Source organism: Bos grunniens, chromosome 19 (assembly GCF_055505025.1).
Source record: "Bos grunniens cultivar Pamir isolate PY7600 chromosome 19, Bosgru_T2T1.0, whole genome shotgun sequence".
Classification (NCBI taxonomy): Eukaryota; Metazoa; Chordata; class Mammalia; order Artiodactyla; family Bovidae; genus Bos; species Bos grunniens.
In genome coordinates, this window is record NC_141183.1 from 26,815,523 (window position 1) to 26,951,658 (window position 136,136).

The window sequence follows — 136,136 nt, forward strand, 5'->3', positions numbered from 1 at the left end:
CACTATCACCCCTCTGACCAGCACTACACTTGGAAGTCCCAGACAGGGCAATGAAGCAAAAGATAAAAGCTATAAGAACTGAAAAGGAAAAAATAGAACTGTCAACATTTTTGGGGGAAGAGTGAATCATAGATTTTTTTTTTCACTGTATGAAAGATTCTTTAAATTCTATAGTGCTTTACAATTTTCAGAAGTTTCACACACATGATTTCATATAACCCCATAGTAATTTTCCCCCACCCCTATATTGCCTCTTCCCACTTCTTCCCCCTCCCCATTGGTAATCACTAGTTTGTTATATATTTCTGCGAGTTTACTTCCGATTTTGTTTTATTCATTAGTTTGTGATCTTTTTTAGACTTCACATATAAGTAATGGGCTTCCTTGGTGGCTTAGAGGTTAAAGCATCCTCCTGGAATGTGGGAGCCCTGGGTTCGATCCCTGGGTTGGGATTGCAGTATTTGTCTTTGTCTGACTTATTTCATTTAGCATCACTTCAGTTCAGTTCAGTTCAGTCGCTCAGTCGTGTCTGACTCTTTGTGACCCCATGAATTGCAGCACGCCAGGCCTCCCTGTCCATCACCAACTCCCGGAGTTCACCCAGACTCACGTCCATTGAGTCAGTGATGCCATCCAGCCATCTCATCCTCTGTCGTCCCCTTCTCCTCCTGCCCCCAATCCCTCCCAGCATCAGAGTCCTTTCCAATGAGTCAACTCTTTGCATGAGGTGGCCAATGTATTGGAGTTTCAGCTTTAGCATCATTCCTTCCAAAGAAATCCCAGGGCTGATCTCCTTCAGAATGGACTGGTTGGATCTCTTTGCAGTCCAAGGGACTCTCAAGAGTCTTCTCCAACACCACAGTTCAAAAGCATCAATTCTTCGGGGCTCAGCCTTCTTCACAGTCCAACTCTCACATCCATACATGACCACAGGAAAAACCATAGCCTTGACTAGATGGACCTTTGTTGGCAAAGTAACGTCTCTGCTTTTGAATATGCTATCTAGGTTGGTCATAACTTTCCTTCCAAGGAGTAAGCGTCTTTTAATTTCATGGCTGCAGTCACCATCTGCAGTGATTTTGGAGCCCAAAAAAATAAAGTCTGACACTGTTTCCACCGTTTCCCCATCTATTTCCCATGAAGTGATGGAACCGGATGCCATGATCTTCGTTTTCTGAATGTTGAGCTTTAAGCCAACTTTTTCACTCTCCACTTTCACTTTCATCAACAGGCTTTTTAGTTCCTCTTCACTTTCTGCCATAAGGGTGGTGTCATCTGCATATCTGAGGTTATTGACATTTCTCCTGGCAATCTTGATTCCAGCTTGTGCTTCTTCCAGTCCAGCATTTCTCATGATGTACTCTGCATATAAGTTAAATAAGCAGGGTGACAATATACAGCCTTGACGTACTCCTTTCCCTATTTGGAACCAGTCTGTTGTTCCATGTCCAGTTCTAACTGTTGCTTCCTGACCTGCATACAGATTTCTCAAGAGGCAGGTCAGGTGGTCTGGTATTCCCATCTCTTTCAGAATTTTCCACAGTTTATTGTGATCCACACATTAGCATAATGCCCTCCAAGTCCAACCTTTGCTACAAATAGCAAAACTTCATTCTTTTTTATGACAGAGTAGTATTCCATTGTGTGTGTGTGTGTGTGTGTGTGTGCATAACATCTTCTTTATCCATTCATCCATTGATGAACATTTAGGTTGCTTTCATACCTTGGCAATTGGAAATAATGCTTCTACAAACGTTGGAAAAACTGGTGGTGCGAGTGGTAAAGAACCCGCTTGCCAATGCAGGACACATAAGAAACGCAGTTTCGATCTCTGGATCGGGACGATCCCCTGGAGGAAGAAATAGCAACCCACTCCAGTATTCTTGCTTGGAGAATACCATAGACTGAAGAGACTGGTGGGCTACAGTCCCTAAGGTCACAAAGAGCTGGGCATGACTGAAGTGACTTAGCATGCATTCACCAATATTTAGATACATATGGTAACAGAGAAAATCCAAAAAATATATAAACTATTAGAATAAATAAGTGGATTTAGCAATGTCATTGGATACAAAATCAGTATAAGAAATTAAACGTTTTCCAATATATTACCAATGTACAATTAGGGAAAGGAATTTCTTTGAAAACACCACTTATACACCATAAAATTATCAAATACCTGTGTGCTAAGTCATTCAGTCATAATCAACTCTTTGTGACCCCATGGACTGTAGCCTTCCAGGCTCCTCTGTCCATGGGATTCTCCAGGCAAGAATAATGGAATGAGTTGCCATTTCCTCCTCCAGGGGATCTTTTGGACCGAGGGATCTAACCTGGATCTCTTATGCCCCTGGCATTGGCAGGCGGCTTCTTAACACCACCTGGGAAGTCAGAAACTAATCTCAGTGCAACCCAGACAGGACTCGGGCCTACAGTCCCCGGCTCTGCAGGCTGATGCCTTATCCATTAGGCCAGTGGGTCAACACATCAAATACCTACCAAGAAATGAAAGTGAAAGTGAAAGTCACTCAGTTGTGTTCGACTCTTTGCTACCCCATGGACTATACAGTCCATGGAATTCTCCAGGCCAGAAGACTGGAGTGGGTAGCTGTTCCCTTCTCCAGGGGATCTTCCCTTCTCTAGGGGATCTTCGCTTCTCCAGGGGATCTTCCCAAACCGGGGATCAAATCCAGGTCTCCTGCACTGCAGGCAGATTCTTTACCAACTGAGCCACCGGGGAAGCCCAAGAAATAAATCTAACCAAAACAGTGCAAGAATAACCAGTACACAGAAAATCACAAAATGTAACTGAGAAATACTCTAAAATACCTAAATGAACTATACTATATTATGTTCATGAATTGGAAAACTGGATATTGTAAAGGTGTTCATCCTCCACAAATCAAACTCAATGCAAACTCAATGCAAACAAATTCAATGAAATCTCAATCAAAATCCTAGTGTGAATGTGTATATGTGTGAGTTTGTGTGTGTTTAAATTGACAAGCTGATTCTAAAATTTGTGTAGAAATGGGAAAGACCAAGAAATGCCAAGACACACTAGTAGAAGAGTAAAGCAAAAGAATTTCAATACCACATATATTGAGACATTTTGGTATTAGTGCAAGAACAGACCAGATAGAACAAAATACAGAGCCCCAAAACAGATCCATACAAATATGGCCACTTGATTTTTGACACAGATAATACTGCTATGCTATACTGGGAAAATAAAGGTCTTTTCAAACTGGTGGTGGGTCAATTGGATATCCATTTGGGAAAAAAGTATCTTTTTAAAATTGAAGTAGAATTGGTATACAACAGTATATTAGTCTCAGGTGTACAACATAATGATTCTATTTTTGTATACATTGCAAAATGATCACCACAATAAATCTAGTTATTATCTGGAAAAATATATATTTTGACCCTTATTTCACCCCACATCAAAAATAGATTCAGGAAAAGTTTAGATCTAGATATAAAAGGTAAGGCAACTAGAAGAAAGCATAGAATATCTTCATGTCTTTGGGGTGGGGAAAGATTTCTTAAACAGGGCACAAAGTGCTAACCATAAAGGATAAAATTTTATGAATTATCCTCCATTAAAATTAATAACTTCTATTTATCACAAGTCACCATTAAGAAAGTGAAAACACAAGCTACAGAGTTGGAGAAGGTATTTGTAATGCAAAGGGCTTGTATCCAGAAAACAGAACTCTTACAGATTAATAGGAAGAAGATGGACAACTCAATAGAAAATGGGCAAGAGGCCTGAACAGGAACTTCACAAACAAGGCTTTGGAAATGGCCTGTCGACATATGGGAAGATGCTCAATATTATCCGTCGCCAGGGAAACGTAGATAGCATACAGAGCTGAAATGGAAAAGACTGACGCTATTAAGTATTGGTGGGATGTGAAGCATATGGCACTCTGGTACCCAGCTGGTAGGAGTAAGTTGGTGCGACCACTTAGGAAAATCTATAGCAGCATCAACTAAAGATGAACTTATCCAGCCCCTCGCGGTGGTTTAGGTGGTTTAGTCAGTCATTTCTGACTCTTGTGACCCCATGGACTGGGGCCCACCAGATTCCTCTGTCCATGGAGTTTTCCAGGCAAGAATACTGGAGTGGGTTGCCATTTCCTTCTCCAGGAAATCTTCTTGACCCAGGGATTGAACCCAGGTCTCTTGTATCTCCTGCATTGCAGGTGGATTCTTTACTGACTGAGCCACGAGGGAAGCCCAACCCCTACGGCCTAAAAATTTCCCATCTGAGTGTGTGTCCAACAGAAAAGCATACATGATGCCCCAAAAGATAGGTGCGAGAATATTCACTGCAGCACTATTGTCAATAGCCACAAATTTTAAAAGTTGGATGTCCATCAGCAGAAGAATAGACAAATTAAAGGTGATGTGTTCATATGATGATGTATTTATTTTACAGCAAAGCAAAGGAACAAACTACAGCTATAAGAAACAATGTGGGGGATCTCACAAGCTTGATGTTGAACAACAAAAAAAACCAGACACGGAAGAACATGCATTGTTTCTTGCTATTGATCAGTTCAGTTCAGATCAGTTGCTCAGTCGTGTCCGACTCTTTGCGACCCCATGAATTGCATGCAGCACACCAGGCCTCCCTGTCCATCACCAACTCCTGGAGTTCACTCAAATTCATGTCCATCGAGTCAGTGATGCCATCCAGCCATCTCATCCTCTGTCATCCCCTTCTCCTCCTGCCCCCAATCCCTCCCAGCATCAGAGTCTTTTCCAATGAGTCAGCTATTCGCATCAGGTGGCAAAAATATTGGAGTTTCAGCTTCAACATCAGTCCTTCCAATGAACACCCAGGACTGATCTTTAGGATGGACTGGTTGGATCTCCTTGCAGTCTAAGGGACTCGCAAGAGTCTTCTCCAACACCACAGTTCAAAAGCATCAATTCTTCTGTGCTCAGCTTTCTTTATAGTCCAACTCTCACATCCATACATGACCACTGGAAAAACTATAGCCTTGACTAGATGGACTTTTGTTGACAAAGCAATGTCTTTGCTTTTTAATATGCTGTCTAGGTTGGTCATAACTTTTCCTCCAAGGAGTAAGTGTCTTTTAATTTCATGGCTGCAATCACCATCTGCAGTGATTTTGGAGCCCCCCATAATAAAGTCAGCCACTGTTTCCACATCTATTTTTCATGAAGTGATGGGACCAGAGGCCATGATCTTAGTTTTCTGAATGTTGAGCTTCAAGTCAACTTTTTCCCTTTCCTCTTTCACTTTCATTAAGAGGCTCTTTAGTTCTTCTTCACTTTCTGCCATAAGGGTGGTGTCATCTGCATATCTGAGGTTATTGATATTTCTCCCGGCAGTCTTGATTCCAGCTTGTGCTTTGTCCAGCCCAGCGTTTCTCATGATGTACTCTGCATATAAGTTAAATAAGCAGGGTGACAATATACAGCCTTGAGGTACTCCTTTTCCTATTTGGAACCAGTCTGTTGTTCCATGTCCAGTTCTAACTGATGGATGATTCCTGACCTGCATATAGGTTTCTCAAGAGGCAGGTCAGGTGGTCTAGTATTCCCATCTCTTTCAGAATTTTCCAGTTTATTGTGACCCACACAGTTAAAGGCTTTGGCATAGTCAATAAAGCAGAAATAGATGTTTTTCTGGAACTCTCTTGCTTTTTTGATGATCCAGCAGATGTTGGCAATTTGATCTCTGGTTCCTTGGATGCTGTTGATAGAAAGTCCAAAACCAGGTAAAACTACTCTGGGGCAGTAGAAATCAAGGTGGTGATTATCTTTGGGGAAGTAGGAATTAGCAGGAAGCAAGAGGAGTTTTGGGGGATACTGGAATTAATAAATCTTCATTCTGGTTACATATTGTGTTCATTTTGTGAAAATCTGTTGCACACACACAAAAAAAAGCCCTTTTCTATCTGTGTGTTACATTTCAAGAAAACATTTATGTTACAACAAAATTAAATGGCTCAGAGAGACTTGTGAACTTGCTCAGGATCACACAGCTCTGAGTCGGCCAGTTAGAAGTTCCAGGTTTTTACTCCTGCTTTGTTCTCTGACCTGGAAGGTCCTGGACAATTTGCTTTCTATTCTGGGGCTCAGTTTCCCCATCTATATGGAGTGAGAAGAAAACAAAACCGCAGTTGCTATTATAAAAGCTGGCAGCAGAATTCCCCTGAGAGGAGACTCTGCCTGGGAAATAACTTGCTGGACTCTCCTTGGGCATGAAAGAAAGAGCGGTGAGGCCCCAGCTAATAGCTTTTAGCTCTCTGGATTTCAGGGGAGAGTTCTTGAGCAGAGATGTGGGCGACGGGGGAGGAGACAGAGAGAGGCTCAGAACCCAGGTAACAAGAAGGCGGGCGACCAGGGTGAGATGAAAACCGGCAGCTGGCCGTGAGAGGAGGGGTTGGCTGGGGGGCTCAAAGACCAGTTGTATCTGATATTCATCACTCACCTCCTGCTCCAGCACCCTCACCCTGAAGGAATTATTCCCCATCCTCACTGCCCTGAGTGACTAGAATTCAAGGAGCAATTAATGAAGGGGAGGGTGCTGCATTCCATACCTGGGCTGACAAAGTGCAGAGCCAAGAGCCCACAGGTGAGAGGCAGAGAAGTGGAGGATTCAGCAGAAGCTGGGACCCTCAGCGTAGGGGCTCATGTGGCTCCAGTATGATTTTTTAATGTGAGAGCGGAAAGGTGAACCTGAAATTTTGGAGCACTCGAGTTCCTTGGGTGACTGACCCTTGGTTTCCATGTGAACCAGGCCAGGAGATTGGATATGGTTTAAGGCCCATTGCACTCAGCTGCGGAGAAGGCAATGGCACCCCACTCCTGTACTCTTGCCTGGAAGCTCCCATGGGTGGAGGAGCCTGATAGGCTACAGTCCATGCGGTTGCAAAGAGTCAGACATGACTGAGCGACTTTACTTTCACTTTTCACTTTCATGCATTGGAGAAGGAAATGGCAACCCACTCCAGTGTTCTTGCCTGGAGAATCCCAGGGACGGGGGAGCCTGGTGGGCTGCCGTCTATGGGGTCACACAGAGTTGGACACGACTGAAGCAACTTAGCAGCATCAGCAGTCAGCTAACTTCCCCCAAGCCCCTTCCTGCACTGGTACAGGGCTGCAGGTCAGACCCTTTCAGCCAGATATTACACAGACACGCAGACACCGTGGAGAATGTCAGTGGCCAAAGGCCAAGATGGCTGGAGGAAGCCATGGAGATGCACCCTGCTGACGTCACAGCAGGCCCCCTTCCCAACCCATCTCTACCCTGTCCTGTCCAGGCCTGTCCTTGGGTGAAAGGACCCTGACACTCCCCAGGGAAGAGTCAGCAGCCCTGAGGAGCTGAGACTGAAGGACGGGGTGGGGTCGGGGGTGCCTTCAGCTCCTCCCAGGGTGAGCAGGAGGATGAGTGGGAGACTCTTACCACAGCACCTCCATTGCCACTCACAATGGAAACCCCAGTCCTCTGCAGTAGGTGCAGGGCCTCACCTCTCACAGACCTGTCACCCATCACCCTTGGTGAGGTGCAGAAGGGCAAGAAGCATGCTTTACTCCTGGGGGTAAAGGAGGCTCCAGGTCAGGTGGGAGTGAGGGGGTAGCAAGGGTAAATGCAGCCTCCAAGAGAGACAAAACATCCTCATTAAGGCCTGTCTCTGAAGGTCACCTCCTCTAGCAGACCTTCCCAAATGTCATTAAAGAAGCTGTCCCCACCCTCATCCCCAACTCCCACCTCTCACAACACAGGTATGCCAGCTTCCCACTCCAGTGGGGGTCTACTCTGGTTATCCCCCCCACCAACCTCTGACCGACTTCTGAATAGCTGGGGCTAGGGCTAGGGCTCCTCTGGATCTTCCCCAGGCTGCCAGGGTGTGCTTTGCACATGGCAGGTGTTCACCAGAGTCAACCAGAGAGGGGTCCATGCCACCTGGAAGACTTATTGAGGGAGGGATCAAAGGAGGGAGCCCAGGAGGACCTTCCAGAGTTTAGGGGACAAGAGGGGGGCTCAGATATCCTGGGATAGCCACTGCCCACTTAACCCTGATTCTAGGGCAGACATGCCCTTGCTGCCCTGGCTGGGGCCCCCAAAAGGCATGGAAGGACCAGCCCACCCCCATACTCAGTCCCAGCTGTGGAAGCCCAGGTCTAGGAAGGAGAGGCCGTAACTGGGCAGAGGGCCTGTCCTTTCCTGCAGCCTTGGCCCCACAGGGTCTGGAGTCTCTCAGGCCAACAGCTCCTCCCCACATGGGCCAGGGCAGAATGAGGCTCCCCAGGAGGCAGGGTGGCTCCCCTCGCTGTGCTCAGGGGTGTTTGCAGGGAAAGGGTAGCCTTCAGGGAGGAGGAGCAGGTGTTTACCTGGTTGGGAGAGGCTTGGCTGAAGTTCAAGTTTAGCTACTTTACCACGCCCTGGGGGAAGGATATGCTGTTTGTTCCTATGTTGCTACCCTAAACCTCCCAGGGAAGGGTGGGGCTAGATGGGACGAGAAGCTGAGTGTCTGGGTCGCCGCCGTGGAGATCCACAGCCACTTCTCCTGGTGCGGCCCCTCCTCCCACCAGACCTCTCTTGGGTGGGCAGATCCTTGTCCCAGCATGTCTGGCAGAGATGAGAGATGAGGAGAGAGGGGACAGAGAGACAGAGGAAGACAGGAAGGACTCAGGGCAGCAGTAGGGTGATAAGGGCAGAGGAGGGGGCAAGGGAGAAGGCTCCGAAAGACACTTGGGCAGAGGCCCGGGGAGTGGGGCAGGGCTGCCCATTTTCCTGGACAGAGGGAGGGAGCCACACAGGGCTGGCCCCTGTACGCCACCCAGAAGCGGCATCTTAGCTTTCTGGGGGCCCACGCGTGCCTCTAGTTCTAAGGATGTGTCTGAGGGCTGTGGCGCGTGATGGGATGGTGTGCTCTGGGAGGGGACTGCTTGTCAGCAATCCTCCCTGCCCCCCACCCCCTACTCCTGTCAAGCTCCTTGATTATTTTTTCCTGTCAGCTCTGCCTCCAGGGACGGCCTCCCGCCCAGGATGTAAGACAGGCAGCAGCTTGTCTGATTCAGCCTGGCCCTGTTGAGCCCCTGCTCTTAGGGGGCTGAATAATCTGAGAGAGCGAGACAAGAGAGACTCTTCCCACCACCATTCTGGGAGCCAGGGAGGCCCCCCTCCCTGCCCCAGCTCTCTAACCTCTCCTCAGAGAGCAGGCCATGAGCCTTTGGGATGCAGCCAGATTCCTGCTGGCGGGTGGGCTGTGGGAGGATCAGCAGGCAGGCTACTGTTCTCTGCATCTCCCATCCCCCTCGCAGGGTGAGCCAGGCTTCTGCCTCCTCCAGCTTCCCCTCCCTGTGTCCAGGGCCTGCTTGTCGGAGTGAGACGAGAAATGGAGAAAGTCAGGGCCTGACCCAAGGGCCTTGGCTCTGGGCCCAGTGCTAGGAACACAGTCCGTAAATATTTGGGGAGTGAATGATGCCTGCCCCTCCCCACACAGCTGACTCCTGCAGCCACAGAAGGCCTGCCTCTGATCTGGGAGCAGCATCAAATATCTTGGGGTTCAGCCTGCGGGGCCTTCGACCAGATCTGTCCATAAACAGAAAGCATCTTCTTCATTCATTATGAAGGGCGGTGTCATGTCAGCCATGCCCCTGCTTCCAGATTGGCCATAGGGTCAAGCGCAGCCTGGAGACCCCAAGCCTTCTCTCCTGGGTACAGAATGCCTTGCTGATAGGTGCTTTTCTGAAATCCAGCTTCTGCCCTTCAGAGGCCCCTTTACGTGGTATCGGGGTGGACATGAACCCGGTCTGACCTTTGGAAAGTTAACCGAGGGCCTCAGCCTTCTCTACTGTGCCCTTCCTGGAGAGTTGTCTGCCTGCTGTCACCCCATCTGGAAGGGCTCAGCCCTGGGTGGATGCCCCCAAACTCCTTGGGGGTCCCCTTCCTTGTCCTACTGTGACCCTGGAGGGGAACATGCAGCCCTCAACTCCCCTCTCCCATGGCCTTGGATCAAGACAACAGAAATGTCTTTGAAAGGAAGTCTCTGGACAGTTCCCGGGCCGGGCAGCTGGGTATTGGAGAGAGCTGCCGGCCACCTGCAGGGGATGACTGAAGCCGTCTCAGGCTGCACCCTGTGTGCACTTGTAGGGCCCTGGGACAGGCTGCAAAGGAGAGCTGGAGTCAGGGAAGAGGGTGCTCGTGTGAGCTTTTCCAACGCTGCTCTGTTGGTCTACCCTCCCTTCGTGACACTCCCTTGGCCCACTGTCTTGTCAGTTAATGTTGGGCAAGTGATCCTCAGCCTCCAGGGCTTAGTCTTCTTGTGTGTGAAATGGGGTTCATAACAGTATCTACTCCAGAGGATTGTGGTAAGGATCAGATGGAATAATGCATATAGGGCACTTAGCATGGGGTAGAAAATACAAGAAATATTCAATAAATATTAACCATTATGACTAAGACTTCTAAGACTCAAAGCCCAAGTTTTCCACTTCCTTCAACCCTGAGCTCTGGATGTGCTTCTCATGGCTTGGGGGAAGAAAGGCTGTGGAGGAAATAATGTATTTGGGGACTGGATGGACCCCTGCCCCAAACTGCCTGTCCTGAGCAGGCCGACCTGCTCCCGTCCACGGTTGCCCTCCCCACTGGGTTCTCGTGGGACCCCAGATCTGCTACCTTCCCCCACACTCTTCCCACCTAGCCAGCCTGGTGCCCACCCCATATCCAGGAAGAAGGACATAAACACAGCCAGGGTGGATTAGAGCTTCTAGCATCCTCTCCGGAAGCACCAGGATGGTTGGGGCTCCAGGGAGGTCTGGGGGGCTGAGGAAGCACCATTTCAGGAGCTTAGGAGAGAGGGAGCAAGGTGGTCCCAACTAAAGGTGGTGTTCAGACCCTTGCCACCTCGGCCTGCGTACATAGTGGGTATGAAGTGGTATCTCCTTGTGGTTTTCATTTGCATTTCCCTGATGACTAATGATGTTGAGCTTAGTGCTTACTGGTCATTTGTTTATTTTCTTTGAGGAAATGTCTATTCAAATGCTTTTTAACCACCTTGCTGGCAGCAAGGCACTGGTTTGTCCTGCCTACGCCCATTCTCCCCACTGCAGCCTGTCCTCTGCTAAGTGAGGCTCTCGCCAGGCTCTTCTTTGCTTAAATCCTCAATGGCTCCCCTTTGCTTGCTGCTGAACTTGCCCAACTGTGTTCTGTGACAAGTGCTTTGGGAGAGGTCAGGAGAGGTTCCTTTGAAGATAGTTCCACAGTCAAGTTATGGTCACAGTTTTGGGGAAATATTATCTGCTCTCACCCATGCCAGGAGTTTGCCGACATATGTTGGCCCAGAGAAGTCCCAAAGCACACACTCCCCCTCCTTAATCCAACATTTCCCAAATGAATTTGATGATGAATTCACACTCCCCTCACCTTTTATTTTCTTTTTGACAGATTTATTGAGATATAACTCACATATCATACAACCAACTCACTTAAAGGGTGCAGCTGAAAGGTTTTAGTCACAGAGACGTGCTGCTGGGTCGCTTCAGTCGTCGCTGAAGGTCGGTTACTCTTTCCGATCCTATGGACTGTAGCCCACCAGGCTCCTCTGTCCTCGGGATTCTCCAGGCAAGAATACTGGAGTGGGTTGCTGTGCCCTCCTCCAGGGGATCTTCCCAACCCAGGGATTGAACCCGTGTCTCTTGCGTCTCTTGCGTTGGCAGGCAGGTTCTTTACCCCGAGCACCACCAGATGAGCAGCCATCACTCGTATCGATTTTGGAACATTTTCATCATCCCCAAGAGAAATTCCATACACCAACCTGCCCTCCTCGTTCCTTCCTCTCAACCCTGGAAAACTACTAATCTACTTTCTATTTCGGTATTTGCCTGTTTTGGACATTTCATAGTAATGGACTCATACTGGAGGCAGCCTTTTGTGACTGACTTCTTTTCACTCAGCAAAGTGCTTTCCTGGTTCGCCCGCATTGTAGTGTGTATCAGCACTTCATTCCTTTTTGTGGCCAAATAGCTGTCCCTAGTGTGGATAAGCTACATTTTGTTTATCCACTCATCAGTTGATGGACATTAGTGTTGTTTTTACTTTGGAGCTATTTTGAATAATGCTGCTATGAACATTCATGCACAAGTTTCTGTGGGAACATGTGTTTTCATTTCTCTTGGAGTACATACTTGGGAGTGGAATTGCTGGGTCAAACGGTAACTCTCTGTTTAACTATTTGAGGAAATTCCAGACTATTTTGAAGCAATTGCATCATTTTACATTCTTACCAGCAGTGTACGAGGGCTCCAGTTTCTCCACAACTTTGCCAATACTTATTTGACTTTTTGGATCTAGCCATCCCAGCAGCTTCCCTGGTAGCTCAGTGGTAAAGAATCCACTTGCAATGCAGGAGACGTGGGTTGATCCCTGGATTGGGAAGATCTCCTGGAGAAGGAAATGGCCACACACTCCACTATTCTTGCCTGGGAAATCTCACTGACAGAGGAGCCTGGCAAGCTACATTCCATGGGGTTGCAAGAGTCGGACACCACTTAGAGACTGAAACCAATACGAAACAGAAGATCCCTATAGGTGTGAAGTGATATTTCATTGTGGTTTGATTTGTATTTTCCTAATGATTAGAGTGGAGAAGGCAATGGCACCCACTCCAGTACTCTTGCCTGGAAAGTCCCATGGATGGAGGAGCCTGGTAGGCTGCAGTCCATGCGGTTGCAAACAGTCAGACACGACTGAGCGACTTCCCTTTCACTTTTCACTTTTACGCATTGGAGAAGGAAATGGCAACCCACTCCAGTGTTCTTGCCTGGAGAATCCCAGGGACGGGGGAGCCTGGTGGGCTGCCGTCTATGGGGTCACACAGAGTCGGACACGACTGAAGCTACTTAGCAGCAGCAGCAGCAGCAACAATGATTAGAGAGGTTGAACATTCTTCCTGTGCTTGTTGGCTATTTGGATATCTTCTTTGGAGAAATGTGTATTCAGTTCCTTTGTCCATTTTCAAACTGGGTTACTTGTCTTTTTATTACTGAATTGTAAATGTTATTTATATATAGATACAAATCCCTCATCAGATACATGATTTATAAGTATTTTATTTCATTCTACGTGTTATCTTTTGCCTTCTTAAAGGTATCTTTTTATTTATTTTTACTTTATTTATCTTGGCCATCCCATGTGGCATGCAGAATGCTCGTTTCCTGACCAGGGATTGAATGCATGCCCCCTGAAGTGGAAGCATGGGCGCTAACCACTGGACCACCAGGGAAGTCCTGAGACGGGTCCTTTAAAGCACCATTTCGATTCAGTTCAGTGTCTCAATCTATTCAGTCTGCTATAATGAAACACCTCAGGCTAGGCAGCCTCTAAGCAACAGAAGTTTATGTCTTACTGTTCTAGAGGCTGGAAGTCCGAGACCAGGATGTCAGCATGGTCAGGTGAGGCCTCTTCTGGGCCGCAGACTTCCTGTTACAACCTCACATGACTGAAGGGGCTAGGCAGCTCTGTGGGCCTCTTTTATGAGGATCCTAATCCCAGTCATGAGGGCAAATCCTCCATGACCTTATAACCTCTCAGAGGCCCCACTTCCTAAAATCATTATCTTGGGAATTAGGATTTCAACATATGAATGGGGGGTGGAGGGACACAGGACACAGACATCTAGATCAGAGCGTTCAATTTATCATTTTTCTTTTGTTGTTTGTGCTTTTGGTGTTCTATATAAGAATCCATTGCCCAGTCCACAAGGACTAACCCCTATGTTTCCTTCTAAGAGTTGTATAGGTTTACCTGTTATATTTGGGCTTCCCTGGTGGCTCAGAGGTTAAAGTGTCTGCCTGTAAGGCGGGAGACCAGGGTTCAATCTTTGGGTCGGGGAGATCCCCTGGAGAAGGAAATGGCAACCCACTCCAGTATTCTTGCCTGGAGAATCCCATGGACAGAGGAGCCTGGTGGGCTACAGTTCGTGGGGTCGCAAAGAGTCGGACACGACTGAGCGACTAAACTTTCACTTTCACCTCTTATATTTAGGTCTTTGATCCATTTTGAGTTAAGTTTTGCATATGATCTGAGGTAGCGATCCAACTTCATTCTTCTGCATGTGAATATCCAGTCCTCCCCTAAGCCTCCCTTGTATATTTACAGAACATCCAGTAGCATCTCATGGAAACCTGGTGCTACAGGAAACACCAGTTGGGAACTGCCAACCTACATGATCAGGTCCAAGTTTCTCAGCCTAGTCAAAGCCTCTTACCATCTGCCCTCAACTGGCCTCTTGCTGTTCCTTAGACTTGCACTGGGTATTTCTGCTTCCACAGCTTAGTATATGCTATTCTAACACTTCTCCCAACACTAACACTGTCACATTCACATGTACCACTTGTCTTTTTCTACTAAAATTCACTCATCCTCTAAGGAATAATAATTCCTAACATTTATCGAGCACTTGTTATGTACCATGTCCCTAAGTGCTTTGCTTGTAATAGTATCTTATTTAATCCTCACAATAACCCAATCCTTACAATAACCCTAAGACATATATATGCCTATTATCCCCATTTTACAGATGAGGGAATTGAAATTCAACATGGGTAAGTAAACTGCCCAAGGTTACACGGTTAGCAAGTGATGGAGGGGGAATTTAAATCCAGATCATCTGCCTCTAGAATTCTTGTAAATCACTGTCCTCCCATCAACCTTCACTTATCACCACCACTTTGCCAATTACCTCACTGGCACCAAAATATATTTATTGAACTCCACTATATGTTTCCCCCTTAATGGATCGCAGCCTTGTCGAGGTGAAGGGGTTTGCATAACTCAATGAAGCTACGAGCCATGCCGTGCAGGGCTACCCAAGACAGATGGGTCATAGTAAAGAGTTCTGACAGAATATAATCCACCAGAGGAGGAAATGGCAAACCACCCCAGTATTCTTGCTGTGAGAACTCCATGGACAGTATGAAAAGGCGAAAAAGATATGTCACTGGAAGATGAGCCCCACAGATCAGAAGGTGTCCAATCTACTACTGGGGTTGAGCAGAGGGCAATTACTAACAGCTCCAGAAAGAATGAAGCAGCTGGACTAAAGTGGAAACGACCCTCAGTTGTGGATGTGTCTGGTGGTGAAAGTAGTCTGACGCTGTAAAGAACAATGTTGCACAGGAACCTGAAATGTTAGGTCCATGAATCAAGGTAAATTGGAAGTGGTCAAGTAGGAGATGGCAAGAGTGAACATCAACATCTTAGGAATCAATGAACTAAAAGGGACAGGAATGGGCAAGATGACCATTCATCTGGTCATCAACTCAGATGACCATTATATCTACTACTGTGGGCAAGAATCCCTTAGAAGAAATGGAGTAGCCCACATAGTCAACAAAAGAGTATGAAATGCAGTACTTGGGTGCAACCTCAAAAAACAACAGAACGATCTCGGTTTGTTTCCAAGGCAAACCATTCAACATCACAGTAATCCAAGTCTATGCCCCAACCACTGATGCTGAAGAAGATGAAGCTGACCAGTTCTATGAAGACCTACAACACCTTCTAGAGCTAACCCAAAAAAAAATATCCTTTTCATCGTAGGGGATTGAAAGGCAAAATTAGAAAGTCAAGAGATACCTGGAGTAACAGGTAAGCTTGGCCTTGGAGTACAAAATGAAGAAGGGCAAAGATGAACAGTTTTGTCAAGAGAACATGCTGGACACAGCAGATACCCTCTTCCAATGACACAAGAGATGACTCTACACATGGACATCACCAGATGGTCAATACCAAAATCAGACTGATATTCTTTGCAGACAAAGGTGGAGAGGCTCTATCAGTCAGCAAAAACAAGACCTGGAGCTGACTGTGGCCCAGATCACGAGTCCTATTGCAAAATTCAGGCTTCGACTGAAGAAAATAGAGAAAACCACTAGGCCATTCAGGTATAACTTAAACCAAATTCCTATGATTATACAGTGGAGGTGATGAATCGACTCAAGGGATTAGATCTGGTAGACAGAGTGCCTGAAGAACTGTGGAAGGAAGCTTGTAGCATTGTACAGGAGGCAGTGACCAAAACCCTCAGAGAAAGAAACATAAGAAGGCAAAGCGGTTGTCTGAGGAGGCTTTACAAATTGCTGAGGAAACAAGAGAAGCAAAAAGCGACGGAGAAAGGGAAAAATATATGCAACTGAATGTAGAGTTCCAGAGAATAGCAAGGAGAGATAGTTCAGTTCAGTTCAGTTCAGTCACTCAGTTGTGTCCGACTCTTTGTGACCCCATGATCACAGCACACCAGGCCTCCCTGTCCATCACCATCTCCCGGAGTTCACTCAAACTCACGTCCATCGAGTCAGTGATGCCATCCAGCCATCTCATCCTCTGTCGTCCCCTTCTCCTCCTGCCCCCAATCCCCACCAGCATCAGAGTCTTTTCCAATGAGTCAACACTTCGCATGAGGTGGCCAAAGTACTGGAGTTTCAGCTTTAGCATCATTCCTTCCAAAGAAATCCCAGGGCTGATCTCCTTCAGAATGGACTGGTTGGATCTCCTTGCAGTCCAAGGGACTCTCAAGAGTCTTCTCCAACACCACAGTTCAAAAGCATCAATTCTTTGGCGCTCAGCTTTCTTCACAGTCCAACTCTCGCATCCATACATGACCACTGGAAAAACCATAGCCTTGACTAGATGAACCTTTGTTGGCAAAGTAAATATGCTATCTAGGTTGGTCATAACTTTCCTTCCAAGGAGTAAGCGTCTTTTAATTTCATGGCTGCAGTCACCATCTGCAGTGATTTTGGAGCCCCCCAAAATAAAGTCTGACACTGTTTCCACTGTTTCCCCATCGAGTTCCCATGTAGTGATGGGACCAGTTGCCACGATCTTCATTTTCTGAATGTTGAGCTTTAAGCCAACTTTTTCACTCTCCTCTTTCACTTTCATCAAGAGACTCTTTAGTTCTTCTTCACTTTCTGCCATAAGGGTGGTGTCATCTGCATATTGAGGTTATTGATATTTCTCCCAGCAATCTTGATTCCAGCTTGTGCGTCAAGGCTATATATTGTCACCCTGCTTATTTAACTTATATGCAGAGTACATCCTGAGAAATGCTGGGCTGGAAGGAGAGATAAGGCCTTCTTAATAGAACAATGCAACGAAATAGAGGAAAACAATAGACTGGGAAAGACTAGAGATTTCTTCAAGAAAATTGGAGATATCAAGGGAACATTTCATGCAAGGATGGGCACTATTAAGGACAGAAATGTTAAGGACCTAACAGAAGCAGAAGAGATTAAGAAAAGGTGGTAAGAATACACTGAAGAACTATATAAGAAAGGTCTTAATGACTCGATAACCATGATGGTGTGGTCACTCACATAGAGCCAGACATCCTGGAGTGTGAAGTCAAGTGGGACTTAGGAAGCATCATTATAAACAAAGCTAGCAGGGTGATGGAATTCCAGCTAAGCTATTTAAAATCTTAAAAGATGATATTGTTAAAGTGCTGCACTCAATGTGTCAGCAAATTTAGAAAACTCAGCAGTGGTCATAGGACTGGAAAACGTCAGTTTTCATTCCAATCCCAAATAAGTACAATGCCAAAGAATGTTCAAACTAATGTAGAATTGTGTTCATTTCACATGCTAGTAAGGTTATGCTCAAAATCCTTCAAGCTAGACTTCAGCAGTATGTGACTAAAGAACTTCCAGGTGTACAAGCTGGGTTTAGAAAAGGCAAAGGAACCAGAGATCGAATTGCCAACATTCGTTGGATCATAGAGAAGGCAAGGGAATTCCAGAAAAACATCTACTTCTGTTTCATTGACTACACTAAAGCCTTTGACTGTGTAGATCATGACAAACTATGGAAAATTCTTAAAGAGATGGGAATATGTCTCCTGAGAAACCTGTATGCAGGTCAAGAAGCAACAGTTAGAACCGGACATGGAACAACAGACTGGTTCAAAATTGGGAAAGAAGTATGACAAGGCTGCATATTGGCACTTTGCTTATTTAACTTCCATGCAGAGTACATCATGCAAAATGCTGGGCTGGATAAATCACAAGCTAGATTCAAGATTGGTGGGAGAAATGGCAACAACCTCAGATATGCAGATGATACCTCTCTAACGGCAGAAAGTCAACAGGAACTAAAGAATCTCTTGCTGAGGGTGAAAGAGAGGAGTGAAAAAGCTGGCTTGAAATTCAGGATTCAGAAAACTAATATCGTGGCATCTGGTTCTATCAGTTCATGACAAATGGAAGGGGGGAAAAGCAGAAGCAATGACAGATTTCATTTTCTTGGGCTCTAAAATCACTGTGGACGGTGACTATAGCCACTAAATTAAAAGATGCTTGCTCCTTGGAAGAAAAGCTATGACAAACCTGTGTTAGTCGCTCAGTCATGTCCGACTCTTTGTGATCCCATGAGCAGTAGACCACCATGCTCCTCTGTCCATGGAATTCTCCAGGTAAGAATACTGGAGTGGGTTGCCATTCCTTTCTCCAGGGGATCTTCCCAACCCAGGGATCGAACCTGGGTCTCCTGCATTGCAGGCAGATTCTTTATCTACTGAGCCACCAGGGACAGTATGTAGAGAATGACAAACCTAGACAGTGTATTGAAAAGCAGAGACATCATTTTGCTGACAAAGGTCCATATAGTCAAAGCTATGGTTTTTCCAGTGGTCGTGTATGGATGTGAGAGTTGGACCATAATGAAGGCTGAGTGCCAAGGAATTGATGCTTTTGAACTGTGGTGTTGGAGAAGACTCTTGAGAGACCCTTGGACTGCAAGGAGATCCAACCAGTCAATCCTAAAGGAAATCAGTCTGAATATTCATTGGAAGGACTGATGCTAAAGCTCCAATACTTTGGCCACAGATGCAAAGAACTGACTCATTGGAAAAGATCCTGATTCTGGGAAAGATTGAAGACAAAAGAAGAAGGGGGCGGCAGAGGATGAGATGGTTAGATAGCACCACTGACTCGATGGACATGAATCTGAGCAAACTCTGGGGGATAGTGGAGGACAGAGGAGCCTGGCATGCTGCAGTCCATGGGGTCCAAAGAGTGGGACATGACTTAGTGACTGAACAACAACAATGCATTTTGTTGAAATACCAAGTTATCTAATGGGTAAAAGAAATAATAGAACTGCACTGACAGAGCTGGAAGGCCTCAGGCATCCTGGAATGGGTGGTACATTTGAGGATAACAACCCGATCTGATGGACAGGGAAGCTCTGTGACATACCCAGGGAAGCTCTGTGGCATACCCAAGGTCACAAGGTAGGGCAGAAACCAGGTCAGGACCAGGTCTCTTCCCCTCCCGCCAGTAGCTCTGACACCACGCCTGCTGTGTCTCCAACCAACACACAGTTACTGAGTTCCTTCTCTGTGCCAGGCCCTAGTCTGAGCTCCATCTGAAGCAAAAAGAACAAGACCCCCGGGACCTGGTCCCGCCGCTTTCCCTGGTCACAGTGGGGCTTAGGCCTGACGGGGCTCCTCCCTGGTTTCAGGGGCCATCCCCTGGGCTCCGACTCAGCTTTCCCTGCTCCTTTGGGAGGGAGCAGGGAGGTGACAGGCGGTCAAAGGCACAGGGCTGGCCGGGAGGAAGGGCCCCAGGCCCAGTTCATTTCCTGGCACCCTTGTTTGCTGTGTGCCCTTGACTTCCGGTGGCTGTTTCCGCCCCGCCCATAGCCTCCCTGGCTGAGTGGGCAGCTGGCCTGGGACTGGAATTCTCCCGCCATCCTCAGTTTGAGCTGTCTCTCAGCTGGGCAGTCCCCCAAAGCCCAGTAGAGCCAGATGAGAATCCTGCTCTCTCCTCCAGCTGCATGACCTTGGACCTGTCACTTTGCTAGGCTAGGCCTTTGCTTCCTCTTCTGGAAAAGGGGATGATGAAACTGACCTCACAGGTCTGTCATGAAGAATAAAGGATGTACTATACATTAGGGGCCTGGCACAGTGGGACTTTCAGTACAAAATATTGTCCCTTTTCTCAGCCTGGCTGTCCCCAATTTTCTCCTCCAGGAAGGCTTCCAGGATACCCCCTTCCCCCTGTCTCCTCATCTGTGTGTTGGAGTCCCAGTCTGAGCCCTGGGGAAAGCCAACTGGGCTCCTCCATGATGGTGGAGCTATGATGGGGTTCCCCAGATGCTGATACCTCCACAAGCTCTCAAGTGTCCATTTCACTCACACTGATATGTCCACGTACCGTAAGGAACGGGGATGAAGGGGACCCACAGGGAATTTCAAGAGTTTTTCAATGTACCCGTTCAATTCAATGCACATTATTGATCTCCACGCCAAGCAGAGTATTGTGGTAAGAACTTTTGGCAGGGTGGAAAGAAAGGGGGCCTGAGCTTGACTTTTCCTGGAGGACTGAGTTATAGAGGGAGAGATAGCCACTGCATCCCCACTCCCATCCCAATAAAAAAATAATACTTATTGAGCTATCACTATGTGATAGGCACTGTACAAGTTCTCTTTTACTCTCCATAATGACGCTATGGTTAGGGTGTAATTTGTAATTCAATCTTACAAATATAGAAATTGAGGCACAAAGAGCTTAAGCAACTTCACTCAAGTGAGTAAGTGGCATCTGGCCAAATGTGACAAATACTGGATCAGAGGGAGAAACATGGTTATGCTGGAGCAGAAAGCATCCAGTGAGATCCAGGGACCTTGGGAAGACAATGGGTTTCGGTTGGTTTTGAAGGAAGGGGAACTGTCCATGGGCAGGAGGAGGCTGGAGCACCGCCTGCAGGCAAGGGCCTCAAGAAGTGGGTGAGCAGGCATTTGGGAGATGCAGATCTGCCTGGCAGCTGGGGCTGTGTGGGGAGGACAGGCATGTGGAGGACAAGGGCAGAAGGTAAGCAGGACAGTCATGGGCGACCTCAAGACCCTGCTGAGGTCTTTGGGTTTGGTTCTGCAAGGCATCTAAGGTAGGGTGTTGAGGAGGGTCAGATCAGAGGAGAGGTGGAGGGCTTCCTGGGGCTAGGTGATGGCTGTCTAGGAAGAGAGAAGGGAAAGTCATGGTGGGTGGCCCGCTGTCAGCTGCCCCTCCAAGTATGATCAGTTACCCATCCAACAGTCCCTGGAGTTGGGCATGATCATCACCCCTTTGCAAATAAACTGAGGCTCAGAGCTGTCCAGAGGTGGGTTAGAGGTGAATAACATTGGGGTAGGGATAAGGGCCCCCTCCCTGGGGTGGGGCCAGGGCCCAAACCATGCTTCCCCACTAGTGGCAAGGGTGGGTGTATAGTGCTCGGAGGTCTTCCCAGGGTGTCTGTGGGTACAGAGAGGAGGGTGATTATGGAATGAATGAAGTAGGGCCCCTGGGATTACAACTGGGGTCACCAAGAGCTAGATAGAACCCAGGGGGCTGGAAGGAAGGAAGGACAGAGGTGAGGGGCTGGAGCCCAGGGTGCAGGTGATGGGAGACCTAGTGGGTTGGGACCCCGGGGACTACCTTCAGTGAGCTTGCTATGGGCCCAGGCTGACCATTGGAACCAGGCTGACATGGCCTGATCAATGGCAAAGCTCAGGCTGGTGCTCCTGAGGAAAGGCGCTGGAGAATTTTCCTCTGCAAACCTTGGTGTCACTTCTGGACTCTGGCCTTCTTGTCTCTCTCTAGCTCTGCCCTGGGGCCTTGGGCAGATTGCCAGCCAGACCTGCATCTCCACTTAGGAGGCCCTAGAGGTCGCCCAGACTTACTGGTTGTCCTTGTTGCGGATCTCATCCATGACCCCTGCCTCCCACAGCCACCAGCTCCTTCCTGCCCACACTCCTTGCCCAAACATCTCACAAATCTACAGTAAGGCAGGTCCTCACCCCTTATCATTTCCAACCCCACATCCGCCCACAGATGGGTCTCCCTGACTCCAAACCAGAGGAAGCTTTTGAATCCACAAAGCCTGTCAGCTTACTCCAAAGCATGAGCCCGTCATTTCCCTTTGGTTCCAAGGCGGGCAAGCTGAAGCCCAGACTCCAGGCTCTAGTGCCGTCCTGGGCGTGTCCCTTCCAGCCAGCTGTGCTTGTGATTGCTGCCCACAGCCCTACTTACTGTATGTCAGTGCCCCCTCCCCGCCACACTCCTGGCTCTTCCCTCCCCACCCCCACCCTCAAGTTCCCTTCTCCCTTCCTGTAGTGGGCTGTGTTCTCACCCTACCTCAGAGCTACACCTGTCAGCAGCGAGGCCCAGGGCAGCTCTGTCACTGAGGGAGTGGCCTTGACACCCCCCAAGCCCTGTCAGTTTCCTTCCCTCAGATGAGCCCGACATCCAGGACAATCCTCCAGAGGCAGAAGGCTACACCTCTCAGGGAGCGTTTTACAGGAAAGTAAAATCTCCTTCATTGTTGACCTCATCAAGCCAATACTTAACTGAAGAGGGCAGCGTCAGGGCCTGTCTGGAACCCCTGCCTGCCCCGCCCGCCCCCATTAAATCATTCTTTGTCCCAACTCTTCCCTCAGCACCCTTTCCTCCCTCTCCCCACCCTGCTGGCTGCCTGAGTCATTTATAACCCAGGGCCCTGGTTTTTGTGGGTGATGCTGTAATATCCTGCCTTATCCCTGCCAGAGTCCGCTTGCTCCCTTGCCAGGTAGGGCTCCCTGTATTTCAACAGGAACCTTCAGGAGATTGGCCTTAAGCCACAGGAGGGTTGCCCAAAGGTGAGAATTTCTGTGATCCTGGCAGGAAAGGAGAGGGCCATGAGGGGGAGGAGGAAATTCTGCTGCCTCTCACATCAGACTCCAGACAGGCACCCTGGCTTGCACATCAGACTCTGGGTCCTGAGAGCAGGCTTGTGTCTCCCCCCTCAGTCTACCCTGTAATCTACTCTTTAGCTCACTGAAACTTGCAAGCAGATTTCAAATCAGCACTCACCAGCCCCACAGACCTTCTTGTTACTGCTGGCCGCCCCAGGGTGAGGTTAGAAGTGAGGGGTTTGGAGAGTGGGGGGGAGCGCTCGGATGAGGGGCGAGAGCTGGGAGGAAGCTACAACCTGTGTTACTCAGGGTCTGGCCTGAGTATAATCACACTAGAAGCCCAGCCTGCAAGTCCAGAGCGGCAGGGAGGAGGAAGTGAGTCAGTGGGCATAGCCATTCATGCCTCAGAGTTCTGACTTTCCTTTTCAACCCACTGAGCCAAGACATTTGTCCCAACACGATCCCATGGTGGGGGAGGGGCAGGGAGCAAGAGGGTATTTATGAGACAGAGCTGGCCTCTCACTCACTTCTACTAGGTTCCCTTTCTTAGGGTCATAAAGAATATGTGGCCAACTGAATTCAGACATGCTGTGGTTGAAGATCTACTGAGTGTGAGGGACTGTCATGCGTGCTGGAAATACAGGTGTAATTGACACTGAGCACAACTATCAGTGAGATACTTCTGGGTCCCAGTTCTGCTGTTTTTCAACAAACCTCTGAGTCTGGTATCTTTGTGTTCAACTACAGTGAGGAGACTAAGAGGTGAAGAGACCTGTCCAAGTCCTATCCCATCACAGAGCCTCTTGAAAGTGAAAGAGAGTGAAAAAGTTGGCTTAAAACTCAACATTCAGAAAACTAAGATCATGGCATCTAGTCGCGTCACTTCATAGCAAATAGATGAGGGAAAAAAGGAAACAGTGACAGACTTTATTTACTTTGACTCCAAAATCACTGTAGATGGTGACTGCAACCATGAAATTAAAAGACGCTTGTTCCTTGGAAGAAAAATTATGACCAACCTAGACAGCATATTAAAAAGCAGAGACATTACTTTGCCAACAAAGGTCCATCAAGTCAGAGCTGTGGTTTTTCCAGTAGTCATGTATGGATGTGAGAGTTGGACCATAAAGAAAGCTGAGCGCCAAAGAACTGATGCTTTTAAACTGTGTTGTTGGAGAAGACTCTTGAGAGTCCCTTGGACTGCAAGGAGATCCAACCAGTCCATCCTAAAGGAAATCAGTCCTAAATATTCATTGCAAGGACTGATGCTGAAGCTGAAGCTCCAGTACTCTGGCCACCAGATGCAAAGAACTGAGTAATTGGAAAAGACCCTGATACTGGGAAAGATTGAAGGCGGGAGGAAAAGGGGACGACAGAGGATGAGATGGTTGGATAGCATCACCGACTCAATGGACATGAGTTTGAGCAAGTTTCAGGAGTTGGTGATGGACAGGGAAACCTGGTGTGCTGCAGTCCATGGGGTAGCAAAGAGTCGGACACGACTGAGCGACTGAACTGAACTGATAGTTTGAAGAACAGGTGGAGATTTTCCAAGTGGACAAGAGGATATGGGGTATTCCAGGCAGAGGGCTCAGCTTGTGCAAAGATCAAGTGGCACGGACCAGCCTTGGAGTGTCCATGGAATCCTGCTGGGGGTGAGGCACTGAGATAGAGGTTGTTATAGAGAAGCAGGCAGTGGGGACAAGGGGAATGTGCTGATCCAGATCTGGACACTCAGAATCTGGGAAACCTGTGGGTGGCCAGCTGGAGGTGGTTGAAAGAGCTGAACATCAAGGCTGGGGCCTGGAGGCACTTGGGTGGGGGTCATCAGCAGGGAGGGGAATGCTAATACACAAACAGTGATCTGGAGAGGCAGAGGAAGGAGCAAGAACAGAAGCCCAGGGTGGGCTGAGGAGTCTTGCAAGGGGAAGAGACAGAGAGGAAGGAGGACCAAGAGAGGGCAAAGAGGGAGGTCACCAGGGTTCCTGCTGCCACCCCAGAGGGGTCAGGGACAAAGAACCAAAGACCACTACTGGGTGTGCCCCTCAAAGGAGGCTGGTGCCCAAGGAGATAAGGTTCCAGTGAGGGCAGAATCCCTACTTCAGGGATGTGACTTCTAAGCTGCAGAGACTTAGAAGAACAGAAAGCAGCCAAGATGACTGGGGGATCGGGGAAGGAGGGTGCCTGGTATCTTGGGTACCTGAGTACCTTGGGTACCTCAGTATTTTCAGCTGTAAAGTGGGTGACATCTCCACCTCATAAGGCTATTAGAAGATATACATAAAGGGCTGGCTACATAGTAGGTGCTCAGTAAACATTAGCTCCCTTTCTGAATTCAAATGTACATGAAACATTCAGAGACAAATAGTCACATAGGCAACATGTATAAATGTGTAAGGGATGACATGCACAGACACATTCCAACCTACATGTATGTAGGAATGCTCCATAGACAACCACACACACATGGCCCTCCACCCCTAGCAGAATCTCTAGGACATTAGTAGGAGCGGAAGCGGGGTGTAGATGAAGCCCAGCCCCTGTCCAGATTTCACACCTGAGCACAGAACTCTGCCAATAAGAAGGCATCTCCCCAAGGGGGCTGGTGACTCAGCTCAGCTGGGGCCACCAAGTGGCCTCTCAAACTTGAAGGCGCCATCTTGGCATGAAGTAGAGATGCTGTAGAGCCCACCCAAGTCCTAAACTCCCAGTCAGAAGGTCAAGGCATGTGCAGCAAGGCCTAGGCCATGGGGGACAGCATGGAGAGGGTCAGAGGAACTAGAGAGGCAAAGCGGTTGGCCAGCACAGAACTTTCCTGATGTCTGGGGCCTACTCTCCAGGCCCCTGTGGGGGTCACTCTATTCTTTCCTTCCCCTACCTCCTGCATAACCACCCCCCCACACACACACCTTTATCTAAGTCCAAGTCAGATCAGCGCCTTGGGGCCTTCTCACTTACTCTCTCCCTCCCTCCTTCTGCCCCTTTTCATCCCACTTCACCCACTGCCCAAATTATTACAGCTGTCCTCCCAGCCCAGTTCCCCCTGGCAATGCCAACTCCATGCTATAGCCAGAATGTTCTTTCTAACAACCCTCCATTGTTCCATAATCACCAGCCCTAAAATATAATGCAATGTGGATCTAGCCTCTTAAAATCTGAGAGCTTTCAGAATGTGAGGCCAGGATGAAACCCTGGCCTCCTGAAGATGCTCTCATTCATTTTTGAGCCTCTGGAGGTTCTCAGCTCTGTGCCAGGACATAGCAGGTTGTCAATGAATGCTTGAGACTGACAGATTCTGAGCCAGAGAAGTTTCTTGGCCTGGGTGCCTGTTCTGCCCCCATATCTGGGTCATAGGAGAAAGGAAATCTGATAAACCCATTCATGCTTCACTGTTCCCCTCTCCCTCCCCAGTAATTTGCATTTTCAATTTAAGTCAGAGACAGAGACCTGAGTCTTAGTTCAATAGCTGAGATTTGGTCCACTTAGTTCAACAAATACTAGGAGCCTTGGGACACAGGGATGCCAGGTGAAGAATAATAAGGGATATCTTCCAGCTCCTTCATTTCATAGATGGGGAAACTGAGGCTTGGAGGACGTGACTTCTAAGCTGTAGTGTCCTGGAAGAACAGAAGGCAGCCAAGATGTTTGGGGCATGGGGGAAGCAGGGTGCCTGGTGGAGGTACCTTGGGCATCTCAGTATTTTCAGCTGTAAAGTGGGTGACATCTCTACCTCATAAGGCTATTAGAAGATATACATAAAGGGGTGGCTACACAGTAGGTGCTCAATAAACATTAGCTCCCTTTCTGAATTCAAATGTACATAAAACATTCAGAAACAAATAGTCACATAGGCAACATGTAACTTGTACAAGGTGAGAGGGCAGAAGATAGCCTGCATTCAGCCCTTTTGGCAGCACAGTTCTACTCCATCCATCTCTCTCTATCTACGTGCTGACCTTCCTGTGAGAAGTGAGTGAGCCAGTGGTGTGGTCTGGGGATCTGGGAGAGTGAGATAGGGACAAGCGGGGTGTTGCATGGGGCAGCCTGCAGAGGAAAGCTGGTATGAATACATAAATGGAATAAATGGAAGGTCCTTTGCGGCATCTGATGTTTTCATGTTACTACTGGGAAAACTGTACCCCAAGCTAAGCCCTGACTCTTCTGCTCTCCTCTCTCTTGAGGCTCCCTCTTGCTAGTCCTTTCCTTCTCGCTTGTCCAGATGTTCCTCCTCCAGGAAGCCTCCCTCAGTCTACAGCAGAACCCACGGTTTGTATGCTGTCGTGGTCACCCACAGAGACAGATGGACCCCCATCCAAGATTTGGTTCAGTGTCAAGACTGATGATGTCACACGCACACCAAGACAGAATGAAAGGTTTTATTATTTATGTAATTGAGGTCTCTGGAGGAGCAGGGCCAGCTTCTCAAGCAGGTCCAAAATGGCTTGAGAGAGGGAGGAAAGGAGACTGGCCGGGGTTTTTACTGTGGTGAGAGAGTGAGGTTGGGGGAGCATTTGTGAGGAAAGGGGCTTGCATGGTTCAATCTCCCATGGACACCACAGGAGGCAGCACAGCACTCAGGCCGAAGAGGGAGAGGGGACAGCTGACGAGGTGTCAGCAGTCAGACATCAAAATATGGTCTCAAACTCCTCATTACACATGCTGTTCTCTGGGTCAGCATTTCTAGTGGCTTCCCTTCTCTACAGGAAAGAGTTGGCCTAATAAAGTCAACTGAGGGATGAGATGAAGCTGTGGATGATAATGCCACCGAACTGTGGTTTTCTCTTTCCGCATCTCTCCAGCCCAGAGACCCTTCCAGTCCCTTCATCTCTCCACCTCCATTCCATCTCCCCCAGATCTGTCTGCTGTGCTGTGCTCAGTTATGTCCCACTCTTTGCTACCCCACGGAATGTTGCTTGCCAGGCTTCTCTGTCTGTGAGGATTCTCCAGGCAAGAATTCTGGAGTGGGTTGCCATGCCCTCCTCCAGGGGATCTTCCCGACCCAGGAAACCAAACCAGGGTCTCCTGCACTGCAGGTGGATTCTTTACCAGCTGAGCTACCAGGGAAGCCTCCAGATTCCTTAGCTTGGGCCCTCCCCCTACCAGATGCACCCTGCTCCCACTTCCACATTCCCTCTGGAAACTCCCCCACAGTGGAAAAACCATCCCTCATCCCTTTCCTGCTCCCAAGCCTGGGATCGGACATGCTGGTCATTCCTGTTTGGGATGGCCAAAGAGATAACACCTGGCATGGAGCCCATCTGTCATGACAGAACTCTGAAAGCTGTTTCAGGCGGGAGCCCTGTCCACATCGAGTGTCCACCCTGGCCCCTGGGTTCCTGGTCCTGGCTGTTCCCCCTTCTCCAAGAATGAGGTGGAGGACCCAGCAGCCAACTGGAAGGAGAGCAAGGTAACTGTTCAGTCCAGGTGAGCTTCCTATTCCTTAGTCCCACATCTCCTAACTCCTGGAGGCTCTGGGCCACAAAGCAGCCTGTGGAGAGAGGCTGGGCAGCTCTGAGAGTCACAGCTTGGGAACAAATGCTGCTCCAAGGGCAGACAGGGACAAGTGTCCTCTCCCCAAACACTTTAGAGAAACGCTGCTATCACAGCTGCGTTTGTTCAGGCGTGTCTGGCTTTCCAACCAACATCTGCCTGGAATTTGTCTCTTAAAGACACAGCTGTGGCCAGTGGCCTCCAGTTCTAGCTCTGGCCTCCCATGAGTTGTGTGACCTTGGACATCTAGTTTCCTCCTTAAGTTGAATGAGGCCAAATGACAATGAAATGAGAGTCTGTAGGTGAAAGGATTCATAAAAAGAAGTTCAGCTTGAGTCCCTTCCCATGCTCTGAATCTCATTTTGTACTCTTAATTCTTTATCCTTTTCCTTAAAGAGGGCTTCAAATTGTACAAACTTCAGGCCCCACCAAACCTAAATGTGCCCCGTGTATGGTTTGAATGTTAATTATTAGCACAAGTGGTCACGAAGGGCTCTAGGGTCAGAAAGCATAGGATTAAAATCCAAGTTGCGTAGCCTTCAATTTGCTTAACCTCACTGAGCCTCGGTTTTCTCACCTTACAACAGAGATAACACTTGAAAGATTGTTGTGAGGATTTAATTTACTAATATTTGTAAAGCAGGTAGCATAGTTTACACTGCCCAAGCCCTACAATATGGTGATCTTATTACCATAAACTCTCAGAGATAGGGGCTCTAAAATGAACTTTGAGAAGTAATCTCTGAAGAATGAACTGTTGTACCACAGTAAGAAAGCTCCTAAAGCCTAGAAAAAAGAATGCTCAGGGGAAATGGGTCTTTGTGCTGCAACAAAAGAAACCTGAGTTAAACTCAAGAAAACAGAGTGATCTCTTTAAGTTTCCATTTAGTTAGATTCTTCTGCGGATAACCAGATCTTTGGACTCCGCCTACCTAACTCAACCCTGGTGCCACCCACGACATACCTGTTGGGGCTGAAGTCCCTGCCCAGTCTCCAAACACTCAGAGCCTGGGTGGGAGGAAGGGACCTTTGGGATTCTGCTGGGCTGGGCCCTGAAGGCAAGCGTGGATCAGAAATGGGTACAGTCTGAGCCTAGGTCCTGGCTACGCAGGCACTCTAAAGAGAAGGGACTTCTTTTCACATCGACTGGATATTCATGATACAGTAGATATCAGAAGGCGTAGCCTGTCGGGGAAAACGCTGTCGTTGCTAATTATAATTAGCGATGCTTGGTTATTACCACTGCTAAATATCTGTCTGATTTTGCGAGACCATTCCCCGCCCGGGTCAAAGTGGGTGGGAACAAGTGGGTAAAAGAAAAAAATCTTGACAAGGAAGGCGAAGGGGCTGGGTACCAGGAAGAACGCTCAGAGACCGCTAACCTCTCAGGGACTCACAGCGCGGCGGAGGAGAGTAGAGCCTTCCAGCCTGCGGCTTGCTGACATTGGTTCCCAGATGCGCCAATGCCGGGGCTCTCCAGCCGGACCCACAGAGGTGGCCGCGCCCGGAACGGCCTCTCCAGCGGCCGCAGCAAAGCAGCGGGACAAATCCCACCGCCGGCCCCGCCCGTCCAATCCATCTTGCTCGGGAAGCGACGCTTCTCTGGAGGAGCAAGCGAAGGGGAGGGGAAATCCAAGCTTTTGGGGTCTCCCGACAGGTGTTTGGGGGAGAGGGCGGAGCCGGCTCAGGAAGGATGAGGGAGGGGCGGTGCTGCCCCTTTAAGAGGCGGCGGCCGAGCCGGGACCTTTTCTCTTTCCCCGGAAGGAAAGCTTAGTCCTGGCTGGGCGCGCAAGGTGGGGAGGTGCGGGGCTGGGCGTGGGGAGGCGGGGCGCGTGCGGGGGGACACCCCTCCTTCCTGCCTTCCTTGCGGTGGACTGGTCTGCCTGCTCAGATCCGCCACCGAACCCGGATCGGAGGCGACTGTGTGGCCAAGTGGGCGCGGCCGGTGCGAGCTGAGGGGCAGGGTGCCCCGGGCAGGGGGGAGGTGACCCGGGACAGTGCAGGCGGGAGAATAGACCCGCGGACCTCCGAGGGAAATCGGAGCGTTCAGACCGTGAGCGGATGTAAAATTGACCAAGTCTGGGGGCCAGAAACTGATCAGCGCTGCGGGGCTTAACTACGCGGCCGGCGGGAGCGTTCTCCGGTGGCGCGGGGGAGCAGGTGAACAGGTCCTCACTCCCAGCTCCACGCCCTCACGCGCTCTCGCCAGGAGCCAGGTTCCCGCCGGCAGCCATGGGCCCCGGCCCCAGCCGTGCCGCCGGCGTCCTACGCCCGTTGCTCGGCATGCTCGCCTTGATGGTGGCCGCAAGCAACCGCGCCGCCTCCGCCTTCAACCTGGACACCCGATTCCTGGTGGTGAAGGAGGCCGGGAACCCGGGCAGCCTCTTCGGTTACTCGGTCGCCCTCCATCGGCAGACAGAGCGACAGCAGCGCTACCTGTAAGTGAAATTGGCCGGACTGGGGTGGGAGGGAGAGTGTGAGCACAGGCTGCAGATCTCGAGCTGAGTCCGAGCCCTAGGGCCCGGTGGCTTCCAGGCTCGCAGGCCGTCGGCTTTGGGGAACGAAGATTGAGAGGGCGGGGACCTAGGCAGCTCTCCTGCTGCTGAAGCTTGGCGGGAAATAGAGGGATTGGAAGTGGGATGGGGGCAGTAATCATTTGCAAGTGCTGACCTGGCCAGAACCTGTCTAGACTCAGCCCCTCGGCCTTTTAAACCTCTGTTGAGAATAGAAGTGGAGTCCCCGTTTCCTGAGACCCCTCCCATTCAATGAACCAGGAATTTAGTGTACCGAATGCCTCATCTCTCCAAGGCTGGGAACTGGGGAAAACTGCAAGATAAATGCCTTTCCCCTTTCCCGGGAAGAACCTATGGGGATATGCATTTAAGCCCGCCCCCACCTCACACTTAGTGTGTGGCCCCGCCAGCCACACCCTGCGCAGAACCAGACTGGAGGGCCTTCTCAAGTGCTTGGTGGTTGGAGAGAGAGGTGACGGCGAGTCTGGGTGGCTGGAGCTGTCCAGGCGCTCCTTCAGACCCCTTGAGGATGCAGAAGTAGCAGTGAGAGGAGGAGCTGTCCCGACTCCCCCTTGGTTTCCTGCACCCCACCCCCACACCCCCGCAGTGATGCCCTCCCACTAGACGTCTCTGTCTCCTCGCATTCCACGGATTCATGTTGAATCTTCAAACCTGAGTGTGTTTGTTTTGGTTTCAGGAGGGAAATAGTGTTTTTCTCTTCTGGTCTCCTTCCCCAACATCTGCAAGGAGAAGGAGGGGAAAGAGCTAGACAGAGAAGAGAGACGGGAAGGAGACACATCCAGCTGCTTATGTTGTGCCCCCCACCCTATATCATGCCCAGAGGGGCGTGTCCAAGTTTGAGAAATTTCTCTGCGTGGGCTCAGTGTGCTGAGGTTGGCAGGTGGAGGAAAAGGGCAGCTGGGGAAGGTGAGGCTGTCCAGGAGGGAAGGCTGTTAGGACAGCGCAGGCAGGCCTTCTTTGGGCTCTTCTGTTTGACTTACTGAGATGTCAAACCCTGCCGAGCAAGAGGACAGGGTCAGATAAAAAGTGTGTTGAAACCTTTTCCAATTCTGGCTGGAACCTGCAGAAACTTGAGGAAGTTGGAATGTCCAAAGTCCAGACTCTGCCTCAGCCTTGGCCCCTGCCCTGCTGGCCCGGCCCCTGCCCAGTCTACCTGCCTATTTGGCCTCAATTCCATCTGGCTTTTGCAGAGGTTAGGGCCACCACACCCTTCCCAACCTGGGCCCAGCGGCTGTCGTCTGGCCTTAGCCAATTCTCCATCTTTTGGAGACCCTAAGTGACCATCAGCTTAAGTTTCTATATTAGTGCTCTTTCTGTCCCAGCCCAGAAAAAGATTTTCAGATTTTCATTGCTGAATCAACATAATATAAGGCAATGTAGTGTAAAGAGAACATCACAAAAGCAAGGGTAGGTAATGGAAAGCTGGAGGAAATAATAGATTCTGTAATATGCAATACTCCCCCCCCCCCCGCCTTTTTTTATTTTTATTTACTGCTATGTGACCTTAAGCAGGATATTTCCATTTTCTGGGCCCATTTTCCCGAGAAAGGGGTTCAGTCTGGATCTATATTTGCCTTCCTGCCTCTGTTGGTGTGTAAAAGGCAACTTGGCATTGTGGAGAAAGAAGAGGCTCCCAATCCCATTACCAGTTTCCCATCTAGAATCTGTCACTAATACCTGACTCTTCACATATTAGGGCACTTTCTTCATGGGGGTAATAGTGAGGTTTTAAGGAGATGATTTGGGGTAAACACTGCATCACCTGAGGGCTCTTGTGCTAACCAAGGGCCTCACACAAGGTGACTTAGTGGAGGAGTCCTACTTTTCTTCCTAGGTAGCTAGAGACGGCATTAGGCCTTTCAGGAGCCCAGAAGTTTCTAAAACTGATGAATCTCAGAGTGACAGGTAGTTCTAGATACTGTTCTGGGTGACTCGTTTGGTTGGGTATCTTCAGTCTTTCCAGGGGTGATTCTACATCTTGGCTCATCTCTTCCTCTCACTGAATTCTGCCCCATGACCCTTAGGCAGAACCAGCTGGGCCAGCTGGGCTTAGCTGCGGCCAGCTGGGCTTAGCTGCAGCCAGCTGTGTAGCCAGATGTAAACAGCTGCTGAGTACACAGCTCAGGGGAACCAGCAAGTCAGGTGGCAGTCTTATATTCTGTTAGCTTCAAAGTCCCTTTGGAAAATGGGGGAAGGTTCATGATCCTGAACAAAGTCTGAGCCTGGAGTTCCCTGCAGATTTTCAGGAGATACAGGGACCCTGGAAAGTGTATGCAAAGTCATGCATGTCTGTGCATTGTTCTGGAGCCAGGAGGGGGGAAAGCATAGCTTTCATTATATTCTCAAAGAAGGCCTTATTGTAGTAATGGTTAAAAATGAAGGTGTGTCTTTGTTCCCCATCACCTTCATCTCTAGACTAAGGTTCGTGCCCACAATATCAGAGGCTTACTCTAACCCCGGCCCCAATTTCCCAGTCCCTGGAATCTCCAGTTTCCTGGTGATCAGAAGCAGGGCAGGGAAGGGGAGAGGACCAGGGTGCTTTGGGCTTCTTAGTGAGATATGTGAGGACCCCCGGGGAAGCAGAGGGACTATTTCTCTGGTCACAGACCTCCCCTGCTTTCCCCTGGTACCTGTTCTGTCATTCCCTCCTGGGAATCCAGGTGTCCTGGCCTGACCTGACCTTGTAGACTATGGGAGATACCTCTGGGGCCTTTGCATGGAAATGAGGGTGTTTGGGAAGCCTGGGGTGGGGGTAGCCACAGCTCCTGGAAGATGAGGTCATACCTGAGGTAGACAGGAACCAGGCTTACTTGTTCTCCTAAAACATGTTTCCCTGGGTAGGGCAGGCACCTGGCAGCCTGCAAGGCTCGTGCCAGAGGAAATGGGCAGAGCAGCTGTGGCTGCAAGCAGAAGGCCTGGATCCGTAGCGTCCTTTCTCTCTGGCTTTCTCCAATGACCAGGCCAGGCCAAGGGGCTTAAAACTGGATGGGAGGTAGGGGCAGCCTGATCTTGTAGAAAATGAAGTGAAAAGGGCTTGGTCAGAACTAACAGCAAGAGGGATTGAGGTTAGATGACATGAAAAATGACCTAAGGGATCAGATGTGGGAAAAAAATACTAAGGAGCCAGAGAAAGGGAGAAGAAATGAGAAAAAGTCTTGTTCTTTATTATTGGAGACTTGAGCAAGGCCTCGTTCTCCTGTCCTCTCTCATTCTCTCATTTCCCCAGCTTGGTGCTGGGATTCTAGGCTGAGTCACCAGAGGGTAAAGGGGACTGGGGGCAGCTGGAGAGGACGAAGAGGCTGCAGTTTCAGCTAACACAGGAGTGGCCTCTGGGGACATGGCTAATTCAGGCAGAGGGTTGGCACAGAGCTGGGATTCAGGCATCAGAGAGCTGCCCCCTACCCCACTGCCCCCCACCCCACCCAAGCACTCAGAGCTGGAGTAGGACCCTCCCTAACTGGCTTTCTGGCCAAAGGAGTAAGGCATGGGGGCCCATGGCCTGAGTGTTGGACTCGCTGGCCCCTCAGTGTTAACTGAAGCCTTTCCGCTGGGGCCACCCCAGTGCCTGCCTGAGGTGATGAGTCTGGGAAGTTGAATCTTATGGGCTGTTTCTCTGAACATCATCCCACCCCAGTATGCCCCATGGAGACTTCTCTGGGGTGAACTGACTGGTGCCCTGACACCCCTGGGCCCTGTTCCCCAGCTTCCTTTGATTCTGTTGCTTTCTACTTGGCTGTTGCATTAGCTTTGATCTGCCCCAGGAAGAGTGATGGGGTGGGGGGGGGGAGTGGCAGGAGTGAGAAAGGGCTTCTCTGGACTTGGAGCCCAGGGGCCTCTACAAAGTCCAGGAGGGGCTGTCTGGCTGGAGCCAAAAAGTAGGGTGAAAAGGCAGCTATTTGAAAGCCCTTGAGAGGTCATTTTACTCATTCTGGAGGGGCACCCGCTCCAACCCAGTCCAGCCTGACTTTAGGAGAGAGGCTGTCCAATCTCCTTTCTCCCTTGCTGCAAGAGCTGAACAAAGTATCCCGCCTTGCGTCCCACTTCTGACCGCTGCCGGGAGGGTGACCTCAGTGGTGGTCTGGGAGGGATCAGCTTCTGATCTGATCTGATCTGGACCAGATCCAACAGCAGGAGCAGTGTGCTCATTTGCTTAGTAACTTACATTCATTTACAACAGCAACGAAAAGATCTTTCCCACCCTCTGGATTTTCCCACACCTGACTGTGGCTGGAGGAAGCTGGACCCGGCCCTCTGCACACCCTCCTTCCCCTTCTATTCCCAGTCCTCTGGCTGTGGATCCATTGGATCCTGGGCTGGGAGCCAGAGGGCCTTAAAGGGCCTCTAAGCAGGCCAAGTAGGAGCTAAAAATACTCCAGGGAGGTGGGGGGAGCACCTTGTGGAATCTCTGGGGAGGGAGGGGTCTGGGATGCAGGGCTAGGGTTAGGGTCTTGCCCCACTGCCCCTCAGTGGGCACAGGCTGGTGCAGGTGAGAGTGGAAAGGGTATAGGTAGTAAGGGGTTTTATGTCAATCCGATTGCTCTTCATGCCCAGCTCTGCCTTCTCTGTACCACAGGAGGCTAAGAGGAGGGGGTCCCTCACGCCACTCCCTCTAAGATGAGGCTGCTGGGAGGGTGTGGCCACCTGCTCCTCAACCATTCCAGCACTTAAACTTGGGCCTGGAAAGCCGCAGGCATAGCAACACTTCCCTTGCACTGCTCGCCCTGGAATGCAGTCTGGGTTCTCCAGGGACCCCTGGCCCACTGAGGCCTGGACCCACCCCTTCAAGGTCATGTAGCCAACCCCCAGCTGCTACCTCCAGCCAAATCTGAGCTCCCACCCTCGAATGACTAGCTGCCAGTAGCCCGCTGACCTGACTGATGGCCTGGTGTCTTTCGGCCCCAGAAGTGTTACTTCCACATTACCCTCTGCCCTGTCCAAACACCTGAACTAGTCTGCCCAGTGTGCTCTGCTTTAGATCCCCTCATCTGGCAGGGCAGAAATTCCTGGGTCCCCAGAGCAAGGCCTGGGGGTGTGCTGGGGCCATCCTGGTGCCACAAGAAAGCAGAACCACCGTGCTCACATGGGCCTCGGCTTCATAGTCAGAAGGCCCTTCTAAAGAATGAAACCACTGCTCCCGCAACCATCCTGGAGGCTGGTGGGGCAGCTGCTGGCCCATTTTACAGATGAGGCACTCATGGCTCAGAGGTAAAGGAAATTGTCCATTGAGGCAGAACACACCTAGAACCAGACCCCTCAGCTCCAAGGCTGAAATATTCCTTTTCCACAGGTAGCGGCTCCCCGCTCTCACCTATCAGGCACACTGGGGGCAGATGTCTACAGGTGGTGAGGCCATGGGCTCACTAGGTACCCGCCTCAGCCCAGACCAAGGATGACTAACAGGGCCTGGCTGCCACGCTGGTCCCCTGCCAGCCCTTCTGTTGGAGTTGCCCGCCCTGCTTTGCATAGAGAAGCTGCACCCCTGCTCTTAGGAACTGTTCTCCAGGGTGAGGTCTGAGCTGAGGTGTGAGGTGCAGGCAGCGGTCCCTTCACGGCACCCCCAGGCAGCGCATTCCTGATACCCAGTGGGCGGAAGCACCCAGGCCCCAGCATGCCCAGGCCTGGCGCTGCCCATTCCCTGCCGCCCTCTCTCTCAGGTCCCAGGCAGGAGCTGCAGGCAGGGCTGTTGTTTTGCATATCCAGGCTCTAACAGGAGGCCTGGTGCCCCAATTCTGAGTTGGGAGCCTCAGGAACCAGCATTGCCAGGGCAGATGGAGGAGTACCTGGGAGATGTCTGCTACCCAGGAGGCAGGGTCCAGCAAGATTGAGGAGGTGGTCTTGGCAGAATGTCCAAAGGCTGCTGACAGATGATGCTGGGAGAGCAAGGGGTGGTAGAGCTGGGTTCTTAAACCACGATGTGAATATTTGGGGTGTATGTTAAATATACAGGTTCCAGGGCTCTACCCTCAGATTCAACTCAGGCTGTCTGTGGTGGGCTGAGGAATTTGCCTGTTGAACAAATATCGCAGGGATTTTTTATTCTAGTGGTCCAAGAACTACCTTTTGAGAGAATGTGTCAAGGCTGGTCACTTGCCTTCCTCTCCTCTAGTCACCTGTCTGGTATGGGATGGGCTGCTGGAGCCCTAAGAACCCTTGTAGGGACTTGCAGGTGGCATCCCTAAAGATGGGCTCCAGGCAGACTGGGGACAAGGTGACTGAAGTCCTCATTCACCCCGACTCTCATGCTCACCCTTCTGCCCAAGTGTCAGGTACTCAGCTCTCCTGCCGTCACCCCCATACCTCATAAATCTGTCTCAACATGGTAGGAAGGGGGCGAGAAAACACTCCAGGGTCACTTAAGGACCCTGCTGACTCAGCTCACCCAGCTGTGGTTTGGGGTCAGTTGTCCTTTCCTGCCCACATTCTTCAGACCACCCCAAGATCTAAGTCCTCCGACGACTTAAAGAGGTAGGACCCAGGCCTCCAACTATCCACCCCTCCCCACCACCTCACACATTCTTTCCTCAGATCTCTGGAAGTTTGAATCTTGTGCCAAGACAACGCCGCCTTCTTCTTTTCCCATCTACCTTCATCTCAGAAGCCAAGCGTTCTTTCCCCAAACCAGATCTGCTTATGTCAGTCAGATACCGAAACAGTCCTTCCAAACCCAGATCTCGCCATGTTTCTGCCTTGCTTAAAATCCCTCCACAGCTTCCCTTCTCACCCTGTCCTCTTGTTCCTCCCCATGTTTCTGGCCTCCAGCTGTACCGAGGGCCTTGCAGATCCCTGAGTCACCCTCTTGCTCACAATTCCTGGCTCTTGCACATGTCAGACCTCAGCCTGCAGTGCCCCTCCTCCCCTTCTTTACCTGGTGAGCCCTGGGCATCATCCTCAGGCTCAGGCCAAGGTACTCTTCTGTGAGCCTCCCTGATTGCCCCCCATGCAGAGTCGGGGCTGGTTTGCTCCCTGCTTTCCTCTCATGAGGCACTGACCACAGGTGTCTGTCTCCTTGCCTGCCTTCCCCACCCTGGGCACTCCTTGAGGGAGGGGCACGGAGCCATTCATCTCCTGCCCTCAGAGCCTGGCACAGAGCAGATGCTCGGTACACGTACATCAAGCAGTGAGTTGTTTGAAGCAGGCTTTGGCGAGTATGAGCCTGAGTCTACTACCTTCTTGCCCCCAGGCTCCTGGCTGGTGCCCCCCGGGACCTCGCTGTGCCTGATGGCTATACCAACCGGACTGGTGCTGTGTACCTGTGCCCACTCACTGCCCACAAGAATGACTGTGAGCGGATGGACATCAAGGAGAAAAGTGAGAAGAGGGCTTTAGGAACTGGTGCTGGGTCAGGAGCCTGATGGAGGAGGCAGCACAGAGAGAATGACTAGAAGAGACAGAAGGCTCAGCTGGGCAGTTTCAAGTGCTTTCTTGTCCAGCTGGGAAGATGGAGCCCTAGGGGAGAGTGGGACCAGATGGGATTTGTGGAGCTCAGACTGTGATGGGCTGGGGAAGGTAGGGAGGGAGGGCGGCCCTGTTGGAGTGGGAGATTTGGGAGGGACCAACTCCTGCCCTCTGGAGGCTCTCGATGCCTAGAGGATGGGATGAGGTGCCCTAGCTCATGAGCCCTCTCATGCCCACAGGTAACCCTAACCACATCATTGAGGACATGTGGCTCGGCGTGACTGTGGCCAGCCAGGGTCCTGCAGGCAGAGTCCTGGTAAGTCGGGGCTCGCCGTCGGATCCCCCTCCAGACGTCTCCTTTCATCTCCCGGGAGCTGCAGAGGGAAGCAGAGAGCAGGAGAAGGGACCTTGGTGCATGAGCTTGCAAATGTCGATTTCTGCAGCTGTATGTCTCCATGGACATGTGTGTCCCTTCATCTTGCACTGTGGCAGGGAGATGGGGAGGGTGTCTGGCGCTCTCCCAAGGGCCAGCCTGGGTCCTTTCTGAATCACCCATTCCCCCCACCCCGGGGTGGGGGCGGTGCTCACCCTTTGTGGGAATGAGTTGAAGGGACTACGAGATGGAAAGGGCAGAGAGAGCCTCAGGCAATGTGGCCTGGCCGCACTCCTTCCGGGGACGCCAGCTGACGGAAGAAGCACAGCCCTTCTGCCCCAGCTCATCCGGCTTGGGTTGGGGGCCACTCCCTGCTGTCACTTGTCACCTCCAGCCTGCATTCATCAGTGCTGGCCCCTGGGATCTCAATTTTTGAGTCCCAGATAGACAAGTTATTTTTCATTTTTAAATTCATGTAACATTTACATACAGTGAATGTACAGATTTTAAGTTTCAGTTGAGTTTTGGCAAATTATAAACCCAAGTAATCAACACCCATTAAAGAAATAGCATACTTACATCACTTCGGACAGTACACTCCTTTTCAGTCACTTGTCACCCCCATAGTCATCACTGTTGTGATTTCTGTCACCTTTGAACACTGTTGTAAGCTCCGGGTTTGACCAGCTCACTGAAACACCGTTTCTAGTCTCTTATACGGATGGTGGGTCCAGAGCTCCACCTAAGTCAGTCTAGACCTTGGGTCCTTCCACAGCCTTCTACTTGCCCATCCATTCATTCAGTTCGTTTTTAGTGAGCATGTCCTGCTTGCCAACACTAGAAACTTCCCAGTGACTCGGCAGCAAGAGCTAGGTCTGGTTCTGGGTTTCTTCTGGCCCCTGGCTGTTTTACAAATACCCTATTATTGATTTGCCCAATAAACTTTAATGGAGCACCTCTCATGTGCCGGGAGAAGCTTTGAGAGAGGCAGCACAGTCTGGTGCTTAAGAGCTTGACCCCGGAGCCCGACAGCCTTGGATTGAATATCCCCTGCCTCTCTCTGGATGTGAGGTTGCTTATTTCTCTGTGCTTCAGTGTCCTTATCTAAAATGAGGAAGTAATTATCCCTAGCCCATAGAGCTGGTAGGAGGCTTAAGAGAATTAATATGCAAAAAGCTCAGACTTGTGTCTGGTATATACTTACTAAGTAAGTAAGCACTCAGTAAGTATTAGCTACTGCTGTGGTGGTGGTGGTTGTTATTCTAATATTGATCCGTTTATTAAGAGGGCAGGATCATCAGGGGACAACAGAGAAGCAACTTCCTAACCTGCTCTGTGTCTAGCTCCTTTTAGACCCAAGAACCTGAGCCCCACATCCCCTCATCCTTTTCCCTTTTTATTTTGCCGAGATCTCTAAGCCACTCTCAAAATCCAGTACCTTCTGGTCTTCCAAAAAGTGTTTCTAACCCTCAGAGCAGGTTTTGGAATTCTGGAAAGGCAATGCGGGTCCAGGCATTTCTATGGGAAGAGAGAAAAGCCAGGAGACCTCTTTCCACTCCTCTCCTGCAAAAGTAGAGGTGCACGGGGCCGTGGAGACTCCGTTCCTGAGTCCCCACTGTGGGCTTAGCTGTGTGTGTTGGGGGGGGTCCCCAGGTCTGTGCCCACCGCTACACCCAGGTGCTGTGGTCCGGGTCAGAGGACCAGCGGCGCATGGTGGGCAAGTGCTATGTGAGAGGCAACGACCTGGAGCTGGACGCCAGGGATGACTGGCAGACCTACCACAACGAGATGTGCAACAGCAACACTGACTACCTGGAGACGGGCATGTGCCAGCTGGGCACCAGCGGCGGCTTCACCCAAAACACCGTGTACTTTGGCGCTCCTGGTGCCTACAACTGGAAAGGTGGGGATTGTGGGGGAAGGGAAGAAGAGCAGAGACCACCACCCCTGTTAGGCCCTGAAGCAGCCTGTCAGAGCTTCCACACAAGAGGGCAGAGGAGAGCATGCCCTTGCCAACATCAGCAACCACCTCTGCTATTTTAAAGTGCTTTCTAGGTACCAGAGGTCCACCTATTATCTTAATTAATCTTAAAATGCAAGTATTATTATACCCATTTTACAGAAAACTGAGCCTTGGAGAAGTAAAATAAATTGCCCAAGGCCAGTAGTAAGTCCTGAAATGTGTATTGGAATGTAGGTCCCTCTAATGCCAGGTTAACCATTTAAAAACTTGTTAAAAAATAAAACACATCCCTGGTACAACTACTAAATGGTACAGTAAAATAAACAGGAAGAGCGCCCTTCTTCTCCCACATCTCCCTTGTCCCATTTCCCAGTGTATACTGCTAAGTGTCTTGTGGGTCCTTCCAGACCTGTTTTAGAATATATAGGTATCTTAAGAAACACACATACCCACACAGAAAATAATTTTAAATGTATTGTTCTGCTACTTCCTCTTCATGTATCAATAAATTTGGGGCATGTTTTCATGTCAGTGCATACAAGGCAATCTTTTGAGAGGGCTGCAGAGTATTTTCTTGTATCAAAACTCATGCTTGATTCTGCCACACCACATACTGACTTTCAGGCATCTGACGGCTCACACACCGTCCACCTGCCTCTCTCCACCACAGGCTGTAGCAACAGTGACCTCTTTTCCCTTACTGCACCTACTGTTGCAGAATCAACAAGCAGAGGGAGGCCAGAATCTTGTTCTTTTTTTTTTTAATTGCAGTATAGTTGATGTACAATATTATGTTAGTTTCAGGTGTATAACATGGTGATCAGCATTTAAGTACATTGTAAAATGATCACCCCTATAAGCCAAGAAACCATCTGTCACCCTTCAAAGTGATTACATTATTATTGACTATATTTCTTATGTGGCATGTTACATCCCAGTGATTTATTTGTTTTGTCCTCTTGACTAACAGGTTGCCCAGGGCATAGTCACAGCTCTGGGCTCACCTGAGGCTGAGGCCTCTGCTCACTCTGCTAGTCTTATCTCCCACTCCTTGGCAGGGCCAAGGTACTCTCCAGCAGCAGCCTGGGAGGCAGGGGAAAGTAGGTAGCCCGAGTCTGGGGACAGGATTAGGAGAAGATAATGGTGTGAGTCTGGCTTCGTTGACTAGGGTGGGAGAAATGTCATCTATTGATAGTATGCCGGTACCCAGATGACTGGATTCCAGCCATGACTGGACATCCCTGAGCCTCCATCCCTGAGCCTCACTTTTCTCATCTGCAAAATGGGGTCATCATGCTAGCTCAGAATTGTTAAAATAAAGAGTAAGTGATTTTCAAATGGCAAAGTACTCACAGATAAAAGGGGTTATTATTATCCTTATCTGGAGGGGGGGCTGGACATAGTGGAGAAAAGGAGTGGTGACTTATACCCCCTCCTCAAATCTTTGTGAAGGAAACAGCTACATGATTCAGCGGAAGGACTGGGATTTGTCTGAATATAGTTACAAGGACCCAGAGGACCAAGGAAACCTCTATATTGGTGAGTCCAGTTGTAGTGGCCCTTTGGTGGGGAGGAGAAAGGGGGCTCAGTCCCTGGCACACTGGTCCTCTCCCCTTCAGTGTCTGTGGAGTAGAGAGGCCAGACTGCACTGAGACCAGTAGCATTCAGTTCAGCTAGCACACACTTACTGAGCACCAGCTGTATACTCCACCCAGAGGCAGAGTCACAACCCTCATGGAGTTCATGGTCAGAGTACGGTCAGGACTTGGGGCTGGGTATCCAAGGTCCACTTTCTTGCCCAACTTAGAATAGAGGAATAGAAGATAATGGGGGATCCTGGGAGATGACCAGAGTACAAGGGGACCAACCTTACTGGAGTCTCAATTGACCACCTTCCCCCCATCCCAGGCTACACGATGCAGGTGGGCAGTGCCATCTTGCACCCCACAAACATCACCATTGTGACAGGTGCTCCGCGGCACCAACATGTGGGCGCTGTCTTTTTGCTGAGCCAGGAAGCAGGTGGAGACTTGCGGAGGAGGCAGGTGCTGGAGGGCACGCAGGTGGGAGCCTATTTTGGCAGTGCCATTGCCCTGGCAGACCTGAACAATGATGGGTAAGAATCCAGGGACATTTCTCTGGGGCCAGGGAGAATGATGAGGGGGTGGGCTTGCACAAGTGAGGGCAGAGAAATAGAGGTTTGCAACTGTGTGTTTTTTTGCATGTTGTTTGCAGGGATTTACAAATCAGTTCTGCATGTTGATTTGCAATCAGACTTTATGGGATTTGGACTTTATGGGTTTGCATGTCAATTTCGTGATGCCTGCATCTCACTGACTGTGCCTGTCATTTGTATGGCCCTGGTGGATATGAGCTGTTTGGGTGTGATCTGTCTGTACATGGCTTTTCCACAACCTGTGTTTTCTATTAGATTGGTCACAATGACCCTTCCTTGTCCTTCCCACAACCTATGGCCAGAGGCATCACTTGTAGAGTTGTGTGCCCTGCCTGGCGCAGTTGTGTCTGCTAAATAACAGTTTGCTGCGTGTTCCATCTCCCCTCCTTCTTTCCTTTGCAGGTGGCAGGACCTCCTGGTGGGTGCCCCCTATTACTTTGAGCGGAAAGAGGAAGTAGGGGGTGCGATTTATATCTTCATGAACCAGGCAGGCACCTCCTTCCCAGACCACCCCTCCCTCCTTCTTCATGGCCCCAGTCGCTCCGCCTTCGGCTTCTCTGTGGCAAGCATTGGTGACGTCAACCAAGACGGATTCCAGGGTATGAGCCAGCACTCCCGGCCCAGCACCCGCTGACTGAGAGCCAACTGCATACCAGGCTTGATAGGGCCCAAAAAGGAGACAGACTCGGGCCCAGGTCTGGGGAGCTCACAGCAGTGCAGAGGGAGCCCCCAGGGGTGAGCTCAGTAGGCCTCCTGGAACAGTGGACATACCATTGGGCATCAAAGGCCAGGCTGAGTGTACACAGTGGTGGGAACAGAAGGGGCAAAATGTGAGTGTGGTCCATTTGGCTGATGTGAGGTGTTCACATCAGAGATGTGGCTGGAGAGGTAGTGTGGGGATGGGGTGGACACACTGAAAACCAGGCAGCAAAGCTAGGGCCTTATGCTTGGGTTACGGTAGAGGGGTGTCCGGAAAGATTTGAGGGCAGAGGTGTGACATGATAGCTTGGTACCCTGAAAGATGATTCTGGAGGGAGATGTGGGCTGGATGGAGGTGGGGAGCAAGGCTAGGGATGTTAAGATCAAGAATATAGTATTACCTATGGCTGATTCATGTTGATGTACGGTAGAGACCAATACAATATTAAAAAGCAATTATCCTGGTGGCTCAGATGGTAAAGCATCTGCCTGCAATGTGGGAGACCCGGGTTCAATCCCTGGGTTGGGAAGATCCCCTGGAGAAGGAAATTGCAACCCACTCCAGTACTCTTGCCTGGAAAATTCCGTGGACTGAGGAGCCTGGTAGGCTACAGTCCATGGGGTCGCAAAGAGTCAGACACAACTGAGCGACTTCACTTTCACTTTCATCCTCCAATTAAAAATTTAAAAAAGAATATCGGAGAAGGCAATGGCACCCCACTCCAGTACTCTCGCCTGGAAAATCCCATGGATGGAGGAGCCTGGTAGGCTGCAGTCCATGGGGTCACTAGGAGTCAGACACGACTGAGGGACTTCACTTTCACTTTTCACTTTCATGCATTGGAGAAAGAAATGGCAACCCACTCCAGTGTTCTTGCCTGGAGAATCCCAGGGACGGGGAGCCTGGTGGGCTGCCGTCTCTGGGGTCGCACAGGGTCGGACACGACTGAAGCGAGTTAGCATAGCACAGCATAGCATTACTGTACCAGGTGTGGGACTTCCCTGGTGGTCCAGTGGTTAAGAATCCGTCTTGCAATGCAGGGAACATGGATTCAGTCCCTGGTCGGAGAACTAAGATCATGCTGAGGGGCAACTAAGCCCACATGTCACAACTAGAGAACCTGCATTCTGCAACTAAGACCCGATGCAGCCAAAAAAAAGGAAAAAAAAAAAAAAAAAATATATATATAGTATACCAGGTGTGGATGTTAAGCACAGGACATGGTAGAAGTTCTGGATATAGGGGATGCCAATTACTATTCTGCTGGACTTGGAGACCAATCAGACCTTGCATGTCAAGGAGAGGGATAAATCAAGGGGTTTAGCTTGGTTGCCATGGGAGCACCTGGCTTATCTGGAAGTCATTTCTCTGACAACCTCAATTTCCCAGAATATATCTGAAAACCAAAAGGAAGGCAGAGGAACCTCTCAAGAGCCAAAATAGGTGCTAGAAAGTTCAGTTAATGAAGCCCAAGCACTTACGGATCGAAGAGTTGCCCAGTTGTCACTCAAGATCTACTTATTCTTCCTTTGCCTACTTTTCCTACAAGCTTGACTTTCTAATTACCTAGGCCATATCAGATCAAAAGCAGCAAACTAGAAAGTTTAAGAAGACAAAACATCTTGGAGTTATTTTGTGGAAATAATGGTTAGAATTTAACAAGAAAAGTTATAGTGTTGTGATGAAAATCCCAGCCCCCACTATTAGACATAGGCTCAAACAGCCTCTTCTCTACTTATTAGCTGTCCGACTTTAAGTTTTCTGAGCCTATTTTCTCATCTGTGAAGTGGGGACAGTATTACCTACTGCCAGCACTCTTGTGAGGACTGGATGAGATGAGTGTTTGAGAACTATCTGGCAAAGTCACAAATGGGGAACACCTGCTTTTGTGACCCTGCTCTTAAATGTCATGAGAAGAACCAGGTGTCTGGAGGGGTGGTTGACAGGGGAGAAGGAAGGCACAGTAATAAGGGAAAACAAATAGCCAGTGGTCAGGAATCTGGGGTCTAGACCTGCCGGAGACATTAACTTGCTATGTGACTTTGGTAAGTCACTTCCCTCTCCTGGGCCTAATTTCCCATATATAAAAGGAGGCAATTGGGTGCCTAATGGTCCCAGTTTTAATCCTAAGTTACAGAACTCTGTTCCCTGATGCTCTGAGCACTGCTTGACAGGGAGGTCATGCCATGCTGGGCTCTGTGGCCTGGAGCATAGGACTGGAAAACCATGGGGCCCATAGTACCCGGGGTGACCCTGAACTATCTCTCTTTCCCAGACATTGCTGTGGGAGCCCCATTCGAGGGCTTGGGCAAAGTGTACATCTACCATGGCAGCTCCAGGGGGCTCCTCAGACAGCCCCAGCAGGTACAGACGGCCAGGGACAGAGGCACCTTCTTCCTTTTCCTCACACACTCCTGCCTATTCCCCATGGGCCCCACTCTGTAGAACCTTCCCCAGAGCCTGTCCCCACCGCCTCCCCCTGCCCCCAGGTAATCCATGGAGAGCAGCTGGGACTGCCTGGCTTGGCCACCTTTGGCTACTCCCTGAGTGGGCAGATGGACGTGGATGAGAACTTCTACCCAGACCTGCTGGTGGGGAGCCTGTCAGACCGCATCGTGCTGCTGAGGTGAGCCAGGGCAACGGTGGATGGGGACCTCTCTCTTCCGTCCCTGCCTGCATGGAGCCCCAGCTCTGTCCACCTTCAGAATCAGGTCCATACAAGCCTGAGCCCTGACCCTGGCCTGGCCTGGGGTGGGCCTGAGGCGCTGATGTCTGGTTTTCTATGCAGGGCCCGGCCTGTCATCAACATCCTCCACAAGACCTTGGTAGCCAAGCCGTCCATACTGGACCCTGCATTCTGCACGGCCACCTCCTGGTGAGACCCTCTGGCCCCAGTCTGCCCATTCATTCCTCCTGATGTTTGGGAAGCCCAGGAGGGACCCTGGCTTTCAAAACCCTTGCCTGGCAACTCCTGATACCCCACCATTAAAGAGTTGATGCTTGGGAAAGCATTGCGCTCCCCACTCAACCTCATTAAAGAGCAAAATTCCTTGCTAATGGGTGAACTGTGGGGGTAGGGGGGCAGGTAGGGCATGGTGGTTGGAGCTCTGGTCTGCTTGGTTCAGATTCCAGCCTTGCCCACTGCAATGGGAGGGATGGGCTCTAGGGAGTAGCAATATTAATATCCAATTCACAGAAACTAACACAACACTGTAAAGCAACTATACTCCAGTAAAATTTTTTTTTTAAATATATAATCAATTTACAGGGTGGTTGTGATAATCAAATGAGATAATGTACAAAAAGCCCTTAGCATAAAGTGAAAGTGAAGTCGCTCAGTCATGTCTGACTGTTTGCGACCCCGTGGACTGTAGCCCACCAGGCTCCTCCGTCCATGGGATTCTCCAGGCAAGAATACTGGAGTGGGTTGCCATTTCCTTCTCCAGGGGATCTTCCCGACCAGGGATCGAACCCAGGTCTCCCGCATTGCAGATGCTTTAACCTCTGAGCCACCAGGGAAGCCCTTAGCATCAGTTCAGTTCGGTTCAGTCGCTCAGTCGTGTCCGACTCTTTGTGACCCCATGATCACAGCACACCAGGCCTCCCTGTCCATCACCATCTCCCGGAGTTCACTCAAACTCACGTCCATTGAGTCAGTGATGCCATCCAGCCATCTCATCCTCTGTCGTCCCCTTCTCCTCCTGCCCCCAATCCCTCCCAGCATCAGTCTTTTCCAATGAGTCAACACTTCACATGAGGTGGCCAAAGTACTGGAGTTTCAGCTTTAGCATCATTCCTTCCAAAGAAATCCGAGGGCTGATCTCCTTCAGAATGGACTGCTTGGATCTCCTTGCAGTCCAAGGGACTCTCAAGAGTCTTCTCCAATACCACAGTTCAAAAGCATCAATTCTTCGGCGCTCAGCCTTCTTCACAGTCCAACTCTCACATCCATACATGACCACAGGAAAAACCATAGCCTTGACTAGATGGACCTTTGTTGGCAAAGTAATGTCTCTGCTTTTGAATATGCTATCTAGGTTGGTCATAACTTGCCTTCCAAGGAGTAAGCGTCTTTTAATTTCATGGCTGCAGTCACCATCTGCAGTGATTTTGGAGCCCCCCAAAATAAAGTCTGACACTGTTTCCACTGTTTCCCCATCTATTTCCCATGAAGTGATGGGACCGGAAGCCATGATCTTTGTTTTCTGCATGTTGAACTTTAAGCCAACTTTTTCACTCTCCACTTTCACTTTCATCAAGAGGCTTTTTAGTTCCTCTTCACTTTCTGCCATAAGGGTGGTGTCATCTGCATATCTGAGGTTATTGATATTTCTCCCGGCAGTCTTGATTCCAGCTTGTGTTTCTTCCAGTCCAGTGTTTCTCATGATGTACTCTGCATAGAAGTTAAATAAGCAGGGTGACAGTATACAGCCTTGACGTACTCTTTTTCCTATTTGGAACCAGTCTGTTGTTCCATGTCCAGTTCTAACTGTTGCTTCCTGACCTGCATACAGATTTCTCAAGAGGCAGGTCAGGTGGTCTGGTATTCCCATCTCTTTCAGAATTTTCCACAGTTTGTTGTGATCCACACAGTCAAAGGCTTTGGCATAGTCAATAAAGCAGAAATAGATGTTTTTCTGGAACTCTATTGCTTTTTCCATGATCCAGCAGATGTTGGCAATTTGATCTCTGGTTCCTCTGCCTTTTCTAAAACCAGCTTGAACATCAGGAAGTTCACGGTCCACATATTGCTGAAGCCTGGCTTGGAGAATTTTGAGCATTACTTTACTCGCATGTGAGATGAGTACAATTGTGCAGTAGTTTGAGCATTCTTTGGCATTGCCTTTCTTTGGGATTAGAATGAAAATGGACCTTTTCCAGTCCTGTGGCCACTGCTGAGTTTTCCAGATTTGCTGGCATATTGAGTGCAGCACTTTCACAGCATCATCTTTCAGGATTTGAATAGCTCAACTGGAATTCCATCACCTCCACTAGCTTTGTTCGTAGTGATGCTTTCTAAGGCCCACTTGACTTCATATTCCAGGATGACTGGCTCTAGGTCAGTGATCACACTATCGTGATTATCTGGGTCGTGAAGATCTTTTTTGTACCGTTCTTCTGTGTTTTCTTGCCACCTCTTCTTAATATCTTCTGCTTCTGTTAGGTCCATACCATTTCTGTCCTTTATCGAGCCCATCTTTGCATGAAATGTTCCCTTGGTATCTCTAATTTTCTTGAAGAGATCTCTAGTCTTTCCCATTGTGTTGTTTTCCTCTATTTCTTTGCATTGATCGCTGAGGAAGGCTTTCTTATCTCTTCTTGCTATTCTTTGGAACTCTGCATTCAGATGCTTATGTCTTTCCTTTGCTCCTTTGCTTTTCGCTTGTCTTCTTTTCACATCTATTTGTAAGGCCTCCCCAGACAGCCATTTTGCTTGTTTGCATTTTGTGCTCTGTAAATCCTAAGTGCTCAAAAAACATAGTTGCTAAGATGGTTACAATAATGACAGTGATGACCCCAAGGTCTATTAGTGAATGAGGATAATGGATCAGAAAGCTGAGGGAGATGGAGTAGGGAAGCAGCGGGTGGTGGGGAAAGAGATCTGGACTGGGGATCCTGCCCAAGACTAGGCTGGGCCAACACCTGGCTTCAGGCAACTCCTTTAGTCTCAGGACCTCAGTTTCCCCATTGGTGCCTTCTAAGCTTGTTTTCTATGGCCCGAAGAGACCAGGGACACCCCAGCCCAGCTCTGTGGACTCCTCAGTTTTGTCTCTGTCTTTCCCCCAAAGACCCTGTTTCCTCTTGCCCAGTAAAGCGGGTGAGAGCTGGGACCTGGGTATCTGGGTTCCACCGTGACCTGACCCTCCTGTATGTCCCCCACCCTCAACAGTGTGCAGGTGGAGCTGTGCTTTGCTTACAACCAGAGTGCAGGCAACCCCAACTACAGGCGGAACATCAGTGAGTGCTGGGCTGCAGGGCGAGGGGGGGCACGCTCACCTGGTCACTTGCTGACCAGCCTGTGCACCCACAGCCCTGGCCTACACGCTGGAGGCTGACCGGGACCGCCGCCCACCCCGACTCCACTTTGCACGCAGCCAGTCAGCTGTCTTCCACGGCTTCTTCTCCATGCCTGAGATGCGCTGCCAGACACTGGAGCTGCTCCTGATGGTGAGGGAGGGGGTGAGGGGCAGTGCATTGACTCCATGGTCCCAGGAGGAGGTAACTCCATGGGCCCAGGAGAGTTCCCGAGGTCAAGGGTGAGGGCATGAGTTCTCTCCAGAGACAAGGGTGGTAGATTGGCCTGGAAGGTCATAGGTAAGTGGAGGCTACAGTGCACAGCATCCAGCCCATGGTAGAGAACAGAGACCTTTGGAGCAGGGATGGGGGCCAAAGAGAAGTATGTGAGATTTTTAGCTTGTCTCTGGGGAAAAGGCATCCAGAAGCAAGGACAAGCGCAGGCTTTCTCTGGGACATCATAGTGAAAAGGGAAAACTCAACTTGGGGACCCCAGGAATGAAGGGAGAGTCAATCTTCCTCCAGAGGAGTCTCTGGAGAGGAGGAGTCACATCTTACCGAAGCGGGTCAATTTGGTGAGCAGACCAGAGGGGATTCAGTCTTACAGGGGTTTTTTAGGGTTGAGGGAGAGGGGCGCAGCTCCTCCCTAGGGGCTTAGGTTTGTATGAGGATACAACTTGGTTTGGAGGGCAGTGCAGAGCTGGGTTCAGTTTACCTTCCTTTCCCAGGACAACGTCCGCGACAAACTCCGACCCATCACCATCTCCATGAACTACTCGTTACCTTTGCGGTTGCCTGATCGTCCCCAACTGGGGCTTGGGTCCCTGGATGCCTACCCGGTCCTCAACCAAGCGCAGGCTCTGGAGAACCACACGGAGGTGGGTAGGGCCGGGGCCGGGGCCAGGGCCGGAAGGGCCCGGTCCTGGAGAGCTATGGATGATGGTGGGCCCTTCACAACTCCCACCACCCCCAGGTACAGTTCCAGAAGGAATGCGGGCAGGACAACAGGTGCGACAGCAATTTACAGATGCGGGCGGCCTTCGTGTCTGAGCTGGGGCAGCGGCTGAGCAGGTGCGCTCTGGGCAGGGCTGATTGGCCAAGGTGGGCCGGACTTCACTGGCTATCAGGAATTGAGGGGCGGGGCCCTATTGGTCGGAAAGAGTGGAGAGAACTGTTGAGACCTAAGGGGTGGGGTCTCACAGAGAGGCAAGTCAGAGAGGAGGGACCTTAATTAGCCAAGAACTATAAGATTGGCTGGAGAAGGAAATGGCAACCCACTCCAGTATTCTTGCCTGGAGAATCCCAGGGACGGTGGAGCCTGGTGGGCTGCCGTCTATGGGGTCGCACAGAGTCGGACATGACTGAAGCGACTTAGCAGCAGCATAAGATTGGCCTTCCTTGGCCAGAAAAGGGGCTTTCTTCTGAGGGGCGGAGCATAACAGATTGGGGCGGGGCTTTGGGCTCAGTCTGGGCCTGCTCCTCCCCTCTCAGGCTCCAGTACAGGAGAGACCTCCGAAAACTGCTCCTGAGCATCAACGTGACCAACACCCCAAGCCGGAAGCGGGCTGGGGAAGATGCCCACGAGGCGCTCCTCACCCTGGAAGTGCCTCCCACCCTGCTGCTGTCCTCAGTGCGCCCCGTGAGTGCCCTCTGCCTCCTCAGAGCCCAACCACGACCCAATGCATCCTTCCTACATGTCATGTACATGTGTGGTCATTTGCCACGTGTCCCCCCCCCAACCCTAGTCCTCTGGGCTGGGCTTCCTCAGGTGCCTGCAGCGTCTCTGTTGCTAGGGGAACCCACTTCTCAAGCCTCGAGGGCTTCAGGCCCTCTGCCACAGGAGAGGAGTGGGACAAGCCTTAGTCTGACCACCTAGATCTGATTTGTCTTCTTTCTTCAGCCTGGAGCCTGCCAAGCCAATGAGACCATCGTTTGTGAGCTGGGGAACCCCTTTAAACGGAACCAGAGGGTAAGTGCCTGACTGTACTCTCCCAGGGCTGTGGGTCCAAGGCTCCTCCTCTGATGAATTCCTTATCCTCCCTCTGCCTGCCTGGTTCCCAGGCTTCCTTGAATCAAAGAGCTAGAGCTGGGGAGGAGGGATGCAGTAGGGGGTGGGGAGAGACCCAGAGACAGAAAAATGGAGCCACTACGGAGCTATGCACAAAGCTAGAGCAGGTGGAGGCAAGGAAACTGATTTTGCTGAGCACCTGCTGCGTGCCAGGCCCGGAGCCCAATTCTTTTATGTATTTCTCACAACCTTCTGAGGAAGTTGGTGCTGATTTACAGAAAGGAAACATAGGCTTAGCAAGCTTGAGTGATTGCTCAAGGTCGTGTAGCTCAGAAGTATTGAGCTACATGAGCTATTACTAACAGAAAAGAATGGGAAGAGGGAGGCAGATAAGGCTAGGAAGGTGGAAGAGCAGAGACAGGTGGGAGATGGAGACCAGGGAGCCAACTCCCCAGCACAGCACTCAGCCCCTCTCTTCCCCATGGCATCACCCCTGCCTGGCCTCAAACAACCTCTCTTGCCCTTATGGCAGATGGAGCTGCTCATTGCTTTCGAGGTCATCGGAGTGACCCTACACACAAGGGAACTCCAGGCGCAGCTGCAGCTCTCCACGTGAGTGACCTCAGGAAGCCAGTCTATATGGGGGTTGAGGTATCCTGGGTGCCCCCCAGCCTCAGCTGACATAGTCCTCCCCTACCCTCTGTATTCCTTCCTCAGGTCAAGTCACCAGGATGACCTACGGCCTATGACCCTGCCTCTGCTGGTGGACTACACACTCCAGGCCTCACTCAGCATGTGGGTACCGCCCTGAACCTCAGCCTGCTGAGGAGCCTGGGCCTCCCTTCCCTAAGGTGTCTCTCAAGCTCCTCTGACACACCTTTCTTGGCCTGGTATCCTCAACATCACTGTCATGATTGTTACTGTTATTGTTCTCCTTGCAGAGCAGCTAGCTGTGGAGGAATCAGCAACTCTGGGGCGAAGGTGTTGGTGTGGCCCTACCATTTCATGAGAGCCCATTGTGCTAATGATTTTATATATATCATCTCATTGTCTTCTCACAATGGCCCCATGACACAGTGACCCCACTTAAGAGATTAACCTTACTTTACAGTTGAAGAAACTGAGGCTAGAGAGGATAAATTATTTGCTCAAGGCTGTACCGCAGTAAATGCTAGAGCTGGGGTTTGTCTCAGGTCTGCTTGATGTCAGAGGAGCTGTAGTTAACCTTGGTACCCACCCCCTGCAAGGGCCCCTACTGTCCCCTATCACTCCAGCGTCTTTCTCACCCCCAGGGTGAATCACCGGCTACAAAGCTTCTTTGGGGGGACAGTGATGGGTGAGTCTGGCATGAAAACTGTGGAGGATGTGGGAAGCCCTCTCAAGTACGAGTTCCAGGTAAAGGGACCTCTGGGTCCAGGGTCAGAGGGTGTGAGGATTGGGGGTTGGTGAGACAGAGGTGGTTTCCCAGGAGAAAGTAGCAGTGACATCCCTTGTCCTCACAGGTGGGCCCAATGGGTGAAGGGCTAGCAGCCCTGGGGACCCTGGTCCTGGGGCTGGAGTGGCCCTATGAAGTCAGCAATGGCAAGTGGCTGCTGTACCCCACGGAGATCACTGTCCATGGCAATGGATCCTGGCACTGCCGGCCGCCTGGAGACCTTATCAACCCTCTTAACCTCAGTCTCTCTGTAAGCATTCACTTGTGGCCCATTTCCTTTGCTAGCTGCAGGGCAGAAAGGCCAACATTTTCCTCTCCCTGCCCTTTCCTCCTCTCCTCACCTCTGCTCCTTCCACCAGTAAATCGCCTCTACCCTCTTCAGGTTCCTGGGGACGGGCCGCCATCTCCACAGCGCAGGCGGCGACAACTGGACCCAGGAGGAGGCCAAGGCCCCCCGCCTGTCACTCTGGCTGCTGCCAAAAAGGCCAAGTCTGAGATCCAATTGGTGAGTGGCCAGGGCAGGGCTGGGGGGAGTATGCCCACCCATCATAGGGTGAGTGGGCACCTCGAGACATACGAAGCAAGAGAGATAGCTGGTACTCTCCAGGAGACCCCAGTCTGATGTGGTAATGTGGCCCTTGCCTTGTTTTGGGGAGCAGTCAATACGGTGAACCAAAAGCACAGACACTGATTCTATTCCCAGGAACCCCAACCTGTTGGGGTGATATAGCTGTTCAAAGCTTTGGACATTAGAACTAGGGATGGGGAGACACAAGATGAAGACAGGGTGCAGGGCGCCCTCTGTCGGAAGGGAGTGGGGAGCAGGCCTGTGCAGCAACTTGAAGCCTAGCTGGGTGGAGAGGGAGGAGTAGCCGGAGGAAGCCCAGTGTGGGAAGGTGGTGTTCAGGATTGGGCGCCGTGTACATGAACAGGGACCAGATTTCCTGTTCTCCATGTCGCTGGCATATATATATGTGTGGTCCAAAGAATGTACCTTAAACACATAAATGCAGGGTTGGCGGGGAATGTGCTTGCGTGAAGGGATGAGGACAGGCCCCTTCAGTTTCAACCATAGTTGGGACAAAGCCTGGAGCAAAGTCTGGAGAATCTAGAGACCCAGACTGTCTGGGTCTGTGTTCCCTGCCTATCTCAGAGCTGTGGCAGTGACCACACCCACTGTGTGTGGCTGGAGTGCCCCATTCCTGATGCCCCTGTCATCACCAACGTGACCATCCAGGCACGAGTGTGGAACAGCACCTTCATCGAGGTCAGTGCCGGTCTCAACTGCCACCCACCCCGGGCTGGGAGAGCAACAGGGAGAGGGTGAGGCCAGACTACACGTGTGTACCTGAGTGTTGTCGGTGACTGCATGGAGATGGATGCATGCTGGGTTATGCACCTGTTACTGTGTGCCCTGTCAGAGTTAGTCTGTGCATCCATGTGTGGACATGACATCATTTTGTCTCCATAAAATAACATCTCCCGTGTCCTTTATTCTGTTGTGTATCCATTACTTTCTCACCTCTGCGTTAGCCCATGCTGCTCCTTTCCCCTGGATGCCAGCTCCCATCTGTTACCTCTGCATGTAAACTCCTGTTCAGCCTTCACAGTCTCCCTCAGAGACCACCAGCAAGATCTTTTCTGATTTTTTTAGCTGACAATTTGATCTCTCCCCTCTAGACACTCACAGAACTTTCTCTGAAGCCACACATGCCACTTAACACACTCTGCTCTGGGTTGCAGTGCCAGCCAACCTAGACCAAACATTTTCTGTGAATGACTAGGTTAAACATCTCTTTTCAGCTCTGTGAGCCACGAGCTTTCTGTTGTAGGTACTCAATTCTGCATTGTACCATGAAGCTACTGCAGACAATACACTGGTGAATGGGCGAGTCTGTGTGCCAGAAATACTTTATTTACAAAAGCAGCTCTTGGGCCAGATTTAGCCTGCAGGCCAGACCTAGACTGTGGCCTTCACTGTCTCTGCTGTCCCCAGCATCTGGCACAGGACCTGACACAGAGATGAATGAATGATGTGCATTTGTGTGTAGAGGAGAGGCCCGGTGTCAGGTCCTTGGGAGTGCTGCTTAAAGATGCTCTGTGGAGGGAGAGTGTCCCGGGGGCTGGTCAGGAAGGAGGTTCAGAGGGACTTCATCTGCTGCTTTTGACTCATCGTTCCCCCTTCCAGGATTACAGAGACTTTGACCGAGTCAGGGTAGCCAGCTGGGCCACCCTGTTCCTCCGAACCGGCGTCCCCACCATCAACATGGAGAATAAGACAGTCCGGGTGAGTGAGCACGTTAAGGAGACAGCAGAACCTGGCCAGGGCATGGGAGTGCAGGGCATCTTTTCAGAGCACTTCCACATACTTTAGCTATTTGGTTTCAGTCTTAGCACATTGGAATCCCCTGGAGGACTGCTAGTGTCTGGACTACACCCCTAAGTGATAAAATCTGAGTCTGTGGAGGTGGGACCCCAGTATTGGTATGTTTAAAAGTACCCCCAAAGATTCTACTGTGCAGCCAGGGTTGAGAACCTCTACTTGGGCTCATTTGATCTGCATGTAAAGATGTTGCATTTCTGTGAAAACCTGGAAAGAAGTTCCCAAACTTGATTCTAAGATATATATGGAAATAAATACCACAAAATGGCTATAATTTGTTATGAAAAGGTTAGAAAGGATATGTATAGGAGGTGAATGATGGGTTGATTAAATACATTATCATACATTTCCTAAAATAAGTTAAGGTAGCAGAGGAAGGGCCAGAAAGATCAATGGAACAGAATAGAATTTACTAATATTGTACAGATAGCATTTTAATAAGGAGAAAACTATAGATGATTAAGTAGTATTGGGAGAACATATTTGGAAAGTAAAGACAAACCCCTGCCTCACACCATAAACAAAAACACATTTGAGTTAGATTAAATATATTTAAATGTAGGAAATAAAACCTAATATACCAGAAGAAAATTCAGGAAATAATTTAATAATAATCTTTAATTATGGGGAGAGGGAGTTATTTTATTAAACCCAGAAATCACAAAAAAATTTTGAAAAATTCAACTCTGAAATTTTAAATCTGTATACAGCAAAAGAGATGGTAAAGAAACTAAGAGGGCCAAAGACTTATTGCTTTTTTAAAAGTTTATAGCATATATAACAAAATATTGATAGACATATTTTTAATATGTAAAGAGAAAGGGTGGCATACATAGGCATTGTATGTATGGTGAAATATAACAGCAGTAAGATTGTTTTCATATCATATGAGAAAATATTAAAAAGAAGAATGCTGTCTTGTTCTGATAAGGTAGAAGGAAATGCAATTGATTGGAATATAAATTGATGGATTCTTTTTAAAGATGAATTTGTCAATATCTATTCAATTTTTAATTGTATATTTCCTTTTATCTTGTGTATGATAATGTATCAAGGAGCTAATAGGACAAATTTGCAAGCATAAATATATGGGGATATTTTAAAGCATTATTTATAATGGCAGAAAATTGGAAACAATCTAAATGTCTTTCAGTATGAGATTGGTTCAATAAATTCTGGCACATTTCCTACAATGATGTGCAGTCGTCAGAAGAGATTCAGTTCAGTTCAGTTCAGTCACTCAGTCATGTCCAACTCTTTGCAACCCCATGAATCGCAGCACACCAGGCCTCCCTGTCCATCACCAACTCCCGGAGTTCACTCAGACTCATGTCCATCGAGTCGGTGATGCCATCCAGCCATCTCATCCTCTGTCATCCCCTTTTCCTCCTGCCCCCAATCCCTCCCAGCATCAGTCTTTTCCAGTGAGTCAACACTTCGCGTGAGGTGGCCAAAGTACTGGAGTTTCAGCTTTAGCATCATTCCTTCCAAAGAAATCCCAGGGCTGATCTCCTTCAGAATGGACTGCTTGGATCTCCTTGCAGTCCAAGGGACTCTGAAAAGTCTTCTCCAACACCACAGTTCAAAAGCATCAATTCTTCGGGGCTCAGCCTTCTTCACAGTCCAACTCTCACATCCATACATGACCACAGGAAAAACCATAGCCTTGACTAGATGGACCTTTGTTGGCAAAGTAATGTCTCTGCTTTTGAATATGCTATCTAGGTTGGTCATAACTTTCCTTCCAAGGAGTAAGCGTCTTTTAATTTCATGGCTGCAGTCACCATCTGCAGTGATTTTGGAGCCCAAAAAAATAAAGTCTGACACTGTTTCCACTGTTTCCCCATCTATTTCCCATAGTGATGGGACCGGAAGCCATGATCTTTGTTTTCTGAATGTTGAGCTTTAAGCCAACTTTTTCACTCTCCTCTTTCACTTTCATCAAGAGGTTTTTTAGTTCCTCTTCACTTTCTGCCATAAGGGTGGTGTCATCTGCATATCTGAGGTTATTGATATTTCTCCCGGCAATCTTGATTCCAGCTTGTGTTTCTTCCAGTCCAGCGTTTCTCATGATGTAGTCTGCATAGAAGTTAAATAAGCAGGGTGACAATATACAGCCTTGACGTACTCTTTTTCCTATTTGGAACCAGTCTGTTGTTCCATGTCCAGTTCTAACTGTTGCTTCCTGACCTGCATACAGATTTCTCAAGAGGCAGGTCAGGTGGTCTGGTATTCCCATCTCTTTCAGAATTTTCCACAGTTTGTTGTGATCCACACAGTCAAAGGCTTTGGCATAGTCAATAAAGCAGAAATAGATGTTTTTCTGGAACTCTATTGCTTTTTCCATGATCCAGCGGATGTTGGTAATTTGATCTCTGGTTCCTCTGCCTTTTCTAAAACCAGCTTGAACATCAGGAAGTTCACGGTTCACATATTGCTGAAGCCTGGCTTGGAGAATTTTGAGCATTACTTTACTTGCATGTGAGATGAGTGCAATTGTGCAGTAGTTTGAGCATTCTTTGGCATTGCCTTTCTTTGGGATTGGAATGAAAACGGACCTTTTCCAGTCCTGTGGCCACTGCTGAGTTTTCCAGATTTGCTGGCATATTGAGTGCAGCACTTTCACAGCATCATCTTTCAGGACTTGAAATAGCTTAACTGGAATTCCATCACCTCCACTAGCTTTGTTCGTAGTGATGCTTTCTAAGGCCCACTTGACTTCACATTCCAGGATGACTGGCTCTAGGTCAGTGATCACACTATCGTGATTATCTGGGTCGTGAAGATCTTTTTTGTACAGTTCTGTGTATTCTTGCCACCTCTTCTTAATATCTTCTGCTTCTGTTAGGTCCATACCATTTCTGTCCTTTATCGAGCCCATCTTTGCATGAAATGTTCCCTTGGTATCTCTAATTTTCTTGAAGAGATCTCTAGTCTTTCCCATTGTGTTGTTTTCCTCTATTTCTTTGCATTGATCGCTGAGGAAGGCTTTCTTATCTCTTCTTGCTATTCTTTGGAACTCTGCATTCAGATGCTTGTATCTTTCCTTTTCTCCTTTGCTTTTCGCTTGTCTTCTTTTCACAGCTATTTGTAAGGCCTCCCCAGACAGCCATTTTGCTTTTTTGCATTTCTTTTCCATGGGGATGGTCTTGATCCCTGTCTCCTGTACAGTGTCACGAACCTCATTCCGTAGTTCATCAGGCACTCTATCTATCAGATCTAGGCCCTTAAATCTATTTCTCACTTCCACTGTATAATCATAGGGGATTTGATTTAGGTCATGCCTGAATGGTCTAGTGGTTTTCCCTACTTTCTTCAATTCAAGTCTGAATTTGTCAATAAGGAGTTCATGATCTGAGCCACAGTCAGCTCCTGGTCTTGTTTTTGTTGAATGTATAGAGCTTCTCCATCTTTGGCTGCAAAGAATATAATCAGTCTGATTTCGGTGTTGACCATCTGGTGATGTCCAAGTGTAGAGTCTTCTCTTGTGTTGTTGGAAGAGGGTGTTTGTTATGACCAGTGCATTTTCTTGGCAAAACTCTATTCGTCTTTGCCCTACTTCATTCTGTATTCCAAGGCCAAATTCGCCTGTTACCCCAGGTGTTTCTTGACTTCCTACTTTTGCATTCCAGTCCCCTGTAATGAAAAGGACATCTTTTTTGGTTGTTAGCTCTAAAAGGTCTTGTACGTCTTCATAGAACTGTTCAACTTCAGCTTCTTCAGTGTTATTGGTTGGGGCATAGACTTGGATTACTGTGATATTGAATGGTTTGCCTTGGAAACGAACCCTTGCAGCAACCTATGATACAGATATTATTAGCATATACCCTATTTCACAGATGAACAGAAAGGTTAAGTGACTTGCCCAAGGTCACACAGCTAGTGAATAACATAGTTAGGACTTGAACTGAGGTAGTCTGGCTCCAGAACCCATACTTTTGGCCACTCTACTATACTATTAGGTAGGCATTACAATCCTCTTAACAGAGAGCATGAAATGGAGATTCAGAGAGGTGAAATTACTTGTCCAAGGTCCCACAGCTTGTGAAGGATGGAGCTGGTACCCAAGCCTGGATGTGTGGCTCACAAACCAGACTCTGAGATCTTGGTGTCTGCCTCTAGGAGAAAGGGGAGGATAGAGGAATCTGCTCCTGTCAATGGGCTGGCAGGGGCTTTTCCAGTCCCTGTGTGCCCCCTACAGGCAGTAAATCAAACAGCAGGGTTCTGGGTCCAGCTGAAACAGGAAGGATGAGCTCAGGGCCTAAGGGGGTGGACACATGGCTGAGCCCCTTCTCACCCCTTCCAGTTTTCCGTGGACATTGACTCTGACTTGGTGGAAGAGCTGCCAGCTGAGATTGAGCTGTGGCTGGTGCTTGTGGCTGTGAGTGCCGGGCTGCTGCTGCTGGGGCTGATCATCCTCTTGCTGTGGAAGGTTAGAACACCCAGCCCGCCACTGGGACTCCCACTCTGGGACCGCCTGCCAGCAGACCCTCACCAACTCTCCCTTCATCTCATTCCTCACTTCCATCTCACCCCACCCATCACCCAAGTCCTCCCCACTCTCTCTCCAGCTCCCAGTCCTGGGTTAATGGGGGGACTTGCAAGCCGGAAAGGGGAACCAGGAGCTCCGGCTCCTGCCACATCACCAAGCTGGGGCTGGGAACCAGGCATCCAGGCTCCCCAGCCCTAAGCCCCAGTTCATGAGTGCTGCTGGCAAGAACACCCCAGCTCCCCCTGATGGCCCCTCCCCACCTCCTCCCCTCCGCAGTGCGGCTTCTTCAAGCGAGCCCGCACTCGCGCCCTGTATGAAGCTAAGAGGCAGAAGGCGGAGATGAAGAGCCAGCCGTCAGAGACGGAGAGGCTGACGGAAGACTACTGAGGGGGGCAGCCCCCACCCCGGCCCAGCTGGGTAACGCGGCCTCCGGGCCCCTTTCCCCAAGCCCCCAGCTGGCTGGGGCCTCTGACTCTCTCCTTTCTGTTCCTCTTCCTTTATGGGCCCTCTCTGCACTTCACTCTGTCCCCAGCACCACCTCCAAAGACTAGATCACTCTGTCAGTCTCCCCTCCACATCCTGGGAGAGCCTGGGGTGTCTGCTCTCACCAGCCTCCCCACTGAGTCCTTCAGGGACTTGGGACCTCAAGAGGGAGCCGTAAACCCTCCCTGTGCCCCTTATGCTTTCTGGGGATTGGAAAGGGTCAAGGCTAGGCCCCATGTTTGTAGGCCACAAGACAGACTTCAGAGTGATTGCATACTTCCATCCCCACCTCCAGAGAAGGAGGGGACTAGTAGAGCCCTTCTTCCTGGGAACCAGCACTTTTCCTCTTGGGACCCTCTTGGCCTGACAAACGGACCCCTCCCGACCTTGTGGTCACTGTAGATCCCCACCCCCCCTAGCCATTCCATCTGCAGTCTAGGCGACTGCCCCTCTGACTCCATCTGCCTCTCCCTCTCCTCTCTGCCTTCCTCAGCTCCTCCTTCCTCTGGGGTCTGGGGTGGGGAACCTTGTCCTCTTTGTCTCAGGGCAGGGAGATGGCATTGTGTTTGGGTAGGGGTCCTGGCTCTGAGGACCTCTTGGTGAGGAAGGAAGGGACTGGGCATATCTTCCCGCTGGTGTAAATGCTGGCTTCTGAGGGCCTCCCTCTTCTCCTCCTCCTCCAGTGTGACTTCTTTAAGCGGACCCACTATTACCGGATCATGCCCAAGTACCACGCGGTGAGGATCCGGGAGGAGGAGCGCTACCCACCTCCAGGGAGCACCCTGCCCACCAAGAAGCACTGGGTGACCAGCTGGCAGACTCGGGGCCAGTACTACTGACATCCTCCCTGATCACACCCTGCTCCCCCAGTGTCCCCTTCTACTATTTATCATAAGTTATGCCCCGCCAGACCACAGGGGACGCTGCCTTTGGCTGGCACCAGCAGGCTCGGGCACACACACCTTTCAAGTGCACGCACGTGCTATGTGGCCATGGCCTCCTCCCTGAAGGAAGGCTGGGGCCGTGGCCCGTGCATTGCTGAGCACTGCAGCCCTGTGCCCTGGACACACATGAGCGCGTGGGGGTCCAACTGCTGTGGACTGTGCTTGCGCACCCGAATAGTGCACGGCCATGCGTGTCCCAGCCTCTAAGTGCCAAAACCAAGCCAGAGGCCTTCTGCCAGAGCCAGGAGGAAGAGGCCCCCAATGCGGGGACCTTTCCTGTATTCACACTGGACCCATCATGAGCCATAGGCACTGGATTGACCCTGACCTCGAGATGAAAACTACCTACAAGGAGCAGCCCACAGACCCCCAGTGCAACTCTCAGCACCCATGGCAGAGAGTGGGGAGCCTGCCTGAGGTCGCTCAAGGAGGTGTTCATAGGACCTGGCATGCTCAGACCAAGAGCGGAATGAACTAGAAAAAAGGTCCCCAGGGGGGCTTTCTTTCACGAATTGCTGGGAAAACCTCTGAACTCAGCCATGGCCATTCCGCGCACTAGTAGGAAATGCAGCCTGAGGAAACAGAGATGGACATGCTGCTAGGCAGCCAGGACATGCTGTGCTGGGACCGCTCTGGGAGCATAATGGAATTCTCAACAGAGTGGGGACCGGTCCTGGGCCAAGGAGATGATGGACGGATACAGAGCAGATACCACTTCTCACCCACATCACCATCCTGACCTTGAAGGCCTGGAGGGATCTCCACGCGATCACAGAGGGAGCGACACCTGAATGTACAACAGGAAGGAAGCCCCATCATGCCCCGTCGGCCAGACCCCACTCTGCCCTCACTGACCGTGGGTTGGAGACCTAGAAGTGGAGCTCTTGGCTCTCTTTGGCTTTTGGAGCCAGTTTAGCTTTGCCTTCTCACCTGTGGCCCATTCTAGAAGTTGAGCTATTTCCAGAAAAACCTCTCCTGACCCCGGGCTGTTGGCAGGTCCCCTCCTCAGCCCCTCCCCCCTTTCATGGTACTGTAGCAGGGGAGCTCCCTCCCCCTCCTTGTGCCTTCTTTGTATATAGGCTTCTCACAGCAACCAGTAAACAGCCCCCTGTTTGTACACACTGCATCTGCCTCCATCTACCCCTACGTCTTACCAACACCATTCAGTCTGATGGATCATGATACCTAGCTGATCCCCAGGTGGACAGAGCCAGGCGCAGGGCTCTGAGAGGTTGGGAGGGTAAAGCGCTATGGCAGAGATAACAGCTCCTGTTCTCAGGGGTGCCCCAGACTTCAGGGATGCTCACCGTCCCATAACTGAGATTCAGAACATCAGATGAGGAAAAGCCCTGAGTAGACTGTATGGAATCCAAACCAGCTTCTTGGTGGACACTGGGCCAGCCTGGGGAAGGAGTAGGAGTAGAGGTAGTAGCGTGCAGGGTCTGGAAGAGGCAGGAAGCTACTCTGCCGTAGAAGCAGGTAGTTCTGGGTAATGATAGAGTGAGGCTGTGTGCACAGCTGGAGAGCTGAGAGCCCTCATCCGGTGGCTACCTTCAGATAAGAACCTGGTTACTGCCTCAGTTTCCCCACAACCAGCCCTAGATACCATGACGAGTAGATCAGATGGTGAACCAGTGACCCAAGGGTGGAAAAACTGAAAAGTTCTAGTATACACTCCCTAGCTCTGGGAGGGAGAACCAGGAGCCCTGGCCTGCAGCAGCTCTTCCGGACACACTTCTGAGCTGAGCTCACAGGCACAGAGTTGGGTCAAGCGCTCTGCTGCCTCCTCTGTGCTAAGGCTGTGGACTGTGCTCGTGCACCCTGAATGGTGCGTGGACACGCGTGTCCCAGCCTCTGCTAGTGCCAAAACCAAGCCTCAGACATGGGGGATGGAGCAAGGCTGCTTACCCTGTGACTTCTGTGTCCTAAATCGTGTCACAAGTCCTTCTGTTAACTGTTCCCAAGGACCTTTGACAAGAAGTATTAGTTGCTTAGTCATGTCCAACTCTGCGACCCCTTGGACTGTAGCCCGTGAGGCTCCTTTGTCCATGGAATTTCCCAGGCAAGAATACCGGAGTGGGTTGCCACTTTGTTCTCCAAGAGATCTTCCCAACCCAGGGACTGAACCTGGGTCTCCTGCATTGCAGGCAGACTCTTTACCATCTGAGTCACCAGGGAAGCCCTTTTGACAAGAAAGCTGGAAATTACTACTCAGAAAAGCCTAGAGGCAGATCTTCAATTCAGCTTCAGCTGCCTCAGACAGCCCCCCTGTGGCAGCTGTCTGCCCTCTACCCTCTCTATGAGAGCCCACTGCCTCACTTTCTGTGCTGGGATTTGTCAATGATTGACAGTGAAATGTCTGGTTCCTCCAAGAAAATCCCAGCCCCTACCCACAACTTCCAGGACCAGTAACCAGAGACCTCAGTTTGTTCTCCAAATCTGGGTTATTCTCTAGGTCAGAAAAAACACACATGTAGGTGGTCAAAGCCCAGCTCAAGTTGATGAGAGTTCAGTCCAGCTCGGTCCAGTCCTTGGCTGCCACTGAAGAATGAAGTGGGATCTATATATTGCTCTGACCAGTGCACAGGCCCAGCCCCCATCTCCTGTGAGCACTTGTTTGGATGAAAACATACCATCTGTCTCACACTTGCGAAAGTAAGTAGACATTTTCAGGACTGTTTCAGCTACACTTTCATGAAAGAGATCCAGCAATGCCCACTTTATAGAAAAGAACCCTGTATTATGTCAAGTTCATTGAGTTCCTTGGAGCTGCAGTACCTCCAAACACTTTAAAAGAAGTGTCTTGGCTCTTGTATCAGTTAAAAAACAAAACAAAACAACCCATCAGATGATTCTCCCTCTCCTGGGCACAGGGCTGTATTGCACTTCCTAGGTCCTCCTGGTTGGATGATGCCATTCTGGCCAACGAGTTGTCAGCCAGAGGGAAGGGGATCAGTTCTGGGCTGAGACAGTTAACTGCTGGGTGAGACTCTCTCAGTTCTGCTGCTCCTGGCTCTGATGCTGTGGATGCCTGTGTTGAAATAAAGCTTCTGTCAGTCTGAGCCCCTGAGAACGCCCCACCAACCCAAGTTGTACATACAGTGGGAAATTTGGGGATTTGCGGGCTTTGTTTCTTCCCATCACCTAACCTAGCTTGATTGATACACCACTCCACGCCACTCCCATTACCACTCTGCAGCAGTTTCTGCAGGAGGAATCTGATCCAAGCTCAGAGCCCGCATTAGGAAGTCCAGCTCGAAGGGGAAGATCATGGGAAATCTCTCTTTTACATGTAGCCTCAGAGGTTACGGCCTTTTCCTTGTTACTTTAATTTTTACAGTAGTAGTAATAGTTGCTATTTATTATTTACTGTGTGCCAGCCACAGGGCTCAGCTTTTTTACGTATAGGATTTAATATTTTCTTCTGGGCAACTTGAAGACTGCCTTCACCAATATCGTCAATGATCTAATTGCTGCTGCTGCTAAGTCACATCAGTCGTGTCCGACTCTGTGCGACCCCATAGACGGCAGCCCACCAGGCTCCCCCGTCCCTGGGATTCTCCAGGCAAGAACATTGGAATGGATTGCCATTTCCTTCTCCAATGCATGAAAGTGAAAAGTGAAACGGAAGTCGCTCAGTCATGTTTGACTCTGCGACCCCACGAACTGCAGCCCATCAGGCTCCCCCGTCCATGGGATTTTCCAGGCAAGAGTACTGGAGTGGGTTGCATTGCCTTCTCCGGATCTAATTGCTAGCTGGGTGGATTTTGGTGGTCTTAGATATCTCTGTGGCATGTCTTCCCAGTGACTCCAACTTCTCATTTCACCTTCTTTTCCCTTCAATGTGCCGTGTCTGGTGCTGGAGACAAAGCAGTGAATAAGACCAACACAGGCCCACCCTCACAGAGCTTAAAGCCTAGCTGGGGAGACAGATGAGTCGGCAGATGATTACCATGCAGTGTGTTAAGAGCTAAAAGAGTGCTAGATCAGGAGGCCTGAGGAACCTTCGGAGGGAGCCCATAACCCAGCCTGGCCAATGAGTTGTCAGCCGGAGGGAAGGGGATCAGTTCTGGGCTGAGACAGTTAATTGCTGGGTGAGACTCTCCCGGTTCTGCTTCTCCCGGCTCTGATACTGTGGAAACCTGTGTTGAGAGAAAGTTTCTGTCAGTCTGAGTCCCTGAGAACGCCCCACCAACCCAAGTTGAACATATAGTGGAAAATTTGGGGATTTGTGCGTTTTGTTACCTGCACTCCATTCAGCTAGCAATTAGGTCATTGACGATTTTGGTGAGTGCAGAAGAATGGGTAGGTGAAAGTGAGAAGAAAGAATGATCCATGGGTAGGAGACAGCATTTGCAACAGCGGGGAGATTGAAGTCTGGTTCAAGGCACTAGATAAGTATGGGTGGGACTTGAGCAGGGGAGTGTGGAAGAGATGAGGCTAGAGAGTTAACCAAAGCAGATCATGTGATAACTGGAAAGGCTCCAGTAAGAAGTGAAAGCCAAGGCTGTGAGCAAGGGAAGTAACACCTTCAGATTTGCAGTGGAAAATGGTACCTGAACCTGTTTCCTCAACTGTAAAATGGTGGTAACAGCAGCACGGTAGAGCTGTCTGGAGAATTCAATGACATGATGCATGCAGAGTGCCTGGCAAATGGGATATTATTCATTCAGCTAAGAGAGTCCCTTCCATTGTGAAGCCTTGCACACAGCTCTGCAATGGTTATAACTGCAGTCTGTTGTAACTATTTATTTACTTATGCAGCTCTCTCAAACTGAGAAATGAAACAATCAAGGCAAAAGACCATGTCCCAGTCCTGTCTGTTTCCCATTCCCAGCATATAAGCCTAGCAACTAACTATTTGGCACTTGGTGAGTGTGGGCCAAGGACTGAAGCGGAAAAACACCTCATAGGGGCAAGTGGGTGGGATGCCGGGACAGGACATATCCTGCGTTGGACAACAAGAGGACAAGCTTTGTTCCCACGAGAGATCCGGACTGCTGTGAAGTGCCGGCTGCTGCGAAGTGCCGGCTCTTGGCCTCCAGTACAGATCACCTTCCAGGACCTTTCTCTAAGAACGCTAAGTGCGAAAAAGTTTGCTTTCTCAGGTCAAATGAGTAGAGAATAATAAAATAAAGGTGGTTTTAAAAGTTCATTGTAGCCGCCGCTAGGCGTTAGTGAGGGGGTTGACTCGGTGTTTTTTAACTGGAAAAGCAAAAGGCTGCCTTGTCCTGAGCTGCTTGGATCTTTGTGGAAGTAGGTGTGTTACACGTCTATATGAGGGATGAGCATGGGCTCGCATCCCGACCCATCCACAGTCCGAGTCACAGTCATCCAGACTGGGAACCCACCAGACGCCCTGAGGGAGAGCAGGTGGGTGGAAATCAGGACAGGTGAATCGGGCCCTTGTAGGCGGAAGAGCACGCATTGAAAGCTACCGGACAATCTCCGGGCGGGCAAGTGAAGGAGATTCGGGGAGGGAACGGGGAAACGGAGTGTAAGAGGAAAGGGAATCACGGGCCTTTCGGGAGGGAGAGGTTAATCCGGGCTAGGCCGGGAGGAGGAACGCGCGTAGTGACGCCGGAGGCGGGCTCTCAGCGCTGCCTCCTGAAAACAGCAGGCCGCCCGGGGCAAACACTGGGTTAAAGGGGCGGGCCCAGGGGGGTAGCCACGTGCCGGGCCGAGAGGCTATTGGCTCTCCTGGAGTTGTTTGTGAGACGCCATTAGTGACGTCGGGGCGCCGCAACAAGCCAATTGGCCGGGTCTCGGGGGTCGAGGTGGGGAGGAGGCGGCCGCCGCGGCACCGGGCCGGACTGGGCTGAGCAGAGCGCCAGCGCTGCCCGCGCAGGGTCCAGAACCCGAGCCCTAGAAGTGGTCGCCATCGCCATGCGCTGGGTCCGCGCGCTGCTGAAGAATGCGTCCCTGGCAGGGGCACCCAAATACATCGAGCACTTCAGCAAGTTCTCCCCATCCCCGCTGTCCATGAAGCAGTTTCTGGACTTCGGTACGAGTGAGCGGGAGGCGGCTGGCACCGGGGGTCTGCGAGGGGCGGGAGTGGGGGTGAAGGAGTCGTGGTCACGAAGGGTTAACTCGGAGGCTAAGGGAGGCCGAGTGACAGGGAAGGTTTTCTTGCAGGAGTCCAGACAGGAAAGAGTTAACGGGGAGGTAGGGGCCGCTTGGGCTTGAAAGGGTTAAGGGCACCCCGGCTGAAGAGACTGGGCTGTTAGGGGGACGTGGGGGCACTGAGAAGGAGGGGGTCCACGGTGTCTTACTGGGTTTTGTGAGAAGTCTTGGAGAGGAAGGGGCAGTGAGTCAGTGCCATTGGAGCAGGAGGGTGTATCCAGGCACTGAAGGGTTACTGGGGATTGTCCTGGCGACTCTAAGAGTAAAGGTCAGAGAGGAAATGGGGGGTGTTATGGGAGTGACTAGGGGGCATTGAGAGGTGCAGCCATCGGGAAGGAGACCTGCCCTGGGGGTCTGTTAGCAGGAGGGATTCTTTCAAATGAGTCAACAGGAGAGAGGCCCTGACTGGTACATCTCCCCCCACTGAAAGAGCTGGCCCCCAGCTGTCCTGGAGGACAAGGACACTTGAAGATCAAATCTCCTGTGGCCTTGCCGTCTGTCCCCAGCTGGGTAGGGGTCCAGGACACCATGAAATGGAGTCAGACAGCTTGTACCCATCCTTGGCTGCCCCTGGGTTCCTGGGCCAGGGTCTCCTACCACCAGTGATCTGGGAGGGGCAAGGCTGTGCCAACACGGTGACTGAAACAGGCGTTGTCTGGACAGTGTCTATTCACACAGAACTTCTGTGGTGCCGGCTAGGGATTAGAAGGGGTTGCCCAGGTCTCTCAAGAGTTGAGGAGACAGTGCCTGGCTCAGGTTACAGCTGCGTCACTGATGGGAGGAGGTGGGGAGGTGGCAGCCAGGACACAGGGCATCTGTTGCCAATACTTGTTCACCTGCTTCCCTCCATATTTGAGCTCCTGCCATGTAGGAAAGCTTCCTGAGCCCACTCCCAGCCTCCAGCAGTTGTCTAGTCCAGACTGGACCCCAGTTAACAGAACTATCACAGCAGGGAGGGACTCACAGTCAAGTGGTCCACTTGGAGTTCAGTGGGTAACACAGGTCTTCAGAGGGATAGTGACATGCCCTGGGTGACAGAGTTAAAAGCAGAACCTGGACTTAGAACCCAGGTCTCCTGACTCTAGGCCATGACCTCATTCGGTCCTCTACCTGCTCTTCATCTTCAAGCCAGACCAAGAATCTAAGTATTTGGGCCCTAGTTCCCCGACCCTGTCTACCTCTCAGGTGAGTGGGCATTAATGTAGGGGCAAGTCTACTGTGGACATAAAGACCACCTGGGCCAAGATGATGCCGGGACCCTATGGCTGCTGTGGTCTGGGCATAGCTTCCCTCAGCCAGGGGAGCTCATCTCAAGGTAGGATGGGTTTCCCAGCCTCCTCTGCCCACCTAGATCAAGCCCCGCAAAGTGAGTGTCTACTAGGAGGGAAGGAAAGAGAAGAAGTGAGATAACTTGGGCTGAGGCAGCACCCAGTGGGCCCAGGGTGGCCCTGTCCCCTGTGGTTGAAGGCAAGCAGGGTTTAGCTGGAGGTGGGAAAAGGCCACAACCTCCCTAAGGGTTAGGCTGAGTGGTGTGGTGGTCACTGCATGGGTCAGGAGGGGCCCCTTGTCCTGTGCCTCCTTGTCGTCTTGTCTCTTCTGAACCTTCAGGTAATGAAGTATTTAGTGACCTGACCCCCTTCCCCACCACTAAGAGGTCTTCTGGCTCCAGTGCTTTGTAACTCTTAGGCTCACCTTTCCCTCTGCCACCAGGGTCCAGCAATGCCTGTGAGAAAACCTCGTTCACTTTCCTCAGGCAGGAGCTGCCTGTGCGCCTGGCCAACATCATGAAGGAGATCAACCTGCTTCCTGACCGGGTGCTGAGCACACCCTCGGTGCAGCTGGTACAGAGCTGGTGAGACCCTTGGCTAGATCCCCATGCCCCCCACTCCACTGTCAGATGTCCGATGCTCCCAGCAGCCTTGCAGGGGGTGGGGAAAGAGGAGAGGCACAGGGACTTTGAGAGGTAGGGGAGTTCTCACAGTCAAGTGGGAATCCTAGGCCATAGCAGGGACTCAGATCAAGCTTCCAGCCTCCATGTCTCTGAGACAGCACTATACCCACCACTCTCCATTCTCTGGAAAAGGAAATCATCATTTTCACACCAAAACCCAAATCAGGCTCATGTCAACATTTGCCACCAGCCCTGACCCTGAAAATCTAGCACCTATTAGATAAAACATCTAGCTGGGGCAACTTTGTGGGAAACAGGAAGAAGTGAATCTTCAAATTGTATAATCCAAACAAATCAGCCTGTTTTGGATGTTGGAAAACACTGAGATAGACACAAGGATGGCACAGTACCAACCCCAAAGAGCTTTAGATGGGCAAAGAGCAAAAGTTTATTGCACAGAGCAGCAATAGCAGAGAGAAATTCTCAGTAAAGTTTACTCAAAAACTTTGTCCAGAGATAAGTATTAAAAACTGAATGACATTAACCAAAGGCCAATCACATGAAGGATAAACAAAAATGTGCTTTGTAACTGGGTGTGTGAGTAGCTAATCGTGGTTAATCTTCAGTGGCATGTGTGCAGAAATCTCTTGCCTGTTATTCTGGCTGTGGCAGGTCTGGTACTACTGTGGTTTCCTTTTCGATTCGGGGCATCCACACCCACTTGGAGCTGAGTGCTGCATTAGGTTAGGGAAACAGCAGCCGAAGCTGCTCCTCAGGAGCCCATGATCTCATGGGGAGAATAAAAGGGGCAACCTGAAGAGGTCCATAATGGCAGGAGCAGTAAGCTACTGAAGAGTTTGTTTTCTTTAAATTCAAAGCAAAATAAGATTATTTTAAAATAACATTGGTTTCTTTCCCTCACTGAAGAAGTATGATATGCCCACTTTGACATTTGGAGAACACAGAAAAGTAGATAAAAGAAAATGTCAACCACTTCCCTCCACCCTCTAACCAAACATTCAGGTTTTGTAAGTGCGCTTTGTTGATGCCCTTCCAGCTTTTTTCTGTGCGTGAATGTGCTACAAATGACTTATTCTAACTAAATGAGGATAAAGTAAGGAAAGACCAGGCACACGGTCTGTGCACAGTGAATTTCAGTTGAATCAGAACATTGTGGAGAAGATGAAATGGAGGCAGAGAGGGGGTGACGTGTCACTGGGCCTTATAGGTTGCCTAAGTGAACTTTGACCTAGAAAGAAGGGTAGCACATTCAGACCAAAGGAACTGCTTGTGCAAAGGTGTGGAGGCAGGAGACAGCCCGGCTAGGGCATCCAAGCACTCACTTTATGGACAGGGCACTGTTAGCGCAGGTGATGAAGGTGGGTGGTGGGGACAGAGGGCAGAGCCTGATTTTTATGTGGCACAATGAGGTCACCCCTCACTGGGGCCTATCCCTTAAAGGTCCAGGACCTCTGAGCCAACCGGCATTTCCTGCCATGGGGCAGCGTGGAAGGCATGGGGAGGAGACAGAAGGTGCCATCTGTTCTCTCCAGCCCTCCTCCGGCTCTGTCCAGCTGAGTGACCTGGCTGCCTTTCCAGCTGATCCTTAACTCCAGGGCAGGGTTTCTCGGGCCCGTCCTTGGACACTTGTTTCCTTGAAGAGTCAGGGGACGTGGGGGGGGAGGGCAGGGAGGTGCTGATGGCCCGTGATGCCCCCAAGGCCCATAGAGCCCCTTCTTTTTTAAAAACTATTCATTTATTATGTGCTGTGTTGCGTCTGAGCTGTGGCACGTGGGATCTTCCCTGTGTCATGGGGGATCTTTCATTACGGCACATGGATTCTCTACTTGCGGTGCAAGGGCTCAGTGGTTATAGCACACAGGCTGAGTTGCTCTGTGGCATGTGGGATCTTAGTTCCCTGACCAGGGATCGATCCCATGTCCTTTGCATTGCAAGGCAGATTCTTAACCACTGGCGCATCAGGGAAGTCCCGGAGTCCCTTCTTGAAAATCAGTTACACACGTCGGGGCTTGGCCTGACTTAGTTCTTCTCTCAAAGCTGGGAAGTAATGACCAGCAGGAGAGAGTGAAGTGAGACAAGAGGGAATGCTTCCCAGTGGATGATTCATTTAGAGGAGAGCAGGCCAAGGTATTGCTAGAGTGTGCTGACGCACTGAAGAGACAGCCTGCTGAGACTGTTTGCAGAGAGTGAGCATCAACCGCAGCAAGAGAGATTGTGGTCTGAGGGAAGGAAGGACTTCCTGAAACAGACCTCCCTCTCCATAGGAACCCCCTTGCCAGCTTGGATGATGGAAGTGGTGGGGGTAGGCAGTTTCACGAGAGGAAGGGGACAACCTACCAGAGAGCATGCCAAGAGGGCTACTGGCCTCAGAGACTGATGAGTGAGCAGTAAAACTTTTCCTTTGGAAATGGACAAGACCTGCGCACGTGCTATCGGTAACAGTGGTGGCAATATTTAACATGTGGCAACAGCTAATGGAGTTTCTACTCAGCTGGGGAGAGGTTCTAGGCAGGAATCACTGTGGGCAAGTGGGGAATTCCTATTTCTAAACGAACCTGATGGATTATTTCAACTGGACTCACTTGGGGTCATGGGATCCTGTTTTGGAGGTGACTGGAAGGTAAAGGAAAGCCCTGGGTATAGCACCGGCATGCCTGACTTTGAGGCTTGGCTTTTTGTGCTTGACTTTTGTGCCAGACTTAACGTTTGGCCAACCACATGGCCCCTCTGAGTCTCGGCTTCCTCATCTGTAAAATGGGTGAGATGCCACTGCTGTATGTGGAAGTACACGGAACTCTACACACGAGTGATGTCTGTGATCTTCCGGCAGCAACACCTTCTGGCCAAAGAGAATGTGTTGTGGCAGAGGTTCTCTTAAGAGTGTAGTCATGGCATGGTGGCAGACGACAGTGACAGAGGCAGACACACCGGAAGGCCTGCTGGCGATCAGGAGCTGCTCTGAGCCTGTCCTTACTCACTGACCCTTCACAACAACCTTGCGAAGTAGGCCTTTTTATCACCCCTGTTTTGTAGATGAAGAAACTGAAGTTCAGAGAGATTAAGAAACTAGTCTGAGCTCATCAGGTAGTAAGTGGTAGAGCTGGGATTACAACCCAGGCTGTGTGATCTGGAGGCTGTGCTCACAAAGGAAAGGGAGAGAGCCGTGTTCTGGAGGAGTCAGAGATTTCTAAGCAAAGCAGGTCAGTGGAAAAGTAGATTTTCTTTACAGAGATTGTTTGATGGCTAGTGTTGCGGGGGTCCAGAGGGGTAACCTTGACATCTCGCTGGGGAGAGTGACAGGCTGACAAAGGGCACGGAGTTGGGGATGTATCTGGAAAATGGAGGGTTGAGTGAGAGTTGCAGAGTAGAATCAAATGACAGTGAGTCACTCCTGTGACCAGTAGTGCCTTTGCAGGGGTGTAGTATGGGAAGGGGGTAAGAGTGGGTGCCTCAGCACCTTCTCATGAACCTCCCTTGCCTCAGCAAGGTATGTGGACACCAGACCCAGTAATCTTTGCCCTTGAAAAGAATCACCACCTCACTGGTTCCGGGCACCCAGGGCCTGCTCTGTGCCAGGCCCAGGGCTGTAGCCAAAACCTGCCATTGAATCCCTCAGCCATCACTTACGTATTCAGAGTGGAGGCCGGCCACCAGCATCGCCTCCTCTAATCTGTTCCTGCTCCTGCGAGGCCCACTTCACACAGTGGGACTGGGAGCAGTGCCATCAGCAATGGGACCCGGGTCGGCCTGGCTCAGGGCCGCACCCAGCGCCCCTCCGCAGGCAGCTTCCAGACACCAACACGCCTCCACCTCTCCCCTCCTCACAGGGCCTTTGTCTTGTTCACACCCTGGTCCCCAGCGGCTGTGGACACGACTGTGCACACACACCCACAGGCGCCCAGATTCACACCGGCTCCCCACTCCTCTGCCCACACAAGCCTGCGCGTGCCTCCTCCCCCTCTGCCAGATGCTCATTCCGACACCCCTAGCCCAGGCTCATCCACACACACTCACACAGGCACACACGTGCGCCCTCCTCCCACCAAATCCCACCCCTCCCCCCTGCCAAATCCAGGGTTCTGGATTGGCTGGAAAGCCCCAGAAGGCAGGGTCTGGGGCCTCCACGTGACTTGGTAGAGGGGAGGTGGGGACACTCCAGCTGTCACCCAGGAAGTCCTGGGCAGCCTTGGTTACTGCTGAGGTCGACAGGCCAGGCCTTCCTGGAGCTTCACCTTGGCCCCACTGCCTGTTCTGCCAGGCCCAGGGCAGGTGACAGCTCTGTCGTTGCATCACTGCTCCAGACTAAGCCCAGCTCTTTCTCTGACCGGCCAGGGTGGGCAGCCCTGGAGCCAGCATCACTCCCTCCCCAGCATCTTTCCCTTTTCAGGACCACGGGTGAGGTCTGGCCTGCCAGACTCTTGAGGGGTTTCAGGCCCAGTCACGGTTCCCCTGGTAGAATTCTCATCATCCATCCTTCCTGGAGTACACCCAGGACCACTCCCCTGCTGGAATGTCCCCCAGAGGAAGGCGGGCAGAGATTCTAATCCCTGCTTCACAGTCCAGGAGACTGAGGCCTGAATGAGGCTGCAGCTCTCCCCAGAGCCCTGCCAGCTGGCGCTCCCACTGCCAGTCCATCCTGGTGTCCTTTATTTTACTTCAAGCTACCCTCCTTGGTGGTTCATTAGGCAGCCACGGTGGGTGGGGCTACCAGCGAGAGCGCTCATCCTGTCACCGACCCCCAATCCTGGCCTAGCTGGTCAGAGCCCCGTAGTTCCAACCTCCTCCCTCTCTATTTGCCCCGGGCCTTGGGAAGGGGTTCCTGGGCACCTATCCCCCCAGCTGGTCTCCTGTCTCTCCTGTCTCTGTCTGTTCCCACCATTGCATACTTGCAGATCCTCCTCTCAAATCCCCTCTCCCTCTAAGAGTCACATGAGCATGAAGCTTTCTTTTGGGCATGGGATCCAGGGATCTGGAGTAACACAGGCCTGTGAGAGAGCATTCCAGCTCTGCATGTTGACTTGCTTATCTGTAAAACGGGTCCAGCAGTAGCATACACACCACAGAGTCATTGTGGAGGTTAAACTAAGGGAGCACAGAGCAGAGCCTAGCACAGGGCCAGCACCGTAGATACTGGCCGCCCTCACCGTGGACATCAGCAGCATCACTGTTAGGACCAATATAGACTGTGAGCACTTGGCCATGTGGTGTAGACTGGCATCAGACAGACCTGGGTTTGAATCCCAGTGTGAATGCTTACTGTGTGACCTCAAACATATTATCTGCCCTCTCTGAGCTGATTTCCTTATCTGCAAAAGGGGGAAATAGCACACGCTCAGAGATGAAAGCCCCTGCATAGACTCTGAACACTGCTACTGCTGCTGCTAAGTCACTTCAGTCGTGTCCGACTGTGTGACCCCATAGACGGCAGCCCACCAGGCTCCCCCGTCCCTGGGATTCTCCAGGCAAGAACACTGGAGTGGGTTGCTGTTTGCTTCTCCAATTCATGAAAGTGAAAAGTGAAAGTGAAGTCACTCAGTCGTGTCTGACTCTTAGCGACCCCATGGACTGCAGCCTACCAGGCTCCTCCGTCCATGGGATTTTCCAGACAAGAGTACTGGAGTGGGGTGCCATTGCCTTCTCCGGACTCTGAGCATAGGTGAGCACTAATGGTCACTGGGTAAGCATCGGCTATTGTTATTCTCCAGGAATTCTGAGGTGAGGCCGTAGGGGGCTGCTCTGACTGTCTGCTGGGGCGCTGAGGATGGTGAGGGGGTTCCAGGGAGAGCTGATCACCTCTGCTCTCTGGGCTCCCCTACCAGTGACTCTGCCACCTCCTGCCAGGCGCTGTGTTGGGCCCTGTGTGGGGAAGGCGGGCAGCAGCAGCAGGGCTGGGAAAGCCCCATCTGTTCTCCGCGGCTGTCCGGAGCGTGACAGATTCAAACATGGTATGATTCAGAGCCTGTGCCCAGGGTAACCAGGAGGAGTGTGTCACGTGCCACCCAGGGACTAAGAGGGCTCACTCAGCTGTTGACAGTGTCTGAGCCACTGTACATAACGAGAGCAAGCATTTAAAGTGCTCAGTATTTGCTAGGCACTGTGTTAATTACCACATTTCATTCTCAGCACAAAGCAGTGATAGCAGTAGGTACAATACCCTCCCTTTCTCTGATAAGGAAACTCAGGCCCAGAGAGGTTCCATGACTTCCCAGAGCCACACAGCTCAAAGTGGAAAAGCCCAGCGTGGGACTTGCAGGGCCAGCTTCAAAGCTAGCTCTTTCACTGTCTTCTCTGCTGGGTTAAGCAAGAGAGGGGAGACTGGCAGTAGGTGAAGGGAGCAGGGCACTCCAGGCAGAGAGAACCACGGACCGAGGGGCTGAGCCTCTTTGAGCAGCCAACACTGTATAGTGGCAGAAGCGCCGGAGGCCTGTCTTCACCGCCCAGCTGCGGAACTGCCTCAGGCCTCAGTTGCGGAGACTGTGAAACGGGGCTCATTCCTGCTGTTCTTACTGTTAAGGTCAAAGCCCTGCGTACAGGGGACTTTGGACTGTGGTGGGAGCTCTTCAAGAGGGACTGTTAGGCCCCCAGGGCCCTCCCTGGTCAGACTCTCAGTGGCCCCTCCTTCCTGCCCCTGAAGTGTTTCTGCCAGAGAGAGGCTCAGCTCTCCGCCTTCCCCAAGAGAGTGAACTGCTGTAGGCTGAGGTGTCGGTAGGAAAGCAGTGTCTCCCCGCCTCCCAGTGGGGACGGGGCGGGGGTGGGGGGACAGTGGCTCCAGTTTGGCAGCGTCTAGGCATCTGGGCCCCTTTAGGCTCTCCGTGGGCTCCAGCCCCACCCCGTGTCAGAGCTGGGCATGCCCAGTCCCCACCAACTCCCCCTCACCTCGTTTTTCCCACCCACCATTTAAAATCTAGTTCCCTAGGAATTGGGAATAGGATGACAGCTCCTGGTGTCCAGAGTCGGCGTGTGAGGATGTCTCCTTGAACCCCTGCTCTGTGAGAGCGCTGGGCTGGCCCGTGGGATACAGCAGCGACCCTGCAGGCAGACACCATGACGGCTGGGGAGGCTGAGTGCCTTGCTGTCACTGCTGGTCTTGGGCAAGGCCCCCTCCCCAGTCTGGGCCTCAGTCTTCTCACCAGGAGCCCTGTGGGTGGGGTGGCCACCAAGCCCCTTTGAAGACTGCTATTCTAGGACAGCAAAGCAAAGGCCCTCTGAGAACCAACAAATGGGGGCCTGGCCCTGAGCTAAGGTGGTGCCCCCTCCCCTCCTGTACAGGTATGTCCAGAGTCTCCTGGACATCATGGAGTTCCTGGACAAGGACCCTGAGGACCATCGGACCCTGAGCCAGTGAGTGAGGCCCTGGCTAGGGGCGGGAGGGCAGGTGTGACCCACAGCCCCAGGGACAGAAATGCCCGTAGGATGACGGAAATGTCCCTGTCCTTGGGGATATCCAGGGTGAGTAGGGAGACAGCCCTCAATCCTTGTGTGTCTGGTGGGGGGAGCCCAGGACCCACCCTGTGGAGCTCCCAGGCTGTCAGGCAGGCAGTGGGACGGCCTTCTGGAGGAGTGGGCTGGGAAGAGTTGAGTGGGTGAAGGCACTGTGGAGAGAAGGGCAGAGCCGGGACAGGCTGAGGGTGTCCTAGAGCCAACATCTCCCCCTGCTCGCAGGTTCACTGACGCCCTGGTCACCATCCGGAACCGCCACAATGACGTGGTGCCCACAATGGCTCAGGGCGTGCTGGAGTACAAGGACACCTATGGCGATGACCCCGTCTCCAACCAGAACATCCAGTACTTCCTGGACCGCTTCTACCTCAGCCGCATCTCCATCCGCATGCTCATCAACCAGCACAGTGAGCGGGCGCAGGGCCATTCACTGTTCAGAGGTTTACAGAAAGCAGAACTCTGTGGAATACCACTCTTTCTGTGGTATTCATAACAATCTCGTTACACTAGGAAACAGGTGGTTTTCTAGAGTTTCTTATTCTAGGAGAATTAACTATGAGTGCTGCAAAATCATAGCCAATCATTAAATACACAAGATGGTAAAAATTATTTTAATGTATAGCAAAAGAGAAGAATTAAATATAACGTAGAATGTGTGGGAACGAGACTTCTGAGAAGAAGAATGTTTCAGGCCTGCAAAGGTCCAAACTGGCCTGATTCGAGGTTATAGGGTCTGGTCAGAGGAGAGAGGGTAGGAGGGTGGGAAGGGGGTGTTAGAGTCAGAAGTGTTAGAAATAGAGGTGGGGTCCTGGAGAGCCAGGGGAAGAGGGAGGGAGCGCTGAGGCACATGGCCTCGCCAACTGTACCCACCGTTTCTGCCTGTAGCCCTGCTCTTTGATGGCAGAACTAACCCTGCCCACCCCAAACACATCGGCAGCATCGACCCCAACTGCAATGTCTCTGAGGTGGTGAAGGGTGAGTCGTCCTCACTGTGCCTGGCGCACAGAGGAGCCCCAGTGAACCCCCAAGTTTACCTGGCCAGAGGGTGACCCATTCCCCAGTGGGTGGGGGCCACATCCCCATGGGTTTAATGTTGGTGGCACCCACTGTTGATACCAAGAGAATTGCCTGCTGTGGGGAGGCCACCCCATTCTCTGATGACCTCTGCTTCTCTCAGATGCCTACGACATGGCCAAGCTCCTGTGTGACAAGTATTACATGGCCTCTCCTGACCTGGAGATCCAGGAGATCAACGGTGAGCGAATGAGGCTGTGTGTGTCTAAGGGCTGGGGACATGGGAGAGGGAAGTGATGTAGGAGTCAGGAAACGAGGGAGAAGCAGAGCTATTATATTATTATTATTATTAATTTATCTAGTAAATATTTATTAAGCAGTAAACACAACAGGCTAGGTCCCTGTTCCCATGGAGTCACATTCTTGGTGTTGGGGAAGTTGGGGAACGGGGCCTTTAGCCAGTGAGTACATAATAAACAAGCTAATTTCAGTATGATATGTGACAGAAAGGAAACAAAATGAGATATCCTGACAGGCATGGGTAGGAGCAGCGTATTATGGGATGTCAGTTTGGCTGTCCTCCCGGATCCAAAAATGCTTAATTTGAGAGGTTTTCTCTCACTAGCCCCTGGGATAGAATGGCCAAAGCCGGCTATACCCCCTCACGTCCCAGTTGCAGCCTGGCGAAGTTTTGGGAAAGAGGATGTGGAAGGCAGAGCCTGGGAGTTGATCACACCACTTCCCTGAGTCTCCCAGCTGCAGAGGAGGCTGAGAATTTAGTCTCTAGCTGGGCAGTTCGGAGAAGGCAATGGCACCCCACTCCAGTACTCTTGCATAGAAAATCCCATGGACGGAGGAGCCTGGTGGGCTGCAGTCCATGGAGTCGCTAGGAGTCGGACACGACTGAGCGACTTCACTTTCACTTTTCACTTTCATGCATTGGAGGAGGAAATGGCAACCCACTCCAGAATTCTTGCCTGGAGAATCCCAGGGACAGGGGAGCCTGGTGGGCTGCCGTCTCTGGGGTCGCACAGAGTTGGACACGACTGAAGCGACTTAGCAGCAGCAGCTGGGCAGTTACATGCTAGTTAAAACTTTGGGGGAGGCAGGCGTCTATTACTAAAAGAAGAAAGGGAATGATGGACACAGAGGATGGCTACAAGGGTCCTACTTTGGATGGAGTAGTTGAGAAACAGAAGGACCAGTGTGGTGGGGTTAGGAGATTGAAGGGGTGAGGGGCGGGAGAGAGAAGCTGGGCACGCAGGGCCCGTGGGCTACAGACGGGAGCTGGGATTTTGAGAAACCACTGGAGGTTTGAGGCACAGTGATGACAGGATCTGAGTAACATTCTAAAGATTAATTTAGAGGTTGGAGGAGGCAGGAGAGGACCCAGGAAGAGCAGTTAGGAGGTCACTGCAGGTTTAGGCAAGGGGAGGGGAAGGCAGCAGAGAGGAAAAGAAGGGGGTGAACTGGATAAACACCTTGGAGGTGGAGGGGTGAGGAGGCCCAGAGACCTGGAAGCTACCTCTCCCCTCCCCACCCCCCCCTGCTGCTCAGCCACTCTGGCCTGTGAGCTACCTCTCCCCTCCCCACCTCCCCCTGCTGCTCAGCCACTCTGGCCTGTGAGCTACCTCTCCCCTCCCCACCCCCCTGCTGCTCAGCCACTCTGTCTCCCCTCCCCACCCCCCTGCTGCTCAGCCACTCTGGCCTGTGAGCTGCCTCTCCCCTCCCCACCCCCCTGCTGCTCAGCCACTCTGGCCTGTGCGCCAGAAACCTGAGGTGCCCATGCCTCTGTGCCTGCAAGTCGCACTGCCCGTATCCTAGTCTTCCCTTAAGAACTGTTCAAGTCCAGCTCCTCTGCAAAGCCTCCCCAGACCTCCCAGAGAGGAGTTAGGCCCTGCCTGCCCCCAGTGGACCTCTACATTGCGCTGTTTAAATTACTTGGGGGCAGAAACCGAAGGGCAGAGACAGGCCGCTTTACTTCCGGATCCCCAGGGTCAAGCCCAGAGCCTCGCACACAGCTCTGGGTACACCTGATGTGAAAGTGAGGTGTGCGTTTCTCTGTCTAGACATGAATTTCTGAGAGGGTGGGGCTGAATTTTATTCAACTTTTTGTCTCCGCTTGCCTAGCACAGGGCCTCAGATTCCCTCATTCATTGATCTGTTGCACATTTATTTAGTTTCTGCTACATACAGAGCTCTGTGCCAGGCACCAGGAAGATACTCAGTCCCTAAAACCAAGAAACTCTCCAGGTTAGAGTGATTCTTAGGAAGTAGGATGCTGGTGTCAGGATCACCTGGGTAGCCCCTTCCTCTCTCCCCTGGGTGAAAAGCTCTCCAGGGGATTCTGGTATCAAGGTGAATGCTAATAGGCTAGGTATAGCATAGATAGATAGATACTATTTGAGTGGATAAATGATGAACAAATGGATAAACAGTGGATGAATGGAAGGATGGATCTGTACTCTGAATGAATGGATAGATGGAAAAGATAGACGTTTGAACAGATGAATAGACTGGAAGACAATTGGATGGTTGGATGGGTAGATAGAGGAATGAATGGATGTTGAATGGATTGATGAATGGGTGGATACTGGATGGATGGATGGACAGACACTATGATGGATGGATATTACATGGAGAGGTAAATGGATGAATGGACACTGAATGAATGAATAGATGGATGAACGAATGAGCAGACGGATGGACCATGGATGGTGGTTGAGTGCTGGGTGTTGGGTGCTGGTGAATGAATGCTGAATGGTGACCTCTTGACAATCTCCTGATCTTTGGTCTGGACTTCCCTGGCAGCATCCAACTCCAAACAGCCGATTCACATGGTCTATGTCCCCTCCCACCTCTACCACATGCTTTTTGAACTCTTCAAGGTGAGGAACCTGGGGGACGCTCCTTTGGGAGGGTGGGGGGTGGTTCGGTCTAGGCTGCTCTCACTGTATCTTACCACCTTTCCCTCTGCAGAATGCCATGCGGGCGACTGTGGAAAGCCATGAGTCCAGCGTCACTCTTCCGCCTGTCAAGGTCATGGTGGCCTTGGGCGAGGAGGACCTTTCCATCAAAGTATGTGACCCTTGACTTTGAGAGCCCGAGAGCAGTGGTATGGAGACTTCCCTCCTGCCAGGAGATGGGCTTAGGGAAGACGCTGGGGGTGAGGAAGACCTGAGAAGAGCAGGGGTGCGGTGTGGAGAAAACTGAGGTCTAGAGACCCTGACATGTCCTGTCTCCCCTAGATGAGTGACCGAGGTGGGGGTGTTCCCTTGAGGAAGATTGATCGACTCTTCAGTTACATGTACTCCACAGCCCCCACGCCCCAGCCCGGCACAGGGGGAACCCCACTGGTGAGCTGGCTTCACTCCAGTTCCCCCCGACCTCCTGAAGAATGCCTGTCAGTCTTCTGGTCTCTTCTTACCAAACTGTCACACATGCCCGTCACTCGCTTCCCTACCTCCCGTGCTCCCTCATCCTGTGGGCTGTGTGTGACGTCAGTCAGCTCTTCCGGGTCTGGGCCTCCTTGTTCCTCCTCCCTCTCCGCAGCCTGCGCCTCCCTACCTACCTGTGGGTGTCTGTCTGTCACCTTGCCTCAGTTCTCCCCGTCCTCTCTCTCTCTCCTCAAGTAACTACCTCTCTCTTGGCATTGTTCATCTCACCAGCACCTCCGTGTCCATTCCCAGTGGAATAGGCGGAGCTAAGTGTGGGAAATAGAGACAAAGAGGTGCCCAGTGACCTGCGCAGACGCCTAACTACCAGGGCCAGCCTCCTCTCCTGCCCTGCTCGCTGCTCCCCACCCCCACCATGCCCTGCAGCCTTCCTCCCCCACTGGACTGATTTCCCCCTCCCTACAGTCCCCATCTTGTCTCCGAGCTGTCCCTCTCTCCTGTCCCCTCCTCACCCTGGTGCTGGGAGCCCCCTGTACGACCTGAGCTTAGCCATCCTCACCCAGCATATAGGTCTCTGCAGCTCCAGGGAGCCCAGGCCGTGTCTCAGCGCGCTCCTTTCCCACCTCCTTGCAGGCTGGCTTCGGGTATGGGCTCCCCATTTCCCGCCTCTATGCCAAGTACTTCCAGGGGGACCTGCAGCTCTTCTCCATGGAGGGCTTTGGGACCGACGCTGTCATCTATCTCAAGGTGAGGGCCCCTGCCTGCAAAGCCCGCCCAAGGGGCGGGGGTGGGTTGCTGACAGGTCGGGCCTGTTCTTAGGTTTCTTTTCCATCCCTCCAATCTTTTCCTGATTTCAGACTGAGAATCAGAGCAGAGCTATAGTTCCCCAGCCACCAGGCACTCCTAAGTTGGCAGGCAGGTTTAGGGAGTCTGTGGTACATGAATGAGACCCTGTTCTGGGAACCCTTGACTTGTGAGGAAGCATGGAGAACTCATTCAGCTCAGGGGGCAACATAGGCCCAGAGCTGGTGACCTTCTTCAAGGTCACACAGCCTGCCTCCTCCCTCTCCCACCCTGACCTTTAAGTGAACAGCCTTTTTAAACAGAGCAAGCCACAGAAGGGACAGACGCTTTTATGGGTCTTTCTGGTTTAGTCATCTCAGCCAGGGTGGCACCTGGCTGGACTGACATGTGGGCCATAGTCAGTGGCCGCTGGAGCCCACCGCTGGGCAAGGGTGGTCCGCCAGGGAGTGGGCAAGGTGCAGGAAAGCAAGAGAGGCTGACCTTGATGCCCCTCAGGCCCTGTCCACGGACTCAGTGGAGCGTCTGCCTGTCTACAACAAGTCAGCCTGGCGCCACTACCAGACCATCCAGGAGGCCGGCGATTGGTGTGTGCCCAGCACGGAGCCCAAGAACACGTCCACGTACCGTGTCAGCTAGGAGCTACCGCACTCACCTACACCCAGGAGAATGGACTGCTGTCGCTGGGTCCGGCCACCGTGGTGACCCTCCCCATTCCCCGCCCCCCCCAGGTGCAGGAGGCTCTCCCTATTGACCAGCTTCTGTCTTCAGAAATCACTGCAGTGACCAGTCTGTGGTGGCCCCTAAGTGCCAATCTCTGTCTCCATGGAGACCCCTTGGTGGTCTCCCTGGGTCCAGTCTCTGTGGGCAACACCTGAGGATTGAAGGATGTCTCCATCCTGATGGGGTGTTCCAGAGATAGGTTTCCATGGCAGTCTTTCTTTCTGAGCCCAGAACTGCCACTTCTCTGCCAGGGGCCCTAGGTCCCCCTCGCTGCCCACCACAGCCCTGGCCTTCCAAGTGGACGCCCCTGCTTGCCTTACTGTCCTGGCCCATGCCGGTACCCTGGCGCTGGTCTGGTGTCAGTGTTGGGAAGGGGCCAGGTGCCTGCCACATCTGGGGTAGTGGGAGGGAACCCCTGATTGGGAATCTGGTCCTATAGTCTCTCCCTCCTCTCTAAGGTCAAAGGTAGGAGGGAGGGGTTTCTCATCTGGGGCTCACCCCTAAAGCCGAATTATCTGGGAGGACACAGAGGTCAGCCACCCAACCTCTCCTCCCTGTAGGTAACCCCAGCAATGTTTCTGCCACCTCCTGAGCCCTTCCCCTGCATGTCCTCATGTGCATACACCTACCCACCACCCACGGTCCCTCGTGAGCTCCAGACCCCAACTCCCACTGTGCCTGGACATGCGTGTGCTTGGGGTGGCTTTCTCCCTAGGATGTTGTGTGTATATAGCTAGTTTTATAGCCCCAAAAGCCTCTACCCTTCCCCTTAGCACACAGGGGGTTAAAGTTGTGTGCTCCTCCCAGTGGCTATGATGGTGACAGTGACATCTACAGTAAAGAGGAGATGGAATGAGACTGTGGCCCATCTGCTTTCCTGGGGGAGGGAGATCCTCTTGTACAAATGTATGCAGACTGCAGTCCCTGTGATCAACACGCGACATGCTGAGGACAAGACCCGGTGCATGCCAAGTACAACAGTGGCCAGAGCCGTCCGTTCGGAATACTTGACAGGGCGGCACCCAGTGACAGACCTGTGGCCCTGCCACACTCAGAGCCCAGCCCAACCCCCAGCCGGGGCGAACAGGAAGGCCACTGGCACATCATAAGCGTTTATTGAGAGAAACTAAGTACCGCCTCCCCCTTCACATGCAGGTGGGCACCCAGATAGCTCCTCATGGCTTCAAGGACTTGGGAGCTTTCCATCCTCCCCACCAGCCCCTCTGGGGCCCAGGTGGTACTAGTGCCCCCATGTCCAGTCCCCCCTCTGAAGCCCCTCTCTCAGCACAGACAGCAGAAAGGAAAAAAGAACTGAGACCCAGAGAACAGGGGTCACAGCCACAGCCCTTGGGCTGGAGCGAGGGGAGTGGGTGTATGGGGGCCTGTCTGCTGCTCCAGGCTGGTGGGAGGAGGTGAAGGGAGGTTTCTAGTCTAAGGCCTCTGACCTTACTGCTAACTCTGGCCAGTGCTACAAAGGCTGGGCTAGCTGCTGGCCAGCACCATGCCTGGACACTGGACACACTCACCCTAAAAGGACAGACACCTTCCCTGGGCTCTGGGATGGCTTCCACCCCAACCCAGGGAGCGGGCCCCACCCCTCCTGTCTGCCAGGTCTGGAGCCCACGGAGGCCCTGATAAGAACCAGGACAGGTGGGGGAGGGCTGATGAACCTTTTCAATTTAGCAGCTTTCAGGGGGCCTCCCAGATTTTGCCTCTCTGCCTGGCTGGGGTGAGGATTCACCAGTTAAGGGCCATCTAGGCATTGATGGGGGTGTCATATGTCCCCACCAGTTCCCAAGTTTGCCATCTTCAGAGAGGTTCCAGGTGGCCTCCGCAGGAGCAGCAGAAGTGGGCCCAACTTGGAGAGTCGGTCAAAACCCAGGCTTTGTGTGGGCCTCAGGAGGGGCAGACCTGCAGGGGCATCATCCTGAGACCCCTCCCTTCTAAAGCCCTTGCAAAGATGACAGGGTAATCATGCTGCTTTCTCTGTTCTTCTGTTGAGTGCAGACTGGGAGTCTGCTTTGAGTGCAACTTGCTGTAGGCCCACCAGCCTCCTGCAGAGCTCTCTCCACACAGTCACCTGGGAGAGCTGGAAAGGAACTACTTTATCCACCTGCTGCTGCAGAGAGGCTCAGCCCATATCTCTGAGCCCAGGGCCTCTGGAAGGTATGCAGGCCTCCTAGTTCACTGGCAGCCCCAGGACCCCCTTGGCCTGAGGGAACAGGGTTAGAATCACTCAGGCACCTCTGGGCTCCCTGATTTGCTTCAGCCCTGGCCTCTCTGCCCATAATCTGCCACTTCCCCCAGGAACTTTGTGCCAAAAAGTCCTTGCAAGGGGATTTATTACTGGGTCCTCTCCCCTGGGTCTCTCTTTCTGAGGGATCTGGGTCCAGACAGATGACAGGGTGAGAGGGCTGTTCCTCCTGAGAGCATGGAGCCAGGCCAACCCAAGCCTGGTGCCCAGGCCCCGCCTCCTAAGGCGGCCTGTGCCCGCAGAGCCCAGCAGCTTCCCGAGCCGGGTGCCAGTGCCTGCCCGCCCATCTCCCTAGCTCTTCTTGGCCTCCTGCTCCCTGCGCCGGAGCTTCTCACGCTGCCGTGCAGCCTTCTCCTGGGCCTTGCGCTCCTTCTCAGCAGCCGCCGCCAGCTCCTTCAATTTCCGCTTCACCAGCGCCCGATCATGCGAGTTGCTGAGCCCCAGACTCTGGGGGAGGGATCCGAGGGTGAAGTGAAGAGCCCCACACCTGGCCAACCCCACGCCCAGGGTTCTCTGCGGCCCAGGTGTATTTTCGCTGGAGCTCTGCCAGCCCTCAGCCTCCACCTCCCAAGCTTGCTGATGGATCAGGACCCTCAGGGCAAAAATTTGGAATGGGAGTGGCTAGGAGAGATGAGGGTAAATGGTGCAGGGTTCCAGGCCCTTTGCCCCTTCCCCACCCTAATCCTTGGCTCCCATCCCTCAACTCAGGATTTCAGCCTTGGAATAACCCTGCCAGATTCCGTGAGCCCAGAGATAGAAAGTGAGTCTGTCTGAGGTCACACAGCCCGTCAGTAGCTGAGGCCCCTCTTCCAAAGACTTCTCGGGGACTCTCCTCACCATTGCTTCCCCAAGCAACTAAGCAGACGGTGCAAAACCAGCCAGAAACCCCCAGAACAGAGATCAGAGCACAACCTCTGACACCCTCTCTCCCTCCCCCTACTTGCCTCCCACAACCACCAGCCTCCAAGATTTTTAGTCTTAGAGATGAAGCCTCCAAAATTCAGATGAGATGACCAGAGGAGGCTCATTAGAGTCAAGAGTCAGATGATAGGCTAGTCCTCAAGGTCAGAGGTCAACCTGAAGACTTTGGCTGGAGCTTGAAGGTCAGACTGAGGAATTGGACTGGAGTCAAGACTGGGAGGGAATCCATGCTAGAGAGCAAAGATCAAGGATCTTGCCTAGAGGTCAGAGGTCAGGGCAGTGGTCTTAAAGGGAGTGGAAAGGTCAGGATGAGGGGATCCCAATCCTTGAAGGCTGCCTCAGGGATCCAACTGGGTGGTGGTCCCCCCACCCCAACCCACCTTCAGTTTGCTTCCATCCAGCTGCAGTAACTGCGGCCCATCTACCTGCCGCGCAGCGAACTCAGCAGCATACTGCTCCAGGTTGAGGCTCTGCAGCCACTGGCCCACCTGCTGACTGGTCCAGTGGTAGACGGTGGGAAGAGGCTCATCCAGAAACTGGGGTGGAGACCAGGGAGAGTGAGGAGGCAGGGTGTGCCCTGTGGCCCACACACCTGGCTGTGTCAGAGGTCAGGGCCTGCTTACCTCATCGGAAGACTGGGACAGAGTGTGGTAGGGGTAGGAACACTTGGCCGCCTGCCGGGGACCACTTGGGATCTTGGGGCTGCTGCTGGGGGGTGTGGAATCATCACTCAGGGTGGATTCCTAGATGGAAAGGGGTCATACTGCTGAGGAGAGAGCTCACCTCAAGACCAAGGCAGCAACCCAGAACCTACCATCCCCATTCAAATGGAGCTGAAGTCCAGGACCAGGCACCAAGAGTTTCTCAGGGCCCTTGGATGTGAACCAGGAGCTGGGCAGGCACACAGAGCAAGGCTGCAGGGCTAGAACTGAGCAGTTAGCGGGAATGGAGGTCACGCTGCTGTCCCTTCCTTGACAGCTGACCGGGATTCCCCCGGGCTGGGTCAGGTGTTCCTGCCTTGAGCCTCTCCAGCATGGCCTCCAGCACCCTGGCTTATAAAAACCTGGTTAGATGTCATGTCTTCACTGGACTCTGAGCTATACGAGTGTCTGGGTTGTGTCTGTTCACCAGGGCCCAGCACAATGGAAGAAAGGGAGGGAGGATGTGGGAGAGGGACCCTTTCTCCCCTGAATGTACAGTTTTCTGATCTTCTCTGACCCGGCTGCACACAGGAACAGAATCACAGAACAAGCACAGGGCTGGGGGTCATTAGAGCCTGGTATCTAAATCCAGTTGAGTCTGTAGGCAATTCCCTTCAGTCTCAGCCTGCATTTGCCCATCTGTACAAGATGAGCTTCCCTGGTGGCTCAGCTGGTAAAGAATCTGCCTCCCATGCGGGAGACCTGGGTTCAATCCCTGGGTTGGGAAGATCCCCTGGAGAAGGGAATGGCTACCCACTCCAGGATTCTGGCCTAGGGAATTCCATGAACTGTACAGACCATGGGGTCGTAAAGAGTCAGACACGACTGAGTGACTTTCACTTCACTTCACTTCACAATAGGGATGAGTGTGCCTGCCCTCCCTACTTCACTGAACGTTTATGAGGATAAACAAAAATGCTTTTGGAGCTTTGTAGGCCACAGAATCCTAGTGAACATAAATAGGTGCTCATTGTTGCTTCTGTTCCTTGGTCTCACTTTACCCACAGGGTTGTGAACTTTCCAAGCACTAGCTAGGTTGCGGTCCTATTCATCTCTGTTGCCCCCAGCCTCACTGTACCGCACGTAGGCCAGCTCCTAATACAGGATGTGGAGTCAGAACTGAGTCAGGCAGAAGAGTTAGCAGGAATAGAGGAGCCCTCAGGCTGGGTGTGTACTAGGGGATCATAATGCTCGGTTATGTGTGTTGAATGGAGACAGCAATGAATGAGTCAACAAAGGAACCACTCGGCATACAAACAAGTGAACAAGTGAATGCCTGAACTCAGAGACTGGATGAATTAATGATCGTCGAATGGCTCCTTGGATGGACAGATGGACTCTGGGAATGCCTGGATCCAGGCCCAAGCCAGGGTGAAGTATGTCCTCATGTCACCTGAGTCTGGGGGCCAGGATGGAGGCCAGAAGGCCATGGACTCACCTGAGAAGCTGACTTCTTAGGGCTGAAACCCTCACGTTTAGGGGAGCAGGACGGGGAGGTGGTGCTGCCAGAAGATGCGGAGCCCTTGCCACTGTCTGTGAACCAGGAAAAGGGCAGGAACGGGGAGCCCCCTGACCTGCTGGACCCCTCCACCGACTCCCTGCAGAGAGAGTACACTGCATGGGTGCGGGCACCAAGGAGAGGGCTGGAACCACGGGGAGTTACGGGCAGAAGCTGTGGCTGAGGGGCTGTGGGTACCTCTCACCTGCTGCCCATGGACAGACGGTTGCTGCCCTTCTCCTTCCGGCTCTTGCTAGTGGATGCTCGGCGTAAGGTGACCCTGTGGGGAGGGCAAAGGGGAGTGCAACAGTGCTGCCCATCGTGCTACCCAATCCCCAAGCCTCAAGCCTTTGTTTCTGGTCACTCACCCCAGGTCCAGGAACTTTCGGCGAGTCTTCTTATCCAGGCCAATGGTAGGGCTGGCGGGCTCAGGTGGGCTGGCATCCCGGCTGTCATCTTTCAAGGAAGAAAAGGAAGGAAATAGCCTATGTGGTGGCTTGTGTGCCTCTTTCAACTTCCAATAAGGTGATAGAAATTCTCTTGACTTAGAATCAGGCAACCTTACTCTAATGCCTTTCACTAGCTGTGTGACCTAGGACAAGTCACTACCTCTCTGAGCTTCCTGCATCTTAAATATGGGGCTAATAACACTGCCTGTTTCATGAGACCTAATAGGATGAGATAGTGAAGGACAGGGAAGCCTGGCATGCTGCAGTCCATGGGGTTGCAAAGAGTGGCACACGACTGAGCGACTGAACTGAACTGAATAAGATGTTTATGAAAGCCTTATACAAACCATAAACCACTCTAGAAAGTAGGGATCGCTACTCTTTACTGTTAATTTTATCTTGGCCAACTTGTAACCAACCTTCTAATCTTGGCTCACATGTCGCTTCCTCAAGAAGCTTTGCAGGAGGCTCCTAACTGCTCCCAGGATGTTTTCAGCCTGATAAATGTCCTTCCGCCCTGCGTTCCCTTTCTCGAATAGCACTCAATACACCTTGTACCTACCTATACATTTAATTAAGGGATTGCTTCCCCTCAAACTATAAGGAATTATTTGACTGCTTCCCCTAGAACTTATAAGCCTCGCGAGGACGAGGACAGCATCTGCTTGTTCTTTTGTGTGTCCCAGTGCCCAGACAGTGTCTGGCACACATTAAGGCTCTCTGGAAATAAATGAATGAACCGTGGTCTTTAGTCCCCACCTCCCCTGAGCCACCTGGTGCCAAACCCGAGGTCCGGCCAAGAGCTTCGGTGCCCAAAGGAGTGCTTGCCGGCAGGGGGCGCCGCGCCGGCCGCTGCTCACCTTCGCTGTGCAGCTCGGCGCGAGGGTGGCGGCGCACGAAGCTGGGCGAGCTGTCGGACGAAGCAGCGGAGCGGGGCGGCGAGCCGGAGGCGGCGGCCAGACCCTCGTGCGAGGCGGTGTTGTGCAGGGGCCGGTAGCGTGCGAGCGGTGAGGGCGGCGGCTCGTCCTCGTCCAGGCTGCGCCGCAATCCCGGGGGCTCCAGGCAGAAGGAGCCCCCCGCTGGGGACCCGGGGCCCGAGTGCAGAGGCGAGCGCAGCCGGTGCAGGGGGCTCCCGCAGCCGTCGGTTCCCTGGAGGAGGGGCAGCTGCTCACCGCCTACCCTCTTCCCCTCTTCCCGGAGGGGAGCCCGGGCTCCTGCCGCCCTGGGCCGAGCGGTGGCTGGGCAGCGAGCAGTGAGAGATGGAATTTCTGGTCACAGAGGCAGGGGCTGCATCGGGCCTCCACTTACTAACTGTGTGACTTTGTTAGTGAACCTCTTAGAGCTTCAGTTTCCCCGTCTGGAAAATGGGGTAATACCTTGCTTGAAAGGATGAAATGAGCCAGAATTGAACTGCACAAACTAGTATTTGTCAGCCTTATGTGAGAAGTCTAGGGGTGTGGTTCCCCTGGAAGAGTGGTTTGGAGGGGTTATCCAGGGGCAAGAAGGGTGGGTAGGGTATGGTGATTGAGGGGATTGTCCCAACCTTGCCTCCAGGCCCATCGGAGCCTTCACCATCCTCTGCAGAGCTGGCACTGTCCCGAAGCCTGGAGCGAGAGGGCCGGTGTCTCCGGCCCTTGGCCAGTAGTTGGGCCCGGGCCTTGTGTAAACTGCTGTCCAGTCTGACGGTTTCTGGCACTGCCAAGTCCAGGTCTGCAAGCCAGGGAAGAGGGACAGAGACCAGATACATAAGGACAGCACGCCCAGAGGCCTGCCTCAAGTGGCCCCCTGCACGCACACTCAGGCATTCAACAATGTCTCCGAGTATTGGGCACTGGTAGTCCAATGAGATGGAAAACCGAGTCTCTCACAGTCTCCCAGGGAGCTGGAGATGTCAGCTTGTAAATACAATGTGTGATAGACCCTCTCACAGGCACAGAGGGCAGGATTGTCCTGTTTGGAGGAGGAAACACCAAAGCTGGGTCTTCAGGTCTGTCTGGGAGTTTACAAGAGAGGGGGCTGGCAAAACTGGTGGAGGCTGGCAAAACTGGCATATGCTATGCTGAGAGGAAGGGAAGCTGGGGGCAGGACGCCTCCAGAGCAATGAGAGGGCAGGTTTGTGGAGGGGAGGACTGGAAGATGAGGCTGGAGAGAGCACAGTTGTAATGGCTGTCACGGAAGAAGTGCCAACTAGGTGTCAGAACGTACATTCATCACCTTGTCTACCCAGAACAACCCACAGGCTAGGGATAGCTTTTATTCCCATTTCACAGCTAAGCAAACTGAGGATCAGAGAGGTCAAGTCTCATGCCTGAGGCCCGCAGCTGGCAACAGTCTGGGATTTGAGCCTGGCTAGTCTAGCTCTGGCTCCAGGTGGTGCAGTGATAAAGAATTCACCTGCCAATGTAGGAGACACAAAAGACACAGTTTCAGTCCCTGGGTTGGCAAGATCCTCTGGAGGAGGGACTGGCAACCCACTACAGTATTCTTGCCTGGAAAATTCCATGGACAGAAGAGCCTGGTGGGCTACAGTCCATGGGATCGCACAGAGTTGGACATGAGCAACTGAGCACACTCACACAGTCTTGCTCGAGAGACTGGCCCTGCTGGGGATGCTGGCTTTCTGTGCCAGGCTCAGGGTCACACTCAGAGACAGCACTGCTGAGCAGCTAGATGACTTGCAGTTAACTAGAGGGAGCCCTAGGAGCCAGTGGCAAAGAGGAGAGCCCACATGGCTCAGGGCTAGGTCCTGGATGAGGACAATGTGGAAGAGTAGGCAAACCTAACAGATTACGCATCAACCCTACAGCTCCGAGCTTCACTTTCCGTTTGAGCTTCACCTTCCGTTTGTTCCACCCTAGAATACAGACTTCCTTCTGCAGTGTCGCTGAGTTTCTCCAGGCAGAAAGAGTCCTTCCCAGACCATCATGGCTTAAGACCTTTCTTCACCACTCCACCCTCCGGGATCTCAGGGACCCCATCCAGTCACTCCTGCCTGCCCTGCTTTGCCTGCTCCTCTTTCTCTTGTCTGTGCTATGCTAATGCTATGCTAAGTCACTTCAGTCATGTCCGACTCTGTGTGACCCCATAGACGGCAGCCCACCAGGCTCTCCCATCCCTGGGATTCTCCAGGCAAGAACACTGGAGTGGGTTGCCATTTCCTTCCCCAACGCATGAAAGTGAAAAGTGAAAGTGAAGTCGCTCAGTCATGTCTGACTCTTAGCGACCCCATGGACTGCAGCCTACCAGGCTCCTCCATCCATGGGATTTTCCAGGCCAAAGTACTGGAGTGGGGTGCCATCGCCTTCTCTGTCTCTTGTCTGTAGACACCCCTTAAATCACCCCGGTGGCTGAACTACCACCTATATCTATTTCCAGCTCTGATTCCTCCCCTGAATTCCAAGTCTGAGCACCTCAACACCTGCCACATCTAAAGCACCCAGGCACCTCAAACTCAGTCCATCAAACGAATGCACCACCTTGCCTCTGTCCCTGGCTCTGTGAAAGACCCCATTGTCTACCCAGTTGCCCTCTCAGACCTAGTGAGGTGAGTGAAAGTCACTCAGTCGTTCCTGACTCTCTGTGACCCCCTGGACTATACAGTCCATGGAATTCTCTAGGCCAGAATACTGGAGTGGGTAGCCTTTCCCTTCTCCAGGGGATCTTCCCAACCCAGGGGTTGAACCCAGGTCTCCCACACTGCAGGCTAATTCTTTACCAGCTGAGCCACAAGGGAAGCCCTCTCAGAGCTAGACTCAGTTGGTAATTCATGGGTCCAGCTCCCTACTTGACACTTCCACCTGGATGTCCAATGGACATCTTCAATGTACATGTTACAATTGGACTCCTGACGTCCTCACCCCTCAAGCTGCCCAGTCTGCCCATCTTGATGAGTGACAGCTCCATTCTTCCAGCTGCTAAGGCCAAACCATGGAGTCACCCTGGATTCCTCCCTCTCCCTCCTACCCTACAAACTGATCCAACCACAATTCCTCTTAGCTCTACTTTGGAAATATATCTAAACATGCTGAGATATTTTTGGTGAAATGACATGATGTTTTGGATTAGGTTCAAAATAATCCAGGAAACTAGGAGGGAAGAGAGGAAGGGGATGTAGATGAAACAAGACTGTCCATGAGCTGATGATACTTGAGGCTGAGTGATACATACATAAGTGTATGACGGGGTACTTTGTGCTAGTCTCTACTTTTGATTTCCCGCCATAAAATATTGTGTATATGTGTCTTTGTATACACACACTTACATACATGCCTACATGTGGGGAGAAAGAGGAGGGGAGAGGAAAGGAGTAGGAGAACACACAGATCCCTGGTCTAGGTCACCATCACCTCTTGACTCACTGTTACAGATCCTCCCAGCTAGTCTTCCCGCTGCTTCCCTTTCCCATTTACAGTCTATTTCCAACCCAGCAGCCAGTGATCCTGATAAAACATGTCAGCTCATGTTACTCCTCCCTCCACTCAGAACCTCCACTGACTTCCATCTCACACAGGAAGAAGCTGAGTTCTCAGCATGGCCTTTAGACTCAGGCTGTTCAGAGACGCTCTACCTCTTTGTCCCTCTGCTCCAGCCACCCTGGTTCTTCCTTATACAAGCTATCCTGCACCTCAGGGCCTTTGCACTTCCCCTTCCCTTTCCTGCAAGGCTCTTGCCATAGATTTCTGCACAGTTCCTTCTTTCAGCTCCTTCAGGCCTCTGCTTAAATGCTTCCTCTCACTGAGAGACCACTCAATTTAGAATATCCCCAAAACCCACAGCTAAATTTTTTCCTATATCATTTATCATTCTCTGGCATACCATATATGTTATTTAGTTTATTGTCTCTCTCCACCTATCAAAATCTCAGCTCCATGAAAGCAGATGTTTCTCTATTTTGTTCATTGCACTAACAGGCATAGAACATTGTGTGTGTGACAGTGTGTGTGTGTGTGTGTACAAGTGTCCTAAGTGTTTTATAACTACTAGCTCATTTAAACCTCCCCACAACCCAAGGAGACTCCAGGAATTCTCAGGGCAGCCTTAATTTGCCTGAGGGTGTAGGGCTGGAAAAGCTATGACAAACCTAGACAGCATATTACAAAAGAGAGACATTACTTTGCTGACAAAGGTCCATCTAGTCAAAGCTATGATTTTTCATGTATGGATGTTAGAGTTGTACCATAAAGAAAGCTGAGTGCAGAGGAATTGATGCTTTTGAACTGTGATATTGGAGAAGACTCTTAAGAGTCCCTTGGACTGCAAGGAGATCCAACCAGTCAATCCTAAAGGAAATTAATCTTGAATATTCATTGGAAGGACTGATGCTGAAGCTGAAGCTCCAATACTTTGGCCACCTGATGCGAAGAACTGACTCATTTTAAAAGATCCTGATGCAGGGAAAGATTGAAGGAAGGAGGAAAAGGGGATGACAGAGGATGAGATGGTTGGATGGCATCACTGACTCGATGGACATGAGTTTGAGCAGGCTCCGGGAGTTGGTGATGGACAAGGAGGCCTGGCATGCTGCAGTCCATGGGGTCACAAAAAGTTGGACACAACTGAATGACTGAACTGAACTGATAGGGCTGGTGCAGAGCAAGCCAGGGTTATAGGCAGTCTGGCTCCAGAGGGTCAGCGAGTAATTACCAAGCCCTCCCTACCTCCTCTGAGGCAGAGATAGAGAGACTTGTGAATTCAATCCCTTAGTTTACAGGCACTTACTCTCCTCAGAGAGCAAAGTTTGGCCCAGAGTGCAGAGGGAACAAGGACAGTAGACAGGACTGCTGGTAGGCAGCTGATGAGCACCCTCAACCAGTCCAGTGTTAGCTGGTATCCACTGCCCTGGGCCAAGGAGAATGGCCCTCTGCACCTGAATCTGGGCCACGTCAAACCAGGGTCACCTTACTGTGGAGGGTCTAGGGAGCAAAGGGACTCCTAAGGGGCTTGGGGATTTCCAAGGCAAGATGGGGCCAGCTTCTCTCCTGGTGCCTTGCTCTACCAGGCCCTTCTCTCCTCCTTCCATCCCTCCTTCCATCTCTCTCTCCCTCTCCCTCTCCCCCTGGGAGTTAGCCAGCCCAAGGCTGTGGGAAGTCATGAATATTTCATCACCTTTCTCTTCAGGAAACCGGCCAGGCTGGCAGCTACCTCAGCAGGTTGGGGAGAAGGAAAACAGGAAGGGTTGGGCTGGGGTTGGTGTCTGAAAAGCCTAAGGAAGGGGGAGTTCATCTCTGCCAGGCCGGGAGTCAGGCTGGACCTGGGTGAGGATGGACAGATTCAGAGTCTGAGGCCCAGAGACTGTTTGAGGCTAGGGGAGTCCCCAAGGCAAAGCTTTCATGCACAGGCCCCAGGGAGGCCAGGGCAGGAAGCAGTTCCTCAGAAGCCAGGAGGCAGCAGTTCCAGGCATTGCCAGGATCTGCAGCAGCCGCAGGGGAGAGTCAGTTGAGCAGAGCTGGAGGAAAAGCAAGGGCAAGGCAGGTAGAGACGAGGAGAGGCAGGGGAGGAGACGCTGCAGGCCCTGTGGCATTCCACACCTAGGAGCCTTTCCCGGCTTGAGAGCCCTGATGGCTGTGTACAGGACAGAGCTTTCTGCTTCCACCTCTCCCGCTGTGTTCCTCCACCTTCTTTTGCTCACTGACTCCTCCACTGAATCCAGCCGGGAAACGACCTTTCCACCCCGGTGCATGCTGGGAACCCAGTCCTCTCAGTGGTCTTTCTCTAATCCACACAATAAAAAGACTGCAGGAGGCAAATAATAGGGTGTGTGTGTGGGAGTCCACGCATCTCAGAACAGAGGGGGTCGGTCCTGGGTGCCCCGGGAGTGTAGATGCTAAGTGTGTTATGCATTTTTTATTTTCCTGCACATCATGTAGATGAAGTCCCTTATTTATGGGACTTGGAGGCAACCTGTGTTGCTTCTGCTGGGGAATCCTGGTATACAGCACAGTGACTGCCAGCAGGGAGTTGGGCAGTCTGGAGTTCTTGTCCCAGCTCTGCCACTAAACTGCCGTGTGATCTTTAAAGCCAGTCACTGCAGCGCTCTGTGTCCTAGGCTTAATGTCTGCTATATGGGTACATTTCTTAGGATTATTGTGGGGTTAAAGTGATACACCCCCTTCATGGATCACAGCTTTGTCATGACAAACGGGCTTGTGTAACTCAGTGATGCTATGAGCCATGCTGTGCAGGGCTACTCAAGATGGACAGGTCAATGTGAAGAGTTCTGACAAAACGTGGTCCTGAAATGGTATGGACCTAACAGAAGCAGAAGAGATTAAGAAGAGGTGGCAAGAACACACTGAAGAACTACACAAAAAAAGGTCTTAATGACCTAGATAACCACAATGGTGTGGTCACTCACATACAGCCAGACATCCTGGAATGTGAAGTCAAATGGGCCTTAGGAAGCATTACTATGAACAAAGCTAGTGGAGGTGATGGAATTCCAGCTGAGCTGTTTAAAATCCTAAAGATGATGCTGTTAAAGTGCTTCACTCAATATGTCAGCAAATTTGGAAAACTCAGCAGTGGTTACAGAGTGACCTCTGGAAAAGGTCAGTTTTCATTCTAATCCCAAAGAAGCACAATGCCAAAGAATGTTCAAACTAATTATTGTAAAATTGTGCTCAATTCATATGCTAGCAAGGTTATACTCAAAATCCTTCAGTACTACATGAACCAAGAACTTCCAGATGCACAAGCTGGGTTTAGAAAAGGCAGAGGAACCAGAGATCAAATTACCAACTTTCTTTGGATCATGGAGAAAGCAAGGGAATTCCAGAAAAACATCTACTTCTGTTTCACTGACTACACTAAAGCCTTTGACTGTGTGGATCACAACAAACTGAAAAATTCTTAAAGAGATGGGAATACCAGACCACCTCACTTGCCTCCTGAGAAACCTGTACGTGGGTCAAGAAGCAACAGTTAGAACCAGACATGGAACAACCGACTGGTTCAGAATTAGAAAAGGAGTACGACAAAGCTGTATATTATCACCCTGCTTATTTAACTTCTGTGCAGAGTACATCATGTGAAATCCAGGCTGGATGAATCACAAGCTGGAGTCAAGATTGTGGAGAGACATGTCAACAACGTCGGATATGCAGATGATACCATTCTGATGGCAGAAAGTCAAGAGGAACTAAAGAGTCTCTTGGTGAGGGTCAAAGAGGAGAGTGAAAAAGCCGGCTTGAAACTCAACATTCAAAAAACTAAGATCATGGCATCTGGTCCCGTCACTTCATGGCAAATAAAAGGGGAAAAAGTGGAAACAGTGACAGATTTTATTTTCTTGGGCTCCAAAATCATTGCAGACAATGACTGCAGCCATGAAATTAAAAGATACTTGCTTCTTGGAAGGAAAGCTTTGACAAAACTAGACAGCATATTAAAAAGCAGAGATATCACTTTGCCCACAAAGATCTGCATAGTCAAAGCTATGGCTTGTCCAGTAGTCATGCACAGATATGAGAGTTGGACCATAAAGAAGGCTGAGTGCCAAAGAATTGATGCTTTTGTTTGTTTGTTTGTTTGTTTTTTAGAATTGATGCTTTTGAATTGTGATACTGGAGAAGACTTTTGAGAGTCCCTTGGACTGCAAGGAGATCAAACTAATCAATCCTAAAGGAAATCAACCCTGAATATTTATTTGAAGGACTGATGCTGAAGCTGAAACTCCAGTACTTTGGACACCTGATGTGACGAGCTGACTCATTGGAAAAGACCCTGATGCTGGGAAAGATTTAAGGCAAAATGAGAAGCAGGTGGCAGACGATGAGATGGTTAGATTGTATCACCAACTGAATCTGAACAAACTCCGGGAGATGGTAAAGGACAGGAAAGCCTGGTGTACTGCAGTTGATGGGGTTACACAGTGTTGGAGAGGAGGTAGTGACTGAATAACAACAACAACAGACGGGATACAGGGCATGTGACATGGTGGTGCTAGCCTAGTACTGGCATGAGCCAAGCACTTAATAAATGGGGACCCTTATTATCATCACTGTTGTAATTGGATATCTACTCAGATAGTGGTGACAAAGATTCAGACTTTAAAGCCAAAATACACGCACACTGAAGTCCCCGGGACTGTCCCTCCCTCAAAACCTCTTAGCCTTGGCTAGAGATAGAGTCAAAGAGTACTTACCAAAAACCTCATCCACAGGTTCTCGGAGCTTTGAAGAAGCCATGACTCGAGAGAGCTGGGAGAACAAGAGAGAGAGGAAAAAGAACCATGGATAAGAAGGAAATAGACCACAGTTGGTGGAGGTAAGGGAGCTGCCAATGGCTACCTGCTCCTGGCCTTCTAGATCCTGACCTTCCCTTACAACTCTTCCTCCAGCCCCTTGAAGAGAAACCATCTGAACCGTACCCCAGATGGTGGGCTTGGGCAGGAGACAGAAGCAAGTCCAAGGTGCAGACAACAGGCTCTCCCACAGCCCCAATCCGAGCTGATTTGCCTCCACACAGGTCACTAAACATCTCCCCTTCACCGTCCTGAGCCTTTCCATCATTAGCATTTTCTTAAAACATTTAATTATCATAAACTGTCCAACATCAAATCTGGGAGAAATCTTGCAGACTATTAAATCCAATCCTCTCATTTTACAAATAAAGAAACAGATGGGAGAATGATTGACCTAAGATCACATAATAAGTTATGGCAAAATCAGAACCAGAACCCAGGTTCTTCCATCTACTCATCTACCTACCTCCCTACTTATCTGTGCATCTCTTGCCTATTCACCCATTCATTCAGTCAGTCATCCACCATTCACCCTATTCAACCGTCTACCCATTGTTACATCTATCAATTTGTACCATCCACTCAGCCATTTTCCCACCCATCACCCAGTCCTGCCTCCCTCCACTGGCATCACTGGTGCAGTCGCCACCTGTCTTTCTGAACATGAGCTGTTCAGGAAGCTGGCATCATCAGCAGGGCCTCTGTTCTTAACAAACTCACAGTTCTCAGAGTTCTAGACAGACTCACAGATGCAGAAGGGTATAAAGAGTACCCACAGCAGAACAGTGGACAGCCAAATCTCTATGATGCATCATGCATGTTCTGGCAAGAAGTTGGATAGATAGGGGTTTTGTTTTGTTTATAGGATGTAGGAAAGGAAGGGCAGGTGGGGAAGCAGGATATATGTAGCTGAAACAGTTTGGGCAGGCTTCCTAGCAGACGTAGGATTGCAGCATCCCTAAACCAAGGCCTGGGTGTTAGAGAGGCGGGTGGATAGCAGATGAGGGGAGAAAGAAGAAGCTCAGGGTCAGGACCACACTACACGGCTGGGCCATGATCTCCAATTATTTCTAACTCTCAGGTCCCCACGAGAAGGGCAGAGCACCGGATTGGACCATACGTTTGAAACATTCTAGGAAAGCTAGAACACATGCCTGCTGGGTTATTTTCCAACTCTCCTCTTCTGTTATCACATAGATATCATCTCACTGCATGCTGGCCAGGCTTGGGATTCTTAGTATCCCCACTTTACAGATGGGAAAACTGAGATGCAAGAGGTAAGAGGCTGAATGCAATCTTGATCCCTTCAGCTCTATCCTGGAGCTTTGAAACCAACTCATAAGGAAAGAACACTGCTGGGAGAAGGCACAGGATGGATAGAGTAGGGGAATTGATTCATACTAAGACCCGGTATGTCCACCCCAGGTTCCATGGACACTTGGGGCTACAAGCAGGAAATGAGGTGTAAGAAGGGGCCAGGGATATGGAGCCTCCAAGAACTCTCTTCCATTTTTGAACTCTGGGTGCTAGTAACAAAGAAGTTCTAGACCTCCTCTTCCTGTCCTGAAGGCAGATGGGAAAAGAGGCTGCACCAAAGAATGAACCAGACTCCCTCATCCCGTCGCAAAATCTCATCTGACCAGGACCCAGCTGCCACCTCCACCAGAAAGCTGTCCTAGATAGCCATTACTCCCCTTATTCGTTTATATAATTTCTAAATCCACCCTTCCCTGCCACTAGGAAATGAGTAATTTTTCATACTTCATTGATTCCCTAACTAGGTCACATCTCCCCCACATCAGACAGGAGCTCCTGAGGAGAGGGGCCAGTATTCCCATCAGTAGGGACTCTCTGAAGAGAAGAACTGCCTCTCCCATCAGAACGGAGGCTCCCTGAGCACAGCAGTGCTGCTGCTTCTTTTAGACAACTTGAGAATGGAAAGCCCGCGTGTGTGTGCTCACTCACTTCAGTCATATCTGACTCTGCGACCCTATGGACTGTAGCCTGCCAGGCTCCTCTGTCCATGGGATTCTCCAGGCAAGAATACTAGAGTGGGGTGCCATGCCCTCCTCCAGGGGATCTGCCCGATCCAGGGGTCAAACCCACGTCTCTTATGTCTCCTGCATTGGCAAGCAGGTTCTTTACCACTACTGTCACCTAGGAAGCCAATGCAAAGCCCAAGTGCTCTTTATTCAAGATCCCAGTCTAGGAACGAGACCTTCTTGTGGATGCCACCCTCTTTTAGATACACTCTGGGGTGAGCTGGGGCTTCCAGCTCACACCAGCGCCCAATACATTCTGATTCAGCACAAACTGCTTTCTTTAACAAATAACTCCCTGAGGTATGTATGGGAGGCCTTCCTTGCACTGTCCCATGGGGAACTCTGGGAAGCATGACATCAGGATGTCTCCAGGCCCTTCCTACACCACCTTTCAAAATTGAACCTTACAAAATTAGAGAACCCCGCATTTACACTCCTACAACTCTACATTCTTACACATACACACACACACACACACCATACTCACTCACATTCAAACCAGGTAAGCACCTCACGGTGGAGATGAACTTGTCCTCTGGACACACTGTGGGCTCTAACTCTTGCAGGCCACTCCTTCCTCCCCAGATTTCCCAATTCCCAGAGGAAGAACACCAGGAGGCAGGTGAACTCCAAGTTCCCTGGGACCCAGGGGAAGGAGAAAGAGAAACAAAGTGTGCACAAGTCCTGAAGAGGGAATGGAGTGTAGGACAGAGATGGACAGGTTGGTGGAGTGTTAGTCCATAGAGCTGCAGAGAGGAGGAAGAAAGAGCAAGAAAGAAATGAGCCAGAGAGCAGCAGCAGCAGCAGGGGCAGGGGAAGCAGGAGAGACCGGGCTCCAGCAGCCCTGAGTGAGGCCCTGGGGAGAGGTGGAGAAAGCTGCCAGGAGAGGGGCAGCCCCCAGTGGAGCAGGAAGGAGGAAAGGGGCTCTGGAAGAGGAGAAGGAACCCAAGAGAGAGAAGTGCAACTGAAAAAGCCTGAAGAGGGGTGTTTGGGAGAGGAAGCTAGGGCTCGAGTGGCAGTGTAGAGCTAGAGAAAGTGGTGACCCCCTCTCACAAGGCCCAGGCTGGGGGCACCTGGCAGCACCACTGGAGATGGGGTGGGGTGAGAACAGGGCGTCTTCTGCACCCCAGGGACCTTATGCCCCAATCAGACCCAAGTGGCTACTTCTGTTCAATCCGTCAGTCCAACTCCTCACCAGGCAAGAAGGAGTTAAGCTTCACCCCTCCCCCAACACCAGTTTGTTTTTTTAAATTAATTTCTCCAGGCAGCGGGCTGAGGGAGAGGATTAGGGACACAGATCCTATCTCCACCCCCTCCCCTGGCAGCCCAGCACCCTACCTTGGTGCAGCCCCCCGTAGGGGACAAGGGAAGAAAGGTCCTTGTCTCTTGGCCCCATCCAACCCCACTAGGGTTCCCACCACGAGCCCGAGTGACCCCGCGTCCTCTTCCACGTTAGGGATCTTGGGGTCCCAATCCCTTACCTCCAGCATCTGTCATCTTCAGCGTCTGGCGCCTCAGAAACCCCTCAGGCCCATGGTGCTTGGGGCGGGGACCAGGTGGGAGAGGGGCAGTGGGGTAGGGGGCTGTCACCCCGGCCGCGGGGGGCTCCGGGCTGGCTCCATCCGCTCCATCCCAGGAATAGGGGTAGGGGTCAGCGAGAGGGGTCCTGGAACCGGAGGAAACGTGGCGGGGTGGGTATTTCGGAGAGAGAAGGTTTGCAGGAAGCAGGAGGCGAGGCGGGCAGGGCAGGACCGGAGACCTGACGGGGAGGATGCTCCGTGCGTGTGTGCGTGCGTGCGTGTGTGTGTGTGTGTGTGTGTGTGTGTGTCTGAGAGAGAGAGTGGAGGAGGGGGAGAGAGAGAGAGAGAGAAGGAGAGGAACCGCCTCCCGCCCTGCCAATCCCGGCTGGACGCGGGGGTCCCCCGCCCCGGCAGGCAGATACTCGTAGCGTCGCTTCTGCGGGGATCCGCGGGGGTCCCCAGGGAAGAGCCAACGCGGGGGGCGCGTAGCGGCGAGGTGGGAGACAAAGAACGGGTGGAGGGAGGGAGAGTGGAAGGGAGGGGCGGAGGCAGCGGGAGCACGGGGGAAAGAGGAGGCGCCCCGGTGACGGGATTCTAATTGCCGATACTCCGCGGCCAGTGGGAGTCGGGCGGGTGTGAGCGGCCAGAGAGGCGGCCCCATCTTAGGACGCACGGGGCTTCTGACTCCTCTGCAAGGCCTGTGAGGGCTCCTGATCCATTCAACGGACAACCACAGAGCAACTGGGCGCGCTGAAGCGGGAGGGGACCGTGAGGAACAGAATCGACCTGGTCCTGGCCATCGTGGCTCACAGCATTGTCAGGGGAACAGATGAGCAGACAGGCCCTCAGGGAAGCGGGCCCCTGAGCCTGGGTTCACAGAGGACACTTCAGCGTGGGGAGAGCCCACCCAGGGAGCCCCTGCTTGTCTGTGGGTGGCTGAGGAGGTGGGGCAGGGGCTGTGTGTGGAAGAAGGACTGCTGAGGGGACGCGTTGGCTACTTCTGCAGGCCAGGCTAGGGTAGGAGCGCTAGTGGCTAGCGGGGGGAGGGAGGAAAAGGGAGGAAGAAGAAGGATGCATGAGGTGGGCAGATTGCACCTTATCCTACCAGCCATAGTGGGAAAAGTAAGAGGAGTGAGGGGCTCAGATCCGCATTTTAGGAAGAACACCTCGGTTCCTTTGGAGAAGGCAGCCTGAAGGCTGTGGCACGCCTCATGAGGCTGTTGAGTTGATGGTGGTGGACATGAAGATCAAAGATCACGATGAGAACTATCCAGGATATAGAACTGAAGAAACTGACAGGGTTTGGGGACTGGCTGGCCACTGAGGGAGAAGGAGGGTTTAGATGGTTGCAGGTCTTGGCTTGAGGCCCTGGACGTAGAGGGCGATGGGAGTGGATGAGATCAGACTTGGACCTGGGGAGCTGGAGGGGGTGGTAGGCCAGCCAGGGGAGACAAAAATCAACTAGCTACTGTACTGAGACAGCTTGGTGGAGTGTGTGTGTGTGTGTGCGCGCGCGCGCACGCGTGCACGCACGCATGCCCTAGGCACTGTACTAAGCACTTTTCTCATTGTCACCCTCATGATAAACCCATGAGGTGGGTGTTTCTATTGCCCCCTTTGTTTGTTCAAGAGCAGGTGGTGAGGTTGGATAAGTGGGTCCAGCGCTCAGGGAAGAGGTTGCACACCTCTGTCCCTCAGTCTGGAGGGGTAGCGTTGCCCGGCGGTCTGCCAGAGTCACTGCAGTCCCAGGTCTCTGAGGAGCTGTGGGAGGTGGCATGTTGGGCCCAGATGGTCTTGGGACCATAGGTGAGGATGATAAATTTTAGAGGGTAAGATTCAAGGAGATCTATGGAGAAGGAAATGGCAACCCACTCCAGTGTTCTTGCCTGGAGAATCCCAGGGACGGAGAAGCCTAGTGGGCTGCCGTCTATGGGGCTGCACAGAGTCGGACACGACTGAAGTAACTTAGCAGCAGCATGGGAATTTGGGTATCTCTGAGTGTCTTCAGAATCTGCCGGCAGCTGTGGGTTGCTGGCTAGATTGTGGAGATCTGGGGAGGTCCTACTGCGGCTGTCTGGGGTCTTTAAAGAGAACATGGTTCGCAGGCATTTGGTGAGATCTGGGTGGTAGGCTGGAGTGGGGGGTTGATTATATCATCCCCATAGGGAATGGGGAGATGATGGGTATGTAAAGTCAGGGCTGGGGCAGGTTCTGTGGGAGGGTGCCTATAGGTCATAAGACCCCCTGTTCCTATAGGCCAGATGAAATCCCCCTCATCTGATTTCCCTCCCTTGTGGCAAATGTTGGGCTGTGGCAAACCTGCTTGAGCTCCTAGGAACTGGGAAGCGGGCAGGGCTGGACTGGGGTAATGCCTCACATAGGCTTGCCCATGTGGCTTGCCCTTGACATGTCTCACAGGTGAGTCATATCTCAGGTCTGAAAACCCTTGCAAAGCTATATCCACCATCCCCAGCCACACACTATACTTAGATTTGGGGGGCTACTTTCTGAAAGGGTTCCACCTTTTGGAACGTACAGTGTGCAAGCCCCTCACCTAATACACAGGACAGACAGGCATAGGACCCCACCCCGGATGCTCAACTCTGATCAGATCAGATCAACAGAAGCCTTCGTCACAACTCCCATGTCCCCCTCAACACCCAGGGAGGTCCAGCCACTTCACTTCGAACTTGGCTAGGTTACCTGAGCAGGGCCTAAATCACCTGTAAGTCGGGAGATATAACCAGTGACCTTGTGGTTTGGTGGTTTCTGATCCTGGGATTCAGCCACCTGAAACTGTCTTCCCTGAAGTGTTCCAAGGAAGATCCACTTGTAAGAGAAGATGGCTCTCATGGAGATGCATGACCACCATCTCCCGGTTGCCAGGTGCTTCTCGAGTGGCAGAGCTGGACTGGTTCTATATGGCCCTGGGATGTAGAACTAGGACTTTTGAAGGGAAGCTATCAGAAGCTAGAATTTGGCTTGACATGGAGACTTGTGTGACAGAGCCATCCAGGAGTGGCCAACACAGGAGCTGACTACAACTGGGAGTTCCGGTTGAGGTTTATCAGGGACCCACCAAGGTGATCCTGAAGAGTCCTAATTTTGGGACTTTCATTCTTTAGGGCAGACAGGTCTGTGAGAATCTTTCTGGGGGTCAGGCCACTGAACACCAAGTGCCTTGTGGTTCAGTTTTTTCACATATAGCACACAGCTTCCCAAAGCAAGAAAGGCTGGTGTTGGGGGTGGGTCCCCTGCTCTCATCTCTCTTTGGGACTTGTCTTTGGAACCCTGGCATCTGGACTCCCGGACCCATTGGTATTAGAACTGGTGAGTTAGCAACCAGAGCTGCTGGCAGGATGGAGGGCTAGTTCTCTCTGGCCAACCCGAGGGATTCTCTAGGACCCTGGGCACAAAACTGCTCTGACTTATCATTTCCCATCCACAGCTACCACCACCACCTTTAATCTTTCCCGTACCTTCTACAGGGTGCCTAGTGGGAGAGTAGGGGTTGGGTATCTCCATTACCGTATCTAACTCATCCTCTTAATTCCATTGGAGGCCTTATAAGAAAGAGCTGAGTGATGAGCCTAAGGAACGCTCTAGAAATCCCAGCCCTGCCCAGAAGGGATGGGAGCGGGGGTGGCAAATGGAGTTTGCAAGAACAAGGGTTCTCATAAAGCTCCTCAGGGTCAGAGGTAGAACTGGCAGACCACCTAACTCAGACTGGCATCCCATACCTCCTCCCGCGAATCAAGAAACCAGGCGGCAAAGCTCTGGGGACTGCTTTTATGGGAGTGACCTGACAGAGGGCATGATCCGTACAAAACCGGGAACAATACATACATATATATATTATATACAGAGACGCAGTCCTGCAAAAGGCGGGGCTAGGGTGGCCCTCGGCGGAGAAACCGGAAGCCCCCCCAACAGCCCCGCCCCTGGCCCCGCCCCCTCCGTCTGCTGAGGCCGAGGAGGTGAATTGCACGGGCCCAGGCACTAAAATAGCCAGCTCTTTCACGGGGTAGGCGCACATCTGGGGGCAGGAACAGATTGCTGAGAAATACTGATTGATGGCATGGCCTATTTACAGGGGACGAGAGGAAGCCAAAACGGATGGTACAGGGGTTGTTTTTTTTTAAAAAAGAACAAAAACCCAGGCTGAGGCAGGGGCATGACGAAGAGGCAAAAATGAGATGGTTTCTGAAAGGGGAGGGGACCTGGGGTAGGGGTCTCACCTCCCTTGGTCCAAGCCCCGATTTGGGGTTAAAGTGGGGAAACAGAGTCGATTTCACTTAGAAAGCAGGCTGCTAGCAGCGCAGCCCTGGTCTCCAAAAAGAAGAAAAGTAGTAAAATTTTGCCCTCCAGTCAAAACACTGGAAAACTGTGGGTGTGGGTGGGGTGAGGCTGAATCTCTGATGTTAGTACAAGGCTTCCAGGTGTGGCCCTGCGTAGGGCAGGACGGGACTTGGCTCTCCAGTAAGAAATGTTCCCCTTGCCTAAAACCAGGCCCTCTAAACTGACCTCTTCTCCTCCCTTGCATTGACAGGCTTGGCCAGGAAACCTGGACCCCAGAGAGGCCACAGAATGGTTCCAGGAGGTTATGGCTATTTGGCACCTGGGGGAGGGGAGGCACAAGGAGAAATTGAGGGCTGCTGCCCCAGGAGAAGGGGGAGCTGGACACCACATGTCCTGGGCTCTCCCCTTTTCATGAAGGATTCATAAGAAATCAGTGCAGGGTCAGGCCCAGCCTCCAGGCTCTGAGTGGACTCTATCCCTCCTGGGAGGGTGGACAAGGATGGGAGGAGGTGTGGAGACAACCCTTCCCAGCAGGAGGATAAGAATGCAACAGAACAGCACAATGATAGGGGAGGAGGGAAGGGCCAAGATGGTAGAATCTCAAGTCAAGAGGCCCAGGGACCACCTAGGAGCTCCGTGATCAGGAGGCAGCCTCCAGGCGGTGAGATGCTGGGAGAGCCCCCAGCCCTGTTCCAGTCCAGAGACAAAGGCTGGAGGCCGTAAAATCTGGCAGTTTGGTCTGCAGGTCCTTGTGTTCATCCACCACCCAGGCCAGCCCCTGGCATTCCATGGCCTCTGTGCCCCAGCCCCATGGGCAAGGAGGCCATCCTTCCAGCCACCGGTCTGCCTGGGCCACCTTAAGGGGCCTATATGATGTGGGCCCTCTGGTCCCTGAAGCTGGGTGAGGTGGGGTGGAGGCGTGGGCAAGTCGGGGCACCTGTCCCCAGGCTGATAGGGGGCGGGGTCAAGTATTGAGGACAGGGGAGGGAGGACAATGGGAGGGGATTAATTATTGTCCGGTTAAGGAATGATTCCTGTTAAGTAGAATTGGAATTCCTCAGTGTTTGCAGGTTTCCTTCCAGTTCTGAGATCTGAAAAAAAGGGGGAGAGGGCATCAGGACTGAGCATTGGACTCGGGCCCTGCCCCGCCTGCCCCCCTGCTAGGGACATGACCCTGAGCTCCCAGCCACGACTCTTCTCCCTCCAGGATCCACAGGGTGACTGACCTGCTGCTCCCTCCTGCCCCTGTGGCATCCCGGGCCTACCTTGTCCAGGAGCTTGTCCATCTCCTCCTTCCTCGCCAGCTCTGACTCCTCCAGAACCCGGCGCTGTGCTGTCTCCTTTTTCAGAAACTCAATCTCCCTGGGGATCAGTGGGGGACAGACAGTGGGTAAGGCTGTGTGGTCTGGCTTCCATTCAGAGAGTCTCAGGGTCTTCAGCCCTGTCCTTGGCAGCTCTTGCCCACTCCTTGTTCTCAGGTCTGGAGATCCCTAACCTTCCCAAAGCCTCTGGGGCCTGGCTTGTTGGCTCTGGCACCCAGTCATTACGAACCCAGGTACCCCCCCAAAAGGACCCTCCAACTTCTGCGCTCCTGGCCCCCCTACTTGGCTGGGGTGGGGAGGCCCCACCACAGGCCTCTCCATCCTCCTCAGGTCCAGGGCTCCCAGCCCCCACACGTACTTCTGCTGGTAGTCTTTGATGAGGCGCTTGGCCTTGCTATATTTGCGCTCCAAGGCCTGGTACTGGGCCTGGGTCTCCCGCAGGTGCTCATCCACAGCCTGGCACAGGCTCTGGGCCTCACCCCAGTAGCCCTCCAGTTTTTCCATGCGCTCCTTGTTCTCCTCCACGCTCTGCTCCAGCTGGGCCTTCTCCACCCGCCACCGCCCCTTCTCCTGCTCCAGGCTCTGCAGCTGAGAGGAAGGAACAGCCCTGGGTTGGTGGGGACGACAGTCTCTGGATGATTCCTGCAGATGTGGAGCCCACTGCCCCCCAACTACTGACTCTCCTTGGCTGAGTCTGGGAACTGAAACCCGGAGAGGGAGGACCCCATCTGTCCCAGCCAGGAGCCCTAATACGTGCTGCACTCCTAGAAGGCAGGCCGCCCGCGTTCATAACTGACTATCTCCGTGACTTGGGGTAAGGCCACTTTTGTCTTAAGCTGCATTCCTCCCATCTGTAAAGTGGGACTGATTCCTGCCTTGCCAAGCTCACAAAGGCTACACAGTGTGATGGTAGATGGGTGAGAACAGGGCACCACTGCCCTCTGTTCCCTCTCTGTAGCCCTGGCTTCTGCGGCTTCCTAGACAGTCCTGGCTGCTCGCCTAGTGCCCGTGCCACCCCAGTGCAGACCTCCTAGCTCCACAGCCCAATCATAGGGCCTCTGTTCCCTCTGTACTCACTTTCTTCACCACCTCTGAGCACTGAGCCCCAAATCTCCAGCCCAACTTTACTTCGGGTTCCTCAGAGGCACCCTGCCCCAAACTTGGCCCCACCTACACAAACTTATTCCTCCTTTTCTGACTAGCCCACCTCCGTCCAAAGGTGCCATCATCTCACTGCCACCCCAGTGCTGAGCTTCAAGCCCCTGACTGCCCCTCCAACTTTGCTGGCTGCAAACACCCCTTGCCCTCTGTGTCCCAGCTACATAGGCCTTCCTGCACATCCTTGGACCTACGTTCCCTCTTGCTGCAGGGCTTCGCCTCACTGTTCCCTGTGCCTGGAATGCTCCCATCTACCCTCCCACTACCTCATCATTTCCCACTAGCTCAGCCTTCAGCTGAGCTCAGTATTTCACTTCCCCAGAAGTCTCCTGTGATTCTCTCTGACAGCACAGACCCCCACACATTCCAGCTTCATCAGGTTCCACCAGCTCTAGGAGTTCAGGGACCCTGTCCTCTCCTATAAAGCCTGTGTCAGCTTCTATGTACAAATGTTGCCATGCGGACTCTAAGCCACACAGGGCAAGGATCAAGTGCTTTTGCCCATCACATGAATTGGATGGTGCCACACACCTAGAAAGAAAGTGAAAGCTGCTCAGTCGTGTCTGACTCTTTGCGAACCCATGGACTGTAGCCTGCCAGGCTACTCTTGCCTGTAGCCTCAGGCAAGAATACTAGAGTGGGTAGCCATTCCCTTCTCCAGGGGATCTTCCCAACCCAGGGACTGAACCCAGGTCTCCCACACTGCAGGCAGATTCTTTACCACCTGAGCCACCAGGGAAGCCCAAAGGTGTTTATAAATTGAAAGACCTTTGACTGTTCCTTCCCTTTATGCTCTGCACCTACTCTAAGAACATGAACTGTCGCCTCGACCTGGGAAATGCAACTCGAATCCGTCCTTCCTGTAGATACCCTCTGCCTGTGCCCTGGGTAGCCCTGCCCATACCTGCCAGGGCACCACTTGGGCCTCTAGCTGGTTCACCAGTCTCCAAGTCCTGCTCACCCTCATGCCTCCCACTTTGGGGATAGTGACCTTCCTCCTCCTGGTCTCATATGGCCACAGGATCCAGGCTGGAGTCCTCAGTGGGGAGTCAGGATACTGCTACAGCCCATCCTGGCAATTAAGCTCTACCTTCCACTCCCCTCCACCCCCAGAATGGCTGCCATAGCCTGCAGGTCTCTTTCCAAAGCCAGCCTCCAAGCTCACGTTTGTCTCCCCACCAGAAATGCCCTTCCTCTGCCTCAGTCACCTAAACCCTGTCTTCCCTCTGGGGCTCAGCTTCACAGTCTCCTGTCTCCAGGCATGTTGGTCTAAGCCCACATATGGGAATGCACCTGTGTGTGCCTGGGTGCACAATGTCTGCAGAACCCCTGTGTGCCTCTGCCTCTCCCTGCCACACTGGAAGCCCCATGGGGATCGGGACTCCTAATGCACAGCCTGTGCTTCAGAAGTCTGTATATCTATGCCTCTAAGGGTGCTGGCACCCAGTATGCTTGTGCCGGTATCTATACATGGTATCTCTGTGAGAATGTGCATGTTCCATGAAACATGCTATATCTCACAGCAGACAGACACATAAGCAGATGGACACAAAAGTCTTGCTTGTGAAGCATGGGTCCATTGTCCTCATGTTATGTCTAAGCAGAGAGGGTGTCTGGGTGGGTGGGTCTGTGAGTACCATGTACCTGGGATCTGGGCTGATGTTTGGATCTCTGGGTGGTTTGCATTTAGGCTAGGCTAAATGCTAGGCTTTTATGTAGAGGACATGCGTGGGACTGTGTGAACGTGAAGACATCCACATTCAGCTATTAGAGGGCTGACAGCTAACAGCTCAACTTTTTATTAAGCAACTATTATGTGTCAGACCTGTACTAAAGACCTTACATGTATTATTCTATTTTATTCTCACAGTGGTCCTATGGTCCTGGCACTATTATCAAACCATTTTATGGAGAATGAGGCTCGGAGCAGCAAGTGAGTGGTGGAGAGACGGTCTAGCTCTTAACACTAGCCTCCCTTACTTCAGAGCAGCTTGTTTTCCATGCGCCTGTGGGTGCTGGACAAGGGTCGACATGTACAGCTGAGGGTGGAAGACTGTCGCCCCCATGCCCTCAGCCTCCCCCACTTCCCGCCGCTCTTACCTTTCTCTTCAGCTGCTGGATCTCGGCCTCAGTCACAGCATGCTTAATCTGGAGCTGTGGGGGCGAGGGCACAGACACTCAGCTCTGGCTGGGGCAGGCAGTGCTGCAGCACTAAATACTAACCTGCCCTTGCCCTCCACCAGCCCAGGGGCCCCTCTGCGCACCTCCTTGAACTTGTGCACCAGCTTCTCGGGCTCCATGTCCACCGGGGACAGGGCATCCTCATTCTCTGCCAGCTCGAACACCTCGATGGCCATCTCGCCCCCTGGGAATGTGGGGCTCAGCTCCTCATCCTCGTCGGTGGCATACTCTCCCGTCTGTGAAGGGGGACAGGAGGCTGTGTCCCCTGCCCACGCCAGCCTACCCCAGCCCTGATGACTAGGGCTGAAACCAGCAGTGGTTAGTCCACGGCAGACTGAGTGCGACCCAGGGGTATGGGTCATGACCTCCTCCATCAGCCAGGGGTCCACACCAGGGGCATGGTTTGTGACTTCCGGAAAGTCTCCTGAAGGCAGGAGTTATCCCATAAAAGACTAAGACCTGAAGAAACAGCCTTTGCTTTCCCCTCCTCACGCAGCAGGTCCCCTGAGGCCTAGAGCTGTCTCCTTCCTCAGAGTGGCGGCTCTTAGAGGGAACTATGTTTTCTTTGTAGGACCAGGAAGGCTTTCTGAAGACAGAGGGTGTGATTCCTCCATCAAACTAGAGATTCTTTAAGGGAGGGATCTGCATTGCTTCTCAGATTAGGGGCTCCCCCAGGACAGGAGTGGCGCTCTGGGGTTCTTCACAAGGCCTGGGAAAGTGGCAGAGGCAGGGGACAGCTGTAATGCTCCATCAGGCCACCAGGGGACGATGACGCTCCCAGCCAAGTAGAGTCCCTACCTCCTCGTCATCCTCGCCGTACTGGGCGTATCTCTGCTCCATCATCTCCCGCTGCCATCGCTCCTGTTCCAGGGTCTGCTGAATTAGCTGGGCCACCTCACTCTGCTCACCGGGCCGCTCCCGGCCAATCATAAACCTGCAGGGGCACCAGCATTGTCTCCTTTTTCTCTGTCCTTAGCTGGAAATGCCACCATCCTCCCCATTGGTACTCCCCTCTCAATACCCAGGTCCTCCCTGGGGAGATGAAATGAGAGGGCTGAGTCCAGAGACTGCAGAGTGTTAATAATGAATAGGGGAACAGGGGGCCCTTATTGGGTTTCTTTCCCAGGAGTAGCAGAGACTCATTAGCCCTCCTGGCCAGTTCGGGGGATGGGGAGATGTCAGCCAAACTTCAGGCTAGGCTGTCGGGGACATGAGGTCAGGAGGTGCCAGTGTAGGAGCTCTTCCCTCACCACATGGGAGAAAATGAGGCAGGGGCCTGGCAAAGCTGACCCTGGAACTGTGGAGGGCTGTCTTATATGCTCTCCAAGTCCTTGAGCTTCAGGAAGGGGCGGGATGATGGCGACTGGAGATTAGGATGGAAAGGAAATCGTGGAACTTCCAGGCACCAGCCCCTCCTCTCCGTGGCCACCCACATCCTGTTTCTCTCTACCACCCTTTCCTGGGGGCAGTGCCCCTTTTGGAGGGGGCATGGAGTTGTCCCTGAATGTTATGCCAGAGATGAACATAGGGAGCCTCTAACCCAACCTCTTCAGTTGGCAGACCCAAGGAGGAGAGTCCTCAGACTATACCAGGCTAGAGGGAGGGAGGGATAAACCCCGATCTGGATGGCATCCTTCCTGCACATCTTGGGATCTTCAATGAATGAGTCAGGACAGACAGTGGGGAAAGAAGACGACCAAGAGGCCAGTTTGGAGGCATGGTGGACAACAGGCCTGAAGCCTGAGTGCTGGTGGCCAGCAGTGGTCAGGGGCGGGAGATGTGAAGGGAGATGGGGCAACGGATAAGCACATAGCAATTCCTTTCCACAGTGGAAACGTCTCTGTAAGTTGGGCCACAGAGGATCTCAACTGGGTGTGGGCAGGCGGGCAGAGTGGCCCGATGAGGGCTGAGCCTCCTGTCTGCGCCCACTCCCCACCGCCCCCACCCTCCTGGGCCTCACCGCACACGGCCCTTGGTATTCCGGAGCACGGAGGCTGCAAAGCTCTGGGTCACTCCCACCAGACTCGTTCCATCCACCTCCACCAGGAGATCGTTCACCTGGATCCTGGGGACGGGCGAGGGGGAGGTGGGTAACATTGGTTAGGGGATCCCGAGGGGAACTGTGGAGCTAGGGTAGACATGGCCCCCTTCCCATCAGAAACTCAAGGCTCAGTCCCCACAGGAACCCAGTACTTTGTCTACCTGCATAAGAGGCATGAGGCCGGAGGATCAGGTATCAGCCAGGCGCATGGGCAGTGAGACCCAGGCAAGCACAACCGACACGGGCATCCAGAACCAGGAAGGGTGGCAAGCACACTTCCCAAGGCAATCACACACTAGTCCCTTCCTCCATCACTCGACAGACCAGCGTGGCATCCACAGAGTTCATCATGGCCACACACACCAGCTACGGCCTCTAGCACACACCTGACATGCAGCCCACCCTCTTACACACCCATTCGGCACAGACCTGAGCCCACAGATTTCTTTCAAATGCCCGCGATCTGTGTTCACTACAGTCCCACGGGGTTAGTCCCCCCTGTGCACAGCCCCCAGTACGCTCCAGCTATGGCCCTGGAAGCCCTGTTCCCCACACAAGGAGAGATGGGACTGGCCCAGCCTGACCGCAAGGGGGATGGAAGCACGGGAGGGACACCTGGCCACCTCCATCCTCCACTCCCACCTCCCCTCAGTGCCAGGCCTCCTCGCAGGGCTCCCACACAGAAAAGGAAGAAATGGTCTCCTGTCAACAGTTCGCCCCCACCACCCACCCCACATGGGGACACCCTCACATACACACACATTCCCCAACCGGCCAACAGGCAACCATGGGAAAGGCTCTGGGAAGTTCAAATGAGGGAGTAAGTAAAAGAGTAGGGGTGGTCACCTTCCTTTTTCTGCTCACTCCCACCCCTGCCCACCATGCCATCTGGGCTGCAGCAGATAGAAGCTTCCTGAATGAGGCAACTCCACCTCTAGCAGCATGACCCCAGTCCTCACAGGAACAAACAGTCAACTCTGTCACATGGAGGGGTCTGGGCTTAGAGGTAGCACAAGGCACCCTGATATTAACCTTTAACTTACAGCCTGGGGGTGCCCTACAGCCGTTCCCACTCCCCCTCGGCAATTCACACACAGTGGGGAGGCTCCAAAGGGCTCACTGGGCTGCCCAGAACTCCAGGGGATCTTTCCTGAGCCCTCTGACCCACCGAACTCACACCTTCCAGCCTCAGGGGCCAAACGTAAGCATGTAGGCAAGGAGCAGCCTCCTCCCGGGCGCAGCGCCCCCATGGGCTCTTCTAACCTCATAAGACACCTGAATCCCGTGGTCTCTAGCTCAGCCACACCTGCCTGCTTTTGGTGCCCTGCCTGGGACACTCTGCACACTCCACTCCTGCTCATGCTTTAGGTCTCAACTCCAATGTCACTTCCTCCAGGAAGACTTCCCTGAAACCCAAAGAGGCCAAGCCCTCCTGACTTAGCCTTTAGTGCCGCCCTGTACTTTTGTCCATGTCGCCGTTTTCTGTGTGCCCTCTTGAATGCCCATCTGCCTTACTACACTACATGCTTCTTAAGATCAAGGCCCTCATCACTGACTCCCAGGGCCTGGCACCAGCCCTGCAACAGTGTCACAGGCTCAATATTTCCTAAATGAAAAAGCTCAATGTGTACTCTACTAGGCACAGAGCCTCCGCACCCACGCTCTCCTCACCATGGCCCGAAACACGACACCTACACAGCATGCAATGCCACGAGGCCGAGGGCCCTGCTGCGCTGCTCACTGCTCCCGGGGGGCGGGCCAGCAACAGGCACAGTGGTCTCCACGAACGCCTGGGCCCCACCTGGCGACCCGCCCCGCAGACCACGGCTGATAAGGGAAGGGGAGGCGGTACCTGCCGTCCCGATGGGCCGCGCCGCCCTCAGTCACGGTCTTGACGAAGATGCCCAGCTTCTCAAGGCCCATGTCCGCCCCGGCCCCCATGCCAATGATGCTGATGCCCAGGCCCTCGGAGTCTGTGAAGCAGAGGGTGATGAGAAGCCAGTAGGAGGGTAGGATGGGTTGAGGATTTGCCGGGGACAGAGTGAGAGGCCCATCCCCAACCCTCACAGTGGGGCACAGCCTCACCTCAAGAAGCAGTCTCCATGCTGAGGGGATGTCCCACATCTGGTTCTGTCACTCCCTCTTTGCCAAGCCAACTAGAATGCTCTTGGGTCACTGCCCTCTGCCCCAGCCAAAGAACTGATGGGCAGCAGGACGTGCTGAAGGGGCACTATCTGTATGCAGATGAGGTGTGTGGTGGCCATGGGGATGGGTGGGGGAGCCACGAGGGGGCTGATGGTCCCCCTCCCTAAGCAGTCTCATCCCTACTCACAGCCTCAGTGACTCAAGACCTCCTGCTTTTCTCTCCCGCAAAACCTACTCCTCTCTCCACAGCTGCCCCCCTCTGTCTCATGGGCCTCTGACATCTGAACGAGATCTTCCCCCACAAATAGGCTTTTCCAGCCTGCCCCCCCTTCACGGGGCCTGGGAGTCACCTGGACTCCTGCCTCTCCCTGCAGCCTCTGTGGAAGCCAAGTAACACCCAAATGCTGTCAATCCCACCTTCCAAGAATCCCTCAAGTCCACCCCCTTCCCACATGGCCATCACCATGTCCACACTACAGGGGCCCCTCTCCAACCATGTACAACCCTTTGCCCCACAGCACAGCTTGGTATAGTCTCTCTAGAATACCTTTCTCACACCTTGCAAGGCTCCCAGTCCATCTTAGAAAAGTGGTCAACAAGGTCCTGTATGCGCAGCCTTCTCCCCCACCCTCCGAGTCCACCAGGTCTCTCTCCTCTTTTCCGCAGACTCCCCTCATCTCCTCTTCAGAGTTCAACTCAAGCGTCTCTTTCCTTGGGAATCCCCTCAGGTCTGATCAGGTCTCCTGTTAAATGCTTTTACAGAGGCCCCTCCTTCCTTTCCTGGCCCCCTCACTGTGCCAAGGACGCACTTAGGTGTGAGCGTCCCAGCCATGCCTGCCCTCTCCCCCTTCCATCGCTCTCCCATTGTGGCTTGGCCTGCAGAGCCCAGGACCCAGCCCACAGTGCTCATGCGGGGCCTGACAACTGCAGAAGCAGAGTGCAGCGGGACAGTGTGATGGTGGAGCTTTGGGCTGGGCTGAGTCTGTGTGGCTGTGGGGTGCTGACAGAAGCCCAGTTAGAGGAAGCAGAACATCTCAGTGGAAGCCCTGAGGGTCCATCCAGGGCGGAAGTTGGCACAAGGCAGAGGCTCAGTGGCCCAGCTCACCCTTCTCCAGCTCCACAGGGAACAGCTCCAACCTCTCCACCCGCTTCTCCAGCTCGTACTCAGCAGAGGCTGCCATGGGATCCACGTCCTCGTTGCGACGATCGTAGTCCTCGTTGGAGTAGGTACTGAACACCTGGGGGAGAGGCTGCTTGTCAGAGGCGCCAATAGGAGGGCAAGGGCTAACCCAGTGAGAGGAGGCTGAAGGGGCAGGCTGCGCCAGCCACTGCGCTCCCCTCCTGCCAGAGGCCTCCCCCACCCCCAGACAGGCTGAGGTGAGGCCTTCCCCAGCCCGTGCTGATCCCAGCTCAGAGTGGGGCCCTTCTAGTTCTGAGGTAGGGGGCAAGGCAGAAAGGAACCCAGCCTTGCCACATCCACGCCATGACTCTCTCCTGCAGCCCTGACCACACAAGCACAGCCAGTTAGAAGAAAGGAAGGTCAATGCTGGAGAAACTGTCATACTCATGAACCCAGGCTCCCAGGTCAGAGAGAGACCAACAGACAGTCCCCATCCCAAAGACGAGGGTGGACACAGACGGCAGGAGAGAGGAAGGAACACGCTGAGTAGCAGAGGGGAAGAGGAGGAGGGATAAGGAGTGGAGGAGATGCGGGAGGATGCCAGATGGGGAGGGGGGAGCGGGTGTGAGACACCGGCGGTGGCGGGTGGGGAAAGGGGAGGAGAGAGGCAGAAGGACCACCGGTCCCCCCACGGAGAATGGGCAGGCCCTCCTCTTGAGGGGCCCCTATGGCCTTGGCCACATGGCCAGACCTCAAGCTCCCTTCTGAACCGCAGCTCTCTGAGGTACCCCGCTTATCCCCAGGGCACTGGGAGGCCCGGGCAGAGGTCCTGGGCGCAATACCCTGCAGAAAGCAAGGACAGCAGGCAAGTGGCAGCCTCTGACACTGTCCGCAGTGAACCTGGCCTTGTTGTCCTCTGAACCCCTCTGCTGGCTCAGCAGAAAGGGGAATCCCCAGCCTGACCCTCCTCCAAAGAGCAGAGAAGGTAGGACAAGGGCTCTGCAGGAGTGCCTAAGTCTGGGTCCAGGCGGGGTGCTCCTGGTGGGAGGTTAATGAGCACCATTTGGGGCATCATGACATGTTCCTGTTTCACTGCCTGCAGCGACAGGTTGGCACCACTTGGAGCCAAGTGGGGGCGATGAAGGGTAGCAGCAGCTCTATCAGATGGCTGGGCCTGAGGCCTGAGCAGCTGGAGTGGGACACTGTCTCCCTGAGGCCCCTGCCAGGGTCCCTCTCCTCCAGAAGCAGGCGCTACGGGCACCCAGGCCAGCAGCTCTTGTGCCCCAGCCTCGGTTTAGTGTCACCCCCCAAACACAATGGCTCCCACAAGGGGGCTCCTAGCTGGGAGGGGCCTACATGGGTCACTTAACTCACTGCCCTCAACTTTACAGCATCAGAGAAAGAGTGCAAACCCTTAGAGTTCTTTGTCAATGGTGCAGCAGTCAGACTGCCCTCTTGACATCTGGCCAGTAGCCCCAAGCTCCTGGGAGAAATGGGCCACCCAGTCCACATACTGTGCAAGATGCTAGACCCACTGTCCAAGGTCATGGGAGCTAGCCCATAGCAGCGTGGGATGAGACTGGTGGGTAGGTCACTGGGACTTTGTCCCCATTGTACATAGGTCCCAAGCCCCAGGACAGGGCTGCCATGCGCCTAGATCTGGCAAACTGGCTTTGGCCCACTTCTGCATCCCAGTCCCTTGACCCTCACCCTCTATCCCAGCAGAGAGGGTCTCTTCATCCCTCAGTCTATGTGGTAGCCTGGGTCAACCAAACTCCTCCCCACCACAAGTACACACAGACACACACTGTGACCTCCAAAACACCCTCCTAGCCTGTCCTGGGCTTTGTCCTCCCCTCTTTTCTCAGATTATTAAATTCTGCCCCCTGCAAGAAACCCAGGCCGGAGGGTCAGAGGCCTCAGACCACCATTCACACTGCCCACCTCCATGTGTCCAGCCTGTCCGAGGGCCCTGGATCCAGTCCCCCTTTCCAGATAACTATCTAGAATTGAGGTTTCTTTCCTCAGCAGAAGCCTCTGTATTGTGGCCAACAATTGGGTCATCCGAGGGGCACAAGACCCCGGACTTAGTATCAATGCAGGGGTGGGGCAGAGAGAGGGAAAAACTGGGTGGGGAGGAAGACATCCCCAGCAAGGTCAAAAGTCAGACACACAAAGGCGGCCCAGCACACCACAGGCGAGCAACTGTCACCAGGGAGGCAGGGAGCACTGCTCCAAATCATGTGCTATTTTTTACCCAAAAATCAGGGTAAGGTGTCAAATATAGACAGTCAGAGGCTGAGGACTAAAAGACCAACCTCTACCTCTGAGGGGATCAGGCAGCTCAGAGAACTGCTGTGGCAGGGCCATGGGGTGTCCTGACCCCCTCAGTGGTCCCCACTTGCATCCTCAGTGTCCCAAGAAACACCCCATATCCTTCAGTTCTCTGCCTCGAGGATCCCAGCTCTTCAGAAAAGGAGGAGAGGCAAAAAGGCTTGTGAGGTCACAGCCTGGGGGAAAGGGCTGGCCAAAGTGGGGAGTTGCACTTCCCAGGCCCCCTGGGGTGGGAGGTGGAAGAGGAACAGAGGTTAGTTAATGCTGGGGCAGGCAGGAGGAAACGGGCAGCTTCAGTGTCCAGGAGTTATGGAAATTTCAATCAAACAGAGGGGGGTTTGACTGGGGAGGGGTAAAGGCTGAACTTTCCTTGGCCTTGACAGCCCCATAAAGCAGACTTGGACTTGGGCACAGCTGAGCTTGGGGCGGTGAGAAAAAGTCTTTAAGCTTTATGTGCCAGCCAAGAATAGAGGGTAGTGCACTGCAAGCAGATTCTTAACCATCTGAGCCACCAGGGAAGCCTCAGGAAACTGGGGGCTGGGGCTCTTAATTCTCCCAGGGATCTCTCCCAGCATTCTCCTGAGAATCTGAGGGCACTGGCACAACCCACAAACCAATCACCAATAGTATGTGTGCCCCCCCAAAGGGAGGATCTTCTGTCCTTTCAGGGTACCCAGAGAATGAGGCAAGAGCGCTTGGTGCCTGCCAACGCCAAGAGCAAAAGCAGGAGGCTGCTGCCAGGCACCTGGGAGTTTCCCAGCCCCACCCCCTCCTCCTCCATACCCTGCTAAAGGCCTAGCCTCCTCAAAAACCACAGAAAATGCCTGCCTATGTAACCTTGTACCCCCACCTCGGGAGCTGGCCCAGCACAGACCCCAGGGAACAGGGCCCCCAGTCACATGGTCCCAGCTCAGCTCAACCTCAGAGACCTGCTTCCCTCTTTCACTTCTGCAAAGTTGGGGTGAGGGCTACAGCCAGTTTGAAGGAAGGGCTGCACCTTTGTTTTGGGAAGTTTCTGGCTCCTCCACCCCCGTGTGCAGCTCTGGTGCAGGAGGAAAGCAAGGGTGTTTCTAAGCTCCTCATGCCCCTCCGATCTACAGCAGAGTAAGGACCAAAGTGGGGGTGCTCTTCTGAGGTCACAGGTACACACAGACACACACACACACACCTTCCCACCACTTAAGCCCAGGCCTCTGGCAGTCTCCGGAGGGAGAATGTCTGGAAAAGGAAGGGAAAGCAGGTGTCCCAGGACCGGCGCAGGGCAGGGTGGGGCAGCAGGCAGAGGAACCCGAGGGCAGGTCAGGGCAGGCCACCTCATCTCAGGCCTAAATATCCTCCCACTCTGACAAACAGCTGGAAGTCCCCCACGCCCCCCTCAGGGAGGTAACTTCTGGGAAGGGGGCTGGGTGACAGGGCTGACTCAGCCTGCCAAAGCCGGCTGGCTGGCGAGGCGGGGGCGACTGCGCGCACGTGGCAGGGGCGGCGCGGGGGCGGGGAGGGGGGCTCACTTACTTGGATCGGCGCTGTGCTGAAATGGATCTTTCGGCTCGGGGCCGGGTCCTCTTCTTCCGAAAGCCCTGGGATCTCCACGCACCCCGACTCGGGCTCGTAGGGGGGCTCCCCCTCCTCCTCTTCTTCGTCGTCCTCCTCCAGGGCACTGCCCCCAGAGTCCTCCCCCAGCCCACTGTAGGCGCTCACGTCCACCAAGTCCGCCTCCGAGAAGTCCTCCTTTTTGGACTCGTCTACGTCCTCGGGGGCCACGTCCGGGGCCCGGCCGTTGCCCACCCCCTTTTCAGGCACCGCCACGGTCGCCGCCTCCTCCTCGGGAGCCGCCTGAGCCTTCTGCTCCTCAGGCGCCGGGCTAGCGGTGGTTGCCAAGGCGCTGCCATTCTCCAGGGCCGCGTGGACTGTCACCTCCGCCTGGATCACCTCTGTGGGCGCTGCCTCGGCCTCCGACTCCCCGCTCTCCTCCACCTCCACCGGCTTAATCTTGCGCACCTCCCGGGGCTTGGGGGGCGGCCGGGCGGGGGCCACTCGGTGTTGCGAGGGCTGCTGCCCTCCGGGGCCGCGCTCCTTCTCGGCTGGGACATCCCCCGACGGGGCGGGCGGCGGCGGGGGCGGCTGAAACACCCGGGACCGCTTACTGACCAGCTTCGAGTTGACCTGGGGAATCCCGGCGGCCGCGACCCTGGGCAGCCCGGGCCCGCGGTGGAGGCCGGTCCTCGAGTCGGCCTTCTCAAAGACAGCGCTTAGCTGGCTGACCGTCGGCGACACGGCGTCGGCGTCCAGCTTGTCCAGCGCCTCGGTGCTGCCGTTGAAGCGCACCACGACGTCCAGCTTCCGGTCCTGCAGGCCGGCGCGCTCCTGCCTCAGCAGCCGACGCGCCGCGGCCTCCTTGTCGCCGCCCGCGGCCGCAGGGACGCTCCGTTCGAACAGCTTCCGCGTCTCCTGCAGCCGGGACGGCGGGTGCGGCGGCGGCGCGGGCTGCGCGGAGGGCGCGGGCTTGGAGTCGAAGCGGCTCACGCGCTCCGATACGCTGGTGCCCAGCTTCAACAGGGCGCTATGGTCCACGTTCTCGTTCAGGCTGCTGGCCCGCGGCAGCGACAAGCGCACGCCGCGCTCGGGCGCCCGCAGGGCCTCGGTGGGGCCCGCGCCGCCGCCCGCATCGCCCGGCGCGCCTGCCGTCGTGCCCATCTGCAGGAACATACTTTTGATGCGATGGACGTTGGAGCCATATTTCTTGTGGTGGGCTGCCTTGGGTGCCTCGTCGGGCCCGGGCGCGTCGGGCGGTTTCAGAGCCTGGATGCCCGCCTCGTAGGCGCTGCGGTGCGGGGAGGCGCTCCGGAGGGGACCCCCAGGCCCCCGTGGCTCCGTCTTCATCATAGTGGGGGGAGCCGGGTTCGCATCCCAACGCTTCCCGCTCCCCCCTTCCAACAGGCGGCGGGCCAAGTCGGGACCACCGCCCCCTCCCCCAGAGAAAAGGAACCCCGAAAGGCCTTTTTAAAGCCTCCCCCCAAAACCAAGCTGCCCAAAACAGTTAACCTCGCTTTAAAAAAAAAAGGAAAAAAAAAAACCTCCGAGCGCCCTGTGTGGATCGCCTCCCCCAACCAAGCTGCCAAAGACAGCCCGCCCTTCTACCAAAGCCCGAGCGGCCTGGTATGGTCGCCCCCACCCAAATTAGAAAAGCGGCGCTCGGAGCCGGTGGGACCGCTTGCCCTGCAGCAGCGGAGGCGCCCGCTCACATCGTCCGAGGTGGTGTCAGCGGGGCTGGTAGACCCGGCACCCCCCACCCCGGCCGGGGGCCTTGGCTCTCCAGGGGCCCGGCACCCGGGCGCCCATAGCTGCTCGGCCGGCCCGGGCCGCTCCGCCGCCGCGCCACCCTCCCTCCCTCCCTCCCCCCCGCGCCCCGAGCCTCGGTCTTTCTCTGGCTCTGCCCGAGCGGCGGCTGCCGGAGACCAAGCGGCTGCCCTTCTCGCCGCCGCCGCTGGGGGACTGGCATCTCTGGGTCCTAAAGGGATCGGATTTCCGGGACCGGAGCCTGTGAGCCCTCCCCTTCCCCTCCACCCCAGAGTATACTCCTCCCCTACCGGCCCTCGCTATGGCCCTCCACTGACCCCAGAGGTTGGTCGGTCTTCTTCAACCCTTCCATCCCAACCTCTGTAGCTTTCCACAACATATATAACTTCACCCCCCATTAAATATTAAGTGTGTTAGTCGCTCAGTCGTGTCGACTCTTTGCGACCCCATGGACTGTAGCCCACCAGGCTCCTCTGTCCATGGAATTCTCCAGGCAAGGATACTGGAGTGGTTTGCCATTTCCTCCTCCAGGGAATCTTCCTGACCCAGGGATTGAACCCCGGGCTCCTGCACTGCACGGAGATTCTTTTCCGTCTGAGCTACCAGGGAAGCCCTCCACTAAATATTGGTGGAAGGCAGTCCAACCACTCAGTGGTCTCAGTGTGGCCCTCCTCTACTCTGGGTGTGGAGGGGGAATAGTGGGGGAGGGACAAAGGATCGTTTTCTTCAAGATTCTTGGAGCTGCCTAGTTTGAACTTTTTTAAAATTCAGATTTCTGGATCCTCCCCCAGACTTTGTGAAGCAGAATCTCAGAGGCTGGCCTTGGAATCTGCATTTTAACAATAGGGACTATTTAAGGTGTGAAACTTTGGCCCACTGTTGCTGGTCTCCTGGTGGAGGAGAAAGGGGAAGAAAGGAATGGTCCTCATCACCCAGGTGGCCGCCTGAAGCTGGCTTTTGCCCTCTGGAATTCTGAAGATGGTATGCTATCAACTGCCTCCCCTGAGCTCAGGTTGGAAATGAGGGGTGGAATCCCTATCTTCAGGGCCTTTCTAGGGCACTCCTGCCTCTCAAACAGGAAGAAGGAGTTTTGAAGGAGGAATTCTGGAGGCCTGGGGCCCGAGTTTCACCAGTGAGAGCTCTAGCTTTTATCTCTCATCTAAAGGATTCTGGCCACAGTGTGCAAGTGTGAATGTAGGGAGGGAGGGGGAAGGGTGGCAGTGACATCTGCGTCCGCTGTCCTGGCAGCTGTTTTGATACTCTCCTCAACCCCCCCATACATAACAAAGGGCCTGGGATTGCCCTATACCCTTGCTCAGGGCCTGGGAGTGAAGGTCCACCCCCTTGGCCATGACAGATCCAGATGCGCAGCCTCACTCCACAGATCCCAGAAAATAATTTAACATTGTGGACCCTAGGACCCAGAGAACACCTCAGGCACAAAGCCTCCCCCCACTCCCAGCTGCTTCCTGCATCTCGGGCCTTCCTGCAGCCTCTGCCTCCTCCCCCTCCCTCTTCCCTTCCATCCTCTTCCTCTTCTTTCCGATCTCCCACTACCCGCCCCCCTTGCCTAGAAGGGCTGTTCAAAGGAATTCTCTCATCCCTCCACCGTCGGGATGTGTGTGGGTTATGTGGGATATAAACTGGGTAGCACGTGCAAAAGCTCGTGGGGGATGGGATGTCGGACGCCTCCTGGGAACCCTGAATATTGGGACAGGGAGGGGCCAGGAGCCACAGGACTGATCTTGAGGCTGGCAATCCTGAGGCTAAGGGATAGGGAAGATTTGGGCTCTGAGCAGGAGCTTCAGTGACTTGGGTTTCCAAGCTCAAGTCTGGGACTTGACCCTCCCCACCTACAGGCCCCGCCCCCAATCTTATTATGAAAGTTGGGTGAGACAGAAGTCTCACTAGTTGAGGGTTTGGGCAGTGTCCTCAAAAGCTCTTGTGTGGATTGAGGGAGGGCTCAGGCCCCAGGCTATTCTGCCCAGAATCTCCCACACCCTTTGATGAGTCATTCTAACTGATCCCAGCCCAAGGGGTCTGTGCCCACGCTTCTGGCCAGGTGGGGAAGCCAGCTTCTAAGGATGGGAGGAGGAGCTAAGAACCAACTATCAGGCCCAGCGGACACCCCAGCTCCCAGCTCCAGCCCCCAACAACATCTCCAGCAGCAGCTTGGGTTGAACTCTAATTGTTGGGATGCTTGGGTCTCTCTTGTCCTGAGACTTCCAAGAGTAAAACCCCGTTAAGTACTTTGGGATGCAGGAGGATTGGAGCCAGCCCAGAGCTCAGATGACTGAGGCTAAGGAGAGGGGATCATTATTTCCTGGGCTCCCAGTTAGCGTAGTGACCCCCCCTCTCCCCCCCCCCTCCCCGCAGCCAGGATTCCCAAAGAAGCTTTTATAAAGCAATGAGTGCTTTAGCTTGTCCTTCCCTGGGGTCAGGCGCCAGGCAGGCTAGCCTGTGAGAGGGGTGGGGAATGGGGTGTTATCTTCTCCACCCATCCCAGCCTGCCTGAGGCAGTAATCACACCTGCAGAAAGGGGAGGGTGAGGAGAACGGTTACTTTGGGAAGGGTTACACCCAAACTGAAGGGTTTGAACCTAATTTTCATTCCTCAGGCTGAGATCCTCACTCAGCTCCCAGAGTAATTTAACCATTCTTTCTCTCTCCTTTATCCTTTGTGTGGTTGCCTGGTAGTCTTCTAACCCTTCCTTAGCTCTGTTGTGAAATAGAATAGAATGAATGGTTCCCAAAGCTGGCCCAGGAGCCAGGTTGCCAGAGTTCAAATCCTGGATCCACTGCTTACTAGCTGTGTGATCTTGGACAAATCACTTAGCTTTTCTGTGCTCAGTAAGGGTAAACTGAAGTGAAAGTGGATGGAACACAGAAGATAGGGTGTGTGGCTTTTCCAGCTGTTGCTAAAAAGCCTGGAGGCTTCTTTAGGGGGAGATAATTCACACCCAAACTTCCTCCAGATAAAGCCCCTCATTTTCCCACCTAACCTCAAATTTGAGGAGGGCCTTCTAAGACTGTTCCTTGAGGCTTGCATTTTGAACACCAGGTGTTAACTGCAAAGACAGGTGAGGAAGGCAGAGAGAACTGATTTGTGATAAATAAATCTGGAGGTCTTAGTGCCCTGGACTCCTGGGGTGGGCAAGCCAAGGTTGCCTTCTCTTTCCAGCCCTGGGGTCTTGAGATTCGGCCTAGGAAAGTGGTATGTCCATGGCTAGGGTCACCTGAGCAAAGGCTGCCTAGACCCTGCTCTTTGGTCATTTTGTGGTGAGCCAGTGGCCCCTGTTCCAACCACTCTGCTTTTGTCCTCCTCTGCCAGAGCTTTGGGCTAATTTGAGGATGCTGGAAAGGCTTGCCTGTGAGTACCTTTTACATACAGGAGAGCTCAAATCCAGGATGTCAGTGTTGATGGGGCTTTAGTGGCTCTTGGCTGACCTCTTCCCAGGGGGAATGAAGAAGGCTGAGACATGAAGTGGGAAATGACTTTCCAGTTTTGGAGGAAAGAGACAGAAGTTTATAAGGTCTGAACTAAGCCCTGTGATGTCGCTCAGTCATGTCCGACTCTTTGCGACCCCATGGACTATAGCCTACCAGGCCTCTTTGTCCATGGGATTTTCCAGGCAAGAGTAATGGAGTGGTTTGCCATTTCTTTCTCCAGGGGATCTTTCTGACCCAGGGATCGAACCTGGGTCCCCCGCATTGTAGGGAGATGCTTTACCCTCTGAGCTGCATGCCCTAGCATGAACTAAGCCCTAGCTCCACCCATTTAGAATCTGCCTCCAGTGCGGGAAACTTTAGTTGATCCCTGGGTCGGGAAGATCCCCTGGAGAAGGGAATGGCTATCCATTCCAGTATTCCTGCCTGGAGAATTCCATGGACAGGGGAGCCTGGTGGGCTATAGTCCATGGGGTCGCAGAGAATTGAACACAACTGAGTGACTAACACTTTTCCACCCACTTGCTGAGCGACCTTGGTTGGGCTAGTTGTTTTTACTCCCTAAGCCTCAGTTTCATCAAATTGTCCAGATTTGAAAGTCTGAACTTGGTGTGTTGGCTGTTATTGATTACATGGCTATCCAACATGTAAGGGTATGTGTGTACATGTGTAGGGGTGTGTGGCTGAAAAGAGGCATCAATATTTGCATTTCTACCTGTGTCTCCACTGGACTGTGGGGCCTCTCGTTTCCCTTTAAGGTCTATTATATGAGATTCTGAAATATAAGCACACCTTGTCTCCAAATCTTTTGGGATCATCCCTGGAGTGAAGGTGACTTTGCTTCTCTACTTCCCAAAGGGTTTTTCATTCCTGCCTTTTAGTGTCTCAAGGCCCCCAGTGCCCCTGCAGAGAGAGGGATTCTTAGAGGTTCTCCCACAGCTGGGAGACTGCCTTGCCTGGGTCCCTCTGCTCGGCCCCCTCTTTCTTTCATTCACCCTCCACTCTTTGTTCTAGTGTCACTTGGAAAGTTCAGATACATCTTTGAGATTTAGGACGGAGACCTAAAAGGAGGAGTCAGGCTGTGTGTGTGTGTGTGTGTGTGTGTGTGTGTGTGTTGGGGGGCAGGGAAAGGATAAGACAGAGGAAAGATTTCTCCAAATCATCAGTTGCTTTAAAAAAAAAGGCTATATTTAGCCAGGCTTAGAGGGCTTGTAAATATGTATTTTGTAAAGCAGACAGCCATAGCTATGGGAACTCGAGAGATATGCAAGGAAGTCAAAGGCAAAAAAAAAAAACGGAAAGATTGAGCAATGTTATTTTGTCATCAGCAGATTCGAAGAACTCTTTTTTTTCCTGCCTGCTCCAAGTGCTATTGTTACACATTCCCGTGTTTTGATGTTGGCTTCTATTTTTCATGTGCTGTCTGGATCTGCAGTGGGTGCCTGGGAAAGAGGTTGGCTCTCAAAAGGCATCTTCCTGTCAGCCTTTGCCTCACCTGCCCAGGGTCAAGGGAGAGCAGATACTGGCCCTGCCAGCTTCCCTGCCAACTGGCTCCACCAGGCTCAGTGGGCTGCATGTGCCTAGCCCAGATACCCTCTGCAAGAGCAGCTCAGCTCTAAGGCTCCATGCTAAACCCCTTGCACTTCAGGTGGCCTTGACAGTGAGGACTGGGGTGGCAAATCTTGCCACTTCAGGGCAGTTCTACTTTAGAGAACTCTCTGTTCTGAGAGAGAAAAGAATTTACACACCTATGTTTTTACTTTTAGTTTGAAAAGTTTCTTTCAAAATAAGAAAAGTTCAGGGAATTTCCTGGCAGTCCAGTGGTTAGGATGTGGTGCTTTCAACTACTGTTGGCCTGGATTCGATCCCTGCTAGGGGCCAAAAAAGAAAAAGAATCACATAACAAACAATTAAAAAAAAAAAATTGGCTGAGGCAGGTCTTCGTTACTTTTTCGTGTGGGGTTTCTCTAGTTGGGGTGAGTGGGGTGGGGGTGAGAGGGTTACTCTTCATTGGGATGCACGGGCTTCTCTTGTCGTGGAGGACAGGCTCTAGGCACAGGGGCCTCGGTAGTTGCCGCACGTGGGCCTGGCAGCTGCAGCTCCTGGGCTCTAGAGAGCAGGTTCTGTAGTTGTGGCACTCAGGCTTAGTTGCTCTGAAGCATATGGAATCTTCGTGGACCAGGAATCAAACCCATGTCCCCTGCATTGGCAGGCGGATTCTTACCCACTGCTCCACCAACTGCTGCTGCTGCTGAGTCACTTCAGTTGTGTCTAACTCTTTGCGACCCCATGGACCATAGCCTGCCAGGCTCCTCTGTCCAGGGGATTCTCCAGGCAAGAATACTGAAATGGGTGGCCATTTCCTTCTCCATGGGATCTTCCGGACCCAGGGATCAAACCCGTATCTGTCTTGTCTCTTGCATTGGCAGGTGGGTTCTTTACCACTAGTGCTGCCTGGGAAGCCCCCAGGAAGTCCAGAAACAAAATTTATTTATAAGTACCAGCAGAGACTTCCCTGGTGGGCCAGTGGTTCAGACACTGCACTCCCAAAGTAGGGGGTACTGGTGGGAAAATAAGATCCCTCGTCGCAGGAAGTGGCCAAAAGGAAACAAAACAAAACAAAAAATCCTGCTATTATTGTGTCATTTTTGCTGCAGTTTCTTTCAAATAAAAAAACAGAACATGAGAATTAGCTGAAACCCCTTTCTCTGGCTCCCTAGTCCCACTGCCAACCCTACCCACTCTCAAAAATTTGGAATGCATCCTTTATGGTCCAGAATTTTTAAATTACCATTTTAATTGTCAGATATACATAAAATAAAAATCACTATTTTAACCATTTTAAGTGTACTGTTCACAGGTATTACGTACACTCGCATTGTTAGGCAACCATCACCATTTTCCATCTCCAGAACTTTATCCTTTTCCCAACTGAAACTCTTATCTACTAAACAGTAACTCCCCAGGCCCCCACCCCCAAGTCCCTGGCAACCACCATTCTACTTCCTGTCTCTGAACTGACTACTCTAGGTACATCATATATAATCTATATTATAGATGGAATCATATGATATTTGTCCTTTTGTGACTGGTTTCAAATAGCATAATGTCCTCAAGATTCACCCACGTTGTAACATACGTCAGAATTTCCTTCCCTTTTAAGTCTAGCCCATAATTTCAGTTTTTTCTATAAAGTTAAGTATTCATAAAGCAGCATATAATAATGCTTTCTGTATTATTAAGATGTATATAAGACCATCATGCTGTGTGTATAATTTGTGTCTTTTTTTCACTTGAGGTGCTTTTCACAATGGAGCCACATTGATATATGTGGCTTTGGTTCATTGATTTTAACTTCTGTTTACTATTTCATCATATGAACAAGCCACAGCTTATTTATCAGTTCCTCTACTGATGGGCTTTTGAGTTGTTTCTGATTTTCTGTTATAAGCAGGGCTGTGATGAGCATCCTTGTGCTCATCTGAACCCATCTCTGGAGTGTACACCTCGGAGCAGGAAGCCAGGGCTGCAGGCACAGTGTCACCTAGGCTAGCACTGCTAAGCTGTTCTGTAGCCAGTTTATGCTCTTGCCACCAGCATTTGTTTAAGATGTCCTATTTGACCACATCCTTGCCAACATCTGCTTTTGTTAGACTTTCTATTTTTGCTAATCTGATGGGTGTGAAGTAGTATCTCATTTGAATTTGCATTCCTTGCCTCTGAGGCAGAGCATCTTATCATGCTCATTGGCCGTCTGGGTTTCTTCCAGGCAAATTGCTTACATCCACATCCTTTGCTACCCAGTGCAACTATTGATATAATTACAGAAAGTCCTGTTAGAAGTGGTTGAAGCAAAAAAGGGAGTTATATTATCTCACATAACAAGGAGTCTGAGGTTTGGTTCATTCAGAGACTCAAGTGTGACATCAAAGAAGAGGTTCTCTCTTGCTTCCTAGACTGGCCCCGTTATGGTCCGAGATGGCTGCCTCTTCCCTGGGTGTCTCATGCAGACAACAATGTCCAGAAGCAAAAGAAATGATGCTTTCTTCTCAGTGTTTTTTTTTCCAGAGTCCCACAAGAGATCGCCCTTCTGGTCTCAGTGGACAGAACTGTATACATGTCTATATCTAAACCAATCACTGACCAGAGGAACTTTATTAGCATGCTCTCCTTAGACCAATCACTGTTCACTTGTTGGGGATGGGGAAAGTCCAGCCTCATCCAAAGCCTAGACCCTTGACTTTTGAATCAGGAGTCTATTCTAGGAATAAGGAAAAGAATGTCATTTGGTGTGGCACTCAAAAGTTCTGTGTTTGCTTTATTGATGTGTAGGAGACCAATACCCGGATACTAACCTTTTATCTGCTGTCTGTACTACCAATATTATCATCTAGGCTGTTGCTTGTCTTTTGTTTATAATGTCATTTTCATAGAAGAAAGCTTTTTTTTTTTTTGGTGATGTAGTGAAATTGATCTTTTATAAAATATGTCTCTCATCTAAGAAAACTTTTCTTCCCTGAGATTTCCTACATTTTCTGCTAATTATTTTAAAGTTTTGTCTTTCACTTTCAGATCTTTAATCCATCTGAAATTAATATTTATGGATGAAAAGTCAATTGTTACAACATTTTTTATTGAAATGTATATTCTCGCTAAGTTGCAAGGCCACTGCCATCATAAATCACATTCCCACATATGCTTGGATCTGTTTCTGGGCACTCTATTCTATTGATCTCTTTGTCTAGCCCAGCAACAATACCACATTGTGTTAATTACTATCGTTTTCAAATAAGCCTTTATTTCACAATTGTCTAATCTCTTCTTGGTCCTCTTCTCTCCCATATGAATTTTAGAATCAGTTTGCCTAGCTCTCTGAAAAACCCTGTTGCAATATTTAGTGGGCTTGGATTGAATCAGCAGATTTTTATGGAGAGAACTGTCTTTGTGACATTGAAGTTTCTCATCCCTAAACGTAATATATCTCTCCATCGCTCAATTTATTCCTTTTCTAGCTGGTAGTTTTTATGGTTTTATAGCCTAGTTTTTCTTCATAAATGTCTTTTAATATATTTTCTAAGTTTTTTTTTCTGGGTTCTGTACAATTTTAATTTTGTATATGATTTCTTTCTAAAAAGATATTACAGTTTCTAATAAATATTGCTTAAGTATGGAAACACTGTTGAATTCTGTATTTTATTTGAATTTGGATGTTAAATTTTGTCCAGCAACCTGGCTGATCTCTCTGAGTAACTCCTGACAACATACCTATGGAATCTCTTGGGTTTTCCATATAAATAATCATACCATACGCAAAAAAAAAAAAAAAAGTCAGAGACTTTCTTTTCTTTTTTTTGTCCAAGGTTTAGGGTGAAAATACTGAAGTACAGCAGCAAGAGTCAAAAGTTTCCATGTGGTGTTGTGAAATTCATCCCAACTGTGGGCTGAGTGGCCTGTAGTTTGAACAGATTGCCGAAGTTCAAGAGCTTCAGCACTTCCTTAGTGTCAGAATCTACAATACTTCAGTGATCTCTCAAGCCAGGTCCCCAGGCCTCAGGCATGTAATTCTCTCTCTCTCCTCCTGCAGCCTGATGGAGATATGTTTCACTGGAAGTCGTTGCCCTGGCACTTCTATTACTTCTCAGTGATGACCTCAGCTACCTTCGTCCTGGTTTTGGTGCGACTGGGGCCCGTGTTGGCAAGTCCTTGGCAAGACAGTGAAATTTTGTTTATCTCCTAATCCTCTAGAAGAGATGGCTTCTAAATCTGACCTCTCCCAGCTCTCAGGCTGTGCTAGTGGGCTGACCCTGGGCAGCTATTGCCTTCACTGTCAGCTATAAATAAATAAAAGCCCCCTTACTTCCTCCAGAGTTTTACAGGTTATAAAGCACTTTCACTTCCATTATCCCATCAATCCTTATTGCTCCCACTTTACAGAAAGGGAGTGTCTGAGTGGGACTCAGCTCCAAGTCCAGAGATCTAGCTGTGCAGATTACTGTGCTGTGGGACCTCAAGGAGACCCTCTCCTTCTGTTATCTCCTCTGTAAGCTAAAATGTTTGGCTAGGGGTGGCCTCTGGCCTCCTCAGATTCAAGATTGACAGCTTTGGGCGGTCAGGAGGCTCAAGGAACCCTTTTGAAGACAAGTTTACAGATAAAAGGCCGAGTGGGGGAGGGGTATTATGGGTACACTTAGGTCCTCAGGCTGGTTCCCCCAAATGTCGTGGGGGTGGGTAAAAATGGAATTGTCCTTTTAAGTCCGAGGAATGATGTAGATTATCAGGAAGGTAGGAAAGAGGGCATTGTGTCCAGTCCCCTGCCTCCCCTCGGGTCCTCCTCACTGTTTTGGTGTTTGGGGAGAACATCCTCTGGACCCGGAAGGGGAGGACAAGAGGCTGTGGGTCCCCTCTAGCCGCCGCGCTCAGCAAGCGCCTCTGACGTGTATCCCTAGCCCGGGGCGGGGCGCTCTGTTGAGATTCCGACTGGCCAACCAGCTCCAGCCCAATATTGCGCAGGCGCAGGTCCGGGCTGGAACAGACGAATGCGCCCTCTCGTGGCAGAATGAGAGATCGCACCCTTTGTTTTGCTGGGGGCAGAGAAGAGGATGCGGGAGAAAAAGATGTGGGTGGAGTCTAGGAGGCGGATGCGACAGTGGGATCACAATGACGATAATCCCTTTCCTTTGTCCCTCATGACATCTAAACCTCCGTTTTAGATGCAGATGAAGAAAATATGGCTCAGAGGTCAAGAGACAGATTCATAGAGACGGAAGTGGAATGAGAGAATTGGGGAGATGATATTCAATTAATCATTTATTCAGCAAACATTGATGGAGATGGGGACAGACAGGGACAAAGGACCAAAGGGATTAAACTGAGACACTGAATGGCCAATATAGGGCGGAAAGCTGGGGAAACAGGTGCGGATGGCAAAGCAGCAAGGACAGAAAATCAACCAGCTGAAGTCAGTGTCCCCGCAGCAGGAGGAAAGCAGAGGCATGGGATTCTGGACTGGGCTTTTGTAGACACTGTTGAGACACTGAGATGCAGAACTGACCTTCCAGTTTCCCCAGATGGATGCTGCAGCTGAATAGGACCAATCACAAGCTCAAGATGGGCTCCTATGATCACCTTTGAAATGGTTTGCCAGAGAAAGTGGAACCTACAACTGATCAGGAATCTCAACTACAATTTGTGAGACATAACAACATACAGGAAATACAACTTACAAGAAGTACAGTAGTCAGGGGAATATGTTAAAGAACACAGTAGAGTTGCAATCAGCAAAATCCAGGCTACACAACAAATGACCTGGTTACCCCAAGGGAAGCCAGAGAGAGACAGAAAAAATGGTAGTTGAAGGGGGAACCCATAGATAAAGAGATTTCAAAGAAGCTTATCAATGTATATGTATAGATGCAATGTATACATCTTATTTGGATCCTGATTCAAACAAATACATTGTAAAAAGAAAAGACATGTATGAAAAATTGGAAATTTGAACTCTATAGATCTGATATTAAGGAATTAACCTTATGTAAAATGTGTGATTAGGTATATTCATTGCAGTTATTTTTTAAAATATATACATTTTATTGAAGTATAGTTGACTTACAGCGTTTCAGGTGCTCAGCAAGGTGATTCAGTTATACAATTTATATTATACAGTTATATAGTTATTATACGGTTATAAAATTATATTATTGTACAGTTATAAAATTTATATTATTTTTGAAATTCTTTTCCATCATAGGTTATTATAAGATATTGACTATAGTTCCCTGTGCTATACAGTAAATCTCTGTTGCTAGTTGCATATCTATTTTTTAATTAGAAATCTAGCATTCTATTCATACTAGGTCAAGTGGAATCAAAATGTCATAATTTTTTTAGCTAGGCAAAAATTAATAAGTTATCTAAAATACATGTATTATACATATATATATATATATAAAAGCTTTTCTACAACACTTGTGATGGCCCCCACTCTGTCTCTGGAGTGTGCTTCTCTCTGTATCTGCATAAATCCACTTCTTACCTGTCACTTTGTCTCTCACTGAATTCTTTCTGCGATGACTCATCAAGAACCCCAGCTTCATTAGGTCCTGAAACCAAGTTCCACGGGTTTTGGCTGGGTTTGAGTCCCAGCCACGTGGGTTCAAGTCCCAAGCAGGGTTTTGGCTGGGTTCTGCCTGCAAGGCAGGAACTACGGGAGACACAGTTTCGATCCCTGGGTCAGGATGATTCCCCTGGAGAAGGGCATGGCAACCCACTCCAGTATTTCTGCCTGGAGAGTCCCATGGACAGAGGAGCCTATCCTGGGCTACAGGACAGAGGGTCTCAAAGAGGCGGATGCAACTGAAGCGACTTAGGACTTGGAAGTACATACATACACACGTTTTCATCCACCCAGCCAGTCTATGCCTTTTAGTTGGTGTGTTTAATCTATTTACATTTAATCTATTTACATAATAGGATATGTATGATCCTATTACCATTTTCTTAATTGTTTTGGGGTTATTTTCTGTAGGTCTTTTCCTACTCTTGTTTCCTGCCTAGAGAAGTTACTTTAGCATTTGTTGTAAAGCTGATTTTGTGGTACTGAATTCTCTTAACTTTTGCTCTTCTGGAAAGCTTTTGATTTCTCCATCAAATCTGAAGGAGAGTCTTGCTAGTTAGAGTATTCTTGCTTGGTTTCTTCCCTTTCATCACTTTAAACATGTCATGCCATTCCCTTCTTGTAGAGTTTGTAGGCTTGTAGAGTTTCTGTAGAGAAATCAGCTGATAGACTGATGGGAGTTCCCTTGTATGTTATTTGTCATTTTCCCTTTGTTGCTTTTCATATTTTATCTGTCTTTAATTTTTGTCAGTTTGATTACTATGTGTCTTGATGTGTTCCTCCTTGGGTTTATCCTTCCTGAGACTCTCTGTGCTTCCTGGATTTGGTTAACTATTTCCTTTCCCCTGCTTGGGAAGTTTTCAGCTATTATCTCTTCAAATATTTTCTCAGGTCCTTTCTTTCTCTCTTCTCTTTCTATGATCCCTATAATGTGAATGCGTTTAATGTTGTCCCAGAGGTCTCTTAGGCTGTCATCATTTCTTTTCATTCTTTTTTCTATATTCTGTCCTTTGGCAGTGATTTCCACCATTCTGCCCTCCAGGTCATTTATTTGCTCTTCTGCTTCAGTTATTCTGCTATTGATTCCTTCCAGTGTATTATTCATCTCTGCTTGTTTGTTCTTTCATCCTTCTAGGTCTTTGGTAAACATTTCTGGCATCTTCTCAATCTTTGCTTCCATTTTTTCCCGAGATCCTCGATCATCTTTATCTTTATTTAGTCTGGATTGTTTTTCTGGAAGGTTGCCTATCTCCACTTCATTCAGTTGTTTTTCTGGAATTTATCTTGTCCCTTCATCTAGGACATAACTTTCTTCTTTTTAATTGAGATTAACTTTCTATAACATGGTTTGTTTTAGCTGCGGTGAGACTGTGCTTCTTCTTGTTTCTTCTGTCTGCCCTCTCATGGATGAGGCTGAGGCTTGTATAAGCTTCCTGATGGGAGGGACTAGCAGTGGGAAAAACTGCTCTGGTGGGCAGGGCCTTGCCCAGTAAAGCTTTAATCCAATTATCTGCTGATGGGTAGGGTTGCAATCCCTCCCTGGTAGTTGCTTGGCCTGAGGTGACCTAGCTCTCCGGTCTGTGGGCTCTATGGTAGGGTTAATGGCAAACCCAGGAGGGTTTACGCCAAGAGGGACCGTCCAGTGCCCCCGTCCCTGTGGCGAGCCCCTGCCAGCCCACGCCTCCACAGGAGGCCCTCCAACACCAGCAGCTAGTTTTCCTTCAGTCTCTTGTGGGGTCGCTGCTCCTCTCCTCTGGGTCTTGGTGCGTGCAAAATTTTGTTTGTGCCTCCAAGACTGGAGTCTCTGTTTCCCTCAGTCCTCTGGAAGGCCTATAATCGAATCCCACTGGCCCTCAAGGCCAGATTCCCTGGGGATTCCCAGTCCCTTTGTCGGATCCCCAGGCTGGGAAGCCTGACGTGGGGTTCAGAACCTTCACAGTATTGCAGGAACTTCTTTGGTATTATTGTTCTCCAATCTGTGGGTCACCCACCTGGCGGGTATGGGATTTGATTTGATCGTGATCGTGCCCTTCCTACCGTCTTGCCGTGGCTTCTTCTTTGTCTTTGCATGTGAGTTATCTTCTTTTGGGTCCCAGCGTCCTCCTGTCAATGGTTGTTCAACAGCTAATTGCAATTTTGGTGCTCTTGCAGGAGGAGATGAGCGCACATCCTTCTACTCTGCCATCTTGAAGTGGATGCATGGCTATGTTTTTAAAAAGTCATAATCTTTCAAAAATTCCTCTTGAAAAATTGACAGAGGAAATTAATTGGGAAGTATATACATGAAATGAGATCGGCCATGGGTTGACCATGGTTGAAGCTTGGTGATAGATATAAGGAGGTTCATTATATTATTCTGGATACTTTAGTTTTATTTAAAATTTTCCAAAATAGTTTTAAAGATCTTGTGATCATCCTCACTACCCCTAGGCCTCAAAGGACAGAGGTGCTGAATATTATAGCAGCAGATTGCAATCTGGACAGCCCTGAGGTGGGGAAGTCCTCTGTGGGCCAGTGGAGACTTTCAGGGCACTTTCAGCTGGCTCCTGGCCCAGTCCCTGGTTCCCCTGGTTTTGGAAAAGAGAGAAGGATCAATAAGAAAGGCTGGCCTCAGTTAGCCTGGTGGCACTGGGTTCGGGCAATGCCACCTTAAGAAAACTGAGGGCTGGGACAACTTAAGACAATTGGGTGGCTCTAAAAATAGTAGGAGAAGCTGCAGCCAGGAAGGGAGGGAATCACATGTTGCCACTGAGGGGCTGAGGCCCGGGCAACTGGCCAGGTTCTGGCACCTCTGCCTGCTCCCCCAGAGCTCTCTGACTTTCTTCTGCTTCTTTTCTTTCTCTTGCCCTTCATCTCTGAGAAGGCAGAGAGGTGCCAGAGTGACTCTGAAACGTACCCTGCCCGGTCTGACAGCCTGAGTGGACGCTCGTTTTGGAATCTGTGGCTATCCTGGGACAGGGGAACGGTCATGTGGGAGAGATGGACGAGACCAGGACTGGGTTAAGCTGCCCATGGGTCACCCCAGTCTGCAGGCCCACACCCTCCCCCTCAGGCTAACCCAGGGAAGATCCCAGATGTCCTTGCCTGGGGCATCTGCTTTCGGGTTCGGTGGCAACCCCCTCTGTCTCAAGGGCCAGAAAGAAACCTCACACATGTCCAGGGATGCAAAGATCATAAGATCCCATTCCACCCACAATGCTGTGTGGTTGGGTTGTGCACAGGGACAAAGGGAGCCCCGCTCAGCCTGGGGCAGGATGGAGGACAGAAAGGCTTCAGAGAGGAGGGGGTGCCTGTGCTGCGTCTTGAAAAGTAAGTGGAAGTTTGCTGGTAGGATGAGGGCAGAAAGGGAACTCAGGCAGAAGGAACAGTTTACACAGAGGGGTATAGACAGAGTGAGGTGGGGCGGAAGCCTGTGGTTGTATGTGTGTGTGTGTGTGTGTGTGTGGTGGGGGGTAGTGAAGACAGGCAAGGATACTAGATAGCATGGCCAGGTACAGGCAGGGCCTGAAGCCCATCAGCTGCTGGGGAGCTCAGGGCAACGGTAGTCATTAGGGT

The 136,136-nt window shown here is 51.7% G+C and overlaps 4 protein-coding genes across 8 annotated transcripts; 2 read left to right on the forward strand and 2 right to left on the reverse strand.

Annotated features, from left to right (window-relative positions):
- The first annotated feature begins 29,930 nt into the window (after positions 1–29,930).
- On the forward strand, positions 29,931–62,208 carry ITGA3 (integrin subunit alpha 3). 4 transcript variants are annotated; one of them, XM_086355493.1, is made up of 27 exons: positions 29,933–29,983; positions 30,400–30,628; positions 37,905–38,032; positions 38,359–38,435; positions 40,146–40,395; positions 41,908–41,994; positions 42,364–42,571; positions 43,034–43,230; positions 45,607–45,695; positions 45,821–45,957; positions 46,120–46,206; positions 49,222–49,289; positions 49,363–49,499; positions 50,075–50,224; positions 50,320–50,417; positions 50,838–50,985; positions 51,247–51,315; positions 51,887–51,966; positions 52,072–52,149; positions 52,647–52,749; positions 52,857–53,039; positions 53,172–53,294; positions 53,943–54,056; positions 54,978–55,076; positions 59,479–59,604; positions 59,941–60,081; positions 60,831–62,208. In XM_086355493.1, the coding sequence occupies exons 2-26, from the start codon at positions 30,423–30,425 to the stop codon at positions 60,049–60,051; spliced, it is 3,153 nt and encodes a 1,050-aa protein (XP_086211619.1). In that variant the 5' UTR covers positions 29,933–29,983; positions 30,400–30,422; the 3' UTR covers positions 60,052–60,081; positions 60,831–62,208. The 4 variants fall into 4 exon arrangements, with proteins under 4 accessions (XP_086211617.1, XP_086211619.1, XP_086211618.1 ...); XM_086355491.1 differs by lacking the exon at positions 59,941–60,081 and having other exon boundaries at positions 29,931–29,983; XM_086355492.1 differs by lacking the exon at positions 29,933–29,983 and having other exon boundaries at positions 30,025–30,628.
- Positions 62,209–66,870: 4,662 nt separating this feature from the next.
- Positions 66,871–83,357, forward strand: PDK2 (pyruvate dehydrogenase kinase 2). 2 transcript variants are annotated; one of them, XM_086355497.1, is made up of 12 exons: positions 66,871–67,095; positions 68,300–68,399; positions 68,925–69,066; positions 76,396–76,467; positions 76,789–76,973; positions 77,452–77,541; positions 77,744–77,821; positions 80,392–80,468; positions 80,560–80,658; positions 80,829–80,936; positions 81,609–81,722; positions 82,275–83,357. In XM_086355497.1, exons 3-12 carry the CDS (start codon positions 68,999–69,001, stop codon positions 82,413–82,415), a joined length of 1,032 nt encoding a protein of 343 aa, XP_086211623.1. In that variant the 5' UTR covers positions 66,871–67,095; positions 68,300–68,399; positions 68,925–68,998; the 3' UTR covers positions 82,416–83,357. The 2 variants fall into 2 exon arrangements, with proteins under 2 accessions (XP_086211623.1, XP_086211622.1); XM_086355496.1 differs by lacking the exon at positions 68,300–68,399.
- A 238-nt stretch (positions 83,358–83,595) lies between these two features.
- Positions 83,596–101,393, reverse strand: SAMD14 (sterile alpha motif domain containing 14). The gene is made up of 10 exons (XM_086355495.1): positions 101,087–101,393; positions 97,465–97,519; positions 89,866–90,032; positions 89,183–89,471; positions 88,242–88,329; positions 88,079–88,153; positions 87,814–87,973; positions 86,298–86,417; positions 86,055–86,210; positions 83,596–85,200 (listed from the first exon to the last, which is right to left on the reverse strand). Exons 1-10 carry the CDS (start codon positions 101,093–101,095, stop codon positions 85,045–85,047), a joined length of 1,275 nt encoding a protein of 424 aa, XP_086211621.1. The 5' UTR covers positions 101,096–101,393; the 3' UTR covers positions 83,596–85,044.
- A 3,507-nt stretch (positions 101,394–104,900) lies between these two features.
- PPP1R9B (protein phosphatase 1 regulatory subunit 9B) lies at positions 104,901–121,115 on the reverse strand. Its single transcript, XM_086355494.1, has 10 exons — positions 119,238–121,115; positions 115,377–115,509; positions 113,979–114,099; positions 112,046–112,150; positions 110,884–111,019; positions 110,169–110,321; positions 110,005–110,058; positions 107,105–107,334; positions 106,690–106,786; positions 104,901–106,515 (listed from the first exon to the last, which is right to left on the reverse strand). The coding sequence occupies exons 1-10, from the start codon at positions 120,606–120,608 to the stop codon at positions 106,462–106,464; spliced, it is 2,454 nt and encodes an 817-aa protein (XP_086211620.1). The 5' UTR covers positions 120,609–121,115; the 3' UTR covers positions 104,901–106,461.
- Between the last annotated feature and the right edge of the window lie 15,021 nt (positions 121,116–136,136).

Bases quoted from the DNA above. Each gene is read 5' to 3' on its own strand.
- SAMD14 (XM_086355495.1), bottom strand. The intron at 88,330-89,182 runs GTGAGCAGCGGC...CTTCCTTGAAAG, and splicing joins CGCCGAGCTGCACAGCGAAG to ATGACAGCCGGGATGCCAGC. The intron at 85,201-86,054 runs GTGGGTTGGGGT...TCCCTCCCCCAG, and splicing joins TGGATGGAAGCAAACTGAAG to AGTCTGGGGCTCAGCAACTC.
- PDK2 (XM_086355496.1), top strand. From the start codon at position 66,978: ATGCGCTGGGTCCGCGCGCTGCTGAAGAATGCGTCCCTGGCAGGGGCA. The intron at 76,974-77,451 runs GTGAGCGGGCGC...TTCTGCCTGTAG, and splicing joins CATGCTCATCAACCAGCACA to CCCTGCTCTTTGATGGCAGA. The intron at 80,659-80,828 runs GTATGTGACCCT...TGTCTCCCCTAG, and splicing joins AGGAGGACCTTTCCATCAAA to ATGAGTGACCGAGGTGGGGG.
- PPP1R9B (XM_086355494.1), bottom strand. From the start codon at position 120,608: ATGATGAAGACGGAGCCACGGGGGCCTGGGGGTCCCCTCCGGAGCGCC. The intron at 114,100-115,376 runs GTGAGCTGGGCC...TCTGCTTCACAG, and splicing joins CCCTGTGGAGCTGGAGAAGG to ACTCCGAGGGCCTGGGCATC. The intron at 112,151-113,978 runs GTACCGCCTCCC...GCCCGTCCCCAG, and splicing joins GCGGCCCATCGGGACGGCAG to GATCCAGGTGAACGATCTCC.
- ITGA3 (XM_086355491.1), top strand. From the start codon at position 30,423: ATGGGCCCCGGCCCCAGCCGTGCCGCCGGCGTCCTACGCCCGTTGCTC. The intron at 52,750-52,856 runs GTAAAGGGACCT...TTGTCCTCACAG, and splicing joins CTCTCAAGTACGAGTTCCAG to GTGGGCCCAATGGGTGAAGG. The intron at 55,077-59,478 runs GTGAGTGAGCAC...CACCCCTTCCAG, and splicing joins TGGAGAATAAGACAGTCCGG to TTTTCCGTGGACATTGACTC.